Source organism: Cynocephalus volans, chromosome 1 (genome assembly GCF_027409185.1).
Source record: "Cynocephalus volans isolate mCynVol1 chromosome 1, mCynVol1.pri, whole genome shotgun sequence".
Taxonomy (NCBI): Eukaryota; Metazoa; Chordata; class Mammalia; order Dermoptera; family Cynocephalidae; genus Cynocephalus; species Cynocephalus volans.
The window spans coordinates 301,364,791-301,507,688 of record NC_084460.1 but is presented as its reverse complement, the minus strand read 5'-3'; the positions used below and the strand labels follow the sequence as shown (position 1 = coordinate 301,507,688).

Genomic DNA, 142,898 nt, shown 5'->3' with positions numbered 1-142,898 from the left:
ACAGCCTGGAGCGTGATAATCTGAAGGATGCGGATCCAAAATTTTAAGAAGCCAGAAACCCAGGGTGTTTTATGTAAACTTCTAATTCTGAAATGATTTGCTGTCTTCGACAAACCTAAGATGACAAAAATTTTAGGTGCTAGAAGTAAGGAAACGTTGGGTTTTGCTTCAAAGATGCCACAGGGGTGGAGGTGAGGTACTGTAACTGGTAAGCTAAAGGGAGAGGAACAAACCAGAGGGGCAGGAGGATACAGAGCTGACACGAGTGGAAGGAAGCTGGCCCAGTGGGACACAGTGGCCCTGCTCTGAATGAGGGCATGGCATGAGAGGACGTAAGCTGGTTCCTGGGTCAGAATGCTGTAGCTGGTCATTGTCCATTTGTTCAAAAGGTCATAAGGACAGGACCCACAGCAAGACATTGTCTTGTCACCACCCTGTTCCTGGTAATGTCTACCAAAAAGGTATACAAGTCTGGGTAACTTCATAGGGTTTTCGTGTGGTTCAAAGTTACAACCCTCCTCTTGAGAGTCCTCAGCTTCCACCTTCGCTGGCCACCTTCAGCCCTCACCCTGTGCATCGGTGTCGCCCTTCCATGAATCTGTGTCTGCTCCCGGGTAGGTACCGCACTAACAACCATCTAGGGAGAGCGGCTGGGGCTTGCTGCGCTCCAGGAGGAAGCAGCACCCACCTCTTTATTTTCATCCTCCCCATCCTCCCAAAGAAACACATCGAGGATGTTTCCTTTGGTCTTAAGATCTCGTGAGGTGCTGAGGGAGCTTCATGAGCTGCATCTAGTTTACCTGGGACCGGCTCTTGAGTGTGGGAGCAATTTCCTATCATAGGTCCTGCTGGGACAGCTTAAACCATTTTTAGTGTACCTCTGATGAACCCTTCAGTTCCTACTTAAAGTAAGCACACACCCACTTGACCTGTTTTTCCATCAGGTTCCTACGGGATGTTTGGATTCAGGACGTCAGATCAGAAATAGCAAAGAGACAGAAACGGATCATAGTTCAATTTTTCTCGCTGCAGTTGTGTTACATTGGTTTTCCAGATCCCTCAACAGGGTGACTAGAAATGGTCACGAATAAGAGACTATTCTTACCTTGGACCTCTTACAAAGGCGAGAAACTTTTTGCACTGTTCAGTAGCAAAGTTGAGGTTCCTGATGGTGGTCTCTGTAGCAAAGCACAGGGTCACGCCAGAGTGGGCTAGGAGAGTGCCTCAAACATCAGAAGGTCACTGATGAGCACAACTGTGTTCTCTGAGACGCCAAGACTGAAATGTGTCTCTCTTTCAGTGTGGAACAGTCCTTATAATGCGCACATGTCTTCTCCACTCTTTAAGGCAAAATATTTTTACATCACACCTGGAATGTATAGGAGGAAATGTGTTATCTAAACAGCCATCTTTCTGGAAGCTCATGGAGCATAAGCAAAATAAGAGTTGGAAAGGGACAATTTTAATAGCCCATGAGAGTGATCTTCATTTATGTTGAGGATATTTTGCCAGAGGAATGGATGTTAATAATGAAGAGTTTGTTCTAACTGGAGTACTTGCACAGACACTGGACTATGAATTACAGGGGAATTTTGTGCATAAGTGGGTCATAGAGGTCAGAATGACATCCATCCTTATAGTGTTCCTCAATGTGCCCACATATGAATTTAATTGCCAGCATCTGAACTGCTGTGTGACTGGAGTCCTGGAGCCCAAGTCTGGGCTGCCCATCCAGAAACAGTGCACAGGGGCTCCCTTCGGACGCTCTTGTTTTCCAGCTGCTTGCTTAGGGGACAAGACTTTAAAGTGGGAAAACAAATATAATAAATATGCTGCATCTTATAGAAAAAAGAAAGAATGGGCAAATGACCTGAATATGAAGACATACAAATGGCCAACAGGTGTCTGAAAAAATGGGCCGACCCCGTGGCGCACTCGGGAGAGTGTGGCTCTGGGAGTGCAGCAGTGCTCCCACCGTGCGTTTGGATCCTATATAAGGATGGCCGGTGCGCTCACTGGCTGAGCACCGTACGGCCGGTCACAAAAAGACAAAAAAAAAACCCCCAAAAATGCTCAACATCACTAATCACCAGGGAGATGCAAATCAAAACCACAATGAGATATTATCTCAACCCAGTTAGACTGGCTATTATCAAAAAGACAGAATATAACAAATGCTGGTGAGGATGCAGAGAAAGGGGAACTCTTATGCATATTGGTGGAAATGTAAATTAGTACGGCCATTGCACTGAAAACAGAATTACCATGCGATCCAGCAATCCCGCTATGGGGTATTTATCCAAAGGAAAGGAAATCAGCATGTGGAAAAGGTACCTGCACCCCCATGTTACTGCAGCACTGTTCACAATAGCCAAGCTATGAACTCAGCTTAGGTGCTCGTCGGCTGATAAATGGATAAGGAAAATGTGGTGTATATTCATAACGGAATACTACCCAGCCATGAAAAAGGGTGGAGTCCTGTCATTTGCAGTAACAAGAACGATCCTGGAAGACATTATGTTAAGTGAAATAAGTCGAGCACAGAAAGATAAATACCACCTGTTCTTATTCATATGTGGGAGCTAGGAAAAAATTAGTCGAACTTTTAGAAGTAGAGAGTAGAATTGTGATTTCTAGAGGCTGAGATAGTGAGAGGCTGGTTATGGTCACAAAATTACAGCTAGATAGGAAAAATAAGTTCTAGTGGTGTACAGTAGTGCCAGGCATCTATAATTAACAGTCATTTATTGTATGTTCTCTAATGGCTAGAAGAGAGGAGCTCAAATGTTCTCATCACAAAGAAACGATGAATTTTTGCAATCATGATTTTGCTAACTATTCTGATTTGATCATTACGCATTGTATACGTGTACTAAAATATAACTTTGTACCCCATAAATATGTACAGTCAATAATTTTCAATTAAAAAATAGATTTAAAAAAACAATAGTCAAAGAATGTGTAAGAATTTAATACAGAAAAAAGTAAAAAGTACTAGACTAATTCAATTGAAAGTAAATAAAATAAATGTAAAGAGGGGTCAAATAAAAAACAAATAGGCAAAAAATGCCAACAAAATTGTATCAGCATTTACATTAAGTTTTAATGAGTTAAATATTCTGTTTAAAAGCCTGAGATTATTAGATTAGCTAATAAAAATCCTATGTGCTTCTTTTTAAAAAAATTTTTATTGAATCGTAATTGATTATACATATTTTGGGGGTTCAACTTTGACATATGTTGACCAAATCAATACTACTATTGTACATATTGTTACAAATAGTACTTATTCTTTATGACCCTTGTCCAATCTCTACCCATCCCCCTCTCCCTCCCCCCTCCCACCTCTGATAACCCTAGATTTCTTCTCTCCTGAAAGGGTAATGGTTATGAGGCACTCATGCTTGCTCAGCTGTGTCCTGCTGTGCTGTAACAGCTAACTGAACCAGGACCCTGCCATGTTATGACACATGCCACACTGCTGTCATGCTGGCCCAGCTGTAATGGTTAAGTGAACCGGGACTGTCCACCCCTGATAGAAAGATGTCACCATATGAGGTCACCACCTTGCCCCACTGCAAAAAACCCGGGAATGCTATGGTATAAAAGAAACAGCCCTGCTGCATTTGGGGCTCAGCCTTTGTGACACGAGTCCACTGAGCCAGTGCTGGCACACCAATAAACCCTGCTTCCTGCTCCAAGCCTCAGTGTCCTGCCTCTCCTTCTGAGGTTGCTGTAACATGCTGTAATAGTTACTCTGTTGATTTGTTGCCTAAATGATCTGTCCAATGCTGAGAGGTGTGTTCAGGTCCCCAATATTATGTAGAGCAGGTGCTTCTTTTGTCACTCTGGAATGGGCTTTGTGGAGAGAGACATCCTCTTCTTTTCTTTGGTCTCTGCCAATAACTCTCCTTGTGTCGATGCACTCCAGTGGCTGGCACACAATATGCATGGTGGTTGTGGCATTTAGCCATTTTTGCAGCAGCTGTGGTTATTGTGGTGGCTGTGGTGGGCCACCCACATGGAGGTGATGTTTTTGGCATGCTCCTTGGCACTGGTGGTATGACTGGTTGTGGGAAGGGGTCCAGTTCCTGGATCCTTGCCTCATGTCCCCAAGTGGGCCCTGAGGTGCTGGCGGTGTGCCTGGTTGTGTGAGGGGGGCGTCTGGTCTCTGGATCCATGCCTCAGGACCCCAGGCAGGCCCTGAGGTTCTTGTGGTATGCCTGGGCCAGAACGAATTTTTGTCCTTTGCTTACTTCTAAAATGGGGGAACTTCGTGGGGGGTCCAGTACTTGAGCTGTGTGGTTTAGCTAAATTGCTGCTTTGCTGCTGATTCCCTAGGGAAGGTTTTTTGTGCAGTTCAGGTTTTAATGATTGACCTTATAGGTCCTTCCAGCTCTCCAGAGACCTGGTGCACCTGGGTTGTGTAGAAACTCTGATCTGGGCCTGAGTCTTTTCATCAAACTGCAACCCATGCAATTCTATATTCTTGACCAGTCTCCTGTGAGTGGTCCTTCACTGATTGGGGGGCAGATCAGCTGTCCTTGCTGTGCCCCAGTGTTCCCCCAGTGGGCCTGTCTCCCCCACTGCCCATTCTGCAAACACTTCCCACGGGACGGGCCATGCTCCAGTCCCTTGCGATGACTCACCAGCCTCTGAGTGGCTCCTTTTCTTCTGTTGTTGTGGTTCCTTGCTCCTGTGTAAGTCCATGGGAACCCTATTACTGGTCTTGCTGGCCTGGGGCCCACTTCTCCCCTGCTGTCTCCAAGCAACTTCATCTGAAGGGCACAGCTGTGGCTTTTGCCGGCTCCTGCTCTGTGCACTCAGCAGCTCCAGCCTTAAAGTGGCCCCAGCATGAAATGGTTGGAGTGGTTTTTTGTTTCTCTCATTGTGGCTTCTTCCACCTTCATGCACTCTGCAGGTCTCTCCTTTTCTTCCCCTGGGCTCTAGCAGCCCCAGCTTGGCTGTTGCTGCTTTTTTATAGTTGTAAATTGGTTGATTTGTGGGAGAGAGTGATGCCGGGGACTGTCTATTCTGCCATCTTGACTGGAAGCCCCTATAGGGTTTTTAAAAGAGACATACCTAAAATGTGAGGAAGCATGAGTAAGGGGAAAAAATTATGTCATATAAAATTAATTAAAAGACATGTCATGTGACTATACTAATATCAGATGAGTCTACTTTAAGGCAAAAAGCTCACTCCAGTCAAAATGACTACTATCAAAAAGAAGAGATAAGTGTTGGCAAGGATGTGGAGAGGTGGGACCCCTCAGGCACTTCAGACAGGAGTGTAAATTAGTACAGCCATTATAAAAAAACAGTATTGGCATTGCTCAAAAATTAAAAATAGAACTACTATATATCTAGCAATCTCACTGCTGGGTATATCCATAAAAGAAATCAATACATTGAAGTGATATCTGCACTCATGTTTATTGCAGCATTATTCAAAATAATCAAATATGGGATCAATCTAACTGTTCATCAAGAGATGAATGGATAAAGAAAATGTGGTACATATACATATTGAAATACTTCAGCCATTAAAAAAAAAAATGACATCCTATCATTTACAGCAACATGGATGAACCCGAAGGACATTATGTTAAGTGAAATAAACCAGGCAAAGAGAGACGAGTATCACATGATCTCATGAGGAGAGACTGGTTGACAGGTACAAAAGCACAGTTAAATAGGAAGGATAAGTTCTGGTAGCCAATTGCATGGTAAAATGACTAGAGGTGACAATATTGCACATTTCAAAATAGCTATGAGAGATTTTTTAATGTTCTCCTCACAAAGAAATAATAAATGTTTAAGGTGATGGATATACTAATTACCCCGATTTGATCATTACACAATGTATATATGTATCAAAATACCACATTGCACCCCATAAATACATGCAGTTATACATAATTGTATGTATTTATGGGGCACGATAGCATCAGCAGCTCCTACTAGGGCTCCACAGTGCAGAACTACGGCAAGCTGAAGGAGACCTGCCCTCAGGGGCTGGGCTTGCAAGGGCCTTCTCTCAGTCTCAGTCAAGAAAAGAGCCAGCCGCAGATGTTGTTCACGTGGGAAGGGTCCCTCTTCACACTTACTGTGCTGCTGGAGCACTGTTCGAATTCAAATGCTTTCTGTCCTAATCCGGTTAGAAGGAACTTAGACGTGATGCGAGTGTAACAAAACACCAAACTGATATCACGATGATATCAGAAACTGAGGAGCAGGACTGGCTTTATGCAATGCCGGCATACACAACTAGCAGGCTGGTTGATGATGCTGCAAACGTTGAAGGGCCGCCCAATGGTGAGTTCTCAGGAAGAACATGGGCAGAGGCCACTCTTGACCACCCACTGGCAACTAAGGATAAACCGCTGTTGTTGCCTACCCTGCAACTAAAGAAGAAGCACAGTGCACGGCTGGGGTATTTGGATTTTTGAGGATGTGTGTTCCTCTTCTGGGAATATTGCTAGCTCGTATTCGGAAGACTACCCGATGGAAGGCCACATTTGAACAGGGCCTGAGCAGAAGCAGGCTATGCATGAATTGCAAAAGGCGTTAGCTCTGTCGGGCCCTTGACATCCACACAGACAGGATTCTAGAAGTGTTTGCAACTCACACTCTCGCAGACTGGAGCTCATGGTTAAAGCCCGTGAGTGCCACCCAGCGGCAAACACTGGCATTTTGGACCAGAAAATTTCCAGACGCAGTGATATGGTGTACGCCATTTGAGAGAAAATGACCCGCTTGCTATTAGACATTAATTGACACTGCCCCTGTAATTAAAGGATGTAAAATAATCTTGAAACCTGTAGTACCTACAATATCTTGGGTGATGTCAGAGAAACACTAACAAGGAGAGCACTGTCCAGAAGAGTTCCAGAGTAAAGTGGAAGTGGTTCACACAAGAGCATGCACCAGGGGAGCCCAAGGAAAGACTCACTGTTCCCATTAGCTGGGAGCCTCCTTTATTTGCGGCTGACGTTAGAACCCAGGAGGATCTGCCAGATCTGATTGCCACATGGGCACTGTCCTATGAGCAGCTCTTGATTGACCAACATAAGCTGCTTGGTTTAGCGACAGCAGTTCCAAGTGGATAGACAGCTTTTTGTTTTTGTTTTTGTTTTTGTTTTGGGGGGAAGGCTTCCAACCTATGGCTGGAAACTGATGAAGAAATTCCAATTGGAGAAGGTAAGGACAATTCATCTCAGGGGCGGAAGCGCATTCTGTTTTCCTTGCTTGATGGAGGAACTGAACGATGGGAGCCCCTGTGTTTGCATGTTTGCTGACTCAGGGCCAAGGACCTGACCGGGTAGACGGGTAATGGAAACTGGAGCATTAAAAGGACACCCATATGGGATGGCCCTATGAAACTGATGACTGGAATTTGCGCGGCCCATTAAATAGGACTGTCAACGTCCATCAGAAGAAGACCCTTCCAGGATTGGAAGGTGACTAGAACCAGCAAGTGAATATCCTGGTGCTCTCGCTGGAGGTGGCCACCAGGGTCCACAGAATGAGTGTGTGTGGGGGCTCTGCACCCAGACATGTTCCTCCCATGCCCCTGAGGCACAAAATACCAGCAACAACTGTCCTGTCTGCAAGTGAGAGAGACAGCAACTGAGGCGCATGTGGGGCAGGCGCCCTCGGTGGAAGTTCCTGCACGTAACAGGCAAGTAGACTCCATCTGGCCACTGCTGGTCACTCCAGGAGGCTATTGATGGGTCCTGACAGGAGCAGGCACTTACTCTGGACTGGGCTTTGCCTACCCGGTGGTAAATGCAAATGCTCAAAATACTATAAAAGGACCAGAACCAATTTGCTCCACAGAATTACGTTTCTTCAAGCCAGGGAATGCACCTTACCATCCTTAGTGCCCAACAATGGCAAAGAGAGGTCACACCCCACGGACAGTAGATGCTGCATATCATCCCCGAGTAGTGGTTTAGCAGAGAATCAGAATGGGCCATTGAAGCGCTTGTTTCAGATGGAGGGAGGTGAAGGCCCTGGGGGCTGGCTTCTACGTCTTCACGAGTGTGTGCTCACACTCAGCACGAGGGGGGCAATGGGAGGGTCCTCACGGGATAGATTCCTCTTTTCCTGGGGGATTTGGGGAAGGGCGTGGATGCTGGTATGACGATACAGTTCTTCCCCACACCGTCGAAGCTTTCTTTTTCCCTGTCCGATGCAGAAACCATAGATGTTGGAAGCAGGGAAGGTCCCTAAGCAACAAACTGTAACTGTGCTTTAAACCTTCATGCCAGAATTCCTGAGGGTTGATGGGTGGATCGTGCCGTCACCTGCCTGGAATGGCTGGAGTTGACAGGGAGCATGTGCTGCTTATGGCTGAGGTGGCCCTCTAGCTCTGGCCCTAGGTGTCCCTACCCTGCTCGAACAGGGTGGGCTGAGGGGAGGCACGTGCTGGTCCAGGACGGCGGCTGAGACCAACACCCTTCTCAAGGGTGAAAAGGTTTGGGGTAACCTCAATGACAAATGGAGAGAAAGAGAAATAAGAGCTGAGGGTAAGGAGTATATACATGGATCACAAAATGAGGGAAATCCGAACAGCTTCTAGAACAAACACAGGAGACATCTCTACGACTTTTCGGAAAGCAGCAGGTCACAGGGGGAGAAGCCGACCGGCCGAGGGGGAGGCGCCCGATTCTCTCAGCAGTTAGGGAAGCACACTGGAAACAAGAAGGTGCCCACGCGGACGATGACGTAAAAAAATGTGACATGGGTCCACGCTGGCGTGTGAATCGGTAGGTCACAAGTCTGCTGCTGCACAGAGTCCATCACACGGGTGTGCTGCAGTCTGAGTATCCATTTCCCCCTTGCAGGACAGCGGGGTCTTTGCCAGCTTTTGTGCATGGGTTTTTGAGGGAATGAACATCTGACTTTGTTAGAAACCGCCACGGTGTTTTCTAGAGCACCAGCGTCACGCACACCTGCAGCGTGCGAGGTTCCTGGTCTCCCTGATCCTCGCTGGCATTTGGAGTTGTCGCTGCTTATAGTGGCAGCCACTGCGTAGGTGTGCAGCGGTGCCTTGTCATGGCATTGACCTGCATTTCCCGACTGGCTGGTGGTGGCGTGTGTCCTTTCAAGGGCGTGTCTGCCGTCTTCTTTGAGGGCACGTCTGTTTGGGTCATCTGCCGTGTCTTGACTGGACTGTGCTCTGCCCTGGCCACCAGCCTTCCTGAGAGGAGGAAAGACGTTGGCAAGTTGGAGCATTCACTTACAGAGTGACACCCCTCCCCCACCAGGTCCCCTCTCCCGTGTCGGGGCCCAGTAACCCCCCAAAGTGTGAAGCTCCATGAGTCCTCCAGCAACAAAAGCCTCTGAGTTGCTCCCATTTCTTCCACCACCAGAAGACCACCTTTTAAAAATGTTTGCAAGACAGGCCTGTTTTGGATGAAACTGATACAATGGTGTTTGGTCATTTATAGAAAAAGGAAGTTATGCCAGAAACTCACATCTCCCATCCCCTCGTGAACAGTAACATCCATGAACTCTGGGATAGAGAAGGCTCCCGCCCAGTTCATCCCCCAGACCAGACCATGGTCATGGCACCCAGAACAGTCCTCTGTCCCCAGGCAGGAGTCACACCTGTTCCTGGCCCTGAAGAGAGAGGGTAGCAGAAGTCGTGGTGGGGACAAGGCTGTGTGGATAGAGACTGAGTGGACAGGGGAAGAAGCGTGGTTAGGGGGCCTGAAGGCCTCCGCAGGGCACGCGGGTGGTCACCAGTGAAGCTAAGGGGCTGAGTTTCTTATCAGCTGGGCTGGGGCTGCCCCTCAGCCAGATGGCACCCAGGGCGGGCCCAGAGGCTCCGCGGACATGAGATTCCACACTAATTGGCAGTGTGGGGCAGCGACATCTCCACGGCGGGGATAATTGGACCCTGGAGTCCCCACATCAGTGCACAAGAGGGAAGGAAGCTGACGGCCCTTCTCCCGATGCCTCCTTTAAACCAGCAGTCGCTCACAGTGGGGCCGGTGGCTCCCAGGACTGGCCAGGCTGCCACCAGCCAGTCGTCAGGGGCAGGAGGGTAAAGAACAGTCACTGGGCTGCACGAGGCTGAGGAAGCCACAGTGACCCCTGCAGCCCTCCAAGGTAGGTTCCCATGGCGTCCTTCCCTCGGTGACGTGACCAGGTCAGGGTGGTCAGGCCCCTCCAGAGAAGTGGCTGGAGCAAGGGCTGAGATGCCAGCCACTCTGGCATCCCCCCTCTGCCACCTGAAATCACAGATGCGATGCCCACTGCCTGCCGTGCCCACCCCTGCTTTGCCTGCCCCTCATGAGATGTGTCCCCGTCCCCCACCGTAGAAAAATGGGGGAAACCACCTCAGAGAGTCCGCTTGTGCTGCGGCATCTGCCTCAGGCTGCCCTCCACCTCTCTGTGCCCTCACCTGCCTGCCGTCTGCCCAAAGGGTGCACGCAGGAACAGAACGTCTCAGAAAGGCCACATTTCCTGCGGCGAGGACCACTGAGCCAGTTCCCTGGTTGCTGCAAGGACAGGGCAGGCAGGACTTGTGCTGGGGGGAGCCGGCAGCTGTTGCTGCTTCAGAACCCCCGCCCCTGCCTTCGCCCTCCCATGCGGGTGCCAGCCGCTGGGGCGCACGGACCCTCGCCCCCGCACGCTCTCCTGCGTCCACCTCTCGCTCACTCAAACCCCCACTTACCCTGTCTCTGACAAGGCCAAAAGTGACCACGCGTCTTCCTTACAGTTATGCAGTCTGAGGGCTAGAAGGAATGCAAAAGGATTCAAGGACACACTGAGAATCGCTCCTGTTAAACGCTTTGCTCCAGCCAAGTAGACTAAGGGAGCAAGAGCGTGTCCACCTGGAAGGAGGACCATTTCCCTGACTCTGATCGAGCCATGGGTGTGACTCCCACAGGGAGTCGTGGCCCCAAACTATGATAAAAACCCAAATCAAACCTGTCTCCAATCCTAGGCTCCAGGCCAGGACAACGCCCAGACTCCATGCTGAACTAGCAGTTGGAGAGAACCCACTCATGCCTCTCCCACGGGGGCTGGGCTCCACCCTATGCAGGTCTGGTGATCTAGGGCGGAGGCATGGCAGGGGACAGGCAGGGACATGCTCTGAGTTCCTGAGGCCGCTCTTCCCCGCAGCCCCCGCTGCCCTGTCCCCTCCGGCCTCAGGGCTGAGCGTGCTTCCCAGCCATCGTTACTGGGGACGGATTTCCCAAAACACATTCTAGAGGACTCTTGTTTCGTGTTGATAAAACTTGAAATCCTTGCCCTGTACACTTTCCATTGTGATTATGAACCCCACGGAACTGGGGTCAGAAAAGCTTCCAAATAAAATATCTACTTATCCTTCAAGATAACTGGGGGGAAAAAAAGGTGGAATTTGTTTGAGAATAGAAAAGTACGTAAGTACACCAAATATTAGAACTGTTTTAATTTCTCCTAAAAGGATTCTGCTCTTGCCAGCTCCATGTTCCTATTTTCTACGTATGGCTTGCTCTGTTAAAATATAGTTTCTGTCCCCAAACCTTTCCTGGGATGTTTCCTCAGCCAGGTTATCAACAGCCTCCTAAGTGCCAATCACGAAGTCCCTTTTCAGTGCTCACGTCTGGCCTCGTTGGCAGTGTGGCCCCTCCCCTCTGTCCTGGCTGGGACCGCACATCTCCGTGGCCCCTGCCTTGTCCCCTGCCCCGTGACCATCTGCACGAGTCCCTCTTCCTCCTCTGGCCCTGGAGAGGCGTCTCGTCAACCCTGTCCCTGCTGTTGTCTGTCCTCACACCTTCCCGGGACAGCCTTGTTCACACGCTGGTGGAAAACAATCACTTGTTGGCCGGTGTCATCTCTGACTCTCAGGGAAACTGTCAGGACAGGTCTAGACACCGCGCGCTTCCCCCACGTCTCCTGCTGGCCTGAGCCCCCCGCTCTCGCCCAGAGACCCTGGCAGTGCCGTGCGGGCTCCCACCTGCCCGCTTCTCCCCGCAGCTGGATCTCAACACAGCGTCCGGTGCCAGACACTTACGGTGTGGGTCAGGCTGTGCCGCTGCTCACCAGAGTGACAGCCAAAGGCCCAGCAAGGCCGGGAGTTTCCATGCGACCCCCTCCTTCGCTGACACCCTCTGCTGGTGCCCTCCCTCACCCCGCTCCAGCCAGACCTGCCCCTGCCGCCTTCAGGCACCCCAGCCTTAGCGCCCCCTCTCCCCTCGACCCCACGTGCGTCCCCAGACAGCCACGTGGCTGATACCCACCCCCTGCACGACTTTGCCCGGGTCGGGCCGGCTGCTCCTCGGCACGTGCCCCCACCCGCAGCTGCAGGATCGTGCCTGCGCTGGCACTCTCTTCCCACCCCACCTACCACTTGTTAATATTCCAAATAACACACCTGTGTGGGTATTATTTCCTTTCCTACTTCTTTCCTGCCTTCACTAGAATTTACACTTCACCAAGTGGACGTTTTGGACTCTTTCTTTTTTTCTCCTGATTTTCCCAATTGCGTGAAACAACAGCTGGCACACAGGGGCACTCAGTAAATACTGGGCAGATGACTAAACGGTGACCTCCCCCGACACCGGGCCGCAGCCTCTGCGCGTGCTGAGGACCGCCCGCTCACTCGTGGCGCTGTGTGCACGACCATGCAGGCCCTGCAGACCCAGCACGTCCCAAACCGAACTCTCCGTCTCCTCTGTCGCCACAAACGCACTTTCCCCTCAACACCCAAACCCTGATGAAAGCACAAGCCTGCGAGACAGCCTGAAACTCTCCATCGCTGGGAGCATCTGACAGCAGTGCCGGGAGCTCAAGTGAGCCCTCCAGGGAACGAGGGCCTGTGAGCCAAGTCTGAGGGGTGACTGAGCCAGGCTGCTGATGGGTGGAGGTTCTGACGGCCAGCAGGTGCCTCCCAGGACTGAAGGGCGCCCCTCCTGCAGGAGAGGCAGCTGCGGCAGCAGCGGGTTTGCTCAGGGAGCTTGGAGTTCATGCTGAGGACGCTGGGAGGTTGTGCCCAGGATGGTATTTTTCATGGCTTTCTCTGCCTCGTGGAGAACGGAACAGATGGATCCAGAAGAGCCTGGCTGAAGGTGTGTGGTGACAGTCACTCCACGTTGGGGCGAGGAGACCTGGGCAAGGCTGTAGGGATGGCTGAAGGTGAGCATTTGTGTAGGAGCAGGCAGGAGGGTTTGCTGGAGATGGCTTCCCTCTTTCCTTTAAGATGGGAAGTCTTGGAGATGAAGACATGGGGCTCAGCAGAAAAGACATGGGGACAGAGCGAATGTGGGGATGTGCACCCCAGGGAGATGGGGACATGGGACCCAGCGCAGCAGGGGCGGATCAGATCTGCAGGAGGACAGATGTCCTGGTGGGAGCCGCCACTCCACAGCTGCAGTCACACCTGAGGGGCAGGTGCTACCACCCGAGAGGGGCGGGTGGGCAGAAGGAGAGAGTCCTGCATGGCGCAAAGGGCATGTAGCAGTGTGGACCGCGTCCCCCCAGGTCTCCTCGTTTTCCAAGAGAAGCCAGACATCTGTGCTTCTGCGTGAAATGTTCTGATTGTCAAAAACGGTGGTCAAGGTGGGAGTTGTGGAGAATCGTCCTTTAGGAAGCGTGTAGGGTAAGATGGAGTCATGTAATACAGGGGGGTCTAGGACTGGCCTCAAGAGTTGCTCAGGATTCACTGGAATTTCTGCTCTGCCCCATGATAAAATCTATTTATTTTTAAGATGTCACTAATGGTCTTTGGTGGAATTATTCTTTAACAATCAATGCTGAAAGAAACCCGGTGAGCGGCCATCTGTGGTGTCTGCAGAAGAGGAGCCAGGAGGGGCTGGGGGACCTGCAGGCATCCGACGCTGTGTCCATCTGGGATGCATTTTCCAAAGGAACATGAGAAGGAGACTCCAGTCGTTTTTTACTCATATTTAACCATACCTGAGCATCACTTATCAAGCAATCCACGCTTTCCTCGCTAATTGTATCACATGATATCCCCAGCTCTGATTTAGGACTTTCCGTACTGATTCTATCCTGTTTTGAGGTTTTAATGGTGATCTAATAGATTGGATTGGATTGAATTGAATTGATTTAATGGTGGTACTCATTGTTTTTAATATTCATTTTATTAAATTACATTTTTATTGTATTTTCTCCTATCCGAAATAGAACGTCCCCTTCATTAATCTTCTCATTTCTTTTTTCCTGACCTGTCTTAGCTATTCTCGTCTGTTTGTTTCCAGATAGTTTTAGGAATTATTCCATTCTGCTGTAGAAAAATAAAATTTTGTGAGATTTCAATGAGGATTGAGTTAGATTTCAAACTGGATTTAAAGATATTGACATCTTTGTAATATTCTTTTGTTCTTCATCCAGGAACGTTCTAGTTAGTAATTGCTGGAACGTAGGATCACTGCATTTTTAATATCCATTTGGAAATCCCTTGATGATAATAGTGTTCCAGATTTTCTAGGTTAAAAATCATGGCGTCTGAAAATAATGGTGATTTTGTCTCTTTCTTTAGCCCTTTTTGCAGTAGGGAGCACAGTGGAGGGTTGTTACACAGTAGTGGTGACAGTGAACGGTCCCGTCCCACTCCTGGTCTTGGTGGTTGGGAACGATTCCCGTATCTTCCTATAGGAATACTGTAGTTAAGAGTTGAGAAAGGGATTATTTGTCATAGTAAGAGAAATCACCTCTTTGGGGGTAGCAAATGGATAAAAAATTGGGGATAGGTTTTTTTTATTCAGTCATAGTTGATTACACATATTTTGGGGATTCCGTGTTGACATATGTTGGTGAAATCAATATTACTAGCATACATATTGTTACAAATCGTACTTATTCTTTATGTCCCTTGTCCAATCTCTCCCCATCCCCCCTCCCTCCCTCCACCCCTCTAATGACCCTGGATTTCCTCTCTCCCTCTGAAAGAGTAATGGTTATTCTGTTCATTTGTTGCCTAGATGATCTGTCCGATGCTGAGAGGTGTGGTCAGGTCCCCCAATATTATCACAGAGCAGATGCTTCTTCTGTCACTCTGGAATGGGCTTTGTGGAGAGAGACATCCTCTTCTTTTCTTTGGTCTCTGCTGGTGACTCTCCTTGTGTCAATGCACTCCAGTGGCTAGCAGACCATCTGCATGGTGATTGTGGCATCTAGCCACTTTTGCAGCAGCCCTGGTTACTGTGGTGGCTGTGGTGGGCCACCCACATGGAGGTGATGTTTTTGTCATGCTCCTTGGCACTAGCAGTGTGCCTGGTTGTGGGCAGGGGGTCCAGTTCCACGCTCTATGCCTCAGGTCCCCGGGCAGGCCCCAAGGCATTCATGGTGTGTCTGTGCTGGAACTAATTTTTTGTCCTTTGCTTACTTCTAACATGGGGGAACTTCCTGTGGGAACCAGTACTTGAGCCCTGTGATTGAGCTAAATTGCTGCTTTGCTGCTGTTTCCCTCAGGAAAGCTTTTTGTGCAGCTCAGGGTTTAATGGTTGATCTTATAGGTACTTCTGGCTCTCCAGAGACCCGGTGCACCTGGGTTGTGTAGAAACTCTGATCTGGGCCTGAGTTTTTTTCATCAAATTGCACCCCATGCAATTCTGCATTTCTGAGCAGTCTCCTCTGAGTGGTCCTGTGCTGATTGGGGGGCAGATCAGCTGTCCTTGCTGTGTCCCAGTGTTCTCCTGGTGGGCCTGTCTCCACCACTGCCCATGCTCAAAACACTTCCCATGAGGCTGGCCCTCTGTTGGTCCCTTGCGATGAATCACTGGCCTCTGAATGGCTTCTTTTTTCAGTTGTTCTGGCTCCTCGCTCCTGCATGGGTCCACGTGAACCCTATTAGTGGTCTTGCTGTCCTGGGGGCCACCAATGCCCTCTTCTCCCCTGCCGCCTTCAAGCAACTCCATCTGAAGGGCACAGCTGTGACTTCTGCCAGCTCCTGCTCTGTGTACTCAGCAGCTCCAGCCTTAAAACAGCCATGGTATGAAATGTTCTGAGCAGTTTTTTCTTTCTCTAATCGTGGCTTCTCCCACCTTCATGCACTCCATAGGTCTCTCCTCCTCTTCCCCTGAGATCTAGTGACCCCAGCTTGGCTGTTGTCATGTTTTCGTGGTTGTAAATTGGTTGATTTGTGGGAGAGAGTGATGCTAGGGACTGTCTATTCCACCATCTTGACCAGAACTTGAGGATAATTTTTAATCAAAACCTTTTCAGCCTCAGCTGAACTTGCAATGTGATCATTTTGATAGATTTGCTAACCTTGAAGTCTCCTTGCACCCCTGAAATATACCATGTTACATGTAGCTTGTGCTCTTTTAATATGTTACTGAGTTCTACTTGCATTTTATATGAGTTTTGTACCTATAGTAAAAATAAAATTAGATTATTGGCATGTAGCTTTCCTTCTGTGCAATCTCTGTAAGGTTCTTGTATTAGGAATATTCTATTTTGTAAAATAAATTGGGAAGCATTTGCCATCCTCTGTAAGGGGTCACATCACACAGGAGAGATCTATAAGGGCATAAATGGAAGATCTGCACAGGTGGAGCGTCTGGGCCCTTCCATTTTCATTGAGGTGGCTTTAACAGTTCCTATATTTACATCATGATGATGTCAAGTTTTCTTTCTCATTTCAGTCAGTTTTCTCAGAAGATTGCCTTTTTACTTGAGACTGACATTTACTCTTCCATGATTGCTTTTGATAATCTTCTCAGCTCTCAATGTGTCTTTTTCTCAGCTGTAAAATGAAGCTAGAGGAGGACCATGGAATAGGACCCGTGTAAGGTGTTTAACAAACATTGCTGATCATTCTCCTGTGCTCTGGTGGATCTCTAGCTGTAGTTTACCCCCTCTGTCTAATCACTGAAATTGTGTTTGTACTTTTGCTATTTTCCTGTTTATTAAAATAGTTGGAGGCTGCTCTATTTCACCATCCTAAAGTGGTTTTTTCTGAAGCTTTTTTCACATTTGCTTTATAATTTTTCTAGCTTTTGAGTTGAATACTCATTTCTTCCTTTTTTCTAAGTAAAAGTAAAAGCATTTAGTGTCATGAAATTGCCAGCAAATACCAATTTGGCCATGTCACATGTGCACAGTGTTGTCTTTCTTATGACTTTCTGTGTCATCTGTAACTGTGGCTCCAATTTCTTCATTGACTTAGGAATTAGTTAGTAGTGCTTTTTTTCTTTTCCATGTGGCTAAGAATTGTGTTTACTGTGATGTCAGCTAAACTCATTTTTTTATGCCATGACTTTTAAGAAAATGGGGAATCTATGATTTCTACTTTGGAGACATACTGAATTTTTTGTGTTGTTACAGATCATTTTCCCAATTTTCTAAGGACACTATAAACAAAGGTATTTTTTCAGGGTGCTAAGCTTAGTAGGCCTCAAACCAACATTGAAAATTATGTTACTTGGATATTATATGCCTTATTTACTTCTACCCATTAGGCCTGTCAAGAAATGAGATGTGTATGAAAGTCTGCTGCTGTGGCTCTATTTCTGATTATTTCTCCTACACTAAAGTCAGGCTTTTGTTGACTCTTTGTTGAAGTTATATCACTCACTAAAAGGTTTACAAATGAAATGAACCATCTGAGGTCTTGAATTTTACTTGATCAGATATTAATTCTGAAATCATGCTTTCTTTTTATTTGTCTAATATATCTAAACTTAAGCTTGTAATTTCAACCTGAGTTGAGGTTTTTAGTTCTGTATCATGTAGATATTATATAATGTATTCTTTTTCTCATTAATTGGGAGTCTTTTTCTTTTGCCAGGTAAGTTTATACCATTTACATTTATTGTTATAAGTAATATTTTTTCTTATTCTAGTCATTGTGTTTAGTTTTATATGCTTTCTTGTTGTTTCCTTTATTTCTATGTTCTTTTATTGTTCTTTCAAGACTATAGAATCTACATCCTTTTAAATACTACTAAACATTAAAATTTTCCAGAACTATCTTACTCTGATTAAAAACTCTAAGACTAAAACATAGCCTTTTGATTTTCTCCTCTGAAAATAAGGCAAAACATATTTCTCCTTATTTAAATCTTATCTTCTCCTAGGCTTTTCTTCACATATTTAAACCCAGTTTCTCTTTTTTATTACATGATTATTTCCCATTACATATCTTCTCATTTAACAAGGATTAACATTCACATTTTGTTTTGTAACTATATTGACAACACTTGCTAGAATTAAATGCTATGTGTTTGTTTTTCTTCATTGCCAGTCTTTTTATGCTGTGATAGTCTTGGTCAGAGATTGTCATTTTATCTGAAGTTAATAGCTGTGCCATTTTGCGTTTCATGTTGAGGAAGGGTTTGTAAGTCCTACATTCAGAACAGGTGCTTATGAAGACTGTCTCTCTGTTACCCTCATACATGAATAACTATAGGTATGGATTCAACATTCTTCAGATGGTCCCCAACTTACGACAGTTTGACTTACGATTTCTTTACTTCATGATGGTGTGAAGTGATATACAACCATTCTGTTTTTCACTTTCAGTACAGTATTCAATGAATTACATCAGGTATTCAACACTTTATTATAAAATAGGCTTCATGTTAGATGATTTTGCCTAACTGCAGGTAAATGTAAGTGTTCTGAGCACATTTAACATAGGCTAGGCTAAGCTGTGATGTTTGGTAGGTTAGGTGTATTAAGTGCATTTTTGACTTGTGAGACATAATCCCACCATAAGTCAAGGAGTATCTGTAGTTTTATACCTTTTATCCCTCTGTAGTGGTTTCTCTGTTGTTTACTGGACTAATTTTTGGATGAAACCTAAAGCTAACCCAATTGATCTTCCATTTTATGTAATATGTTCTATTCTCCATAGATGCTTTTAGGATTATTTTTCCTTGAAATTCTAAAGCTGGCCATGATCTCCCCTGGTATCTGGCAATGCTGGTGACTTTACCTCCTTACAACCACCTGAGCTCTCAAGCCAGTTGCTTCCATCTCTCTTAAATCCTGCTGATTTGTAGTGACAAAAGGGCTTCCAGATCAAGATTCCATCAGCCATACATCCCACTCACACCCCAGCCCTCCTCTGTCATCCCTTATGCCTCACAGTCCAGAGGACCCTGAGGTCCAGATCCCACCCTCCCTGTCCTCTGAGTCACGGTGCTCACTGCACACCAGAATGTAAGCCTGTTTTCTGAGCTCTCTCTTATCTACCTTGGGCAGGAGGTTGGTGGCATTCTCAAAGACTCTTGGTGCTTGGCTGACTTCACTGTCTTCCTGTGTCGTGAAGTTTCCCTCTAGTTTTACATTTACTAAGTGATTCCTCTGGGGTTTAAGGATCAAGAGGAGACAGAAGAGAGAGCAGGTGGTTGCAGTGGTGAAGATTAACAGGTGCCTTTTCCCTGTCTGCCATCTTCTGCTGCACCACCTCAGTTTTAGCAGACTCTTTTCATTCATTGATGTTTCCCACTTACGTTCATTCACCTAAGGTTTGTGGTGTTCCTACTGTGTACCGGGAATTGTTCTTGGTGTTGTGGGTCTGGGTGAATGAGGCACAGTGCCTGCCCTCAGAAGTGTGCAGTCCAGCTGGTAAGAAGCAAGAACACAGGCGAGCTGTGGGAGGAGTGCTGTGATGGGGCAGGTGTGGGGGAAGGAGCCCAGAGGCTGGCCACAGCAGAGAAGCCAGAAGTGGGCGTGGGCTGAGGGAACGATACGTCTATGATGTACCCTAGTATGATTTAAATTTGTTTTGTGTTTTTCAATACATTAGCAAAAAACTGTTTTATTTTATTTCATGAATTCAACTTCTGTACACACTATTGCTACCATTTGTGGGATGGCTGCTGCATGCCAGCACTAACGAGGTGCTTTAACAATTCTCTATGTTTCCTTTGCACTTTTCTCTAAAAATCTGTTAAACTCGTACTAGTTATTTAGAGTCTTAATAATTTTCCTACTTATTCATGCTATGGTAGATGCTATGAATATATTTCCATTCCATCTTTCTTTTAGGTTTTCTTTTCCATAATTTAATTTCTATATTATTTTGGGAAGACACGTGTTTCTAGTATTATCCTGTAGTTTTTCATTCAGTCTTTAGTCTTGTCATTATTCAATACATTACCATAATTGAAATTTCTGCCAGAACCATCCTGTGAAAATTTAGGTTGCTGCCCAGTCTTTTGCTTATTAATTTAAATATTTGCTTCAAGTTGGTCAGACCAGCCTATTCCCCATATCCCTGTATTTCTTTCGTAGAAGGTACTCTCTGCCTTTTCTTCTGAGGGACTGTTTATTTTGTGACCTTTTGTCTTTATTGCCTATTAGAGTATTGTCAGAAGGCAACCAGCAACTATATCCATCCGCCTTAATAATTCCAGATTTCTAGCCCACACCTAAACGGGTTCATTTTTTCTGTTGTTGATGTCTCATGGGAGGAGTGATGGCCCTGGCGACAGAAGATGCAGGTCTGTGTCCTGGTGCTGCCGCTACCTTGGGTAAGTCCGTGAATCTTTTCTTTGGGCCTCAGACTTCCCATCTGAAAATGGAGATGTAAACCTTGTTTTCCAGCACTGTAGCGAGTACTACAGGTGGTTCATGTTAAAATGCCTGGCACGTGATCAGGACAAGGATATCCTTTGTCCCACTGAGTCTGGCTCTGGGGGATGTCCACAACAGGCAGCCACCAAACTGTCCTGGAAACAGACAGTGTATACGACCCCCTGAGTCCACCCCACCTCTCACTCCCACCCCATCACATTTGCCGTGTGCTGAGCAGATGGCTCCTTCCTCAGTTACAGGCACCTTGGAATGTTCTAGAATTCCTCCACTCTGCTGCCCCAGCCACCTTCCTACCATCTGCGTTCTCTCTTCCAGAACTGTGTGGAACTCTCTCTCCCTTGCCGATATAACCCTCTGTCTACAGAGATAGAAACATGACCACTTTCCTGCTGATCCTGAAGACGCCTGGCCCTGTGGGCGTGCCTGGGTCTGGTCTGCTGACCTGGACCTGGTCCCCACCCCCCACCATCCCAGGAGCCCTCCTGGTGTCACTTCCTCTTATAAAATCAACTTGGGAACCAGGAAAATGGTTAAATATCTACTAATTTAGAAAGAATATGCCAGACACCAAACAGCAGACCCAGATGACCTTGTGCCTTGTGCCTGGAGGAGAACAGGGTGCAAAGAGCTCTGGGCTTCCTTTATTGTTATTAGATTCCTTGAGAACTCCAGATTTAAAAAAAAAAGTTTATGCCATTTCAAGATCACTGTGGGATAGCTGAAGGAGGAGGTGGGCAGGGTATTCCAGAGACGTAATCTAAGAGTGACCTAATACATACACAATCTGGTGTTAAATGCTTACCTTGGAGACGTGCTTCTGTTCCTTCCAGCTGCTTGCAGGAGCCATGTGTCCCACCTTTGGTCCCAAACCCACCCTGAAGGTTTAGCTCTGCTTTCTCTCCTGTCCACTGTCCCTCAGCCCTTCACGCTTGTGCACTGATGTTTTGCAGGCCTGTGACCCCTGAGGACAGGAGGATGAGGGGGGAGAACATCACCAAGGTGGGTACGTTCGTCCTGGTGGGCTTCCCCACGGCCCCCGGGCTCCAGTATGTGCTCTTCCTCGCCTTTCTGCTCACCTACCTCTGTGTCCTGGTGGAGAACCTGGCCATCGTCCTCACCGTCTGGAGCAGCTCCCCCCTCCACAGGCCCATGTACTACTTTCTGAGCTCCTTGTCTTTCTTGGAGATCTGGTACGTGTCTGACATCATCCCCAAGATGCTGGACGGCTTCCTCCTGAAGCGGAAACACATCTCTTTCGTCGGGTGCATGACCCAGCTCTACTTCTTCAGCTCCCTGGTGTGCACCGAGTGTGTGCTCCTGGCCTCCATGGCCTACGACCGCTACGTGGCCATCTGCCACCCCCTGCGCTACCAAGCCATCATGACCACGGGGCTGTGCGTCCAGCTAGTGGTCTTCTCCTTCGTGAGCGGCTTCACCATCTCTGTGATCAAGGTGTCCTTTATCTCCAGCGCCACGTTCTGTGGCTCCAACGTCCTGAACCACTTCTTCTGCGACATTTCCCCCATCCTCAAGCTGGCCTGCACAGACTTCTCCACTGCAGAGCTGGTGGATTTCATCCTGGCCTTTCTCATCCTGGTGTTCCCGCTGCTGGCCACTGTGCTGTCCTACGGACACATCACCCTGGCTGTGCTGCGCATCCCCTCGGCCACCGGCCGTTGGAGAGCCTTCTCCACCTGTGCCTCCCACCTCATCGTGGTCACCATCTTCTACATGGCCTTGCTTTTTATGTATGTCCGGCCCCAGGCTATTGATACACGGAGCTCCAACAAGCTCATTTCCGTTTTGTATACGGTCCTCACCCCTGTCTTGAACCCCTTGATCTACTGCTTGAGGAACAAAGAATTTAAGGATGCCTTGAAAAATACTTTGGGCTTGGGTCAGGCTCCACCATAGGAGGCACACCTTCTACTCTTCCAGAACATCATTTGAGAACATCCAGCCTCTGTGATGAGACCATTTGATTTATCATAATGGAAACTCTCTGTATTGTTGTAGTGCTGCATTTATTTAAAAATTTCTTCTTCATCTGTTTTTCTCCTTCCGCTCATGGAGGTTTATATCATAGATATTGTTGTTAATGTTACAATACAATTATTCTCTCCATATATAAGCAAAGCAGAACTTCTAAAATTATCACGCACATTTAAGAAAATAGCAAAATGAGCCAGTTCATCTGAGATTTAAAAATCCTCAATAAATTTCAGAGTGTTAAAATACAGAAATGTTGAACTATGTGGAGAAACGAGCTCCACATGTCCCCAGAGCAAAGTGAGTCTGGGAATTGTAAGAGCTCATAGACTTTTGTTTTAAACGCACGAGGCATGTTCTCTGACAGTCCCAAGTGGATCCTAACCTCTGCTTTTTCCCTACAAAACTCACCATCCCATTCCCAGTCAGCATCTGAGAAAATGAAAAGTGCTTTATTACTGTGTGAGTCGATGCTGGTTGAACCCTGATACATGCAGATGCTTGGGCAGGCGGGGACCACGTCTGTCCTATTTGCTGTTGGACCCCTGCAGCCCAGCACAGCGCCCGGTGCCCCTTGAGCAGAGAAGGGAGAGAACAAAACCAGCTGGGGGCTGCAGGGAGGGGGTGAGGAGGGTCACCTAGGTGGGGGGATATTTACACGTTAAAACAGGAATAGGAGATACTCAATCAAAGGGTGGAGAAGAGGAAGGGCACTGCAGTTCGTTCCAGAGATAGCCAAGCCCCAGCTAGGAAGTGACCTGGAGTTCTGCAGAACTCAAGCTAGCATGGCTGGAGACTGATGTTCACGCGCGGGTGGAACCCCAAGTGCTCACAGGCTGTGGCGGGCAGAGTCAGAACCCCAGGCTCGCCGGCTGTGGCAGGCAGCATGGACTTTACCCAGCAGTTAACGGGGCAGGGGGGGCATGTTTAGCATTTTGGCTTTGGCAGCTCTCACATTTCCCCCTTTTGAACAAGCTATCTCTCCCAAAGCATCAGTGATCAATTAACTTGTAGTTAGGTTTTGATCGTCCCTCAGTGTTGGGATGAACCTGTCCCAGTAGTCTGGTCCCACACGGGAGATGCGGAGAGTGGCCAGAAACCACAAATCACTGTCCAGACCCTTTTGGCCACATTTGAGCCACAAAGAGGTTTATAAGGAGTGGTTCTCAGGCTGTTCGTCTGGAGTCTGTTGTCAAGTTCAATTTTGTCACTTCCAGAGGGGCTGGAAATATTCCTTTAAAGCACTGGACCAGCATCGTTCTGTTAAGTTTTGTACTTCTGTAGAAATTTAACAGACAACAGGTGCAAAGTTTTAAAAACACAATAATACAGAGTAAAAATAACAGCACTATAAAAATCTTCATCTTTATAATGATTTTGAGCCATGGACTTAATCTGAAGGCAACCAACTGAAAGAAAGTGAGCCAAGATGTGGGTACTGTTCAAGCTTTATTTTATTTATTTATTTATTTATTTTGTCTTTTTCGTGACCAGTAAGGGGATCACAACCCTTGGCATGGTGTCGCCCGCACTGCGCTCAGCCAATGAGCATGCCGGCCATCCCTATACAGGATCCGAACCCGTGGCCTGAGCGCCGCTGCGCACCCAAGCGCCGCACTCTCCCGAGTGTGCCATGGGGCAGGCCCCTGTTCAAGCTTTATTAAAGGAAGAAAATCTGCCAGGCTGTGCTCAAAGTGGCAGGCAGCCTGGGGCTGCCCTGAAAATGGGGGACAGCAGCAACAATGGGATTGTGAGAGTTTATATTAGCTGTTGGGCATGAAACGTATGCGGGGAGGGACCATTAGGCTGATGTAACTGGGTGGAGAACTGCGCCGATGCAGTAGCCGGAAAGCTGTTTCTGTTTAAGTCAGGAGGCTTCTTGTAAAGGGAAGCGGGGAGGGGCTTGGTGCTGGGGTGCAAGATGAGTTCAGTGGCTATTCTGTTCTGGTGCTTATTGTGTGCACGATGGCGCTGGTCACATCCAAAATCCATGACCAACTAAAAAAATCAGAAAACCATGGGGAACCAAGACTTGTAGCCAGATATTAGAGGAAACTAGAAGAGTTCAGGATTCAATCCAGACTGTAGGCAAAAAATAAAAACTCAAAAACAATGAACAGGGCCACAACCTAGTAACAGCTGTACTATAGTTTTTCTTGAAATATAATTTTTTTATGGTTAGCCCTATTTTCACCAAAGATAATCAAAGTAAGACCAATTTGTTTGTAAAATAAGTTTAGCTTCATCAAACTTGGCCTGATTATTTCCATAAGTGCAGCAGGAATAGTGATTGACCACACAGGCCAAACATCTCTCAAGACTAGGAAGACAAACCAAGATAGACATTAGACTTTGCCTGCGGTCCCTACAAACAATTTCAATACAATGTCTCAGTCCAAAGCTTGGTAATGTAACTAATATATTCGATTGCGTCCTGTTATAAAGAGATCAGATAATAACTGAACTTACACAGACAGCTATATTTCCATAAAATAAGAATGCTCACAGATAGTTTCTAAATTTTGGAGGAATCAGGTAAAAAGAAAAAGTACACATTTTAATTTTTGTTCACAAAAGTATACTTTACCAAATGGTTGTAAGTTATAGATAGCTTGAGAAAAAAAAGCTTTTCTTAAATCTGGAAAATAAAACATTAAAATAAAGAACCGACAAAATTTTAACGAAAAAGTCATAAAAGTTTTATTAGCTGCATCAGTTATTTAATTAGTCCTCGTTCTGCCTGGTCTTGGTTAGCAGTTTTGCAAACTCATCAGTTTCTCTAACAGAGTTTTGAAAATTCTTACTCAGTTCAATGGTATGCTCTTAAAGTTGCTAGAAACCTGTATTCAAGAGCACCTGTCAGTCTTTTCGTAAGTTGATTGAAGAAGAAACAATTTCTGACTGTAGCTGATTGCAGATGCGTTTAGAGAAGAATCACAGAAATAACTGTCTGTGGGTGACAAAGACTTAGAACAACCATGGCTAAAATTCAGATGAGAGTTTATTATAACCAAAATTGACAATGAAATTTGATTATTTCTGAGGCATACGACATTTTAACATAATAAGCAAAATTATGACTGATAACATTAAATCAAGATATATCAGATTTTCAGGAATTTCACATAATTTTGGAACACATGAATAAAATATCCATCCATATAATTAAAAGAAAGTTAAACATCACTTATTTTGACAATGTTTTCCACATAATTTAACGTATTAAACAAGCTTAATTAGTTAATAGTGCTCTTTTACAAGGTGAGAGCAAAAAGATTTAATTTAGAATTTGATTTGGGGAAAGTTTATCAAAAAAGATCAAAAACCTTACTACAGTTGATGAAAATAGGATCACAGGTCACTGTGGAAATAATAGTCACTCATTTAACTAGAGTGATAACAAAAATACTTTAAAAGCAAATACAGAAAGTTATGTAGATGAAAAAAACTTTAACTCTTTTAAGCTCGTTTTTTTCCCAAGTAATCAAAACTCTTATACAGACAGCACAAAGCTTAAGAAATTATCTTGACCAAACATAGACTCTTTGTTTTCTAGGCCAGTTACCAGAAAGGCAGAAAAAGATTTTGTTATATCTTAATAAGATTAGATGAGCACTCTGAGAAAATCTTGTTGTTTTAACACAGGGAGCCAAATTCTGGATTTGCATCACCATCGCTTTGATATCAAAGCTCAGCTGAGAAAAATCATAGACAATTTTAGTTTTAGCCAACCTGATTACACACAACACTCCTTTTGTAAGACTTATCTTCCACAAGCCTTTTACAATTTTCTTTAAACCTTCAGTTTTGTCCTATTTTTTTTTTTCTTTCTTAAACTACCAGTCATTTTATTCAGGACAAAATATTTACTTTTTCTTTGTTTCTTATTTTGATTACAAATGATTCTCTTTCATATAAAAAATTACTTTTTCTTTAAAAAAACTTTTTTTTTTTTTTTTACCAAAAATGCATTCTCATACTTACAACTGTTTTTCCGTCTTTTTCTTCTACTTACTGATTCCTTTGTCTTTTTAAAATTTCCTTTCTAAATTCATATCCTTAGAGCCGGCCTGTGGCTCACTCGGGAGAGTGCGGTGCTGATGACACCAAGTCCATGGGTTCGGATCCTACATAGGGATGGCCGGTTGGCTCACTTGGGAGAGCGTGGTGCTGACAACACCAAGTCAAGGGTTAAGATCCCCTTACAGGTCATCTTTAAAAATAAATAAATGAATAAAAATCAATCAATTAATTAATTGATTGATTGATTAATATCCTTTAATTTTAAAATAACCTCTGAATTAGACAAAATTATTCCTTTTTAAAAACATACCCTCATTTCTTTGTAATTTTTGTCATTTAGAACACATCTTGTTTTTTGAACACTTTGTATACAGAATTACACATATTGATTACATTTTTAACTCTTAGTAACCTTAATTTCTAGTCAATACTTGGAAGTAAGCAATCTTTAACTGTTTGTCACATTTCAACACATTTCATAATTTTTAGAAATATGTGCCCCCTCATGGAACAATTTTTTAATGTGAAACAGGACATATTTATTAACAGACCCAAGTATATTTTGTCTTTTTACAACGCTTTAGAAGCCAAGAATAGCAATCAGTGTTTTGGTATTTTCGCTTATTTAAGTTCATCGTAACAAGTTGTCTGAGGCATTAGCTACAGCTAGCCCTCCTCTCAAGTTACCTATTAACCATTTTTACAGCATGTGAATGTCAGGCAGTCATCACGGAAACCAGAACCTGGAAAGGTAAGTGCGTGGGGTTCCTCTTCACGTGGTGCTGATTCTCAGGGCATCACTCTCTCAAATTCGTGTGTGCTCTTAGGCCAGACTCATACTTTAATCTTAGACATCTCATGGTGTATGTCTGCATTATATTGAACAATGATGTCTCTGAAGACATACATGATTTAATTAAACCAATCAAATTTAAACTAGCCTGTTATTCACCGAAGATTATCCCAGATCATGTGAACTTTAAAAACATTTAGGTTAGTTCCTATTTCCCTGACAGTTTCAGGTATGCTTATTTATCTCTAAGCCAGTTTGAAGAAAGCCCTTTACTAATACTAGTAGGAAAGACCTTTAAGATCTTTTGTCGCAATGAAAATGAAAAAAGAAGTGGACAGAGGGACAGAGAATATAGTTAGCAGGGGGTTGAGAAAAAGGTTGAGGGGGAGGCTTCAGCTGCCTGAGGAGTTCCCATGGGAGAAGCAGGATCCAACAGAGAAACAGAGAGAAACCTTTAAAAAGTATAGCCTGAATATCAGCTTCCAATTAAACCAACCGCTGGCCATACAGCTCTTTAAAAAAATCCCTTTTAAGTTTCTTATTATCAGGTTTCAGCCAGGACGAACAGCAACTATGGCTAGAAATATTGAACTTTTTCTTTCTGAGTCTATAGTTCCATTTTAGCTTAAGAGAGGTCAAAGAAACACACAAAAGGTTCCTGTCAGGCTTTAAATATAAATCAGGGTTTTAGGGCTGCTGGTCAACTCGCGTGGTTACAGCATGCTGCTGCTAACACCAAGGTCCAGGGCTCAGATCCCCCTACTGGCCAGCTGCCAAAAATCAATCAATCAATCAATCAATCAATTAATTAGTTAATGTTTTAAACCAGAGCTAGACCTACTTCAACTGTGATTCAAAATCAACAAATCTTCAACGGCTTAATCTTGGATGCAAGAGGCATCCCCAAAGAGAGTAGAAAAGATTAGTCTCCCTCAAGCTCCAAAGTTTCTCTCACAGACAGTGTAAGAAAGTAGAGACCTTTCTTGTTAACAAGACAACAAAGGCTGAGATAATTAAGATGAATTCCCCCTGAGAATGGGCACGGTCAGACAAAGAGCCACCTTGTGTTTCAGACTCCAAGCCAGTTGCTAGCCATCTGAAGCAAGCCTGACAACTTCTGTTTCCCTGGCTGGCACAGACCAGGAAGAACATCTTCACTGGTTATGCAGCCAAGCGCTCAAGACATTAAACAAGATTAAATAAAGAATGTTATTATGATTTTTCTCCTTATGACAAATCACACAAAAGACAGAGACAAGGGATACAAAGACTATTTCTGGGGGGTTACAGATCAATAACCAATGGGCACCCAGAACTAAATCCACAAGACTCACAATCCAGAAAAACAATGCTTGCAAATGCTGTTCTTTCCTGACAATCCAAATTAGGGGGGAAAAAGGGGACAAAGAAAATTTTTTACCTTCTTCTCTCAACTGGGCTTTACAGGTAGAGACTCAGGGGAGCTAACTTCAGTGAGAACTCTTAGTTCTGCCAGCTTTTGTTGGGTTTCTGAGGTCTCATCTGAAGGCTCTGCAGTGAGGGTTCTGGAGATGTTAGGGTTTGGGCTGGGTCCAAGAATTAAATCAATGTAAGACAGATTAACAGGAAAAATCATAATACAAGTTTCATGTGGCCTGGGAGGCCTCAGGAGGAGACGAAGACTGCAAATAAGCAGGTGGAGTTAGTTATCAATGTACTGGATGGAAAAAGAATAGTCAACTGTGAAAATGTGACTAAATGTGACTGTGAAATGTTTCCAACAAAACAGGACAAGTTAAGTCCACCTGCTCAGATGGCCGATCTTTCTACCAACATTTGTGGAGAAGATGCTTAAGGTTTCATTTGCCCTTGACAGGTGATCTTATGGAGGCTGTGGACCAAACTTTAGGTGAAGCAGCTCCCACAGTGGCTTGGTCTTAAAAATAAAATGTGCCGCACCCCCCCTGCCCTTTTTGTTTCAGTCTCAAATGAGTTGTTTGGTTAACTAGAACACTGCAAGAAAGAACAAAATCTCCAAGCAGGCTTTGAACTCAGTAACAGCTACATTTACCTAATTTACTTGTTTTAACAATTATGCTTGAATTGCTTCTTAAACAGTATTAGCCATTAAAGGAGTTCAGAAAATGTGATTCCAAAACATGCCTCTCCTTGACACATTCTTTTTGACGAAAAACAATCAAAAAGCAGCCAATGGAGGAAGAGCTTTTTCTATTTCCTTCCCTTTCCTCTAAAGAAAATATACTGAGGCATGGAGGAGGGGAAGTTGAACCCAGCCACAACCAGGTAAAGAGCACACCAAAAACACCATTTCCACACAGGTAGCTCACCACAGCCACTGCAACTGCCATGACTGCTGCAAAAGTGGCTCTCTCTACAGCAGCAGTCACAGCCACCGTGCAGATGGCATGCCAGACTTTCAATTGCATTGACACAAGGAGAGGCACCAGCAGAGATCAAAAAAAAAAAAAAAAAGAGGTCCTCTCTCTCCACAAAGCACACTCCAAAGCAATAGAAGAAGCATCTGATTTATGATAACAGGGGAGGACTTCATCACACCTGTCTCAGTACTGGACAGATCAACTAGGGAACCAACCAACAGAGGGACAGTTAATCTATCAGATGAAGAGGACAAATCCATGGTTATTAGAGCAGGGAGGGGGAGAGGGAAGGGAAAAGGGAGAGACTGAATAAGGGGCATAAAGAATAAGTATGATTTGTAACAATGAATATGCTAATAAAAATAAATTTTAAAAAATTAAAAAATAAAGAGAAATATAAAATTTTCTCTACTGTTTTCAGATCAGATACAGCACCAGAGTGATCCATAAATGAACCTTGCTTCATTAATTTATTCTCACAGTTTTTCATCTCTGAAAGCCTAAAACTGTTTTCCTTTATAAATATAAATTTTTGTTAAAGAGTATCAGATAGCCTTCTAGATGTTGAAAAGGCATATTTTGGAGATTGGTTAGTTTGATAGGCAGTCTTTTCAACTAAGCTTGTTTCTTAATTAGATTACTGACTTCAGGGTGCAGCCCATTAATAAATGGAGAAAAGAAAGCATTTTAAAAAAATATATGAATTTAGCATGGATAACTTTGAAAAAGGTGCAAGTCTGCTTTGCCTGAGGGTTTAATTTTTGTAATTAGTTATCTAGTTCTTTCCTTTGGGGTGGGCAGGTAACAGAGTTAAAAAAAAAGTCAGCAGATTCAGGGTAGGCGGAGAGGATAGAGAGGAAGACAGAGATCTTAGAAACCTCTATATGCCAATAAAAAATATGTATCTCTCTCAGACTGTTTCATCCTATATTTGTGACTTTCTAATTTAGTTCTAAGAAAAAACAAGTTTGGGGAGTTCAAGTGATTCCCATAATGGTCATTAGAACTCTTAATGATCCTTGTTGCAATCTGTCCATTGGTTTAAAAAATTGCACAAGAATGGACAACATGTTTGCACATATAACCAGGTGGAATCCCTGAAGGAAGGCTGTCTTGGTATGCCTTAGAATTTGAGAATCCCATTTCATTTCTTATTGGTCTCTCCAGAGCAAAAAGAAAATGATATAAACCCTGTATGTTTATTTTTATTCTTGAAAGGTGTTCAGAAACAAGCAGGGAGAGAGAGAGAAAAAGTAAAAGAGGCAGATCATTTATAGATGCATGTAAACAACCAAACCAAAGTACCCACCAGAACCAGAAAGGCAAACTGTCTCTATACCAGAAAGGACTTGCCAGAAAAGACAAAAAAAAGTCTCTTACAGTTCCAAGAGGGATGTCAGGTCCTTTAATAAGGTGACCTTATTCAAATTAGGTTCTGAACAAATTCAAGGAGCTTCTATCCAAAAGAGGTAGCTCGACCCAAGAGAAGAGTCACTAGGGCAGAAAAGGCAAGCTGTGGGACAGCTCAGAAGGGCTCAGGGGGTACTGCACACTGGTTCTGAAAATCATCAATTCCTTCTGAAGTCAATCTTGGTTCAGGTCCTACTTCTGATGTCAGATCATGTCAACCAGAAATAACAGCAGAGAGAAAAGCTCTCTAAAGAAACAATTAGTTTATTGATGTATGAGCAAAAAATTATAATCTGAGGTATGTTGCAATGATGGATCGCATATTTGAAGAGGATAGGGTAAGCGGAAGCTTTTAATGGTAAAAGGGAGAAGTTTATGCAAGCTGTCCTGAAACAAACTTCATTAGTCCCACAAGCTCATTGCAGGAGCCAGGAGTTACTAATGTTGTTGGGGAGATATCTTTATAAAAGCAATTTATCTGGATTATTTTTCTGTCAGAGAGTTTTGATAGTTCTTATTATAGACAAATGTCATGAAGACCTTCAGAGAATCTTTGCAATAATTTTTATGTCAGACATTCAAGCATGAGAGCCCCTCCCCCATGACCTCCTAGGTCCACTTCGGTTTGGGTCTGACGTAAGTGCTTCCATCTTGGCATTGGCAGATTTCACAAAATACAGAAAATTCTTTGTGGTCAACAATCACAGAATCCTCGGATTTCACAGGAACCTGAAGCACACTCCTCCCCTGGACCAGCCAGTCCCCTGTGCCATGGCCAGGCTCCCAGGTCTGCTCTGGTCCTCTGGGAGGAAGGCTGCTCTGGACCCCCTGGGGACCCAGGACACTGGGAACAGCTTTCTGGGCAGGGAGAACGTCCTTCCTCAAGGCGAGTGTTGGGGCATTGCTCTTTGGCTTTGGCCACCACATTATATCCCACCACTGGGAGACTGACGAATGTCTCAAATTGCCTTTAACTGAGATACAAAAACCTGCTTCCCTTCATCTGCACTCATTGGGACTAAGTTTCTGGACTGACATGCAGAGCCTGTGTGCACCCCTGTTAATGTCTCTTGTTAATTCTGCCTTTCTTCTCTAGGACGTTGTCACTCAGTGGCACACTGTCCACTCCTAGATCATGTTCTTTCCACAGTCCACACACCCTTCACAGTCACCCACAGTCAGGGGTTCCCTCCCGGGTCTCCTGGGTGTCATCTCCTCAAATTCCCCTCCTTCATGTACAGTTACTCATCTGGGACGACACTCACCACTTGGTCTGCTCCGTCAGGCCACGTGGCCTTACATAAATGCAGGGCAGGGGACTGGGTAAGACCATCCTGTGCAGTTCCACCCTCTTAGGGACCCAGATGCAGGCTCACAGCTTAGTATACAGATGCCTGGGGACCACCGCAGGGCTCCCGAGAGCCCGTCCTCCTCCCCACACAACCGGGCCAGGAAATAGTTGGATCCCCTGGAAAACTCCTTCCTCTTCTCCGCCCACACCCTTCTCTGCTCACAACTAATCAAGTCATCCATACGTTCATTCATTCATTCACTCATTTGTTCAACCAGACACCTGCTAGGTGCCAAACACTACTACTCTAGGCACTCGAGCTACAAGGATGAACAAAACAGAAGAAAATCCCAGCCCTCATGCAGTTTGCATGTCACTAGGCAAGAGAGAAATACACAAAATAAGTAAAATACTCAGAGTGGTCTGCAGGGATACACACTGCTAAGAAAAAAACAACAGCCGTAGTCAGCCGAAAAATGGTCCCCAAAATATATCTCCACGTTCAATCTATGAAATCTGTGAATGTGACCTTATTTGGGAAAATGGTCTTTGCGGATATAATTAAGTTAAGAATCTGGAGATGAGAAGATCAGTGTGGATTGTCTGGGTGGGCCATAAACAAAAGGACAAGTGTCCTTACAAGAGACACACGGAGGAGATTTGTCACACAGCAGAGGAGGAGGTGCCATGACCATGGGGGTGGAGATTGGAGTGATGAGGCCACAAACCAGGGAAGCCAGGAGCTGCCAGAAGCTGGCAGAAGCAGGAAATGGACTCATCCAGCGGGGAAGAAAATGTGCGTGTCCTGGGTGGTCGTGGGGACTGAAGGAAGCAAGGGAAAGAGGTGGGCTGACGTGTGGAGGAAGAACATTCCAGAGAACAGTGAGTCCAAAAACCCCAAGGGAGGTGGAGGGAGCCAGCCAGTTTGAGCCACATCTGGTGGGTGGGGGGCTGGGTGGAATTAGAATGGAGAGACAGGGGAGGTCAGAAGAGCTGGGACCAGAGAGGAAACTGAGGCCAGATGGTGGTGGAGATGGGGTCCCTGACATATCCTTCCCTCTGAGTGTGTGGGAGCTGCAGAAGTTCCAAGCTGGGTCAGGGCCTAACTTACATTCTGCCATGTCCCTCTGATGCTGCCTGGCCTACCAGGGCCCAGCACAGCCACCCCCACACTCTGGCTTTGACCCCAACTCTTCAGCCTCATAAACAGCCCACTCTCCGTCCTCCCTGACCCCTCCAGCACATAGAGGTTCAGTTTCTCAGCAAAGGCCCTTGCCTGACCCTCGCTGAGCTCAGGACCAAGGGGTGATCCAGGGACAGCAGCTCTTCAAGTCGAGAGTGCAGGAGACAGCCACCAAAGTGGGTGGGGAAGGACCTGGACGAGGGCCCCAGGCCTAGCGTGCCCCAGAGACATGAAGACCTGGCTAATTGGCAGTGTGGGCAGCTTCCTCAGCAGGGTGGGGGTAATTGGACCCTGGAGTCCCCACACTCCAGCAGAAAAGCCACACCTGCTCCTTTCCAACGCCTTGGGCATCCATTTCAAGGGCACGTTCAAGGTTTCTCTGGTCACTGCAGCTGGCCTGGGAGTCACTGGGCCCAGGGAGAAGCCGCTCTTCCCTCCTGCAGGCAGCTGCAGCTGTTCACACTGAGGCTTCCAGTCCCCCCAGGTAGGATCCAATGCTGTCAATGCTGATGATGGACCCACTGTGCTGTGAGTTTAGAGTGCATGTGTACCTTGCATCGTGGCAGAGCTATAGGTGTATGTGTGTGTGTGACTGACACCACTCTGACACATGTCCCCACACCTGATTTGGGGAATGGACGCTTCTCTACAGTCTCACCACTAGCACCTGGTTTCTGTACACAAACCAAGAGGTACAAACAAATTAAAAATACAGCCATTGCCAAAGCAACGTGGGACCCTAGAACAGAAAGAGGACATTGGAAGAAAAAAAGATGAAATCCAAATAAAGTCTGGAAATGAGTTAATAGTAATGTTCTAATGCCAGTCCCCTACTTTTGACAAACATACCCTAGTTAGGTAAGATGTTAACCCTAGGGGAACCTGAGTTGAGGGTCTCTATAAACTCTCCACACTTTCTCTATACGCCTAAAATTATTCCAAAATAAAAAGTCTATTTAAAAGAAAAAACAGCCATTGTTGAAAGGTGATAGAGAGGGCATGCTCTAAGGAGCTTTGAATTTGTGAATAAACAGGTTTTTAATTTAACTTCAACCTAGTATTAACTAGCTGACTCATTAATGATCAGGTACCACTATCCAAATAATCAGCACAGATCTGTAGGGGCCTTTGTGTCCTGGGATGCAAGCTGGAGACCCAGAGAGGGGGCTGCTGGCTTCGAGTCCCCAGAATCCCTGGGGTTCCTCCTTGTAGACTTTAAAGCCCTCTGTGGCCATTCAGCTGGAAAGAGGACAGTCACCCCTCATATGGTGTCCAGAGAGGCAATATTCAGTAGCAGATGTTGAAACCCCTTTCATTGCAAAGGGTTGTTATTGCTTTTGCTTTAAAGGATTAACAGATTTTGACTGAAATCCTGGAGTATATGGTAAGTGCTTTTGAAATTGATCTTGAACTCTGGATTTTAAGGCAGGGAATGTCTGCGTTGCCTGGAGGCAGCCTAGATTCTCACAGAATGCTGGCCCTTGATGGTAGGAGTACAGATGTGTCTCCAAGTTCAAGCCTGTCCCTGGGCAATCCCTGGCTAGAAATTTCTTTTTCGGCCCAGAACTCTCTCCTCAACTCCAGACTTGGATAGCCAACCCCTACACATCACCATGAAGCCTCACACCATCCTTGCCCAACGCAGAACTCCTGGTGACCCGGAACCCTCATGACCCTCTGCTATTCCTCTCCTCAGTCTCAAGTGTCCTGCACCAAAAACATGGGGTCACCTGTCTCCTCACTGTACCTCTCACCTTCCTGTTTCAATGTTCTGGGGCTGCTGCAACAAAGGTCACAGTTCTGGAGGCCAAGAGTTCAAAATCAAGGCATTGGCAGGGCCATGCTTCCTCCTGAACCTCCGGGGGAGGCTCCTTCCCACCTCTTCCAGCTTCTGGTGGCTTGAGGGGTTCCTGGGCTTGTGGCTGCATCGCTCCAATCTCTGCCTCCATCTTCACAGCCTTCTCCCTTGTGTCTCGGTGTGTCCTATTCTGTCTCTTATAAGGACACTCATAATTGGATTTAGGGGCCACCATCGAAAAGGATGTGAGAAATCTGTGACATCTGAGTCAGTCTCATAAGACTCCATCTGCCATGCCAGAGACAGCTGGCAGGGAGTCGGGAGATTCCTTCCCAGACCCAGACTGTGCCTGTATGGAATACAGAGACCCAGCAGTACCCGTGAGTCTGGGGTCTCCCACATCGGTGCATTCCCAGGGCTGGTTCCCAGCAAGGTCCTGAGTGTTGATGTCTGCTGGGCACTTAGCTGTCCACCGAATATCGTCTTTTGCAAATCGAAATGCCTCAGCTGCAATTGTCTTAGTGCCCACGGGAGCATCTACTCGAATAAGCTTCACCGAGTTGCTCTTTACCTCGGGTCCCCTGCTCGAGACTAGCACAGGCGTGGGTGTCACCGGGGCCCTAGTCGTGGTAACAGCTCGTGTCGGTTGAGTGCCCACCTGCAAGCACTCAGTATCCACCTCATCCCCAGCACCACCGCTTCCCTGTGCCAGTATCCGTCCTGGGGGACCCGTTCTCGGCTCCTGCTTAGTCCTGCCCCGCCGCAGCCAGAGCCACCTGCAGCCTGCCTGGCGGGCCCCTCGGCCGTGAGCCGGCCGAGCCTGCGGTTCAGCGGTCTACGCTGGCCAGTGGGAGGGAGCCCTGGGCGTCCCCTGGGGCGAGGGGCTGCAGCCCCCGCTCTGTCCCCTCGGGCCGTCTGCGGGGAGCCCTGGTCGCCCTCGCCTCCTGCGGGGCTCGCTGCCCTGACTTGCGGGAGCTTTCCAGGCCTGAGAGGAGGGTACTGGCGCGGCGCCCGCTGTGTCGCCGCACTCGGATCTCGAGGTCTGCGCGTCGCCCCTGCCCTGGCACCTGCCCTGTCCGGGTCGGCGCGTCCGGCTCCCGCTCCGCTCGCTCGCTCCCTCCGCCGGGAGCTCCGGTGGCTTCCCCGCGGGCCACGCTGGGCGCTTCGCTTCCCTTTACGTTTCTGCTTTTTGGGGTGCTGGCGTTCGCCTTTGCCGGCGTGTTCCCGTAGGTGTCTTTAGAAGTCGGGGCACGTCACCCACCACGGTGCTGGGTTCGTGCCGTCCCATCCTCTCCGGAGCCCGCCCTGCTGGGCTGCGCCCTTGGTGACCGGCCCTCGCCCCCGCCAGCGCACGCAAGCAAGAGCCCAGACGAGGGGCGGTGCAGCCTGGAGGGCCCCGCAGCTCAGCCAAAGCCCCCGCGGCCACTGCGACCACCCCGCATTTCCCGCGGTGGCGGGCCGCGCCCCCACCCCTCCTGTGCCGCCACTCTCTCCAAGAGCTGCTGTCGTGGCTCTCAGGGGCTCCTTCTGCGTCTGCCGCGAGACCGACCTTCCCCAGGGCTCTTCTCCAGTAGCTGTCCGAGCCTTCTGCTGGCCTCAGTTTCCCCACGCTCGAGCTAGCTTCCCAGCCACCGCTGCGCTCTTCTCCAGCCGAGCGATGTCTCCACGTGAGTGTGTGTCTGCACGTGTGTGTGAGGTGGTGTGAGCATACGTGTGTGGTGTGCAGTGTGCGTGTGCAGGCACATGTCAGCACGGGTGGGTGGGAGCCGGGGCCGCACAGACCAGAGACTGAGACCCTCAGTCACTCACAGCAGCTTCTCCAGGCCCTGCAGCTCCTTCCTCGGGGAGGTGCTGTGCGTGACCCTGGTTCATGCCCAGCTCCCTTCTCCGTGGAGAACTTTCCATGGCGGACAGCCACAGCAGAGCTCAGACGCCAGCCGTGCCCTCTCGAGAATTCAGGAGGGAATTAAATAAAACAGGTCATCGTCATGATTCTCCATGTGAGGTGTGCTAGGAGTTTTTCACAAGCTTACTTGTGAAATAAGGCCCCAAACCCAACAACCAGACCAAGGAACTGATCCTGGGTCCTGGCCACTCCTCCTGGTGGCCGGAGCAAACAACTCGACCTGCTGCGTCCTACTTACCCGACCTGCATGTCGTCTCGTCCTGGTTCCCGCTTCGTCACCACCTCTGAAGGCAGCAGGCAGGGCGTGTCCGCCTTAAAACTCGACAGGGAGGCCGGTCGGTGAGCCCAGTTGGTCAGGGCATGGCGCTGATAACACCAAGGTCCAGGGTCCCATCCCTGTACCGTCCAGCTGCCAAACAGCAACAATCACAACAAAACTTGACAGGTGAATGTATCATTGCTCTTTCCCACTGCTCGTGGGAGCCACGTGTTTCACCTTTGGTCCCAAGCCCACCCTGAAGGTTTAGCTCTGCCTTCTCTCCTCTCCACTGTCCCTCAGCTCTTCACGCTTGTGCACTGATGTTTTGCAGGCCTGTGACCCCTGAGGACAGGAGGATGAGGGGGGAGAACATCACCAAGGTGGGTACGTTCGTCCTGGTGGGCTTCCCCACGGCCCCCGGGCTCCAGTATGTGCTCTTCCTCGCCTTTCTGCTCACCTACCTCTGTGTCCTGGTGGAGAACCTGGCCATCGTCCTCACCGTCTGGAGCAGCTCCCCCCTCCACAGGCCCATGTACTACTTTCTGAGCTCCTTGTCTTTCTTGGAGATCTGGTACGTGTCTGACATCATCCCCAAGATGCTGGACGGCTTCCTCCTGCAGCGGAAACACATCTCTTTCGTCGGGTGCATGACCCAGCTCTACTTCTTCAGCTCCCTGGTGTGCACCGAGTGTGTGCTCCTGGCCTCCATGGCCTACGACCGCTACGTGGCCATCTGCCACCCCCTGCGCTACCAAGCCACCATGACCACGGGGCTGTGCATCCAGCTGGTGGTCTTCTCCTTCATGAGCGGCTTCACCATCTCTGTGATCAAGGTGTCCTTTATCTCCAGCGCCACGTTCTGTGGCTCCAACGTCCTGAACCACTTCTTCTGCGACATTTCCCCCATCCTCAAGCTGGCCTGCACAGACTTCTCCACCGCAGAGCTGGTGGATTTCATCCTGGCCTTTCTCATCCTGGTGTTCCCGCTGCTGGCCACCGTGCTGTCCTACGGACACATCACCCTGGCTGTGCTGCGCATCCCCTCGGCCACCGGCCGTTGGAGAGCCTTCTCCACCTGTGCCTCCCACCTCACGGTGGTCACCATCTTCTACACGGCCATGATCTTCATGTACGTCCGGCCCCAGGCGATTGATTCCCGCAGCTCCAACAAGCTCATCTCTGCTGTGTACACTGTCCTCACGCCAATAATAAACCCTTTGATCTATTGCCTGAGGAACAAAGAATTTAAGGATGCCCTGAAGAAGGCTTTGGGCTTGGGTCAGGCTCCTCAGTATGGCATTTAAGTGTCCTAGAATAAAACAACACTTTATATGGAAATTTCTGCTCTTTAAATTAATCTTTAGATGAAATTTAACAAGACTACAGAACTGTGCACACAGAACAAGACTTCCACCAATGTCTTTTCACAAAAGGACCAGTCTCATGTAACCAGCACCCAGCTAAAAATTCGCAGCTTCCCGCCCGCCCCCTGCCAGTCACTAACCCTGCTCCAAGAGAACCACTTTTCTGTCTTCTAACACCAGACACTAGTTTTGTCTTTTTTGTTTGTTCTTATTTATTTATTTATTTATTATTGTAACATCATTGATTGTACACATCTGTGGGGTACAGAGTTGAATATCAATACCTGTGTGCAATATATGATGCTCAAATCAGGATAATTAGTATATTCATCATTATCCAATGTAATTGTTTTCGGTGGCCCTTTACCAATTCTTCTCTTACTCCCCCTCCTCCTCTCCCACCTCTAGTAACCTCAGTTCTGTTCTCTCCTTTTGAAAGTTCAATGTATTATTGTGACTGTTGTGTCTTTCTTTCATTTATTTATTTTTTAGCTCCCACTTATGAGTGAGCACATGTGGTATTTCTCTTTCTGGGCCTGGCTTATTTCACTTAACACAATTTTCTCTAAGTTCATCCATGTTGCTGCAATTGGCAGTATTTCATTCTTTTTCATGGCAGAGAAGTATCCCATTGTGTAAATATACCACATTTTCTGTATCCAGTCATCCAGTGATGGACATTTAGATTTCCTTATCCAGTTGTCTGACAATGGACAGTTTGACTACTGTAAATAGAGCTGCAATGAACATGGGAGTGCAGGTATCCCGTCGACATGATGATTTCCATTCCTTTCAATATATTCCCAGCAGTGGGATTGCTGGATCGTGTGGAAGATCTATCTGTAGTTGTTTGAGGAACCTCCACACTGTTTTCCATGATGGCTGCACCACTTTACACTCCCACCAGCAGAAGACACTAATGTTGATGTTTCATGAAGGCAGTTGTAAAGTATTCACACATTTGTGCTCAGCTTCTCTTGTTCAGCATGATGCTTGGTGAAGCCTTGATGTTTTTGCATGTAGCAATAATTCATGCATTCCCATTGCTGTATAATATTCATATGTGTAACATAATGCATTTATGTATTTAGTGTTGATGGACAGTATTATGAATACTATTGTGGATAATGCTGCTATATGTTTTTTGATTAATATACATAGTTTTGTGAGCTATGTACCTAGCTAGACCTACATATGTATAGGCTATATCTATAATTGCTGCAAGATAAGGTATGTGTCAGTCAGGTTTAGTAGAAATGGCAAAACTGTTTTCCAAAGTAGGTACACCAGTTTTCACTCCCACTAGCGGTATTTGAGAATTCCAGTAGCTCCATGTCCTTACCAACAATTAACATTAAAATTATTTTTTTTCAATTTAGCCATTCTGGGGTTGTAATGGTGTCTCATTTTAACTTGATTTACATTTTCCCAATGACAAATGATCTACCTTTTTAATGTTGGTAGTTCATTGTCCTTTTGGATGTGCTCTTTCTGAAGTGCACATTCATGTCTCCTCACTATGTTTATATCGAGTCTCTCTCTTTTTCTTTTTCTTTCTTTCTTTTTTTTTTTTGTTTTTTGCCTATAGGAGCTCTTGCATATTCTGGATACAAGCCCTCTGTTGGCTGTATTTATTGCAAAATCTTCTCCCAGTTTGTGGGCTTCCTTTTCATTCCCTCAACACTGTCTTTTGATGTAGAGAAGTTATTTTATTTTAATGGCCAGTGTGTACATTTTCCCCTTTGTAGTTATTCATTTTCCATTTAAAAGATATTTGCCTCTCCCAGGTCATGAAGATATTGTCCTGTTTTGTTCTAGAGGCTTTATTGTTTTATCTTTCGTGCTTAGATTTGCAGTCCATCTGAAATTGATTTTTATTTATGGTATGAGATATGGGCTGAAATTCATTCTTTTCTATATGGACATGAAATTGACCCAGCGCCCCACCCAGCGTTTATTGAAAAGATCACACTTTTCCTTCTGGAATGTCACCCTTTTCATAGACCACGTGACTGTTTGGACTCCCCTCTGTTCCATTTCTCTATTTGTCTATTCCTGCACCAATAGCACACTGTTGCAACTCCTACAGCTTTTCATATACCTTGATGTCTAGTAGTGTGTCCTCCATGTTTGTTCTTTTTTTGAAGACTGCCGTTGTTACTCTTAGCCCTTCCCAAATGGGAGGATATACACTTTAGAATCAGCTTGCTCGTTTCAGCAAAAGAAAAACTTGGTGGATTTTTATTGGGATTGTGTTGCATCTATAAATCAATTTAGAGATAAATGGCATCATCACAATTTTGAGACTGTTAATTCAGGACCAAGACATATCCTCTCCACTTACAACTTCAATTTCTCAATACCATTTTGTCATTCTCGGTGTAGGGGGCTTTCACATCTTTCTGGGTATTTGAAGTTCTGTTTTTTGTTTTTTTTAATTCTAACATGAATGGTATCTTTTTAAAAATTTCATTCTCTGTTCCTTTGTTTTCAGTACATAGAATACACTTTAAACTTTCTTTTTGAAATAATTATAGATTTACAGGAAGTTGCAAAGAAATGTACAGGGAGGTCCTACGTGCCCACCGCCCAGTCTCCCCCAATGTATCATTTTGCACAGCTACAGTACAGTATCCACACCAGGAAACTGGCTTTGGTAAAATCTACAGAACTAATTCAGATTCTACCAATTATACTTGCACTCATGTATGTGTGCATGTGTGTGAGTGTGTGCATAGTTCTATGCTATTTTGTCACCCATGTAGGTGGCTTTGGTGACCACCTCCATAATCAAGATACAGAACATTTCCATCACCACAAGCTCCCCTCATGTTACTGCTTTATAGCCATACACTCCCTTTCCCAGTCTCTAGCAACAACTAATTTGTTTACCACCTCTACAATTTTTTTTACTTCAAGGATGTTATATAAACAGAATCATATCGTATATAAACTTTTGAAACTGGCTTTTTTCACTCAGCGTGATGGATCTTGAGATCCATCCAGGTTGCTATGTGTATCAACAGTTTGTTTTTACTGTTGACTAATATTCCATGGTATGGATGTACCACAGTTTGTTAATCCGTTCACCTGCTGAAGGATGAGTGTGCGGCCTCTGGTTTTTAGCTGCAAGGAATGAAGCTGCTGTGGACATTAATGTACAAGTTTCCCTGTGAACCTAAGTTTCCATTTCTCTGGGATAAATGCCCAATAGTACAATTGCTGGGTTGTTTGGTTAGTCTATTTCTGGTTTTAAAGGGAACTGCCACAATCTTTAGTGGAGTGGCTATACCACTTTGCTTTCTCACTAGCTATGTACAATGAGTTAGCTTCTCTGCATCCTTTCCAGCATCTGGTTTTATCATTTTTTCAAAGTATTATTTTAGCATTTCTGATAAGTTTGTAGAAATATCTCATAGATTTAATTTGCATGTCTCTACTGGCTAGTGAGGTTGACCATGTTTTGTGTGCTTATTTGCCATCCATATACATCCTCTTCAGTGAAATGTCTGTCCACGTCTTTTGCCCATTTTCTGATTGGATTGCTTCTTAATATTCTGTTCTAGGAATTCTTTATGTATTCTAGATACAGGTCTTTTGTCAGACATGTGGTTTGCAGGTATTTCCTCCCTGTCTGCAGCTTGCACTTTCATCTCTTAAGAGAGCCTCTTACAGAGCAAAGGCTTTCGATTTTCATGAGGTCCAGTTTACCAATTTTTCCATTATGGATTACGCTTTCGATGTCAAGTCTAAGCATTCTTCCCCTAATCCTAGGCCAGACATTTTTATCATATATATATATATATATATATATATATATATATATATATATATATATATATATATATATATATTTTTTTTTTTTTTTTTTTCTAAAAGGGCTATAGTTTCACCTTTTACATTTAAGTCCAAGATCCATTTTGAGTTAATTTTTGTAGGTGTGAAGTTCATATCAAGGATCATTCTTTGCCCACATACGTTTGAGTTGTTCCAACCCCATCCGTCACTGAACTACATTGGTGCTATTGTCAAGTATCAGTTGAGAATATTTATGATGGTTTATTCCTGGATTCTCTGTCCTGCTTCATTGATCTATCAACACCACATGCTCTTAATAACATTATATAGTAAATCTTAACATTGGAAGAGTGATTCCTCTCATTTATTCTTTTTCAAAATTGTTGTGGATATTCTAAGGCCTTTACATTTCTATATAAAATTTATGATATTTGTCTATGTCTACAAAAAACCTTGCTGAGATTTTGATAGGGATTCCATTAGATCAATTGGGGAGAATTGACATTGTTACTTTGTTGAGTCTTCCAATCCATGAACACAGTAAGTTTCTCCAAGTATTGAGGTCATCTTTGATTTCTTTCATCACTGGTTTGTACTTTTCAGCATGCATATTCTAAGAATGTTTTGCCAGATTTAAATCTAAGTACCACATTTTCTTGGAGCAATTGTAAATGGTATTTTATTTTTCACTTCCGTTTCCACTTGTTGGCTGTTAGTATACAGAATGCGGTTGATTTTAGTGTGTTGCGTGATGTGTGTTGAGCTGGTGTCCTGCCACCTTGCTGAACTTACTTACCGGTTCTAGGAGCTTTTTTGTAGATTCTTTTGGATTTTCTATGTAAACGATCACGTCGTCTACAAATGAAGACCGTCTTATTTCTTCCTTTCCAATCTGTATGCTTTCTGTATGCCTTTATATCTTCTTTTTCTTCTTCTTCTTTTTTTTCTCCTTATTGCAAGGGTTAGAACTTCCAGCGTTCTGTTAAATAAGAGTGGGGACAGCAGATATCCCTGACTTGTTTTCTGTTTAGAAGGAAAGCCCAGCACTCAGCCTTTCACCACTAAGTATGATGTTAGCTGTAGGGTTTCTGTAGAAGTGCTTTATCAAGTTAAAGCAGTTCCCATTTAGTCCTTATTTGCTAGGAGATTTTTGGTTTTGTTTTGTTTTTTTTCTGTTTTTTATCATGAATGAGTGCTGGATTTTGTCAAATGCTTTATCTGCATCAGGTGACCTAATCATTGATTTTTCTTCTTTAGCCTCTTGATAAGGTGGATTACATTGGCTGCTTTTTGAATATCAAATTAGCCTTGCATCCTTTGAATAAATCACATTTGGTTTGTATTACTTATTTTATATATTGCTGGATTCAATTTGCTAACATTTTATTGAGGATTTTTGTGTCTAGGTTTATGAGACATATTGGTCTGTAAGGTTTTTTAAAAACTATTTTTCATACTGTCTCTGTATGGCTTTGGTACCATAAAGTGGACTGGGAACTGTTCCCTCTTCTATTTTCTGGAGGAGATTGCATATGAGTGTTCTCACAACTAGAGAAATTTGAAACACATAGTCTATTTCTGTGGACCAAGAGCCCAATTTATACTAATTATAAGACTAATAGGTTTAACTAAATAAATTTTGGCTTTAAAAAAAGTAGTTTGGGAAACATATCACAAAACATTCCTAACTTCAATGCTCATCATGAACATTACTGTTCATGTCCTGAGGAGACCCGTCCCCACGGACTCTGCTGCCTTTAGTCCTTAGGGCTTGGAATCCAGCTCTGGATGAGGGTGTCCAGGGAGGAGAGACAAAGTGTGGAGAGTGTCTTGATGGGGGAGGCAGGTCTCAAAATATAGTGGTGGATATAATTCCATCTGGAGGAATGTTTGAGAAACTTTAGGACAGTGATGTTTGACATTTAATTCAATGTTACTTTCCGTTTTCTACAGTGATCTCTTTCCTTTTTTCATTATGTAATCAGTAAGTTGTCATACACAAAAACATAGCTTTAGGAAATAAGATAAAGGACAGCATCTTCACCTGGCGTAAAGCTGGGAAAGACAACAGGAGCACTGGAGGTGAGATGCAGAAGGAATGGAAAACGGAGCAGGACAAGAATATCTGAAGAAAGTGCACCCCCCACTCCCCACTGCACAGGATTCTCATAAAAAATTGGAAAGGACACTGTCTTTCTAGAGATGTGAAGGGAGGTCTTGAGTCTCTTATTTGAATAATAAGCAGTGACTTCATGGGGCTCTCTGGTTATACCTGGTGTATATGTCCGTTTCTGTTGCTTATAACAGAATACCTGAAACTAGGTAATTTATAAAGAAATGAAATTTATTTCTTACAGTTCAGAGGCTGGAAATCCACAGAACGCATCTGGTGAAAGTCTTCTGTGTGGGAACTCTCTAAAGGGTCCTTTGGCAAATGGGGTGTCACGTGATGCTGCGGATTGACTGAATTGTGTCCCCCGAAATCCACAGATTAGAAGCTTAATTCCCACTGTAACTGTTGAGGGTGAGAAATCCTATTATGACAATTGAAAGGTGGGGCCTTGAAGAGGTGATTAAGTTGATGGTTTAATGGTGGTCATGGGAATGGTTCTGAGGGCTTTAAAATGAGAGTGCACCAGGAGCTCTCTTTCTCTCTGCTCCTCCATTTTCTACCATGTGAGACCCCTGCATTGCTGTAAAGACACCACCAGAGAAGACCCTCACCAGATGTGTTCCCTGGAATTTGGACTTCCCAGCCTCCAAAACTGTAAGGAACAAAATTTCGTTTTCTTACAAATCACATAGTTTCTGGTATTTATAAGCAACAGAAACAGACTAATGCACATGTTGAGAATGGTCTGAGCAAGAGAGAGTTAACCTTCTCATTTGCTCTCCTTTTAAAGCCATCAGAACAAGCCCATGACAACCCATTAAACCATCAACCCATTATTCCTCGAATAGATCAATCCATTCACCAGGGCACAATCCTCACAATCTAATCACCTCTTAAAGGTCCCACCTTTCAAATACCATAAATGGATTTTCCACCCACCTAGCACTGTTGCAATGGGGATCAAGCTTCGATGAGTTCGGGATTGAGATGGGAACATTCAATCCACTGCACCCAGGTATTGAAGACATGGTCATACAGCTTCCTTTGTGGCTGGGGCACAGCGTGAAGGATGTGGTTCCTGCTCAGGGAAATGTAGGGTCTAGACCAGCATTTCTCTCAACTTGGACCATCTGCATCAAAACTAGCTGCAAGCTTGTTAAACAGATTTCAGGGCCCATCCAGGACCTAAGAAGTCAGACCCTTCAGATCTGCATTTGTACTTGGGATCTGCATTTTTGACAAGCAGTATTTTCATTAGAGAGACATCCCCTGAAACGGCCTTCGGTTCCACAACTCCATTCCCACTGTTTTACACTTGCCTGGTCATTCCGAAAAGCTGAAAACCAAAGCAAAGTTAAATGAAAGAAAAGTTAAGATGTTAAGAACAAAAAAGCCTATGAAGAACACTGAGATTATAAAAAACCTTCCCAAACGGCAGGCGTCGTATGCAAGAGACCTTATGTTTAAGATAATTACTCCTAACCTAAGAGGAACCGAGAACCTAGATCCCCGAATAGATTGCAGTTTTAATACATGGAATACCTGCAGCATGTTTTTCTGTATGTTTTTAAATGCTATTTCAGGTGTTTACCCCAGGACCCGTGGAAGAGACCATTTAGACTTGGGAGCCAGTGGTGACTCGGGCAGGGACATGGCCTTGGGCACGTCTGTCCCGGTCCCTTTTCTACCGGCCCCGACGCCCCGCGCTCTTCCCTGCGTCCAGCCTCACTCCGCTCCCTTGTCCCCTTCCCTTCCCACACACCGCCGGGTCCCAGGCCACCTCCCTGGGAGGCTTCCAGGGAGGCCACCGTGAGGAGGCACTGGCCTTGGCAATCAGGGCGCGGGGGGCCCCGGGCTCGGGACCAGGCGCGGTGGCAGCCTCCACCCTGCAGAACCGTGGCGCGGGGCGTGTCCTGACGTTCCATCTCCGAGCCTCATCCCGCAGAAGCCGGGTGGCGGCCCCGGCCCCCGCACGCGCACGCGCCGCCGGAAGGTTCCCGACAGGCGCCGCGGGCACTCGGACGTGACGTCACGGCGGCGCGCCGGCCGCAGGAGAGGACCCCGTCGCTCCCGCGTCCCTTCCAGTCCTTGAGCCAGAGTCGACCGCGTAGCTATGGCCCTGAGGCTCCTGAGACTGGCCCCGGCGTCGGCGTCCGCGCGCGGCCTCGTGGCGGGCGCCCAGCGCGTGGTGAGGGGGCGAGGAACGGGGGCGGGGGCCGAGGGCGGGGTCCTGGCCCACGTCCCCCGCGGACGCCGCCCGTTCCTCATCTCCGGTCTCTAGGCCGCCTCTCCCAGGGTCACTGTCTGAGGGGACCCTGCAGACCCCGGGGATGTTTGGTGCACAGGTCTCATAGGGGCCTCGAGTTTGCTCTTAGCTCCAAGCGGGACGCCGGAGCACGGAGGAGGTCGGTCACCCGGCTGCCCTGGGGTGGGAGGCCGGTTTGCAGACGCCGTACCCTCGAGCATTGCCGCGGCGGACGAGGGAACCCGGGAGAGCCGGGGCACGCACGCGCGCGCTCTGTCTCCTTCTCTCTCTTTCTTTTCTTTCTCCCCCTGTCCTCCATCATTCCTCTCTTTCCTGTAGCAGCTCTATCAAGCGCCACTTACGTCGGGCCCTGCTAGGAGCTGGGGTGATGTGATGTTGGGCAGAAATAGAAGAAAAGGCATTTGTGTTATATTTGGAAGGATTAGGAGAACTTCCTGTGGTAGAGAGCAGTGGGATGACATTGAATGTGGAGGGAACAACAGAAGCAAAACAACTATGGCTGGAAACATTAGGAAATTTTTTTTTTTTTTTTTTTTTTTGGACTGTGGTTGTGTTTTCTTTGCTTCCTAGTGGCTTCCTAGGAGCTACATTGGTGTCAGATTGTAAAGGGACTTGGCCTCCACGCTAGGGATTTTGATCAACAAAGGATTTTGAACGGAAGAGTGTAATGTCTTATTTAAAAAATCACATAAATGTTTCTAGGAGATAACTCAGGCTGCAGAAGAGGAGAGAGAAGAAAGGTGGTTATCTCTCTAATACCCGGTGTTCTGGGACCTATGTTAGTGGAAGTGAGAGCCCAGAGTAGAGGTGGTCTTCTGGAATCCATGCACTGGACCCACACACCTGAACAGTGCATTCATTTCTGGGCACTGCACTCGAATGGGGATATAGAATAGCTTCAGTAGGTCCAGAAAAGAAGGAGTAAAATGAGAGGGATATATATCTTGTTACTTGATGAATAATTAAAGGAATTGGAAATGTGCTGTTAGAGATTAGTCATTTCATGTGATTCTAGAGAGCAGCATAATGAGACCAAGGATAGGAAACGATAGAGAAGACTACCATAATTATAAAGAAGCACTTTTAAAAGATTTGGAAGTTGGGAAATAGTTGATTGCTTGATGCAGACATTACTGTGTACCAGCTCTGTGCCAGTCTGTGGTATATTCAGGTTGTGGACACAGATGGGAAACAATTTGTACGTGGACCAGAGGTAGCATAGAAGAGAGTTTAATTTCTGGAGTGCAGGGTATCAATTTGGTTATCTCCCCCCCACCCCAACACATACCCACACTGTTACCTCATCTGCTCCTCTTCTCCAGTCCACTTGGCCTGAGCTGCACTGGCCTTCCTGCTGATCTTTGAAGTGTCCTTGCCTTGGTGCACTTATGTTCCTATTGCCTGAAAGACCGTCTTCTGGATGTCCACTTGGCCAATTCCTCACCACCTTCAAGTTTGTTCAAATGTCACTCTTTGGCAAAGGCTCCATGACCACCCATTTTAATACTACACCCCATCCTGTGTGCTGTGCCATGCTCCCCTTCTCTGCTTTCTCTCCACAACAGTTACTTAATCTGCTATATAATTTACTTATTCGTTTTGTTAGCCCATGAGATTTTTGTCCTTTGGCTTGCTGTTGTATCCAATTGTCTAAAAAAAGTGCTTGGCATGTAGTAGGCCCTTGTAAATACTTGTTGCGTGAATGAGTGATACATAATAGCTACTGAGTGAATTAAGTATTCAGAAACTGCTAGGAGTTTGAAATTGTTGGAATATGTAGAGAATATACTGCTATTTACTAACTCAGTGTCCTGCAGATGGAACTTTGGACGGTTCCAGTTGTTTGCTATTGCAGACATTACTTCTCTGAGCATTTTGTTATCTATGCTCCCATTTTTTTCTTGCTATGAATATGTGTGTATGTATTATTTACAAAATGGGATCATAGTGGATTCTCTCTTTCTCTTTTAATTAGTTAAAAGCTGTGCTCTGTTCAGATATCCTGTTTTTTCCCCAATGTCCTTTTACTGTTCTAGGATCCCATCTGGTATACCACATGACATTTAGTTGTCGTGTCTCTTGGTTGTGTAGGTTTCTCTGACTTTCCTTGTTTTCAATGACCTTGACAGTTTTGAGCAGTGTTGGGCAGGTATTTTGTCTCTCAATTGGACTTGCTGATGTTTTTCTCATGGTTAGAATTGCAGGTGAGAATTCTGCCGCTGAACCACCCATGCTTGTGATTAGACTTGGGTATGTGTTCTTGGGAGGAAGATTTCAGAGGTAAAGTGCCATTTGCGTGACATTGTATCATGGGTGCATATCATGAACATGACTTACCACTGTTGAAGTTGACCTCGATTACCTGGATAAGGTGATGAGATCATTTCTCCACTGTTGTTACTCTTTTTTCTCTCTCTTTCCATACTCTTAGGAAGGAGGCTGTGATGTGCAGCCCACAAAGGAGTAGAGTGGTGTGCTTCCTTCCTCGAAGCCAGAATGTTAACATGGTAACTAGGAAATCCTCTGCACGGGAGATATGTCTGTTGTTCCACATTTGTTCATTTACATGTTCAGTAATTCATTTATATCATTGTGGACTCATGATATTCTTTTATGCTTTGGATTATAACATCATATTACTTTTTGATATTTATTTTATGCTTTGGATTATAACATCATGCTACTTTTTTGTTGTTTCTCAAATTGTTCTATCTGTGGCCATTGTGAGTTCCTTTGGTTGGCTTCTGTATCCTGTGACATACCCTTCAGTTTGTGTGTGTGTGTCATTGCTCCTAGGCCCTCCTAGATAATCTGGCAAGGAGACATACTAACCTGTATATTTACACATATCTGTAGGTATTTCTGTGTGTAACCATCTGTATTTATATTAATCAGATTCCTGATGCTGTGAGCCCAGTGTCCTTGAGGGTTAGTCACCACCAGCCGCTTATGAGGGTGCTCGTTGTCTTGTCCTAACACTGCACATCATTTCAAAAACATTAATTCCCAGTTTGATACATGAAAAAGTATTTTTTCCTTGTAAATAGCCTTTTTAAAAATTTTTTTATTTTTTTTTATTTGTAGCACTTTAACAGTTTTTCATGTGGCTGTTGCCTGTATTTAATCCTTATAAAATAAGCTGGGCATTCCTGTCCTTAGTTTTTCTTATTGATCATGTATGTTGTACTTTTTTAGTTGTCTGCCTTTTTACTGTGTTTTTTCTTTCTTTCTTTTTTTTCCATTGGAAAGATCGTTTTGGCTATAGTGTGGAGAATAGATTGGGGATGCAGGAGATGAGGCAGGTGTTTGCCTTGTAGATGAGAAATGTGAGGATGTGTACAGAATCAGTGCAGCAGGCTAGGAAGGGGATGCTATGTCTAGGGAGATTGAAGAGTTAGGATTTTGTGGGTGATTGTGGAGTTGGAGAAAGGAAGAAATTAAAAATGATGCTCATGTTTGTTTTTGTTGTTTGTTGAGTAGTGGATAGTCCCACAGATATTTCCTATTATGAAGGAAAGCAAATTTAGGAGTTAGGATATAGATATAACATTTTAGTTTTAGGTCTGTTAGTTTTCAGGTCCCTTCTGGACATGTGGATGGAACTGTTGAACAAGCAGTGGGATAACTAGGTCAGGAGCTCAGGACAGAGGCTGGACTAGAGAAGCGTTTTTTATTCTCTTCCTCCCTATCTCCCCCTAGTCTCCCTCTCTCCCTTCCTCCCTTTCATTCATCTGTTCTTCTATCCATCCTATTTTTATTGAACCTAGTAAGCATATTCTGTTTAGGCACCGTTCCAGGCCCTGAAGATATAGCAGTGAACGAACAGACTATACACCTGCTCTTATGGTACTTTCATGGGGGAGGGCAGAGGACAGATAATTAAATAAATAGGTAATGAAGATATAGATGTTGGCATTTTTATCACTGAGGAGTTTCTTGGTATTGTTACCTAATAGTTACTAATGCCTGCAGTAACCAGAATGGTCACGTTGTGCTGTTGTTTGGTGTTGTGTTTTTCAGGAAGGAATTCATACCAGTGTGCAGTGCAAGTGGCGGTATGGACCTTTGGCATTCGTGTTTGGTGAAAAAACAACCAAAAAACTGACACAGTACAGCAAAGTGATAACTGTAGATGGCAATATATGTTCTGGAAAAGGCAAGCTTGCAAAACAAATAGCAGAGAAACTCGGTACGAATTTGTCATGCGGAATGGCACCTTTTTCTCAGATATATGGTTGCTTATCTCATTTTGATTTTATTTTAATATTGACTAGGTAGAATTGGGCCTAGGGTGGGTATTTTACATTTTTGGAATGTTTACGGTAAAAGCTATTATAATCTTTCAGATTTGGAAAGTGAAAAAAAAAATCCATGCTGGTTGTCAGTGTGAATTGGAATTTTATCTTGACAGTGTAAGCAGGGCACTTCCACGTGAGCTGTCGTATTTGAGCTTTGTGACAGCCTCTGTGATAGACAGGGCTGTTATTGCTGTCATGTACAGATGGGTAAACTCGGTGAGATAAGCTGATGTCACACAGTCGGTCAGTGGGAAAGCCAGGATCAGAACCCCGCTTCCTGACTTCATGTTTGTCCACTGTACCTTTGGGTTGCATTTGATGCAGCTGCCCTCTTGCATAGAGGGGCTCTCTGGTGACAAGAAGCTGTCCTTTCAGGAGGAACTTCTACAAGGGCACAGTGCAGCCCACAACACACAGTTATCTTACACAATGTGCACATCACGCACATTGTCTTCAGTATTTTATGTACTTCCTTTACACACAGTGTAACACAGGCATGAGGGCAACTTCCCACAGGTCTTAATGAAATGAACCAGCCCCGCTGATGGCATTCAGATGGCTTTGGGTTTTGGTCCACAGTGCTCGCCGATGGGAGTGATCCATATCACACTTGATCCAGTTATTTCTCTTCTCAGGCTTAAAGCACTTTCCTGAAGCTGGGATACATTATGCAGACAGCACTACAGGAGATGGAAAACCCCTTGACGTAGAGTTTAATGGCAGCTGTAGCTTGGAAAAATTTTATGATGACCCGCAAAGTAATGATGGCCATAGCTACCGTCTGCAGTCCTGGCTGTACGCCAATCGTCTCCTGCAGTACGCAGACGCCTTGGAACACTTGCTAAGCACAGGTGCAGTGTCATCAGTCAGGTAGCTCTGGGGAGTGTTTCTGTTCTTAAACCCTGTTCTAGAGTTCAAGCACTTTAAATTGCCACTAAGTAGAGCTTTTCTTTAAGGGTATTTGATGAGGCAAGTTCTGTCTTTACAGTATGATCATAAATTCTCTGAAACCCATGTTATTGTTGCTTTGGAGAAAAATTAACTTAATATTTCATTGTTGCGTACCGGAGTGGGATTTATGAATTGTATGAAATTTTCATATCAGTGCTCTAACTATATAAATGAAATATGTCAGGAGGATGGAGGAAAGAGAGGACGTAACAGCAACTGGGAGGAAGTGAAATCCTCCTTGTGAAGATGGGGCATGTGTCACACAGAGACGTGGATGACAACAAAATAGGATTGTCCTGGAGGGCTCAGAGATGGCCTGGAATTCACTGTATGACCACAGGGTAGAAGTTGAACCTTGAGAAGATGGCAGGCTTGGAGGAGGTGGGACACGGTCCCATAGCCTGTGCAGTAAGAGAGATGTGTCCCTGGAAGTTACCCAAAGCAGGGAAGAAAGGCACAAGGGTTATATATTGGGGCAGGCAAAGTCCAGAGCCTGGGAGATGGGCAGCAGAGATCAGGAAACAAAGTTAGGTGAAGGAAGGGTGGGCGAATGGGGTGGGGACACAGGCCATGCATGTTCAGAATGAGATCAGAGTCCAGGCAGGGCTGCGTTATCTGGGAAACTGCAGTGCTTGTTAAATGTGGGCTGGACTCCAAAGCATCCTGAGAACCGGACAGCAGATACACTATTGATTCTTGGTCAAAGCCATAATACCACTGTGGCTCTGAATTCACTGGTTGAAGCAAATGGTATATGTGTGGGAGAGGGAGATTGGTTGATTTTTATGGGCTTTGTTTCTGCTTTATATATGAGTTGCCACACTGGTTGATGGTCAGAGCTCCTGATGAGCTTTCTTACACAGAGAAGCTCAGCTGCCACTAGAGACTTGGCTTCATGGGGTCTGAGCTGTGAGAACAAGAGTGTATTTTTGACAAGGAGTCCATATAACTGATGAAGCTGGCTGACAAGCCTGTGTTTGGGCTGACTCCCGTGTTTGGGAGTCACGGCCTGAGCTATGTTAGGCCACGGCATATGCTGTGCGTGTGCACGGAGCACAAGGTACTGCTCTCATCTTAGCACTTGCAGAGGGGTCTGATTTGGTCTTGCTGTTCCAACATTTTATTAGTGATTCTTTTTTCTTATGTGAATGTAAGCACTGATTTTGGTTAGATTTTTTTCTTAGCTCTTAAGAAAAAAATGTGGTCTGCAGTCTGCTTTTTGATGTTCTGTAGTAGGATCCAACTTATAGGAGCTGATGAAGTAATAGCTTGGGCTTAATACTGACTTTGGGGCGTACCCCAGATTCTCTCTGAAATATACTTCAGCCCTGTCTTGTGACTACACATTTCTTAAAGTTAAAAAGAAACATTTTATTTGTTAAATGAAAACTTTTTGTTTCTTTTCGTACTATGTTAATATATTCACTTTGTACTATGTTAACATATTCATTAAGTATTTAATGAGTGCCTGCTGCGTACCAGGCCCATTCTAGGAGCTGGGATACCACAGGAAGGGAAGCTTGTATTCTCGTAGGGGGATAAAGACTAACCGTGGAAGCAAGTACATCAGGCAGTGAGTGAGTTGGGGGATGCTCTGAGGAACAGGCTGAGGAGTTGGGTTGGGGGCCGCTCTTTGAGATGGGAAGGTTAGGGGAGGCCCCTGCCCCGACATACAGTGCTGAGTGCAAGGAGACCAGCTGGGGGCCTTAGGAACTCGTGCTCTGAGCTGCAAGAGTGACCATGAGGGAGCTGCTGTGACAGTAGCGCAGCGAGTAAGGGTGAATGAAGATGAGGTTGGAGAAGTGGCCCAGGCAAGACGGCCTGGCCTGGAGGACCATGGCAGGGACTGGTTTTTCCTCTGAAGGAGAGAGGAAGCTGCTAGGAGGCTTGAGCGCAGGAGTAACACGGTCTTGCCTAAGTTTGGGAATGCTCCTCTGGGGTACGCGAACAGTCTGGGGACAAGGGCAGAAGCAGGGAAAGGAGGTGAGGGGACCTGAGGGTGGGAGTGGTGCTTGGTGGCTACATTTGAGATGTGATGGTTTGCTGATGAGTGGGGCCAGGGTGTGAGAGCGGGGAGTTGAGGACAGCTCCAGGATCTGACCAGAGTGGCTGGGGCAGGCACAAGATTGTGGTGGGCACAGTGGGGGGTAAAATAGGTTGTTTAAAACTCAAAACACTTTTTGTGTTAACCAGATGCTTTTGTTATAGCTGGCTGAATGAAACAGAATATTACCTTACCAAAAACCAGAAAGGTGTTACAGTTTTTGACAATGATTTCCCACTTATAAATATGTATGTGTTCTTTTGGATGTATTTGGTTTGGAAATGGAATTGTAAATGACTGTTTCCCCTATCTGAAGTGAAATCGCTAGTTTCCAGTGCTTGGTATCTGATTTTTAGTTTTTGTTTCCCTGTTTTCAAACAGGACAAGGTGTCGTGCTGGAGCGCTCCATCTTCAGCGACTTCGTTTTCCTGGAGGCGATGTTCAAGCAAGGCTTCATCCGGAAGCAGTGTGAGTCAGCGCTGCCCATGGCTGCCTCTGCTCGTGTGCAGCTTCTGTGCAGTTCCTGTGCTCCGTGCTTGTCTGTTAAGTAGATGAATAAGTGCCTTTACTTAATAAGTTTCTACAGGAGAAAAGGGAACTTACTGAGGTTCCTTTCATCCTCTTTTCATCCTAAAACAGACATCCTTTGTCCTCTCCACCTCTCTGTGCAGACAGAGCAGGGCCCAGATTCTCTGACACACACAATAAACCGTCAGCCTTGTCCAGGAACCTTGCCAGTACGGCCAACCCTAGCAGCCTGCTGCTTTTCCTCTTCCCATGGATGTGCTCTCGCCGAGCTCTGCAACTTTTAGTGCGTGGTTGTGTGGACCTGTCCCGCTCCCTGTGCCTGTCCTGTGTGGTTTGCAACGTCGCCACAGCCTCTTCTCTTCTTGCTGCTGCTCTTACATTTTAGAGAGAACAGCATGGGGCTGGGTACTATGAAAGGTCTGACAGATGGCACATGGAAAAGGATAATTGGTTAAGAGGAGGTGCCCTTGAGGAAGTGTTGGGGCAGCGCATTGAACAGACCGTGTGGCCAGTCTGACTGCTGTCATTTTCATGTGTGGCTGAGGTGGCTGAGCTGGTGGGAAGCTGAAATTGGGGGTCAGTGCATACATTGTTGGTTAGTGGATGGGGAGACTGAAGCAAGCCAGGTGATGACTCTGCGGGCGGGGCTGTCTGCTCCTGGCCTGCTTCTGTGTCCTGGTGTTAGGGGAGGCCCCTGTGTGCCTGTAGCCCCAAAGAGTAGTCAGAGCCTGTGCTTCTGACTAAGGGGCTAGCCCTCCCTAGACACAACGGCAGGCGCTGGGCTCAGTCAGCAAGCGTTTCTCGAGTGTTGCCATGTGCCAGACTCTGTGTTAAGTGCTGGGGAGATACAGATGCTGGAGACAAGACTCCCCCAGCCCTGGAGCAAGGAAGGGGGCCGTTAAACCAACAGATGGTTAACTGCAATAAAACGCACTTACCGGCTGTTCAGTATTCCTCAGGGGTCCTGTGGAAGCACACAGGGGGAACCACTAACTGGCTGAGAGGTGGCTAGTTGTCAGGGACAGCTTCCATGATGAGTGGTGAGTCATGTACGGTGCAGTAGGGGTGGGGGAGGCGAGGAACGGGTGGAGGAACCTGCGTCAGCAGCAGGCCAGCGACATTGTCATGGAGTGAGGCCAGGTGCTGGCCAGGGGTGACACTGGAGAGGAAGGGCTTACACCTTGGTGAGGACGTTTGGATTTTGTCCTGAAGTACTGAGGCACCACTGCAGGATTTTAAGCATGGCAAGGATGTGGCTGGATTTGAGTTCAGGATGGTCACAGGCATTTGTCTGAAGGTGAGGGGAAATTCAAAGGGAGGCCAGTTGGGATGAGGCTGGAGTGGGACGTTGTGCCCAGGGTGGAGGCTCTGCTGGGCAGCGTGAGTTAACTCCTGAGAGGGACACTGGGCAGGCCTGGGTGGTCAGCCTCATGGGGGCACTGCGGGGGAGTGGCGGTGGACCTGCCTGGTTAGTGGACCGCTGAGCGAGAAGGACTCGGGGTGGGAGTTGAGGCAACGACTGTGAAGTGGCTTTGCGTTTGGTCATCTTGGGTGTGAGGTTCCTCAGAGAGAGGCCGTGGAGACGCCCGCAGGCAGGGGGATGTCTGTGTTGAGATCCTGAGGACTGTCCTGGTGGGAGAGTTTGGGGTCAACACTGACAGTGGGCCTGCTTATCCTGGGCACACCGTGCAGTGAGGTTGAGGGCTGAGACAGATCTTGGGGTGCCATTTCTGGGCACATGGGAGCTCCCTGAGGAGTTAAAGCTGAATTGTCAGAGGTGTTCAAGGAGAATGGGCGAGGAAGGTTGGTTGTCAGTGTCACGTGGACTGTGACGGGAACTAAGAGATGACTGTTGGATTTCACCATTGGGGGTTGGTGATGATAGCAAGAGTAACTTAAGTGTTGGGTTGGGGGAAGCAAACCATGTTGGCGATAGCGTGGATGGCCTATGACATGGTGAAAAATTGCCTAGGAAGCAGGGATGCTCGCAGGATTAAGGAGGAAGGGAGACCTAGCAGAGGAGGCACACGAGGCCTGCTGTGTCCTGCCTGATGGCGTTGTGTCCTGTGGTTGGGTGAACAGTGCCCACGGTCAGCCTCAGTCCTCTGCTTTGGTCTCCTCCCTTGTAGTCCTTCCTGTCCCTCCAGCTCACATCGTCCCTGGCCTTGGGTCAGAGGTCCATCCCGAGATTGCCTCTAAAGTGAAAGTTACTAGGATTGGTCGCTAGAACGTTTTCTTTAGAGCAAAGTAATTGTCTTCCGTGGACCTTAGCATGGTCACCCATTTGTCACTTCTGGAAGATTCCACCGTGTGAAAATCTGCATAGGCAATGGTTTCTTGACATTGCCCCTGTGGTGGGTGAGGGGTGGTGGTTTCATTCCACACACTGGAGTGGATCCTCCCTGTTGGTTTCTGGTACAGTTGGTTTGTGCAGGAGGATGTCCAGGCGCAGAGTATTCTTCAAAACAACAGAGACACTCTTTAGCATCACAGTTGTTACGTGATTGCAGTCTGTATAATATATTCTGTGTAACGATAACTTTAGTAGAATTCTTCCTCAGCCTTAGCTGCATTTAATTTTGTTTTTTATTACTAAATCTGATTCAGTAGATAGTTCTATGTAGCTGATTAAATTTACTGAAGTATGCTGAACCCGTGTACATGTACCTAGACATTTTGCTGTTGAGTTATTTGAAAAATAAAGTATTTAAAAATGTTTTTACTTTCTAGAGAAGATCAGACTCTTTTATTTGTTATTACTGTGAAGAAATACACATGTAGCAGGTGTATATAGTGCCTTTCAGTTCACAGAACACTAAAATGGACAACTGCGTGACCTTCCCTTGCCTAGGAAGTAAAAGTGCACTCTCACATGTGGCCAAGATGCGTTACAGATGTGTCCTTTAGAATGCTGTTGAGGTCACGGTTTAAATCCTGGTGTTTTACTTTGTGTAAGTTGCTTAATTTCTCTCAGTCCTGTGCTTTTTTTAAAAAAAAAGATGACCAGTAAGGGGATCTTAACCCTTGACTTGGTGTTGTCAGCACCACGCTCTCCCAGTGAGCAAACTGGCCATCCCTATATAGGGATCCGAACCTGTGGCTTTGATGTTATCAGCACCACACTCTCCCAAGTGAGCCATTGGCCGGCCCTTCATCCCTACACTTTTGGCCTGTAAATCCAATGGGGGTGGGAAGCACTGTTTGCAGGGTTGCTATGAGCATTACAGCTGATGTGTGCAGATGCCCCATGGCACCTGGAACACAGTCACACGCTGTGTACATGTGGTCAGTGGTTACAGCTAGGACTGTCATGTGATGACATGGCTCTAAGAATTGCCTACACCTTTTCCCCTTTATTCAAGAAGGAGTGTGTTTGAGAACCTCTGTGAGGACTGTTAGATGACAGATGTGCCTCTTTTGTGTGTGCCAGGTGTGGAACACTACAATGATGTGAAGAAGGTCACCATCTGCGAATACCTGCCTCCCCATGTGGTGATCTATGTCGATGTGCCTGTTCCAGAGATCCAGAATCGCATTCAGAAGAAAGGAAATGTACCTTCATTTTTAAGTGGGAGGCCAAGCTTATTTTTAAGTGTCCTTGCTATATTTAACGTAGATCAGCACTTAAAAGTCATGTTTACAGTAGGTTACGAATTCTTGACAGTCCTCACCAAGATGGGTGGCACGCACAGTAGGTCCCAGCTGAGAGAAGGCACTTGTGCAGGTGGAGGGGAGGCTCCGGGGCTCAGGCTGGTACTGCCCCTGGTTAGGAGCTACTTCCCACCAGTGATCTCCAGTCCCGTTGTTGTCCCCGAGTCACCTGAGCTGTCCTTGTGAGGACAGGGAAGGCCTCCAGACAGAAATCACTCTGCTGACTACTCTAGTCTCTAAAGGGTTTTTGTGTTCTGTTGTTTTCCCACAAATTGAAAGCTATTTCTAATATCCTTTCAGTTCATCATTTCCATCTGTTTAACTCAAATTGTGCCTCTCTCCCTCTTTTTTCTGCTTACTGATTCTAGAGCAGTAGAGCAGTGATATCCACACATCCATTTTCTCTCTTTATACTTTCAGTTGAGTCTTAATTAGATGGTATAGAAACTCCACATTTAGAAGTTAGCCTGTGGCCATCAGTAGCTCTGTAGGCTTGATGGAGGATACAGAGATTAACAGAGACCATCTTTGCCCTTATGGGTAGTTCTTGTTTAGTATTACAGTTTTTTTTCTTGGAGGAAGTTAATGATTTCTGTGATATTGTGATGAAGATGCAGGGATGCCTCTTTGTTCCTGATTCCAGTGCCCATCCTCAGTGCTGGGATTCTTGTGGGTGCTCAGTACATACCTCTCTGAATGGCACATACGTGTAAGATAAGCAGAAGGCTCCGGTTATCCTTTGCTGCTACTGATAGGTCCCACAAGACTGGCTTTCCTCTCTTTCAGAAGTAGACACGTATGAAACAGGGCCTTTTCTCGTTTAAGAGTGTGCGCATAAGCATGATGTGTGATTTAGACTTCCAAGGACATTCCATCAAGTGCAAATGGAGGGAACTGCAGGTTAGAAATACTTGATTATTTATCAGTGGAGTAATTTTGGACATCTTTGCTTATTACACCAATATTTATTGAGAAAAACAGGCATATATTCAGAATTCTCTAGGTAATTATTTTGTTATCTGGGATAACTATTTCAGAAACAATTCTGAGGTCCAAATTAGAGCTTTCAAATTTTTTATTTTTCCAAGTAAAGTTAGATGAGTACTGTCACCAGCTAAAATTTCCACTGTGTGTAAGGAAAGGAGACGTTTTATAAAAGAGACATTATATTGTTAAGTGTGCGTACTTATTTTGATTTTAGTGCAGTCTGTGCCTCTGTGTTGCAGCCTTTAGATGTTCCTGTCAGTTCCTAGCCATTTCTAAGTTCTAAGAAAACAGGCAAACTTATTGATAACTAAATATTTTATCTAGTATTTGTGGGTCAGATTTCTGAGATGGTTGTTTTTATGTTATGTTTGTAGTACAGTGGAGTCCCTTTTATAATCAGTCTGCATTTAATCTTATTTTACTTGGAACATAACTAATGATAATGATTTACAGTCATATCACCTATTCTGCAATGCTGTTGTTGGTTTCACTCACTGTGCTAATACTGAGCACCTCCTATATGCAAGGTTCCTGTGCCAGGTACCTAGGAGGATACAGAGATTAGCAGAGACTGTCTGCCCTGATGCCAAGTCCTTACTGGAAAGTACAACTTCCAGTTTCAGTATTTCTCCTGAGGGAAGATGGGATCCCTTTTCTGACAGTGATAAGAACATAGAGCTTCCTGTGTGTCCTTTCCCCTGTGCCTGGTCTCACTGCTGCAGTTACAGGCATGTAGTGAGCACTCCTTAAATGATTGGGGTTCTTTTGTTTTGTTTTGTTTTTTGAACAGTTTTAGTGAGGTATAATTTATACTCTAAAATTCACCCATTTTGAAGGGTACAATTCAATGGTTTTTAGTAAATTTACCAAGTTGGTGCAACTACCACCATAATTCAGTTTTAGAATATTTTCATCATTTGGTAAGGTGAACCAATAGGCCTATTAATTTCTTATTTCCTTTCTCTTTCCCACAAGTATGAGTGTTAATTGAGCATCTACTCTGGTGGTGCTAGTATATGTCACTGAACAGGGTGGACATGAGCTTATATGCTAATGGGGGAGACCCATAGTAAACAAGAAAATAGATAAGAAATACATCAGATAGAAGTAAATGCCACGAAGAAAATAAAACAGGCGAAAAGATAGTAAACTTAGCCTTCGGCATTGCTAAACTGTAAGTTTTAGATAGTGAAGCTTACCACTTATAATAGGACTTTTGAATTACTGAAATTGGATTAGCACACTTAAATGGGAAGGGCTGTGAAAGGTAGAAGAAGTGGGAGAGGGGTTTGGGGGAAGACGGGTGAGTGGTAGAGAAGGGGAGGAGGTCGGAGAGCTGGAGAGGGCTGAACCACAAGGAGGAGGATGCTAAGGACAGATGGGGACAGGCAGGCCACGCCACCCCCCATGACCTGTGGTCTTTTGTGGCCTGCACTCAGGCTCGATGGAACAGGAAAGACAGGCAGCATAACTTTATAAAAGGGGCTTTTTTCTTAACCCTATTCTTAGAATACATCTTAGAGCCTGTGGAGGAAGGTCATGTGATGGGCTCACCTGGGCAAACAGGTGTTCACTGTAGTAGAAGGAGTACTTCTAACTGATGCTGAGGCCCTTCTCTGTCACCCTGGGGTCGCTGAAGTGCCCAGCATGAGTTGTTTGAAGAGAACAGTGCTCATTGATTGTCTTCACATTTTACGTGAGCACAGGAAAAAGAACATGAGTCTAAATGTTCCCAGCTTGATTTTTCTGCTTTTCTTTAGCCACATGAGATGAAGATCACCTCTGCCTATCTTCAGGACATCGAGGATGCCTATAAGAAGACCTTCCTCCCTGAGATGAGGTGAGCCAAGCACATAAGTGGTTTATAGGACTAAGGCTTCTTGGCAAATAGTTTCTTATGCCCCAGCAGCCCAGAGAGGTTTTTTTAGTGCAGTGGATGTCATCTGGGGTGTTTTAATCTGATGTTTATAAACCAGTGATGGGAGACATTTCAGTTTGATTTTTGTGGGTGTTCGTATGCATGCATTTGTTTTGGTTTGCTTGTTTTGCCAGTACTTTTTGTGTTCTGTTCTATTTTTAAAGTTTTTTTGATGCTAAAAGTAAACCCAAGCTCCGTTTCATGACAATTTTTAGCATTAGCGAACTTTTGTATTTTTGCTTCAGGTGGCAACTAAACATTCCTGTTTACTTGTAAGGATGGCCTGAAAGCACTCAGTGCATTCACAGAGGAAGTTCATGAAGGATGAGCAGTCTCTGTAGGTGCTTTTGACATCACTGAGAGGCATTTGGGTTGGATGAAGGAGACATCACCAGACCTTTTTTCTTCCTTCATTTTCTGTTTCTTTAATGAAAGCTCAAGGGGAGTGTGTTTTTATCCTTTCTGTAGCTTGTGCTCTGTGATCCTTGATGTATTCGGGTGTAAAAGAGTCATTCACTACTGTCACTCAAGGACAGTTAAAGTGAGGTTCCTTGAGTAATGCTTTTATTGAAGGTTTCAGTAGTATTTTTCATGCTTTTTTAAACTCAAGCCTCTATTGATACCTAAGAATCTCATGCCCTTGTAACTATAGAATGTGAATAAAAACAAACGAAGGTGCAGTAATTTTGGAAGAAAGTTTTATTTCTAAATTGAAAGTATGTATGTTTTCTAGCCATTACATTACCTCTGCTTGCCTGTGATAAGCTTTTCTTTCTTAGGTAGTTGAAAAGACAGGGTGAACTGTAGGTTCCTTTCAAGCTGTTGTGCTGCTCTGTTTTCAAGACCAGAAGTACAGAAGAAAAGCAGTTTTGTAAATCTGTGCCAAGGGGAAAATACAGAGCTAGCTGAACAAACAGCATAAACAGATAGTTGGCCCTAGAATTTCAGCTTCAAAAGTTCCTCTTTGAGATCTTCTGCCTGTAAAAACGTCACTGCAGAAAAGCTTCTTCACTGATTCTCGAATAGAACTTTTAACTACGTCATCAGGAAAGTAGTGCCTGACTTCAGCTTGCATACAGGGTGGGAGTTTTTTTTTACCTTGCAGTTATTCTCAAGAACTTATACTTCAGGGCTTCCTGATGATGAGATATGTTTAGCAACAATTATAAGTATCCCTTGTTTGACTGGGCTATACGTACTTGAACTGGATTGGTATTTAGCTTGTGGAGTCTCAGAGTCAGCATTCTGCAGCTCACGTGTGCCTCAAAGGCTCGGGGAGGTGCTGTTTTCCATAGAGCTGAAAATCAGACAGCTCCTCCTGTGGCTGATAAACCTGGCCATGCACATTTCTCTGGGGTGACTGGTGAACCACAGCGCACGGCAGTGGAATGTTCATATCCTCAAATCAAGACCCAGAGGCTGATGGTTAACTCTGTTTTTCGCATAACTGACTACTTCCATAGTGGAGTTCAGGCCTTGCCAATGACTGGACAGAGGTTTGGAAGCCATTGCTTCGTGGTGAGTGACATGGTAGTTCCTGAGAATGGATTTTACTAGATCTTCGTCACACCAGAATTGCTGGGACACTGCCACTGCATGCTCCAGGAGTTCTGATGGGAGGTGTTATGTCTGTCATTTGAGTGCCTTGATCACCTGGGACCTTCATGGCCCTTGCCCGTTCCTGGTATTCTGGTGCCATTCACTCTCAGAAGGAGCAGAGAATCACACTTAAGGGGAAGAAGCTTCCATGATTTCCCCAGAGGTTAATTTGAGTTTGAATGTTTCTCAGGTGTGAAGAGTGCATGTCATCTTTGCCCAGTAGTTTTAGACTTATAATAAACGTCAATGAAATGTACCTCTTTTTTTTTGTATAAACCTTATCAAATTTCCAGGTTTGTTTGGTTTGTTAGTTTGTTCGCTTTTTTCTTTATTTGTCCTGGCTTCAGCCACCCAAAAGGGAAGAGTACACATCTGAAATGCTGAGCTGGTCTGGCTATTTTTGTGGGGCTGATGTTGTTAGAGGTGGGCATGGAGTGTGCCCCACTCTGAGCAGCAGCACGTCGGTCATTTGTTTTCGTCTTTATTCTCGTGCTGGTTCTCGCTCCATCTAAGGTCGTCTCAAGCCCAAGCTCTGTGCCTGTCCTTTGTGAATCCTCTCTTTTACAAAACCTGGGCAAACCAAGAAATTTTAAAGAGTATTTTTTTTTTTTTTTTTTGATGCTTGTTTGTAGCACATTGTACTAAATATAAAGTAAAAATTTGATGAAACTTGTAACAGGTTATAATCTAAGATTATAAGTCATTTCTGTTTTAGAATTTAGAAGGTGTTTTCCAACAGAAACAATTTTAGGTTTCCTGGGCTTTATTTAAACCATCATTTAGTTAAATACTGTATATTTACAATGAACAACCTTAGAAGTTAATAAATATTGTTAGACTACTAGTAATTACACAATAAAGTAAAAATTTAACAAGAAAAGTGCTTCTTTAGCTTCAGTATCGGTGTTGAAACAAAGTAGACTTACTTGACCAGTTGATGGCTTCCACTGGGTGAATTCTGCATGTCTGTGTCCTCTGCATGTCTGTGTCCTCTGAGTGATGTCCCCTGTGTTAGCTCTTCTAACGCATGGTGACATGTGGTAATGTGTCATTGTTTTGTGTATGTTGTTTATGAATGAGTGAAGAACATTGCAGCCTTTTCCAAAATATTTATATTGTGGATTTTAAGAGGGACAGTGAGCTACCTACCTTAGGAATGTGTATTTTCTGCCTTTGTCAACAATTTATGACCCAAATCCTAGGAGTACATCCTTTTACCTTGATGATGAACGTATCATAAATAAGTATGACCTGTTGTTCAGCAAATATTTATTCAGCTCAGTTGATGTCAGCTGGAGACATGGTGGTGCACAAGAAAGGTAGGGCAGGCCTGCCTGAGAAAGGTACTTGTAAAATGAGGTTTCAGAAATGTGAAAGGGAGCTCTGTGTGACCAGCCAGCCTCACATTCAAGTGAGTTTTGTAAGTACCCATTGTTTCAGATTGTTCTAAGCAGGTGAGAACTGGGGGAGGCTCTGGAAGTACTGAGTTGTGGTCGAAGTTCAGGAGTAAGCGTGGCTCAGGGCTCTCTATGGCCTCTTGAGTGATCTCTAGGAACAGGCCACTGTGGGGTCGGGCATGAGTCACCTCCTCAGACCTTTGAAGGCTCCTCTGGATCAGTGGCCCCACACTTGTTGGCTCTCCTTTCGCAAATCAGTGGGGATGAGAAGCAGGCATGACCCGGCAGAGGAGGGTGTGTTTTGTGTGCTGTCTGTCTGCGACTGGGGCATTTCGCAAGGTACTTTGCCCATTATAGGCACCAGAAGATATCTGCTGGATCAGGGTACACAGGAGATGGGAATGTTAGGCTATGAAATTGACTCCAGGTTGCTTCAGCAAATGGTATGGGGGTCTCCAGTTCCTTGAGGGCGGGAGCCCTGTCTTTATCACCTTGTACACCCCACACGGTGCCTGTCGCCTGGTGGGGGTTCCGTAAATGTCTGTTCAGTTGTCTATGTTGAAAGTACTTGCCACGCATTTTCCTGACTCTCTCAAGAATGCCAAATAGTTTGTGACCTTTCATATTGCTGTGTGAGAAAAAATAACATTTCAGTGCCAGCTCCGTTCACTCCCTTGATCATCAAGGAGTGTTTACAGCCTTTGTCTCCTAGACACTGGATCATGCAACTTGCAGAGGAAAATTACTCCCCTCCCCACTTTGTATCTTTCTCTTCATAACAACAGTGGGTAGCTCCAGGTGGTTGAAGAGGGCTGTAATTAGAGTGACCTTTTACTTCCCAACTTTAATGGCAAATGCAGTGAGATAGCTTCCTAACTTTATGGATTCATCGTTCATTGTGTTTACAGTTTCTGACCATTGGCATTGATCTTAATAGTGCTATGAGAAATGCAGTGATCTAGTTGCAATAAGAGACTGTTAACCAGTTGGGTGACTGTCTTTGAATCATGTGCTATAGGCTTATGTAGAACAGATGTGTTCTGTAGGAATTATAGTGCTTAAAGACTTTGTTCTCTTTCTTACACTTTGGAATTAATGAGAGTCAGTAATAATGATACTTAATAGAGTAGAAATATTTTACCTATACTAACTCATTTAATTAAACCAGTGGTCTGTTGAAGATGGTCAGCAGAGTTGGTGAAGTTTGGTATGATTGTAGGGGTCCATATATGTTGATTTCAATCTGAGAATAAATAGCTTATAAATACTTGGAGTGTTTATATGTATGCTCTGGTGTAAAGTTACCTAAATGAGGAAATGGTCCCTTGTTTGTGCCATTCAGATGATATGTGGGGAACACTTGTCTCCTTCTGCCATGTCCTTGATGGAAGGGGTCCTCACGTTTCTGTGGTGACAGGCACTCCAGCGGTTCTCCTGGTCTGGCTGCCTGATGGCAGATGCTTCTGGCCAGGGTGTAGGTTGCACAGGCTCCTTTTAGGTGGTCTGCGGGTGATGGCAGAGGTGGCTCCTTCCTTTGGTGAGGCACGGACTTACCAGCCTGCTGGTTTGCAGTCCTCCCCTGGCTGGACTGCAGGTTTGTAGATGGTCATTGTAAACATGGGAGGAAGTGGGCAAAAGTGCTGGAAGTGGTGAACTGGCATCCCCTTCTTTTTGGGACTCAGTTGTGAATTTTCAGTGTCCAGACTAAGAACCAAGGACTACGGGGGCTGAGTTGATGCTACTGTGTTGTATAGTTTGGTTGAAACAGATTATGTTGAGGGTTTCATTTATCTCCTAAATTCTAAATTCCAGTGGCTCAATTAATCTGTGGCCCACCCTGTGTTTTTGCTGTTACCGTGCTTGAGTCTCGGTTAGGCCCTGGGCACCTCTGTCCTTTCCTGTGATGGGTGCTGCAGTTGGAGGTTGCATGTCCCTTTCCACAGTGGTGGCTGTGGTCTCTCCCACCCTTGGGCTTGGGGGGCACTGTCATCAGGGAGAAGGGAAGCTAGGAGACAGACCTGCTACCATCACTGTCACGCCAGAGCACATTGCTGCTGCTTTGAACAGTCTGGCTATACTGAACCATTACATGCCCAGCACGATGTCCAGTTCAAAGAATGTGAAGTTTTAGTGTTCACAGCAGGCGACTTTAGTGGTGTGTATTCATTTCCACATTAACTTTAACTTGGAAAAGTTCATGTTGAATTTCATTTTGCTTTTTCTTACAGTGAAAAATGTGAGGTTTTACAGTACAACGCAAGGGAGGCTGAAGATACAGAAAAGGTAAGAGATGGCGGGAAGTTTCTGATTATTCTCAACTTTGACTCGGGTGAGTTTCCTGCAGATCACATGATCCAGTTCCCTCAGGTTTTAGAAATGTCAGTGTTTTATAATTTAGAAGCAGCACTGCCCCAGCCATCACACTGTCTTGGCTATAAGGTTTTGATTTTCTTTCAGATAATTCAGTTTCTATGACCTTCAAATTATATAGATGCTGAAGGTGCAAAGAACCTTGGGCCATCTGTTCCAACTTTTTATTAAACAGATGGTAACACTGAAAGTTGAATTAGTTAGTGGGAAAGATTTAGTCATGTAAAGATAGCACCTTTCCCAAAATTAATGCCTTTTGTGAAATTCTGTCAATCTCATTATAGTTTTCAGGGAACTTAATGAGTAATAGCCAAAAAAAATTTTGAAAAAGAATAACACGGGAACATTTGCCCTGCTGAATACAAAAACATACTAAAAAATTATAGTAATGAAGGCATTGTGGCCTTAATACAAGAATTAATAAATAACGTAATGAAACACCAGGGTCAAGGGTTCGAATCCTTCTACTGGCCAGCCCAAAAGAAAAGAAGAAGAAACAAAAGAATCCAGAAACAGGGGCAGTCTTGTGCGCACATGTGTCTTTAGTTCAGTAGTCAGTTCCTTTAAGGATAATCAAAAAGTGAACTAGGGGAAATAGTATTGAGGCAGCTGAACATACATTCATTAAAAAAACAGAAGTTCCTATTTTATATTATATGTTAAGCATAAATCACTAAAAACAAAACGGTATAGAAATTCTAGAAGAAAATAGGAGTTTTAGAATATGAGTTTGAGTCATAACAGGCTGACTGCATTAGTAACAGCCATTTCAATTTCCTCGCAGCATGGGCAGAAGTAGGGGCAGTTAAGGGTGTGAGCCTTTTACAGAGAGAAGAAAGAGCCTTCTCCTTTCAGACAAGCAGCCTGCAGTCTAGGCCCAGCTCTGCTGCTACCAGATGCAAGAATTCTTTTGAGGCCTTGGTTCACTGTACTTGGACTGATTAAATTACATTTTACTTTCCTTCCCAACCTTCTGTTTCTGTGCTGCTGATTTGTTTTTAGACTGTTTTTGTACCTTCTGACAGAATGTTTGGATGGCGTGTATCTTAGAAGAGTAGTACATTTTGTCTCCAACACTGGTGTTATTTGAGTTCATTATTGAATAGTTCATTATTGAATGAGCTATGAATTATTATTGAATGTACTCAAACTTCTGAAACTTAAAGAGTCCCCAAGTCTGGCGTGTTTGACAAGAGAGTGCACATGAAGAGGAGGTGCTCTCTGAAAGGCCTGACTGTGTGGAAGGCAGGCTCGGGCGGGGCTCAGACTGAGCCTCTCCAGGTAGTGTTCTTGCTTATCGGTCACTTTGAGTGGCTAGATCTCACCTTCTAGAGTGAATTTACTTGGGAAGGAATGAGTAGTCTGTCGTGAACACCCTCTGGTCTCGATTCTTTTTCTCATCTGTCCTCTTCCTCCCAGCTTGCGAGGTGATTTCTGTAACACTGCAGGGGTGGAGCGCTGGCCAGCGAGGCCGTGTCGAGGCAGCATCTCTCAGCCCCACTGCTTCATTACGTCATCCAGTTGAACTTTCTTTTTGACTTGTGGTGTGATTCTTAAAATGTTTTAAAATGTTACATCATTTCAATTTCTAAAATGGGACTCTCCATTTCAGTTGGGATTTTTTTCTGTCTTAGGTGATAGAAAACATTGAACGCCTCAAGTGTGACAAAGGGCCTTGGCTCAAGCAGGATGATCGGACTTTTCACCATCTGCGAATGCTGTGAGTTCCCTGATTTGGGGGAATTGCTGAAGGAGGAACATAAGACTTTGTTTTTTAATTAATTTATTTATTTCGAGTATAGTACATTGTGTCTACTTGCATGCTGTAGAAACTTACAGAATTTGAAATAATTATGTTTCAAGTTAGGTGTTAGTTAATAGCACCAACAAATAAAGTGTACTTTTTTTTCCCCTTCTAAACAGCTCTTGAATTCTCTGGTCTGATGATTAGTTAATTAATTTCCATTAATAATTCACCAAATATTTTGCTTCTGCTATTTGCTGGGCGCTGTTCCAGACTTAAAGGATGTAGTATCAAATGAAATTCCTGCTCTCATCAGAGATACGTTTTAGTAAGGAAGACAGAGTAAACATAAATAAAACTGTTTTGGGTCATAAAGGCTGTGAAGAGAAGTAACCTGGTGTAGTCAGTGGCTGGGTTGTAAGTGACACGGGTGCTGTAGGGGCACAGAAGGCTTGAGCGAAGCCAGGACTGGGCCCTGTGGGTGTCTGGGGTGGGGTGGGGCAGGAGCAGAGGCTCTGGGGCAGGCATGTGGTAGGAGGTGCACCCAGCAGCCCAGCCAGTGTGACCGAAACAAGGGGTAGTGGAAGAGGGGAGACCATGACAGAAGTGGTGGGGGTACCCATTGTTGTACTGCCCACTCTGCAGCACTTGGGAGGTGGTCCCACCCTGTGTCAGTCTCTCCTGCTTCCCAGGGTCTGACATGGCTGACTGCTGTGCCAGCCTCTCCCCTGCCCTGCTGCTTGCCCTCACGGCGCCTGCCACATTCTGCCTGCAGCCTGCGTGCTGGTCATTGCCTGTCTTCTGCTGGTATGTGTATTCCAGCCATATAGGAAACTGTCTCCTGAGCACGTGGTGTCCTCAAGAGATGTATCTGAAGTGAGTTTGATATCTTTTAGAACTATAATTTCTACAAATTCAGGGGTGATTTTGTAATGAATAACGCTGTTAAAATTCCGATCATTAATAAATCACAACATTTGAATATTTTAGAGTCTTTACCTTATGAGAGTAGAGGAAACATGAATAATTTGGGGTCTGCCTTTTGTGCCATGTCCTGAGTGCCAGCCTGGCCCGACCCCATCCTGTGCTGTTTCCAGCTGCTGCTGCCCCAGAAGACTGTTCTCAGCACTGAACCCTTGGACCCTGAAGGGTGACCTAGTGAGGCTGCACAGCCCCTCGCCTCTCTAGGGCCTGTTCAGGCATGGGGATTGCCTGGCGCTTAGCATTCTCACTCCTCGTGTTCAGAAGTAAGGGTGGTGTTAGGACAGGTGGTGTTAGGGGCAACTGCACGGGGGTGGTCTGTTCCTGGCCCTGTGGTGGTGGTGGTGCCTTTTCAGTGGTGCTGGTGTCCTTGGGCTTTTGATTCTCGTGTGTGGGCGGGACTGACCCTGCTTTCCCCACCTGATGGGATGTGAGTGAAGCAGTCATCTCCTAGGATGCCCAGAGGGACAGCTGGCTCACCACACACAGCTCAGCGTTCACTGATCAAAACCAAGGCTAAACTCAATGTGAAATAAGGAGTTTATCTTCTATTTGATGTTTCTAGTACAGCAGTAATAAGCAAAAAATAGATTGACCTGAATAAAACTATTCAGTGTACTTAGTTTATTAATTCATAGTACACTATTTAAGTAGTAATTGCAAATTAAAATCAAACCAAATTATGTATATCTTTAACTCTAAGAGTGACTGTTCTAGGCAGTTGGAGTGGATACCACTGAAAGATGAGCAGATGGGCACAGTGTGGGCGCCCACGTCAGGCTGGTGAGGTGGGAGGTGGCTGAGGTCAGCGGTCAGCTGTCTACCTGACTTGGGACCAGTCACCTGACCTGCTTGTGCCTTGGCTTCTTTGTCCATGAGATTATGGCATCAAAGTAGAGCACTAGGCTGTGCTTATTGAAGGAAAACCAAACGAGCTTGGTTATCCACAGGTGACTGGCCAGAAACTAGTGCAGTCCTCTGACATTGTGAATTTAAAGGTTTCTGTGGGATGTTGAAGTCAGCTGGTAGTTCCCTATGAAGCCGTTTTTGTTGAAAAAGCAGTTTGTGCTTTGCTGTGAACTGTGGCCAGGGGCTCTTGAACACTGGCATATTCTGAGTAATTTTAACTTTGGGACAGGGATGGACAGGATAAATAAAGGAAGAGAGACTGGCTCTCAAGAGCAGAAAATAAAGGTGGTATATTTCTAAAAAGAAATTGCTTTTAATAGCAGAGATTCACCTTTTCGAGACCAGGTCAGAGGGGTTACTTGAGAGGGGCTCAGCCACTTACCTATCGCTGAGACCCAGGCTAGTGGCTGAGCCTCTCAGTGTCTCCATTTCCTCATTGTAAAGCGAGGAGATAGCGCCCACCTCATAGGACTGTCGTGAGGATTAAACACACGAATAATCGGAAGGGCTGAGCACAGCATGTATCATCAGCCCTAAGTAAGTTTTAGCTGGTAGATTGTGGTAATTATGATGCTGCTCTGTGGTGTATTATATTCTGATTATAGATGCATGATTGTCTTACATTTTCTGTTAGTATTTTTGTTCTTTAATACTTTGCTTCTTTATGTGTTTTCTATTTCGTTTTTTTCTGATCTCAGAAATAGTTTAAGTTTATCATCCTCAGCTCACACGTTCCAGAAATTTACCGAGTAGTTGAACGCAATCCCAGAGACAGCCATGACTGACATGCCTTTCACCTTTTCTCTTCCCCCATACATGATCCGGTGCTACGTATTGTTTTGTTGTTGTTGTGGTACCCTGGAGTCCCACTATGCTTCACTCCTTGGTGAGATGGAGACCTTCTGAGCTGTATGCCCACCAGCCGTATGAGTTTAGCAACTCTTTGTATACATATAAACCACGAGGAATACACCCATACCATACAAACAAAGTAGGTGTTATAGGAAAGCGAGAGGATGGTTTTCTGTGCACTCCCCATCGGCATAACTTTGTGAATTTGCCTTAACTATTTCCATTTTCCCCAAAGTCCAGCTTTAGCTGTATCCATCAGGATCCTGGGAAAAAACTGATGGCACATTTGACCCGTCAATGGAGGAGAGTTTAGTGAAGGGAATGTTTACGAAGGGTAGGGCAGGGCTGAGGGGAGACAGCAGGGCTGGTGGTGGGACTGGCCGTCGCAGGGAGGGGCGCTGGTTACTGGGAATCAGGGCTGCCGCTCAGCTTAGGAGAGGCTGCTCTGCACATGCTGGAGCCTTAGGTAGAGGAGGGTCTCTGCAGGCAGGGAAATGGGTGAACAAATATCTGGCCTTTAACGACACCTCCACCCAACCCCACTTGAAGTCAGAGGGCAGCAGAGCCCAGTGGACACAGAGACCAGCCTCTTTGGGCACAGAGTACATTGCAAGATGGGAAGCAAATGGGAAATACCTCACTGTCCCCAGTGAAGGCAGAGGATGGTCAGCATTCACTATTGTCCTCTGTCCAGAATAAAAGTGTATATCTCTACCTGGGACGGGCAGCTACCATGTAATTGTGCAGTGATGACAGTTCATTCACAGTCTCCTGTTAGTCACCACCAGTGCTTTTCATATAAGATGGAGGGGGAAAGACACAACTCAGAGCTCCTATAGTCATTTCTATAGCTAACCACGAGACTCGAGTTCACTTTCACAGCATCCTTCTTTCCCATATCCATTCCACAGTCTCTGTACCCTCTGTCAGAACCTCAGTTAGATGGGTGTCCCAAACCATTGCGTTGTAGATAAGAGACTTCGGTGATTCTTCCTCTGGGATTGCTGTAGATCCCCGCTGTTTAGAATAAGATTCATTACAGTGAATTAGTAAGATACATAGCCAGATCAATAAGGAAAAAGACATGTAGAAGTCTGGAGAAATCCATGCAGAGACTTCTGATGCTCTCTCCCTCCTGTGACAGAGGGACACAGTGAGTGAGCTGCTTCTCTAGCAACGAAAAATGCAGTGACATGTGGGCAGTATTTCTGCCCAGAAAGCCCATTAAACACTCAGTGCCCAGAATTTTTATTGGGGGCTGGTCACGTAAGCATCTTCTGCCTAGCAACTGTTCAAATTCCAGACCACTTCCAGAGAGAAGGCAGGTGTTCACCACAAACCACACCATGCCCTGGCACAGCAGGGCTTGCTGCCCAGCTTTATCAGCACAGGGTGCTTTTTAGAAGCTGTTTCCAGACGTCCACCAGGGGCCAGCCTGGCAAGGAGGCTGTGCCAAAGACAGCATTGTGGGCCTGCTCTGTTTACTGCAAGGAGAGGGCTTTCTTTATGCACATTAGCTGTCCCTGCAGCAGGGAGGCAAATCTGAACCCACGAAATGTGGCTTCCTTGTGACGGTAAATGGCTGTCCCACCATGATGGGAGGAGTCCCATGGCACCTGCATTCACCTGTGCCAGGGAACAGTGCTGTGTGGGAGGCTCAGCACTGGCCTCTGCTCCTGGCACAGTGAGCACACAGAAGTGGTGGCAGCATGGTTGGTTTTGGAGAGTGCTGAGGACTGAATGTCCCCTCAAAATTCATGTTGATTCCAGAACCCCAATGTGATGAGATTTGGAGGTGGGGACTTTGGGAGGAACTTAGGTTTGGTTGAGGTCACAGAAGTGGAGCCCCATGATGGGATTGTACCCTTATAAAGGGTTGAAAGGATATGAAGTATTTCCACCACCTGAGGATACAGCATGCAGGTGGCCATCTGTAGACCAGGAAGTGGCCCTCACCAGACACTGGACCTGCCAGTGCTTTGATCTTGGACTTCTAACCTCCGGAATTGTGAGAAATAGATTTCTGTTACTGGTAAGTCACCCAGTCTGTGGTATTTTGTCACAGCAGCCAACACTGATTAGGGGAAGCGTGGGTCTGTTGTTGAGCCAACATGTGTATAGCCTCCATGCTGGCCTGGAGACCCCTCATCCGTCAGTGTGTTCAGTGATCACTGACAAAGCTGGCCAGGGTTGAGTTGTCAGTTCATGAGCTTCCAGCTGTGCAGCGGCTGCTTTGCTTGATCATAGGTTTTTCTTGATAATGAGTGCACGTGTATTTCTAGATGTGACGCACACGAATATGTACAGTGAAACTGACTGCCATCGGTGTTCTATAACCTGTGCTTGAGAGTACATAATTTTTCATCTTGAACCTATTCGTTTAGTTATTAAAAGTAAGACCTAAAATTTTATTCCCTTTTTAACACTTTTTGTTTTTTCTTTTTTGTTTTTAAGATGGAAGAAATAGCAGCATGTTTACACTTGTAGGAGAGGTGCTATGGCTGGGAGGAGGATCTGGAGGAGGATGCAGAGACAGGGCAGGGACTTCCTGGGGGAGGGCTATGAGGAGCCACGCGAGGGCACCAGCTGGTGCAGCGTGGACCATCCGCCCTCTCCAGTTCCAGGGAAGCTGGAAGTCCCTACTTATTTTTTAAAATCCTGTTTTAACTTTTTTGTCTAGATACTTATATTTATGTATGTTTTTATACAGTTACCTAAACAATAGAACATAGTCTGTCATTCTGAAACTTTCTTAAGAAAAAAGTCTATCCTTTGCTGTGCAGTGTTCCGCCCTTACGTCAGAACTCTCATAGTTAAGTGTCAACACTGTATCTGGAAGGTGTTTCAGAAGTGTGTTCTCTGTTCCATAGAACTCCTGTTGGGGGGAGGCTTCCTCATTTGACAGGTGAGGAAACCCTGGCTCAGAGAGCTCTGGCTTACCAAGGTCATGTGACAGTAGGTCATGTGACAGAGGAGGTGCTGGCCTCTTGGGCTGCAGGAGCAATGCTGCTGGCCCTCTGCATGCTCCCCATGGTCCCCGCCACAGGCCGGCTTGCCCTTCCTCCTGCTGTCAGTTCAGGCTCGAGTCTGAGCATGAACCCTCCTTTTCCCTGCTGCTGACTCTCTGCCCTTTCCTTGAGTCCCCACTGAAGGTCGGTGTGCTCCGTTTTCAGTGATATCTCTCCCTTATCTCTATTTCTTCTGCTTGCCGTTCGTTGTGGGTTAAGCCTCTCATTGACCTCCACTCCCCCATTAGTCATTTTTCATCTGCTCATCTCGTGCACACTCCCACCAAGTTAATGTTCAAAAAATGTCACAGTGACCCTGTTTTCTCTTCACTCAGAACCCTTCAGTGGCTTATTTTTGTTTAGTCACAGATCCAGATTTCATTTTCTAGAATTAATTCAGAATCTTGGTTCTGCCTCTTCTACCTAGGATCCCAGACATTTTCCTGAATCCCTTACCACACCACCTACCCAGTAGTTACCTACAAATCCTAAAATCCTACAAGTCTTTGAAGCCTGGCTGTAGTCGCCTTCCCCCCACCCAAAAAAAAACCCTCCTCTTAACTCTTCTAGGCTATTGTTTATATGAATTAATATTTGATTGTTGTTTGTTAGTATTAGCTACTGCTGGGCAGAGTATGTAAAGTATCATGTAAATAAGGTGATCACCCTTACATCCTAACAAACTTAGTGCGACTAGGGAATGTGTCTGAATTTTTGACCTCCAACTGGTAATACAATGTCCTTTTGTAAACATAATCTGAAGTTTGTGTTGATTGATTCTACACCATATCCAAAATTCCTGTCTGCAAATCGTAATTTTAATTGTTATTTAGTTATGTGGTTATCAGGGCATAGAGAAAGATCCTGTAATTCTCCCACAGTTTATAAATTGTAGCATTCAATTGTTTTAAGTTAGTTTTTTATAAATGGTTTTGTCCTTTCCTTCTCCCAATGTTTTGCTCCTCTTCCTTCCCCCAGGGATGTTTCATGATAGTTCACTGTGGTACTTGTGTTTATTTTCATTTGAGCACATTTCTTAATTTGAGGGACTCAAGTGAAAATTATGACAATTTTCTACGATAATTATTGTAAACATGTTGTTTACCAGTTATACTGGTTTTGACCAGAGCCTGACCAAGATCACTGGCTAGAACACTTTTGTACCGTCTCAATTGCGTGTGTCAGTGTGTAACTGTGTGTGTGCGCGCGCTCGTACCGCAGGGTTGTGGTTGTGGTTTCAATCTTGACTGTTCTGTGTTCGTATCCTGGCGCCACAGGCAGATTCCATCCCATCGAGGACGCTGTTTGCTTGTCTTGCCCCGCTGTGGGGGCTGCCGTGGACACCCCTGCTCTGCAGAGCCTGGGCCTCCCTCCCCTGCTTCACTACTTCAGTGCTGAGACTGTGCGTACGGCTCCTGGAGAGCGTCCCTTTCACATGAGATACCAGCACTGTAGAAACTGTAGCCTATGAGTTTGGTATCAGGGGTATATAGTGTTTCAAAAAGAGGTTGGTGGTTAAGAGAACCTGAAAAATATGCTTGGAAATGTTTTAGGAGAAAGTGTAGACATTCTGTTAATTGAGAAATAGTTGGAGTCATAACTTACCATCTTATTTTTTCTGTCTTGCTATCTTACTCTTCCGTTTTAAACTATGTGGCGTAGCAACTCATATTGAAAACCATACTGTGGTACATTTTATCTTCTGATTTGGACACATGGGCTCGTGATGTTAAAAGGATATATTATCCTTAGTCAGATTTTGAATTTTTCTTAATTAAACTAAGTGCTCTGTGACTAGAATGTTTTCTCTCACTGATTTTTGCTCCTTGAGTCATGAAGAATTCCTGGTGTCTTTTTTCCTTATTTATCTTCAATCTAGAATATATCTACAATTTATTAGAGAGGTTAAGACTTTGGGGATTTACTGAAGATATAGAATAGGCTCCTCTATAAATAGATATTTAATAGTGATAATTTAAACTCATAGTAGAAAATTGAAAGAACAGCTTAGCCAAGTTAAAATAAGTTGTAGAACAGTTGTGGCAAATTATGTTTTTAATCTTCAAAAACAGTTTGAAGCAACTTGTTAAATATTTTCCAGGGTTCTGTATAAAGTGTAATTCAGCCAAAGTAAGTGTAGGTGGTGCTGTTGCTCTGAATGTTCCACAGGGAGCATGTGGCTCCCAGGCCAGTAAGCTCTTCGAAATTTTTCAGCATTTTGTTAGATTTTTCAAATTATAGAGAAAACCAAATCAAACCCCCCGATCTTGATATTTGTTAACATGTAAAAATGAATTTTATTTTAGTTGAAATTTTTTATTGTGAGATCACTTCAAAAATTAACTTTATATAATAACAAGTAAAGAATAATTCTATTTGTGTTAACAATAAAAAGATATGTACTTATACATTATTGACACTTGCATAGAATGTATTTGAAAGAATGTGTAAGGAAAGCTAACGGCACTTCTGGAGAGGGAAACCATAAAGATCTGGAAGGGCAATGTTGAAGATTTCCTTTGGTACTGTGTGAAATTTTATGACACCCATATTGTGTTTTTAACAGCAACCAGAGAATTCAGTCTTACCAAATACAGCAACTTACTGTCCTTTCCAAACTTTCTGATTTGCTTGCTTTTTTTTTTTTTTTTTAATATTTGAATATATTTTGGCAAGTAAAACCAACTTAATGTTAAAACTGAGAAACCAATCTTACCTTTGAGTATATGCTATTTGCCTAACCGTGTGGAAACCTGTGTAAGTACACTTAGGAAAACAAACATGAACGTCCTGGCCTCAGTTCCTTGGAATGGTACAGGTTGAGTATTCTTTGTCCAAAATGCTTCGGACCTGAAGTGTTTGAGATTTCAGATTTTTTTAAGATTTTAGAATATTTACATCGTACTTTTGAGCATCCCATATCTGAAAATCCAAAATCTGAAATGCTCCAATGAGCATTTTCGTTGAGCATCATGTTGGTGCTTAGAAAGTTTTGGATTTTGGAGCATTATGGGTTTCAGATTTGGGATGCTCGGCCTGTATTTGGGTCATTGTATTATTAATCATGTGAGAGTGACGTGCTTTTTACTGGGATGCTCAGGACATGCTTTGCCTGCAACCAACTCACATTCAGCCTGCCGCGTCCTCAGTGTTCTGTGGTGCTCTGCGGCATTGTGATCTGTGGACCCCACAGGCCTTGAATCTTAACTGGGTTGTTCTGTCTCTGGCAGAATCTACCTGGGATAGTGGGGAGACCAGGCCTTGGGTTTGCATAGTGGGCTTGGACTCTCTCACAAAATCTGACCGAGAGCCAAACACATGTACAGAATTTCCATTTGAGCCATTACAGACAAGAAACATTTGCTGCCTGTATAACTCATTAATGGGAAAGTAGCCATTTAAAATAATTATTTTCTTGGCTTTGCACCCTTAAGGAAGGAGATTTTAATGTTTCTTTCTAAAAGCTCAAAAAATGTTTTTCATCTTCAGGTATAGTGGTTATGCTCAGACTAAATTTAATTTAAAATAAGCAAATTGTAACAAAGTATAAATATTTTAGCATTTTGCAAAATAAAATGGTAAAAGAAGGAAAATGTCCTATGATTTGTACTTATCAGTGCCAGGAAAAGTGGAGGGTGAGGCCTTTGAACAAATGGTGGTACCCCCGACAATCCTGTGCGGGCTCCCTCGCCTCCCCGTGCTCCTCAGTGCCACACAGACTGTCACCTTCGTTCTTCAGACAGCTTCAGCACACAGGCAGAGCCACAAGGTTGCGGCTGGTGACCACGAGGACCCGCGCTGCTCTCTGTTCTTCCCCAGGACTTGTTGGTTTTACAGAATGTCAGTGGGGGCATCCTGTGTCGCACCACAGGCCACCACTGCTCACAGCCTTGACCTGCTCTTCCTACTATGGTTATCGCACCACAGGCCACCACTGCTCACAGCCTTGACCTGCTCTTCCTACTGTGGTTAAAGTGCACTTGGGCTACTTTTTTGTTTCCAAAACTACCCATTCCCAAAAGGCACCATGTGTGGGCACTGAGGCTTTGAAAAAGACTCTGCCTCAGCTTTTGAAAGTAATTTCAAGAAAGCAGCTCCAAATAGACCAAATAGTGGTCTGTGGGGCGAAGGTTTTGCTTCTGAGATAACTGCTTGGGAACGAACAGCATTTACTTGATTGTATGACTTTTTCTATATGAATGTTTAAAAGAAGATCAGGCTTAAATCTTATTTAGTATATTTATCCTGATGGTTTGGTGTAATCCACATTTGTCTTATTTTTTTAGGGTTCAGAATAAGTTGGAGGTGCTGAATTTCACAAGCCACCCCGTCTATCTTCCAGAAATCACGGTTGGAGCTTACCAGAGTGACCGAATCTTCAATAAATTCAGAGAGGTAAGACATGGAAGTGTGGAAATCTGACCAGCAGGGGGTTTGAAATAGCTGGGGACAGTGAAGTCACTTATCTAAAAAGTGGTTTTTGTTGTTGCTCTTTTTTATTTGTTTGTCTTAGAGAAGGAGTTTCTTCTTTACTGAAATGATTCTCTTTTTTTCCTTCCTTTCTGTTTGGAAAGCTAGTGAGGTCCTCAGTTGGGAGGCAAAGAGCAGAGATGTTCCTCTGGTGGGCAGACGTCACATGCTATACTCTTCATCACACATATTAGCTTGATGTAAACACTTGGAGCATTGCTTTACTCTCTGTGGCGCATCTTTAAACATGAGGCTTGCATTTCCACTGAAGGTCCTCAGGCCGAGTGGGAGGGCCCCGGGAGGGCAGCAGCGTGGGGGAGAGGCGGTCAGCACAGAAGGTAGAGGGCGAATATTTCATTGATCCTCTTACCTAGTTCCCGTACCTTTTCTGTGAGCTGCTTTTCTCAGAATGGTATGGAGAGTCATTTTTGGCAAGATTCCATTAAATTGGAGAACATTTATAAGTTCTGTTTGGGGAGCTAGCATGTGAGCTGTAGCCACACCGAGGATTGCAATTTCTTGTCGTGGGACAAGAAATCCTTGACGCATTTCACAGTCACCTGTGGTGATGCTGTGTTACTGGCAAATGTGTGAAGTAATTGTATTAAAATCAGAACTCCAAGCCATGCTGTCAATGTGTAGATGAGTTTAAATCTCAGTTAACTATTTTTGCATTACTGTGTTTCTGAGGTGATGCTCACAGATTATCTGAAGCACCAGTTAGATTTCTGAGTGTGTCCCACCGCTTGCTTTCTTACCTGAAATACTTGGGATTTTTTCTTAAGTAAGATCTTTTGGTTGTTTTGAAAGGGGTGTTATTCAGTGTAGGAATTTGGGGAAACATGAAATCATAAAGGTGCTGTCCTGTGTGTGCAAGTGGGCATAGCCCCTCTCTCTCTCTCTCTCTCTCTCTCTCTCTCTCTCTCTCTCTCTCTCTCTTTTTGAGTGGGGTCCTGCAGATCCACGGTCTCCTCAGTGGCAGGGCAAGCCTGCCCCTCCTGCAGCTGGTGCCCCATTTGCCACCCTTGCACTGCCAGAAAACCTGCACTTGGCATTTGTGTCCACTCGCTGTGTCCTGCTGAGTCCATCTCACGAGTGGCTTCATTTTCTTTATGTGGTCATCGCTACTATGATCGTCCAAGCTGCTGTCGTCTTACCTACACTTGTGCAGCACTTTTCTCTTAGGTCTCCTACCTGGTCTCTCCCTCCAGCCTTGCTTTTGTGGTGCAGAAGCATCTGTGCTTACATGCAAACCCCACGGGGTCAGTCCCATGCTGCGGCCCTTCCTACAGTGTGAGGTTCACTAAAGTCTGCCACGGCTTGTGGGTGTGTGCCTTCTAGTTCTTGACAGGCTTTGCTTCATTTATGTTTTGAGGCTGTATTATTAGATGTATACACGTTTAAACTCATTATATGGTAGAGTTACCCTCCTATATGTTATGAAATTTTCTTCTTTATCTTTAGTAATGGTTCTTAAAGTTTACTTTATTCAATATTTATGTAGCATCTAAAACTTCCTTTTGGTTAGTATTTGCATTGTGTGGCTTTTTCTACATCTTTTAATTTCAACCTTTCTGTATCTTTACATTTAATGTGGGTACCTTGTAACCTGCAAATAGATACATTTTAAAAAAAATTTTGTCACTCTGAATATTAGGAATATTTATCTGTTCATATTTAATGCAATTATTGATACATTTATATTTAAATAGCCTATCTTACTATTATTTTATATTTTTTCTACCTGTTTTATATGGTTTTTCTTTTTTTCTCTTGCCTTTATCTGGATTCTTTTTTTCAATTCCATTTACCCCTCTTTTTGCTTACTGGTTATCATTCTTTTTTATTTTTAGTCTCCAAATTTTATTGTATTTTGTCAATATACAATGGGGTTGATTATTGTGGCCAATTACTGAAACCTCCCTCCCTCCTCCCTATCCCCCCTCCCTCCCAACAATGTCCTTTCTGTTCGCTTGTTGTATCGACTTCAAGGAATTGTGATTGCTGTGTCTTCTTCACCCTTCCCCCCAGGTTTTTTGTGTATTTATTTATTTATTTTTAGCTCCCACAAATAAGTGAGAACATGTGATATTTCTCTTTCTGTGCCTGACTTGTTTCACTTAATTTAATTCTCTCTAGGTCCATTCATGTCGTTGCAAGTGGTAGTATTTCATTCTTTTTTATAGCTGAGTAGTATTCCATTGTGTAGATATACCACATTTTCCGTATCCACTCATCCGATGATGGACATTTGGGCTGGTTCCAACTCTTAGCTATTGTAAATAGTGCTGCAGTGAACATTGGGGAACATGTATACCTTTGACTTGATGATTTCCATTCCTCTGGGTATATTCCCAGCAGTGAGATAGCTGGGTCGTATGGTAGATCTATCTGCAATTGTTTGAGGAACCTCCATACCATCTTCCATAAAGGCTGCACCATTTTGCAGTCCCACCAACAATGTACGAGAGTTCCTTTTTCTCCGCAACCTCGCCAGCATTTATCGTTCACAGTCTTTTGGACATTAGCCATCCTAACTGGGGTGAGATGGTATCTCAGTGTGGTTTTGATTTGCATTTCCTGAATGCTGAGTGATGTTGAGCACTTTTTCATACGTCTGTTGGCCATTCGTATATCTTCCTTAGAGAAATGCCTATTTAGCTCTTTTGCCCATTTTTTAATTGGGTTGCTTGCTTTTCTCTTGTAAAGTTGTTTGAGTTCCTTATATATTCTGGATATTAATCCTTTGTCAGATGTATATTTTGCAAATATTTTCTCCCACTCTGTTGGTTTTCTTTTAACTCTGTTAATTGTTTCTTTTGCTGTGCAGAAGCTTTTTAGCTTGATATAATCCCATTTGTTTATTTTTCCTTTGGTTGCCCATGCTTTGGGGGTTGTATTCATGAAGTCTGTGCCCAGTCCTACTTCCTGAAGTGTTTTCTCCTATGTTTTCTTTAAGAAGTTTTGTTTCAGGGTGTATATTTAATTCTTTAATCCATTTTGAGTTGACTTTAGTATATGGTGAAAGGTATGGGTCTAGTTTCATTTTCCTGCATATAGATATCCAGTTCTCCCAGCACCATTTACTGAAGAGGCAGTCTCTTCCCCAGTGTATAGGCTTGGTGCCTTTGTGAAAGACCAGATGGCTGTAGGCGTGAGGGTTGACTTCTGGATTCTCTATTCTATTCCATTGATCGGTGTGTCTTTTTTTATGCCAGTACCATGCTGTTTTGGTTATTATAGCTTTGTAGTATAGCTTAAAGTCTGGTAGTGTTATGCCTCCAGGTTTATTTTTTTCTGCTCAGCATTGCTTTGGCTATGCATGGTCTTTTGTTATTCCATATAAATGTATAGATAGTTTTTTCCATTTCTGAGAAATACGTCATTGGAATTTTGATGGGGATTACATTGAATTTGTATATCACTTTGGGTAGTATGGACATTTTCACAATGTTGATTCTTCCAATCCAAGAGCATGGGATGTCTTTCCATCTTCTTGTATCCTCTCTAATTTCTCTCAGCAGTGATTTGTAGATCTCATTATAGAGATTTTTCCCATCCTTGGTTAACTCAATTCCTAAGTATTTTATTTTTTTGGTGGCTATTGTAAATGGGCAAGCTTTCTTGATTTCTCTTTCTGCATGTTCACTATTGGAGAATAGAAATGCTACTGATTTTTGTGTGTTGATTTTGTATCCTGCTACTTTGCTGAAATCATTTATCAATTCCAAGAGTTTTTTGTAGAGGCTTTAGGCTATTTGATATATAGGATCATGTCATCTGCAAAGAGGGACAGTTTGACTTCTTCTTTTCCAATCTGGATGCCCTTTATTTCCTTCTCTTCTCTGATTGCTCTGGCTAGTACTTCCAACACTATGTTGAATAGGAGTGGTGAGAGTGGGCATCCTTGTCTAGTTCCTGTTCTTAAAGGAAAAGCTTTCAGCTTTTCCCATTCAGGATGATATTGGCAGTGGGTTTATCATATATGGCTTTAATTATGTTGAGATAATTTCCATCTGGACCTAACTTATAGATGGTCTTTGTCATGAATGAATGTTGAATTTTATCAAATGCTTTATCAGCATCTATGGAGATGACCATATGGTCCTTGTGTTTGATTTTATTAATATGGTATATCACATTTATTGATTTGCATATGTTGAACCAACCTTGAATCCCTGGGATGAATCCCACTTGATTGTGGTGTATAATTTTACATACGTGTTGCTGCATTGTGTTGGCTAGTATTTTATTGAGGATTTTTGCATCTATATTCATCAAGGATATCGGCCTATAGTTTTCTTTTTTAGTTTTTCCTGGTTTTGGTATCAGGATGATGTTTGCTTCATAGAATGAGTTTGGGAGAATGGCCTCTGGTCAGTCTTTTGGAATAGTTTGTAAAGAATTGGTGTCAATTCCTCTTTGAATGTTTAGTAAAATTCTGCTGTGAATCCATCTGGTCCTGGGCTTTTCTTTGTTGGGAGCCTTCTGATAACAGCTTCAATCTCCTTTATTGTTATTGGTCTATTCAGATTTTCTACATCTTCTTGGCTCAATTTTGGTAGCTTATGTGTGTCCAGAGATTTATCCATTTCCTCCAGATTTTCAAATTTGTTGGCATATAGTTGTTTATAGTAGTCTCAAATGATTCCTTGTATTTTAGATGTATCAGTTGCAATATCACCTTTTTCATTTCTAATTTTTGTTATTTGGATCTTCTCTCTTCTTTTTTTAGTTAGCCATGCTAGTGGTTTGTCAATTTTATTTATCTTTTCAAAAAACCAACTTTTTGATTTATTGATCTTTTCTATTGTTTTTTGGGTTTCAATTTCATTCAGTTCTGATCTTAATGAATTCTTTCCATCTGCTAACTTTGGGTTTGATTGTTCTTGTTTTTCTAGTTCTTTAAGGTGAAGTGTTAGGTTGTTCACTTGCCATCTTTCCATTTTTCTGAAGTAAGCATTTAATGCAATAAATTTCCCCCGTAGTACTGCTTTTGCAGTATCCCACAGGTTTTGATACGATGTATCATTATTTTCATTAGTTTCAATAAATTTTTTGATTTCCTGTTTGATTTCTTCTTGGACCCATATGTCATTAAGTAGAATGCTGTTTAATTTCCATGTGTTTGTATAGTTTCCAGAATTTCATTTGTTATAGATATCTAATTTTAATTCATTGTGGTCTGAAAATATACATGGGGTAATTCCAGTTTTTTTGAATTTGTTGAGACTTGATTTGTGACCTAACATGTGGTCTATCCTGGAGAATGATCCATGTGCTGATGACAAGAATGAATATTCTGAGGTTGTTGGATGGAATGTTCTTTAGATATCTTCCAAGTCCATTTGGTCTAGTATGTTGTTTAGATCTTGTGTTTCTCTGCTGATTCTTTGCCTAGATGATCTGTCCAATATTGACAGTGGGTTGTTTAGGTCCCCTGCTATTATGGTATTAGTGTCTATTTCCTTCTTTAGGTCTAATAGAGTTTGTTTTATAAATCTGGCTGCTCCAACATTGGGTGCATACATGTTTATGATTGTTATGGCTTCTTGATGGATCAATCCTTTTATCATTATGTAGTGGCCCTCATTATCTCTTTTTGTGGTTTTTAGTTTAAAGTCTATTTTATCCGATATAAGAATAGCTACTGCAGCTCGTTTTTCATTTCTGTTTGCATGGTAAATCTTTTTCCATCCTTTCACTCTTAGTCTATGTGAGACTTTATGGGTGAGGTGGGTCTCTTGAAGACAGCATATAGTTGGGTCCTCCTTTTTAATCCAGTCAGCCAGTCTGTGTCTTTTGATTGAGGAATTTGAGCCTTTTACATTGAGTTGTTATTGAAAAGTGTTGATTTAATCCTAGCATTTTATTGATGATTGTTTGGATGTCTTTGGTGTCTTTTGTTCCTTTCTTTCTGATTTACTGTTTATTTTCTGTATTTGTTGGTTCCTTGGGTTGTAGATAGCCTGTTTGTTTGTTTGTTTTCTCTTCATGAATTCCATTTTTATTATACTAGTGGGTTTTGTTTTTCTTGGGTTTTTAATGGCAGTGGTAGTTATTTTTCAGGTACCAAACCCAGTACTCCCTTGAGAATTTCTTGTAAGTGTGGTTGTGTGGTAGTGAACTCCCTCAGTTTTTGTTTGCCTGAGAAATATACTATTTGCCCTTCATTTTGGAAGGAGAGCCTTGCAGAGAGAGTATTCTTGGCTGGCAATCTCTGTCTTTTAGTATTTTGAATATATCATCCCATTCCTTTCTGGCTTTTAGGGTTTGTGATGAAAAGTCTGATGTTAGTGTGATTGGGGCTCCCTTATAGGTGATTTGATGCTTCTCTCTTGCAGCTTTTAAGATTCTCTCTTTATCTTTGAGTTTTGCCGATATGACTATAACATGTCTTGGAGAAGACCTTTTTGGGTTGAATACGTTTGGGGATCTTTGAGCTTCCTGAATCTGAAGATCTGTGTCTTTTCCAATAACTGGCAAGTTTTTTGCCACTGTTTTTTGTTGAATATGTTTTCAATGCAATCTCCTTTTTCCTCCCCTTCTGGAATACCCATGACTCGGATATTTGAGCGCTTAAGGTTGTCTGATGTCTCTCTCAGATTTTCTTCAATGCCTTTAATTCTTTTTTTTTTTCCTGCCTGTGTTACTTCAAACAGCCCATCTTCAAGGTCAGAAGTTCTCTCTTCTGCTTCTGCAGCCTGCTGGTTAAACTCTGTTGTGTTTTTTATTTTGTTGAATGAATTCTTCAGTTCAGCAAGCTCTGCTACATTCTTTTTCAGGGCATTGATTTCCTTGTACATTTCTTCTTGCAGGTCCTGTATACTTTTCCTCGTTTCATCATGTTGTCTAGCTGAGTTTTCTTGTATCTCAGTCAGTTTCCTTAGAATTATCACTCAAAATTCCTTGTCAGACATTTCAAGGGCTTCTTGTTCTATAGGATCTAGAGCTTGAGAGTTATTACCCTTTGGTGGTGTACTTTCTTTATTTTTCATATTTCTGGTATCTTTCCTTTGATGTTTAGTCATTGTGGCAGCGGGTTTCACAGTCCACAGGTTTGACACGATTGTCTGGCTAGGGTTGCTGTTGTTGCCAATTTGGTATGGCTACCTCAGTGTCTGCTCAGTTGGCCACTAATGCCTTGTGTGTGTGGTTGCCTCGGGTCTTGGGCCTCTCTGGGGAGCCACCTCTCTGGTCAGCGTGTACTTGGCCAGGCTGCTGGGTCATGCGGCGGCACCGCAGGGCATGTCGTCTCTGCAGAGCTTCTGCCTCCCCTGCTGGACGTCTCCCTGCTCCATGCGCACTGGGCTGGGCTGGGGATGGAGATGGGTGGTGGTGGTGAGGCCTACCTGTTGGATCACGAGGCGGCACCACAGGGTGTGTGGTCTCTGCAGAGCTTCCACTTCCCCTGCTGGACGTCTCCCTGCTCCGCGCACACTGGGCCTGGCTACTGGGTCGTAAGGTGGCACCGCAGGGCATGTGGTCTCTGCGGAGCTTCCACCTCCCTGCTGAATATAATATTTTTATATTCCATCATTTCTGTGTTGATACCATCAGAATCTGCATCTCTCTTTTCAGCTTTTCGAAAACGTTCCCCATTGTAACTGAATTCATGCAGCTGGTGACTCAGCTGTCCCGTCTCTGAGTGCCTCCACTGCCGTCAACCTGGTTATCATTCTTTTAATAGCTTGTAGTGATTAACCTGATGATTAGAATATTCATCTTTGGTGTATTGAAGTCTAATATTACTTAGTAGTTTCCCAGTTCTAGAACAATACAAGGACCTCAGAATACTTTTTAAGTCCGTTTACCCAGCTCTTGTCTTTTTGGGCATATGTGTTAATTCTCCATAGATTTTAATCCCCTCAAGACATTATCATTATTGTTTTATACAGTCTGTATTCAATCAGCTTTACCTGTGTGTTGACCCCACGGTTATTCACCCCTTCCTGGGTCTCTGTGCTTCTAGTAAGGATCATTAGTCTTCTGCCTGAAGAATTCCTTGGTGACAACAAGTTTACACACTTATTATTTAAAATGGTCTTTATTTGACCTTCCTTTTATGTTTTTTTTATTTGAAATATTTCAAACTTTAAAAAATGAAAGAGAAGAAAAATAACTTTTTCTGAGCCATTTGTGAGTAAGTTACCAAGATTACACCCCACTGTCTTCAGACACTGAAATGCAGTGGTCCTGAAAGTGTGGCCCTACATCACATCACATGGGCACTTGTTAGGACTGCAAGTTCTCAGACTTGAGGCCCATCTCAGGGGATGGGGCCCAGGAAGGTGTTTAACTGGTTTTCCAGTCAAGTGTGATGTCCATTAGCATTTGAGAACTGCTGCTTAGAAGTGTAATTCTTACACACAAGAACTGTCCTCCACACAGCCACAGTACAGCCATCAGAGTCAAGACATGAACATTTGTACATTACTGCTGTCTAATCCACAGACCCTATTCAAAGGTGACTCTGTTATCCCAATGATGTTCTTTAGAGCAAAAGGACCTGATCCAGGATAATGGGTTGCATTTCATTGTTTTGTCTCTTTAGCCTCTGAATCTGTATAAGTTCCTCCGGCCTTAAGATCTTGATGCTTTTGAAGATTACAGGAGAGTTGTTTTGTGGAATATTCCTCAATTTGGTTTCGTCAGACATTTCCCTGTGATCAGATTTAGCCAATATGGTTTCCTTTGGCAGGAATGTCAAGAATTCACTGCATCTTTTCAGGTGGCGGATAACTCCCGTGTGTTCACACTACCTTTGATCACTGTGAAGTTGCTGTTTTTCTCTTCACAATTAGTAAATGTTTTGAGAGGAAGTACTTTGAGTATGTGTGAATGCCCTCTTTTCTATCGTGCTTTCACTTACTGGTTTGAGCATCCATTGTTTTATTTTGTCTAAATTAATTATTACTGGCAAATTGTAGTTTTTCTAAATCTGTCGTTCCTTTCACATTATTAGTATCCTACTGTAAGGAAATATTTTCTCTTACACTTATTTATTCATTTATTTATATCACTATGGACTCCCAGACTCCTATTAATTCATATACATCTGTATTTATTTCTGACTCTCTATGTGTTGAAAACCATGAATTCACACCAATGTCTCCAACTCCAGTATCACACACAGGCTCACTCTGGTGTTCTTCTGTTCCATGTCCTTCTCAGATGGTGAGAAACCTGGCTGCCATTACCCCAGTATATTTACTTACTGGGTTAATCCTCCAGTGTGTGGCCAGACTCCCACCTCTGCCCCTGCCTAGGTCCACCACAGCTGCCACTGTCTCCCAGCCCTGCCAGTGTCTCCCACCCCCACCCTTGTATATGCAGACCTGAGAATGGCTTTTGGACTGAACTTAGGAGAAGGAAGACTGTCTTTATTCTCCAAAGATATTTTCATTGGGTATAGTTTTTTTCTTTCAGCACTTCCAAACTTCCAATATTTAGGCTCGTGACTTTCATGGTTCTTATGAGAAGTTTGCTCTTCCCCTCTTGAAGATAATGGCAGGGGTTTTTTTCCCCCAAGAGGTTTTTCTGACTTGGTTTTGAGCATTTATGCCATCTGTGGGTGTGTCTGTGCAGGTGAGTGTGCATGTGCCTCTGTGCTGACTCTGCCTGGGTTCCAGTACTCTTTCAGCCTTTGGCTGGTATTTGCTGTCAGTGCTACTTTTGCCCCAGGTCTGTCCTTCTTGGGCTCCAGTTAATCGTGTGTTGGACCTCTCCATGTTCTCTGTGTTCCTTGTGTTCTTTTCTGTACTTTCCATCCTGTTTTCTGAGTTACTAATCATCTTGTCAGCTTTCTAATCTGTTGTCAGACCTGCATCTCCTGTTTGAGTTTTTAATTTTAATCATAGTCCTTATTGATTCTAGACTTATCATTCTATTTTAGTTTCTAGTTATCTGCTGAAATTATTTTTGCCATCTAATTTCTTGAACATATTAATCACAGTTAAAGTTATCTGATAACTGCCGTATATATATCTCTTTTAGGGCTGTTTAAATTATCTTGTTCTCCCTGTACTCGTTTGTTTTTGGTCATTTAACTTGTTTTTTTGGTGTGACTGGTAGCTGGGGTTTTTTTGTTGTTTTTTTTAAATTTTCAAGTGACAGTCATTACTTTTAAAGATGGCAAAGTAGGTTGGATAATGTCTTACTCTTGAGAGGATGTACTTTGCTATTTTGCAGGTAGCACAGTAGGGGCAGATCACCTGAATGCACTCAGAAATCAAGCCGATTGGCACTGAGCTTACGTTTTGGGGAGGCCTGGTGTATTTCCCACATGCCCTTCCTGAGAGACTGTTTTTAACAGGGTCCCTTCTTTTTGGTGGGTCCTGAACTTTGTCCCCACAGTCCCCTCCTGCTGCTGAAAGCTCTGCTGAGCTTTTCAGCCTGCCGGCTGCTGCTAGTAAAGTGGCCAGCCCTTGGGAGGGGAAACTGTGTGAATACAGCTCACCTGGTTTTCTTTTTCCTGGAACCTTAGAACCTAACCCCCTCCCTCCCTTGATGCCTTTGTGCAGATTTCTTTCACATGCTGTTCATTTTTTTTGGTTGTTCAGGAGGGGAGTGTTGGCCTGCACAAGCTAGTTCACTAAACTGGATGTATTAGTCATTTTAACCACTTACATGCTGAGATCATCTAGCAGTTTTTCATCATTAATGTGTTTTGTCTGCTTTTTAATTTGCAGGCATTAAAGAATCTATGATATTGGGCTTGTGATTTTAATTAAATGTTTAGAAATGTTAAAATTTTTAATCAAATTTTAAACGATTGCAGTATTTTAATTTTTTAAATTCCTAAGCCTTTTTTTAAGTAAACTTTATTTTTTAGGCCAGTTTTAGATTTACAGAAAAATTATAATGACAGGAGAGAGTTCTCATATACTCCACATCCAGTTGTTTGTATTGTTAATATATTAGTATGGTACATTTGTTACAATTAAGGAACCAAATACTGATACCTAATTATTAACTAAAGCCCATACTTTATTCAGATTTCATTAGTTTTTCCTAGCATCCTTTCTGTGTTCCAGGATGCCATCCAGGATACCGCATGACACTGAATCATCTCCTTAGTCACCCCTTGTGACAGTTTCTCAGGGTTTCCTTGTTTTTAATAACTCTTAACAGTTTTCAGGAGTACTTTTCAGGTATTTTGTAGAATGTCCTTTAGCTGGAGCTTGTGTGATGTTTTTCCTCATGACAAGACTGGGTTTGTGTGTTTAGGGAGGAAGACCACAGGGGTGAAGGGTCAAGGGCACATGCTGTCAATGTGACCTCTCACTGTTGGTGTGGACTTGACCACCTGACTGGGCTGGGTTTGTCGGTCTCTCCATTGGAAAGTTACTCTTCTTCCTTTCCAGAAAGTCACCTTGTACATCATAGGCTTTGTGTGCATGTGAATGAGAATTGGGTGGCTCTGTAGTGGGATGTTTTTTTTTTTCTTTCAGGAAATTTAGTTGTTTGATTTTGTTTGGTATTAAAAAATGATAAATTTAAATTAAACAGTAAGTAGTACTGACTGTTTTCCTTCAGTCACAGAATTCCCTTTGGCAATTAAAGACATAAGCAACAATTATCACCAAATTTCCCTCTAGAAATAGCACTGTGGGGGATGTAGAGATGAATAAATAAAGGCTTCTGTTGATTTCATATGCAGGTATTTGGGTTCTGGGAAGATTTGCAGCCCTCAGACAAGTTTCCCTAGCCAGGCTGCAGGTCCTGTTCCTAGATAAGCTTGTGGGCAGGTAGGGGTGCGGGTCTCCCTTCCTACTGAGCCTGTGCCTCCGGACATTTCTGATGGAGCTTCATTCCGACCCGGGTGGCCTCGATACAGACAGGCAAATACCTACGTGCCTCACTTCAAGCCTCATGTCTTCTGCATGTTTCTCATGAGCAGGAGGTGGAGAGTGTTCATTTGTAACATTAGGCACAAAGTTGGAAAGAGCCGTGGCTTCTTTTTGTATGGCCATCTAAACAGACAGCTTATGCTAGCAACAGCTTCTGTCACATGCTGGAGGAAAAACAACCATTGCTTCAAAAACTTTAAACAGATACAACCCTAACTATAAAACCGGTTTTTCCCCGTTTTCCTTCTAGTACTAATGGTGTAATATGACGGCAAGTTTTCATGAAACGTAGTTTGTCCTTAATCATTTGTTTTTAAGATTACGTCCTTTCTTCTCTTTCCTGTCTAGTTCAGCTGGAAAGAGTAGGCATAACTGAGAAAAGCAGGAAATGTGTAGGAAGAGAAGGGGCCTGGAGACAGGAACCTGTACAGGGTGGAGTTTGTTTAAATGTTAAAACAGAGAACATGCTCAGAGAGCAAGGAGCCATCTGTCCCTGAAAACTCTCAGCACTCAGAGGCCACCAGGAAAGGACGGGCTATTGAAGTTGTTTTAGTCAGGTCACAGTTTGAGGTTCGGAGAGTTAGAGAGAATTAATATGAATTACTAACCAAATTAAATACTGTCTTCTAGAATTACATGTTACAAGAAGAAACAGTAAATAAAGATCTGAAAAGAATCAAGCTTTTTAGAAAAGGGTTCAGGTTTTGTTTTATGTACATTGCAAAAGATGAATGACTAAAGAAATTAAAAATCAACCTTTAGTCAGAGACAAAACTAGGTGAGATGATATGAGCAAAACAGTTTATTCGTAAGCTTGGGGCTAGGGAGTCCATCTGCTGTTGCGGCAGGGGTGCAGGGAGATGTGTTTTACGGAGTAGAAAGAGCAGACACCAAGACGGTGTCAGATTGGCAAGCGTTCTGTTCTGGTGGGGTTTTTGGAAATGGGAAGACTTTCTAATCGGTCTTCAGGTATGTTTTCGACACATTATCATTTTGCTGCGAGAGGAGCAAGCAGCAATTTGATGACATTTCAAAAGAGAAAGAATTTTTGAATGTTAGAGCACAGGATGTTTTGTGGCCAATTAGTGGAGGTGGATGGGGTGCTTTTTTAAGGCAGCGGTCCTTAGAAGTGATTACTGTGGTAGGCGGTTTCTTTCTTTCAAGAAAATTTTTTTTTTAAATGTTGAAAATATGAGGGTACCTCAAAAAGTTCACAGAAATATTTGTATTATATATTATTTTATTTTTCCACAGACTTTTTGAGGTACCCTCCTGTATGTTTTAGCCAAACTCCACCAACATGAGAAGTTTATATAATCCCAATTAATGTTACAAAGGTAATAAAATTACTAAAAAGTTACCTCCTAATTTTATGAGAAACTTAAAATGTATTTGCACTGTGTATGTAAGATAACGTAAGGAGTGTGAGGCAGGGCAGTCTTCTGCATATGCTCTAAATCCATTACCTGTTGTGCATGTTTTATAGGAGATGCTGAGCTTGTTGATACTTTGTGGATAGTGATGATTAGGGAGCACTTGCAATTCCTGGGAAGAGGAAGACTGCTTTGGTCTTTCTTTCTCAAGTTAAGTATGATAGTCTCCTTTTCTCTTTTAGGGTCTTTCTGATCTTTCTGCTTTGGTGTTTTGTAGTTTACAAGATGAGTCTAGATTTGAATTATATTTTATTTGTGCCAGTGCTTTCTGAATCCCATTGATAGGCCTTACTCTGGTCTCATGTTTTCCGTTGCTTCTCTCCCTTTAAGTGTCTCAGACATGGTTACTTTATGTTCTGTATCTGGGGTGTCTTGTTTGGAGGGCTGTCTGATTTCTTCATTTACTGTTTCTTCTTGTTTTTACCCATGGTGGCTTGTCTCCTTCACTGTTTTGGAGACTTTGAATACTGAGCTCCTGCTTTCTGGGGTCTTCTGCACGGCCGTTCAGTGAGGGTGAACTCCCCCTGAGTAGGGTTGTCAGGTAAAGTGCAGGATGCCCAGTTAAAGTTGAATCGATTACAGATACTATTTTGGTATAAGTACGTTTCATTTAACTGGGCATTTTGTTGTAGTTGCTAACTCTGGCAGTCCTACTCCTGAAAGGACTGTTTGCTGCTGCCAGGCCATCGGATTCCTGAGAGACAGGGATTTATGGTACTGCCAGAGGTTGTGTGAATCTGAACCCCCAAACTTGTGCGAGGATGGGCTGTGGCTGCGCATTCTTATGGTGAATGCTCCCACTCCAGGCCCCAGCTGGGCTGTGCTGTCCTCCCTCACCGAGGCATGGCCCACAGGAGTCCAATCACAGTCCACCTCTGGTGGACATAGGCCTTGTCTCCTGGCTCCGGCAGCTTCTAGAATGTCCCCAGGGCAGCTGTGGCTTCAGCTAACCACTCTGCCGTTCAGCTCACTCTTCAGTCTTAGCCCCTTGTGATTTCTTGCAGAGCTCAGCAATGCATTTAAAAGTATTTCTAGGGGGTTATATCAAGAGGTTTTTCAGTATATCAAGGCTGCTGTGTTGCTGGAAATGGAAGGCTCTTCTAATCTGAAAGCCTATTTTCATGCTGGTTCTTCGTCTATCCTATAGAGGATCTGTCAGAATTAGAAATTCTGTATCTTATATGCTTAGTAGGTATGGGGAATTCATTAAATCCTCAACCCTCAAGGCACAGAAGGGAACCTGGCTGATAAAAGAATTCTTATCTTTTGTTACAATCAGAGAGTTCTGTCCAGGAGATATAGTTAGGCATCTTGGGAGCTCTAAGTTATTAGGAATGACAGTTTATCCCTCACACATGCTGCCAAGCCTGACATTACAGAACCCCCCCAACCTTGTCATCTCAGTGTTTTTACCGTTTATTCACTTACCACGTGGCAGATGTTCTTTGCACCAGGCACTTGGTAAGCACTGGGGCCACATTAGGGAGTGAAGCCAAGTCCTGTTCTCAAGGAGCTTACGTCCTAGGTGGGTGGGGGTGGGGGTGGAGATGATAAGCAGATGTGTAACAGGACATCTCAGTGCTTGGGGGAGCAGCGCCGAGACAGGTGGGTGCTGTTGTGTGGAGAGAGGTGTTGGGTACCTGAAGCAGTGGGTGGGCAGTCTTGGCGTCAGGCAGAATGAGTGGGGCTGCAGGTGGGAACGTCCTAGGAATAGGGAGGAGCCCGATGGGTGAGAGGTAACTGGTGGGGCGGCAGGGAGACCTGGAGGTGAGCTTAGCAGGTAGCAAGGGCAGGGTCCTACAGGGGCTGCGGGCTGGAGTGTTCTGAGAGTGGCGTAATCTGAGTTAACATGTTAGATGGGTGGCTTGGCTTGCCATTGAATGTTGACCGTGGGGGCAAAGGCAGAGGTCAAGAAGCGGTGAGGAAGTATTTCGGTAGTCTGGTGAGAGATGGTGGTGACCTCAAGACCAGTCCCCCTCCCTGTCCCCAGCCCCATTTACCAGTGGCAATATTGTCCTCTCCTTGCATAACCAAAGTGGTGCTTGCTTCTTAGGTTTTCAGAACTAAACGGACTGTTGATGAAGGAGTCAGGCATCAGAGGGTCATCGGGGAAAGGATATCAGTGGGGAGAGGGGTGGGGAGAGCCAGCGCCTTAAGGTTCCAGTGAGCATCTCTTTCTTCACCTGGATGGTGGGTTGTATGGGTGTTTACTGCTTTTCCTCTACCCTGTATGTGTGACACTGGTCGGTGAGGAGGTTCAGCGAGTACAGACAACACTAGGACTGTCACCGTGAAGCAGGCTGGAGATAGGAAGTGGCAGTTGGTTGATGTGGGGCCACATCTTTGTAGCAAATGGACTTTGGTGTAAGGACTTTAATTTGGGGGTCCCAGGCACACTCATTCATGAATATCTTTTATGACCCATGTCTTAACTTCATTTACTGATGTACTGAGCAAGCCCAGAAAGGATTGTCCAGTAGAGCCCTTCCCAGGGAAGCCTGTCCAGCCTGTGCCTGAGCAAATTTATAAAGTCCGTTTGGAGATTGCACATTAAAATGAAGCTGTTATTCTAACTTTCGTATTAGGAGAGGGTTCCATGTCATTTAAGTTCTGCTTTTCACTAGAGTTCAAATTGTTTTGTAAGCAGAAACTCATAGGTTTTCAAAAAGCATAAAAGCCAATGAGAAGACAGAATTCTTCACCAGCTGATCTTTTAAAGGTGGCTCACCCACACGTGTTCCAACACGCTTTATCCTAGCGACTCACCTCTATCTTTGTTCCAAAGCATTTCACCCTAGCTTTAATCAAACAGCAGAGTTTTCTTTTCAGACTCACCCTCAGTCAGTTTTTGTAAAATTTAATTAAACTCTGCAGTTACAATGACAAATACAACCAGCATCTCTGTTTGGGAACACACCGCCAACTCCTCCCACTGGACGTGTCAGTGTGGGTTCACCTGCACGCGGGTCAAGGCGGGGTTGGCCAGGGGAGCCTTCTGCTGAAAGGAGGAAGAGGAGCTGGTGAAGAGGACCAAGCGAGCCAGAGGGCCAGGAGGCGAGGCAGACTGCATGGGCCCTGGCAGTTGGCAGAGGGGCCAGCAGAGTGGCCGGCCTCTGGCTCAGGCACTGCACGAGGCACGTGGTGCAGGCTGAGCAGGCACCAGATGCCTTGATGAGTAGATCATTGTTGAACCTTGAGAATGGTGAACAGTTTCAGGAGAATGGTGGGAATTGGCCGTTCCCATCTTTTATTAGCTTGTTATATTGTTTTTAAAGGCTGAGGCATTCTCAGTGTGTTTGTAGGTAAAAGGCAAGTGTCACTGGAAAGAAAGGGAGAGAGAAAAGATGTGAGAGCGGTGTGGGACAGTCACGGAGCAGGCATCCCAGAGGCAGGGGGTCCTGTAGCTCCATCAGAAGTCCCAGTGCACTGAACAGGCTGTGGCCTACCCTCTGGAGGAGGCAGGAAAGTCCCCTGGGTTCTGTGGCTAGGGCTGGTTTCTGCTGGTTTCACAAGACCTCAAACCTAGTCTTCAGAGAGCAAGGGTGCAGGGGTGGGTGAGGGCTCTTTTCTCCACCAGAGAGACGCTCCCAGTGGATTGGCCATGTGCGAAGTGGAGGCGTGGAGCCTGCTGCAGGGGGCCGTGGGCTGAGTGCTGACCGTGCTGATGGCTCAGACCGGCGCCTGGTGACCACGCTGGTGTTGTCATGGAGCGTCTCATTCTTAATTAACATCCGCCGGTGCTCACTGCAGGGTGTCTCAGACTGTTGACTTCTTGCAATCACGCTTCCCTCACCTGAGAGTAGCGCTGTGTGTGCTCAGCATTGTGCCCATGTGGCCGAACGTCTGGGAATGTGGCGGTTAAGGCGTCTCTGGGGAACAGATGTGTCTTGCAGATGTCTTGACGGGCCGTCAAAGGGACACTGTCTCACAGCTGTTGAATGCTCATGGTTTTGGATTTACACATGGTGGCTTTGTTCCTGTTAGTCCTCTTCCCTGCGTAAGAAGCCTGGCTGCCTTTTCTGGGCCCCTTGGAGGCTGTTCTTTCCAGTCGTCTGCATGCTTGCGTGGAGGGTTAGAGGGCCTGACACCCTGAACTCCAGGACGGTGCCAGCTCGTAGCAGCAGTGGCAGTGTGGGATGTGGAGGTGACCCTGATTGGGCTCTCTGAACCCCATGTTCCTTTGTCTACCTGCCTGCTTGTATTGATGGATGGGCAACTGCAAACTAAAGCAGGAATACGGCCGTTGGGGTCTGGGAGCCTTCATTACTGTAGGAAGAAACTCCAGTTGCCCCTTGTAGACTTCTTGGCTCTCTTGTCTGTCTTCTCTTAACCCTGAGCTCTGCTTCCAGTCAGAGTTCAGGGAGAACCCTGGGGTGAAGATTTCATAGCTTTTTTTTTTTTTTTTTTTTTTGCTGACCTTGTGCAATTACAGGAGGTACACAACTCTTATTTGAGACACAGTAGTCTAAATTTGTTGTGCCCTCGAGGTTGCCGATGTCCTGGGAGCTGATTTTACTGAGTGAATTGAGTCTTTCTCCAGAACATCCTTATGGGTCGCTCTTAGCTCTGATAGCCTCTGGTCAGCTCTAGTTTCTAGCTCGGCGTTGCTGAGTTGTAATGCATTTCTGTGGTGGCCACTATTTGTCACTCTGCAGTGCAATTAAAAGTCCTTTCAGCCTATTGTTGGGAGCTCGACCTTTTCTGTGTATTCAGCTGGTGCCCATTCACTGCACTGGGGATACAGAGGCACACACAGTTCCTGTGCTCTGGAGACTCACTGACCAGCACGCACAGCAGATGTGGGAGCATGCCGAGTGCGGTGTGGTCCAGAGGACTTGAGGCCACTGAGAGGAGGAATTTGTGTGGTCAGGACTCTCAGGTTTCTTACGGGACGAGTGCAAGTTTGCCAAGTAGAACAAGCATCCTGGGGGGACAGTCGAGGTTGAGAAGGAAGGAGCAGCGTTTGTGAAGGCTGGAGGCACGACAGGGCATGGTGGTGAGGACACTGATGGGCAGTCTGGAACACATGCTCCATGAAGGAGGAGCGGGGAGATCGGAGGGGTGAGCTGGAGTCTCATGAACACACTGAGGAGTTTCATCTTCATCTTAAACCACAGGGAGGTCACAGTGAGTGTGAGCTTAGTCTGAGAAGTTCGGATGCACAGCTCAGAGAGCATCACATGTCATCGTTAGTCCTGACTTGCGTTGCTGAGAAAGGATTTATCAGTGTTGATGGAATGACTGAGAAGCATTCTCAGAGAAGTTGGAATTTGAACCAGGGTTTAAGATTTATAGATTTGATGATTTATGGACTTTATTTAGAATAACTCATTGACTGAGAAACCCTATGAGGTAAATTTTAGATATAGGAAGGCAGAGTAAGGCTCAGGAAAGTTGGCTCAAGGTCACTCATGACTGCATTGAAGATGGGGGGTGGCTCTGAAGACATTTTCTGGCTGATGAGGTTGTCTCTGTTGGGGAATAGTAAGAGCCACCAGGCCAGTTTCCTGCGGGGCTTTGAAGCTCTCTCTCTCGTTGGTTAAGAAGGATGTGTGGGCACTTGAGCCAGGAGCCATGGCCTTCAGGGTGTAGGGCAGGGGTGGTGGCAGTGACGTCTATGAGGAAGGAAGGGAGCGTGGGGTGACAGGACCTGAGGGGAAGGCGTGAGCTTAGAGAGGTGGGGATGGATGAGGGCGCTGCTTCTGCTGACGATCACAGTGGTAACACTGCTAGCTAACTTCGAGCACCCTCTGTATACTGGGCACTGTGCTGTTGGCCACCAGAAGGCACAATTATTATCATTCCCATTTGCAGATGAGCAGTCGGGCACAGAGGTTATCTGAGGTCCACAGCTCCTCATAGGGCAGGACATTTGGGCAGGTGTGGTCAGTGACCCCGCTACCTCCTGTTTCGGTGCTTTGGGTGTCGGCCTGGGGGCGAACATCGGGCAGAGCCTGGGGCTGGGGGTCCGTGGACGATAGCTTATGTGGTGAGTGTTTCCTGTTTGACTTTGTTGGTGACATGGGGGCACAGACTACTAAAGAAAGACCTTTTCAGAAGAGAGAATCTTGGAATTTCATATGAGTAGAAGAATTTTTTATTTAGGTTTTGTTTTGTTTTGTTGGTCCTTCGAGCTTGATATTTTTGACCAGTCCTGTCACCGGTCTGGCTGGAGTCCTGGTGGCTTTCAGACCTTAGGAATCTGAGATTTCATCTGAAGTGGCATTTTCAGAGGGGCATGTGCATCTGGAGTCTGAGCAGCGTTCAGCAACACATTTGTTATTGGTACTCGCCGTTCTGTACTTGGAATTGACCCTGCACACATATATTCAGGAGACTACTGAGTTTAAAGCCATTTTTCAAGTGTTGAATCCGGTCATGTTTTATTTCTGTGCAGCCCTTCCTTGAGTTAGACAAGCTGTGGTTTGGTTTCCATTTTACCGATTCAGTCTCCTTTCAGTTGAAGGAGGCCAGATGCTGGTAAGACACTGCTCCCTCCACAAAGGTGATCGTGTCCAAGACAGTTGCTAGGACAACAGGATCTTCTGTTTTCTCTCCTGCTATTTCTATTTCTCTACTATCTCCAGTTGTTTTCATTTTCAGTATCAAGTTCTCTTCTGCCATTTAAAAAATAGAAATGTTTTTTCATAACTTTAATGTTAACACTGTATGTTCTTGCCTTTATGAATTCACCTTAATAAAGACAGTTGCAATAAACAGAAAAGCATGAAGGTCAGTTTATCTAAACAGGCTGAAGAAGAAAGTCTCAACCTGATTTTTTAAAATTTCTTCATGATGTTCATACCTTAGTTAGAACTCAATTTGGTGTCTAGTGATTACGCTAAATTACAGATTCTCAGTTTAGAAATTATTTGAGTTTGAAAGTGAGTGCATAACACCTGCCTTCCTGCCTCTGCTGGCTCTGTGGAAAGTTAGTCACTGGAACTCAGCATTGGTCTGTATGTCCCAGTTATTTATATTTCTATGTAGAAAAATTACCAACATATATCACCTGGAGAAGAAAATTAGCATAAAAGGTAAACTTTGTCCCAGGCACGTTGATTTATATGTACTGTAATTGCTGATTAGAGTGTGGCGCCTGTGAATCCACTGACTCAGTGATAAGGTCACTGGCACCTTACCTGCACCCCAAACCTAGAGTGCCCTTACTCTGCTGTGTGCTGAACTATTACTTTTATCTGTTTTAGAATTTTTAGAAATCATACTATTTTCAGGTATTTAAACAAGTACTTAGGTTAGGAGCTTTTCTATTATTCACAGCTAGTAAGAGTTACAGGGGATTAAGAACATTTGAACTCTATGATATTGTGACATTCATCGCAATGAATATAACAGTTAAACATGGATATATTTGTAATAGGCTGTAGTGTTTATGTGTTCAAAGTAGAAGGCCCTTATTTTCAAAATAAAAAGATGGTTTTTGAAAGTTGACTGAAAAAACAAAAAGGGTTTTTTTTGAAAACTGACTTCAGTTTTGTTACACTTGATTTATGTTGTACAGTAATGGAAATTTAGGGAAATTGTGTATCAAAGAAGTAACTTTAATAATTTCTATAATGCTCTTCCTTAAAATTAATGAAAAATTCTAAAGCAGAGCTCATTAGCATTTATATGCAATAATGGAAAATAGGAGTTGGAAATTGGAATCCTCAGAACTGTTTAGCAGTTTCAGGCTCCTCAGAGCATCTAGAGAGAGCAGTCAGTTGTACCTAATATAATGTATTTTCTACTCCCGGTGGAGTGAAGCAGACCCAGCAGGCAGGGCTTCATTGAACTGTGTTTTTGCTTTTGAAATTCACTTATTTACAGTAATACAACAAAGGGTTTAGTGAGAGAGAGAGAGAGAGAGAGAGTGTGTGTGTGTGTCTGTGTGTGTGTCTGTGTGCGTGCGTGTGCGCGTGCGCGTGCGTGTGCGTGTGTGTCCACAAAAGTTCCCCAAGGACAGTACTTTGAGGAATACATAGAAGGGCATGAGGAAAGATGAGGTCAGAGTGGACCTTGGGCCATAAGCCATAACCTCTAACATGCACCCAGGAAATCTCACCCCTCAAAACTTGGGCAGCATACCTTTACTGCGTGCTGCTTAACAGATAAATGGGAAAGTGGAGGGAATAAAGGGAATTCAGTAAAAACCTAATAAACGTAGTGATTGAGGGGAGACAAAACTGTTACATTATTTTCAGAAGTTAGCACACTGAAAGCTGGAGTTTAATTCAGTTAGTATTTACATGGTGTAGTGGGAAAAGATTCTAGGACATGATAATCTAGGCTTCAGTTTTGGCCTGCCTCTTGCTGGCCAAGTGAATGTGGGCAAGTCAGATCACTTAACATCTGCCTCTTTAACAAAGGGATGGTGCCTTCCTGCCTTCCTCGTGCTACCAGGGTCACAGGAGATGAGGCCAGTAGAAGGACGTGTGGGTTGCCTACTAATACCAGTAAGCATATTAGTCATTGCATTGGGCATCACTTTTAGATGGGTACTAAAAGGAAAAGGACTAAGGAAGTTTTGAGAAGGATAAATCCTCTGTCAGGTTCAGAAAGGCTTTGTGCAGAAAGGGTCATTATTTAATGGCAGGAGTTCAAGAGGCAGAAGATAGCTCAGGAGAGCATTTCAAGAAGAGTGAGCAGCATAGGACTTAAGTACAGAAAAGATGCAGCATGTGCCAGGAGCAGCAAGTCAACTGTTACATTCAGGAAAGATCTGCTTGGAGATCTTTGAGAATTCTTAGATTTATGCGATGGGCAAATGCTGGAGTAGGAAGTGTTTGTTCGGCTTTCTCCTGAGTGACATTTTTTCTGAGGATGTATCTATTGACAAGTTAATTGCATCCACTAAAATAAATAAATAAAATAACACTCACTAAAATTAAATGGACAAATAAATAAATATGTTCTTTCCTACTTGTTATTTTTCACATAGCAGCAATTTTTTTCTGGCACTTTTTCATTAGAGTAATTCTGTGATGAATCACTGCATGCAGTAATGGGTAAGGCTATTAAGAGTTAGGGGCTGTCTTTGCAAAAACTGAATCAGTGGCACAGAGAAGTTTGTCCATAAAATGAATGGGTCAGTGACATGTGTTGTAATTAGCCCACCTTCAGCAAGGAGCTAGTGCAGGTGGAGGTGAGGTCCCCTTTCTAGCCGAGTGACCTGCTCTTGCTGTACATTTCAGCCCTGTAGCAAGTGAGGTTCAAATTTACATCTTTTTCTCCTCTTCCTGGCTTCTTTTGGATTGATTGATTTTCTATAATTCCATCTTATTTCCTTCATGGAGTCATTAGCTATATATACCTCTTTATTTTATTTTTAGTGATTTCTCCAGGGTTTTACAGTGTGTGGACTTCTGTCTTACCCGCTGCTTCTTGTGTTGTTACCCTCACTTCTACACATGTTGTAAACTTCACAATAGGTTGTTATTCTGGCTTTAAACAGTCAATTATCTTTTAAAGAAATTTTTTAAAAACTCCTTATAGTCTTTTATTTTTTCCTTTATTTCTGCCATTTCATTCCTCTGTGTGGATCCAGGTTTTCATCAGGCGTCATTTTTGTTTTGTTTGAGTAGCTTCCTTTAACAGTTGTTTTTATAGCACAGGTCTGGGAGTGATGAATTCTATTAGCTGTTGTTTGTCTGAAAAAATATACTTATGAATTATAGGTTGGCAGTTTTTACCTCCAGCACTTAAGGGACATCCCATTGCCCCTTGGCCTGTGCAGTTCCTGGTGAGGAGCCTGCTGTTCTTATATCTGTTCCTTGTGCCTAATAGACCTTTTTTCCCTGGCTGCTTTTAATCTTTTCTTTTGATCTCTTTACCACTAGTTTTTAATAATTTAATTATGATGTGCCTCTGTGTGGTTTTCTTTGTATTTATCCTGTTTGGGGTTTATTGAGTTTCTTGAATGTGAGGGTTTTCAGGATATTTGGAAAATGGCCATTATTTCTTCAGGTGTTTTCTTCTATTCCCTTTTGGGGTATGTATTAGAGGCTTAATGCTTTCCACAGGTCACTGAGACTCTGTTCATTTGTTTTTGGCTTTTCTTTCCTGTGTCTTGTTGGAGATATTCTGTTGCTTTGTCTTTAAGTTCACTAAACTTTTCTCTGCAGGTATATGATATGCTGTTAATTTCATCATGTTAGTTTGGATCTTCTAAGAACAGAAGCAAAAAGGGAGGTGAAGGGATTTATTGGGGGGAACACCTGTGAAGGATCAAGGGGCGCAGGGCCTGAGATGGCAGGAGATCCTGTGGTCTCCAATGCCAGTCTGTGACAGGGGTCAGGAAGGAAGGATCCAGGGAAGATTCAGCCAGGCTGATAGGGTGTCCTAGAGCCAAAGGCACCTGTCAGGAGAGTCGTGTGTCCACAGGCGCAGGCTGTCACCAGAACCCCCTGCACTCAGTCATTGACTGGGTGCATCATGTGGGGGTTGTGGCCTCAGTGTGAACACAGCCAAGAGCCAGGGTTTTGGGGGTCAGTTATTTACGTTCCCCGCAGCAGGATCTCAGGGCACACATTTCCATGGCTACCACACCCATCCGGTGGAATTTTGTTCAGGAATTCTAGAAATTCTGTTTGGTTCTTATTTATGTCTCCCAGTTAATTCTCTCATTATTTTCATTTTTTATTTAATTCCTTGAACATACTGAACATTTTTATAACAGTTGTTTTAATGTCCTTGTTCCTCATCTTTGTCCTTCCAGAGTTGGCTTGATTTTTTTCTCTCCTGACTGTGGTATGCATTTTCCTCTTTCGTTTGTCTAGAAATGTTTCGTTGGTTGCCATACATTGTGTATTTGATGTTTTTGAGTGCTAGATCTTATTCTGTTCCTTTGAAGAGGGTTAGAATCTTTTCTGGCAGGTGCATAGTTAAGCTGTGTGTAAGTCAGTGTGAGCTTTTTGAGGCTTGATGTTTCAGCTTTTCAATGGATCTAGAGTCAGCTTAGCCCAGTGCTCAGGTGTGGCTTTTGGGACTCCATTGAAGCCCCCTGTGTGCAGTGAGAGGCCGCTGTACTCTGGCAGATGGGCACTCAGGACACATGCCTGGGTGAGCTCTTGGACCTACTCTACCTACAACTCCCAGAGTTGTCCTTGCCCAGCCTCATAGCGTCTGTTCCCCTCCCCCCACCACGTGCACTCAGCCCAAGACTACATACATGGCCACCATGCAGATGTTTGCAGCTCTTTCTCTGCCCCTGTAGTGCTTTACCTCACATGTTCTGGTCGCCGTGGCCTACTTAGAGTCAGATGCGACCACCGGGTTCAGTTGGTTGGTCCAGTTTCTAAAAGCATCTGGCCAGAGGGCAAGTCCAGACCTTGTTCCTCCCTCATGGAGGAAAGTTGCTGACATTACTTGGTCGGGTGGCTCTCACACAGTCAGGCCCCAGGGGTGTAACCGAATGCCAAGGACTGCTGTAGAGCAAGTGGGCTGAGTCCAGCGTGTAGTTAGGGAGGGTTTCCCTGTGCGGGCCTCTGTGAGACTCAGCCAAACCCGTGCAGCCGCTGTGCTCACCCATCTGTGCTGGTCTGGTGGAATTCTCCAACTTCCCTCTCCTCCTCCCCTGCGGTCTCCTCCCACGTTCTAGCTTGGTTTACGTATTCTATATACATACCTTATAAAGCTAGAGAAGGTGGGGCTGTCTTTTATTCATATCTCTCAGAGCAGTTAGGACACAGTGCTTCGTGTATAGAAGGAGTTCCAAGTCTCCTTCAGGAGAAAGTCAATAATTTATACAGACACACGCACACACATATACGTATACACATATACATAGGTACTTTTTCTCAGCTGATTTCTGCCTATGCAGCTGGCATTTGAAGCATCGATGTAGAGCTTCTCTAAGTTGTGTGTGTGAGGGGAGTGCCTGGGAGGAGCCTCAGTGCGTGACCTCTGACCTCACGGCACAAATCCCAGCCTGGCTTGCAGCGTTTAGAGATGGGTGCCTTTTTCTAATGTCAGAACTCATCCAGTGCTTAGTCATATGAACTCAGGGCCGTCACTTTGGGTACAAAGGATGACACTTCTCAGCTGCTCTGCAGCCCTGGCAGGAGCTCGTGGCCCCTCTGTTTCACCGTTGCTCCATTGCCCAATGCAGAACCTGGTACCTGTGGGCACCTGATGAATGGTTGTAGAGTGAGTGAACTTATACCAAGTAGTGAATTCAGCTTCCATGGCCTGTGGCTGCCTGGCTCGCTGCTGTTGGGCCAGTGGTCAGCCACATCTTTCTGCAAAGAGCCAGAGAGTAAATGTCCTAGGCCATGTGGGCCATTCAGCCTGTTCACTGGTCCACCCGCTGTGGGGCCAGAGCAGCTGCAGCCACTGTGCAAACAAATGGGACCTTTTTCACAGAAACAGTCATGAGCCAGGCTTGCCCTGTGGGACATAGTGTGCTGACCCCTGCACGAGGCAATAAAAGGTCTAGAGCCTGATATAAATTCATAAGGAGAAGCTGGAGCCCTGAATCAGCCCCACCAGTACCAGCAGCAGCGTGATCATCTGGACCGGAGTCTTCTGCATTATTAAAGCTCATTCATTTTGACGGCAGCATCAGCATCAGTCACTCCGTTTGTTTATTGTTTTTCCTTAAGCAAGAGCTCTATTTCTAGAAATTCATCCTAAACACATAAATCTAGAGGGAGTACGTCAGAGTGTTATTTATAATAGGGAAAACTTGAAACAGTGGGGCTTGGTTATGTGGCCTGGTGGTGAGAAGCAGACTCAGAGCCATTGGCCACAGGCTCAGGTTCAGGTTCTGGCTCCATGAACATACTTACTGTGTGACCCTCAGATGTTACTTAACCTGCCTTGTTTATATGGGAAGTAAAGGAAATACTTGCACATGCTATAAAATTCAAAAGATACACAAGAGTGTACAGATGAAAGTAACTCTCCTTCCTTCTCCCCGGCCACCTGCCCTGGTCTCGATTTCTTTTGTATGTATCCTTCCAGGGGTAGATAGGGTAGATAGTATGTCAGTGGTGTGTGTGTGTGAGTGAGTGTGTGTGTGTGTGTGTGTGTGTGTGTGCGCGCGCGTGTGCGGGGGGTTGAGGGACAGAGACGGAAAGAGGGAGAAATACCCACCAAGCTCTGAAGCTTCGTGTGCCATTAACCCTATTAGCAGTGTAGGTCAGGAATGTCACTGTTGCCATTGTATTAAATGTTGGTTTAAATTAAGCATGGCTGATGGACAAACAGATTTGCACATAATTAAATGTTTTGAGGAAACAGAATGACTTTGCAAACACTCTGGTACTGTGCCTTTTCAGATCTCCTATGTGGGAATTAAGATGTGCCTGTGGGAGGTATAGTTCAGTTGGTTTTGCCTGAAGAAGAAAAGGTCAGTCCAGATCCCCACACAGGCTGGGCTGTGACTGTGTGCCCCTCTCTCTGCAGCCCGGGATGCAAGCCCCGCCTTGCACCTCCTTCAGGAGAGCCCTGCCTCCCCCTCTGTGCTGGCTCCATGGGGTGGGCTCATTTCCAGCCTGACCCTGTAAGCAGCCACTTTTAGGGACGGGAGTCAGTGTCTGCACTGGGCCAGCCCAGCTGTGGGTTTGCTGGGCAGTGGGCTTCATCAGCATGCCGTCCAGAATTCCTTCCTGGCTCTGAGCCTCAGCGTGGAAAGGTCCACGTGGCCTGCTGGTGGTCAGCACGCACTGTGAGCTTACAGTGAAAGCAGCTCAGCTAGTCGGCTCTAGAAGAGTGCTTTGAATTTGGGGTTTGTAATTTACTGGGTTTTTTCTGCTACTTTAGTAAACTTACTTTTCTATTTTTAATGGAAAATGTGGGAAAACAGACTCCTGAAATTATTAAAACTGAACAAATTACCATGAATTTAATGAGTCGAGAAGGCCTTGGATTTGGAGATCAGTAGCTAAAATTATCCTTACGTCATACACTCAGGAATTCGAGGAGTGCACGTTGAAGGGGTTCTGCTGCCTCTGCTGGGCGTCCCCTCTTGCTCTGTGAGGCTCTGGTTTGCTCTCCCCGACTTTCAGCACATGCTCCGGCTTCTGACAGGATTAGAATGGTTTCCTCTCAATTTTTAAAGTGGTGTATGGTCTGCTTCTGGGGTGTTTAACTGCATTCTTTTTCCATCTAAATATTTACGCGCACTTTAAGCACACATCCAGCCGTAACTGAGCAGATCCAGGAAGGCTTTGCTCACGGTGTCGAAGGGCCACCGAGGCTCTGGCCCTTCTGGGATGATGCTGCCCTGTAGGGGAGGCTCTCTGATGTGTCTTCTCCCAGGTGTCGCTGTGTGCTTTTTCTCATGTGATGAAAGTGGACTGGGAGTTGGTGGTTGAAGGTGTACTTTAAATGAGTAGTTGCAGACAAGAAGTAATAATGTGAAATAAGCGGGTTTTGCATTCTCTTGGTGTGAAACAAAAACCCTCTCCCGGGTCTCCGGTGGCCTAAAAGCATCGAAAAGAGCCCCCTGGAATCTGAGAACCCCTCCTGCATGCCAAAGGACAGTTAAACTCTGCCCGGGAAGCCAGAGAGGAGATTTTGTGAGGCAGTTAGTAGAAACTAGCAGGACTCAGCAGGTTTGATAGTCTGCTAGTTTTTATTCTCTGTTGTGCTTTAAAATTCGATTTGCAATGATGAAAACAGCCAGATTGTCCCATATCCAGGCCTTCCTCTGCAGGTGCTGCTGTGAGCAGACCTGCGTGGCTACTACTGTGTTTGGGCAAAACGTTACATGACATCTTTAATTGAAAAACCCTGGGAAAGCTGACCCAGGGCATCTTAAGAGAGCTGCCCACTGGCCATTGTGGGTTTGCGGCAGGTTTTGGTAAAGTTTGAAACCTTTCACGTGATCTTTTGTTTCAGGTGATCTTTCTGTTCTTTGGACATAACTCTGCAGTCAGTTTTTCAAGTAAAAAATTATTTTCCAGTAGACCCACCTTTTAGGCATGCTCGTAATTAAAACATTGTTCTTTTCTTGCTGTAGCAGTTGTGTTTTAACAGCAGTTCTGCTGGGTACTTACTTCATGGCTGTGGGAAATGAGCCTAAGGCCTTGCTTTGATCCACAGCTCTCTGGCCTTTCCCTCTGTCCATGTCTTTGTTCTTGGTGGGTGACCCCTTCTCTCTTGCATCCTGGGCCTGTTCATCTGTACCATTTTATTTTTTCTGTTTTACAGACATGCCTGAGTTTGTTTGCATTTGCAGCTCCCAGCCCCAGGAGGGAAGCTTCTGGTAGGCAGGGTTGTGTGTGTTGTGTTTAGCTCACAACAGAGGACCTGCTGCAGAGCAGGCACTCACTAATATTGTGGAGTGAAGGAGTGAATCAAGACATCTGTTGGTGAGCTAGGAAAACACTCATTCTAAACAGTGTACCAATGGCTCTTCCCTCCCTCCCACAGCTGCCGGGCCGCAAGTACTGCCCTGGGTACAATGCCGACGTGGGCGACAAGTGGATCTGGCTGAAGTGAGCGAGACACCCTTTGTGCCAGCTGTGTCCCGGTGACGAAGAGGATTCTGGTCCGCCTGATTGTTGTGGGACCCACATAGATTTAAAATTAGGGGGAGAAGAAGGAAAAAAATCGGAGTGAAAAATGATACAAAAATTGCACAGTGGAAGAAACAGCCTAGCAAAAAGCAGTCTGCCCAGTAGTATAGTTAATGGAATTGAGGGACACAACTTCCTTTTAAAAGGTTTTGAAACCTTCTAGCTTTATTTTCAATGATTCATAATTATCACTGGGAAAAAAAATGGGTCTGCTGTGAGAGACAGCTCTGCTAGAAGCATGTCACTTCCCCACGGCAGCTCATGTCCCGCAGGTTTTGTACGTTATTTCTTTAGATTTTGAGAAATAAAGCCGCTTCTGTCGAACTTCTCCCCATTGTATGCCTGGCACATGGGGCGGCCGTGTGGGTATGCGTGCGCGCGTCCTGTGGGTATGCGTGGGCACGTCCTGTGGGTATGCGTGCACACGTGCATTTATTCCCCATTCTCCTGCCGTTTGTTTTGATGTGGTTTAGTTTAATTGACATATATACTGTGTTGAAGAGTTTTCCTTATGTGTTTATTCTATTTGTGTTAGCAATCACTAGAGCAAAAAGAAGAAAAAGTAAAGAAATACTAAAAAGAGGAAGAAAATCACCATAGATGTATAGAACAATGTGTTTGTTTTGAGATAATGTTAGAAAAGATTTATGTGAGGAGCATCCTCGCTGGTCTCCCAGTCTCCTGGCTCCGTCTTCTGAAGGAAGATTTGAGCTAAGAATGTACATCGGATGAAAGCAAAGCAACATATACTCTCTTCATTACCCAGAACTCAATTTATCAATCAAAAATGAAAATCACACTTCCTGTTTCACCTTTATTGAAACTTAGAAAATAAAAGTAAAATTTTTGCAAGCTGGTCGTAGTTCAACATTATTGTTCAGGAATTAAGCAGTAAGTGTGAATCCTATTAAATTGTGAGCTTCCTACTATAGAGCTCCACTGTGTCCTGTATAGTGGCTCCTAGCCACATGTGCCTGTTTAAATTTAAATTAATTAAAATTTAATACAATTCAAAATTCAGCTTAGTTACACTGACTCCAGTTCAAGTGCTCAGTAGCCACATGGCCAAGGTGTCAGTACTGGACAGTGCACAGGGGACTGTCACCATCATCGCAGAGAGCTTCTCTGGCTCCCTGCTGTGCAGTGGGCTTTAGGAGGACCCTCCGTCCCTCCTTCCCTCTGTCCCTCCTTCCTTCCTTCCTTCCCTCTGTCCCTCCTTCCTTCCTTCCTTCCCTACCTCCTTCCTTCCTTCCTTCCCTCCTTCCCTCCTTCCTTTCTTCCTTCCCTACCTCCTTCCTTCCTTCCTTCCCTCCTTCCTTCCTTCCTTCCCTCCTTCCCTCCTTCCTTCCCTCCCTCCTTCCTTCCTTCCTTCTCTCCCTCCCTCCCTCCCTCCTTCCCTCCTTCCTTCCTTCCTTCCTTCCTTCCTTCCTTCCTTCCTTCCTTCCTTCCTTCCTTCCTTCTTTCCCTCCCTCCCTCCCTCCCTCCCTCCTTCCCTCCTTCCTTCCTTCCTTCCTTCCTTCCTTCCTTCCTTCCTTCTTCTTTCCCTCCCTCCCTCCCTCCCTCCCTCCCTCCCTTCCTTCCCTCCTTCCTTCCTTCCTTCCTTCCCTCCCTCCCTCCTTCCTTCCTTCCTTCCTTCCTTCCTTCCTTCCTTCCTTCCTTCCTTCCTTCCTTCCTTCCTTCCTTCCTTCTTTCCCTCCCTCCCTCCCTCCCTCCCTCCCCTCCCTCCCTCCCTCCCTCCCTCCTTCCCTCCTTCCTTCCTTCCTTCCTTCCTTCCTTCCTTCCTTCCTTCCTTCCTTCCTTCCTTCCTTCCTTCTTCTTTCCCTCCCTCCCTCCCTCCTTCCCTCCCTCCTTCCCTCCTTCCTTCCTTCCTTCCTTTCTTCTTTCCCTCCCTCCCTCCTTCCCTCCCTCCTTCCCTCCTTCCTTCCTTCCTTTCTTCTTTCCCTCCCTCCCTCCCTCCCTCCCTCCTTCCTTCCTTCCTTCCTTCCTTCCTTCCTTCCTTCCTTTCTTCTTTCCCTCCCTCCCTCCCTCCTTCCCTCCCTCCTTCCTTCCTTCCTTCCTTCCTTCCTTCCTTCCTTCCTTCCTTCCTTCCTTTCTTCTTTCCCTCCCTCCCTCCCTCCCTCCTTTCCCCCTCCTCCTCCTCCTTCCTTCCTTCCTTCCTTCCTTCCTTCCTTCCTTCCTTCCTTCCTTCCTTCCCTCCTTCTTTCCTTCCCTCCTTCCTTTCTTCCCTCCTTCCTTCCTTCTCCCTTCCCTTCCTTCCCTCCCCTCCCTCCTCCCTCTCCTTCCCACCTCCCTGCCTTCTCTCTTTTCTTCTCTCTGTCCTCCCTTTTTTCCTTCCCTCCCTCCCTCCCTCCTTCCTTCCTTCCTTCCTTCCTTCTTTCCCTCCCTCCTTCCTTCCCTCCCTCCTTCCTTCCTTCCTTCCCTCCTTCCCTCCTTCTTTCCTTCCCTCCTTCCTTTCTTCCCTCCTTCCTTCCCTTCCCTTCCTTCCCCCTCCCCCCCTCCCCTCCCTCCTCCCTTCCCACCTCCCTGCCTTCTCTCTCTTCTTCTCTCTGTCCTCCCTTTTTTCCTTCCCTCCCTCCCTCCCTTCTTTCCTTCTTCCTTCCTTGTTTGAAGAATTGCAAACACTTTCCCAGCAGTGTTTGAGATGGAGTTCAGATTTAAGTGGCTGAAGTTTTGCATTTCACTGAGAAACTGACTGCTCTAAGCATTAAATGAAAGAGCAGCTCGGCACTGGGCCAGCCATGGAGTGTCTTTTGGTCTAAGCGCCTCACAAACCCATTAGGGAGAGGAGAAAGAAAAAGAAAAACATCTTTAATTATGTTGGATGCTCCTAATGTCTTTGGCTATAATGAGCTAGCTGTTTACTTGAAACTTGACGGTTGCACTGGGAGTGTCTTGAACAGCTAGAGGGAGGGTCTGCTGTGTGGCCAAGATCACTGTTGCGAGAGGCAGATCTCTGCAGCCATGCATGTCAGTCTTAGCATGGTGTCGACTCTATTGCAGTGATAATTCACTTGCGTTTTTGTCCAGCCCTTTGTGGTTACATTCCCTTGGAGTTGCCAAGGAACTTTGTTTTGTTTTCTGGTGTTTTCTTTTATATATGTGTTGGGCAGAAAAGGACAAATAAACATTATCCAGGTCTTCTCTCCAAATTGAAACCCTGAAGAGGAGGTTAGCAGATGCCCCTAATTTCCTTATTTCAGAGCAGTGCATGATTTAGTTTCAAAAAAACTGTTTACAGTCCTTTAAAAAAATAACTCAGTTGAAATAAAACCATGCATTTTTTAATATTTCATGTTGAAACTCTCAATGTTTTGAAGATTAGGAGCTAAGCATGTTGTTGTCACATACGGTTTTGTGTCTGCATTCTATTCTTACAAATAATGTGAATTTTGTATTGAAGAGGAAGAATCCGTGTTTTTCCTAAAGTATCTTTCTGTTCTACTATCAGATTTTGTAACCAGATGGTGAGGAACATTGAGCTTCCTAGAGGAAATCACTTATGTTACTGCGTGCCCCTTGCTGAGGCAGGGCTTGCCTGGGGGGTGGGCGGGGAGCAGCGGGCTGTCCCCACCTCCTGTGGTCGCACTGCTGCTGGCCACCCCGCAAGGCAGCCATTGGGCTGTGGGTGAACACCTGCTTCGTCCCTCCAGGTGTGGTGGCAAGACTGCAGGTAGGTAGTGCGGTGCACCCGACCCTCAGTTACACCACGTTCAGCTCAGTGCATGTGTCAGATTCTATGGTGCAGCAGGAATGAAAGATGCTCTGGTCTTACTTGACATTTGTCCCTTTTTTCAAAAGCCTGCTGGCCACTAACTGCTCGAAATCTTTATGCACCCTGTTTATACCGCTGCACATTTCTGGATTGAGTGTTCGCAGCAGTGCATGTGTCAAAGCAAAGAAGCTAGCAGGCAGCTGCTTTCTAGTAAGAAAGCACAGTCCATGCTGACACTGGGTGCCAATCTGCAAGATTTGGGGGTTTGGCAGAGTGGGGTGGACAGAAAGCTGCTATTACTTTCATACATTTGGGCTTTCGGAAGAACAGCGTGTATAAGCAGCAGCCACCGGCTGGTCAGAATTTGATGAGTGGAAGCATGTGCCCTAGTAATTTTGGTTTTACATCTGGATATAAATAAAAGCTGGGAACCCGAAGGCTTACCTTGAAGACAGTCACAGCCAGGAAATGGAGTAGGCGGTTCTCAGCAGTCACTGCCCGAAGCCGGGGATCATTTAACACTTTCTTGAATCTTAGAAAGGAAGGCGCAGGGTTTGGGTGGCACCTCTGGGACATGAGCAGAGAACCCGTCAGAACTCTGGGCCCTGCTGGCCTGCTGTTGTAGCGCTCCAGTGACAAACTTGTCCCTGGAGGAGCGTTCTCAGCGTGATAAACCTTCTGAGGCAAAGTGTGGCCGTCCAGCACAATATGCTGAAGTCCCCGAGAGGCTTATGTCAGGGTTCTTCTAACAGGAAGCCGGTGACATGTCATCAGGTTTTATCTTTAATATGTAAATAAGTTTGCTCATTTGTATATACTATTGACTTAATAGTTTTGAAATTCTTAATTAAAAAACTTCGAATAAGAATAGAAAATGTTTCACATGTGAATGCTTTTTAAGTTAAAATTCTGAAGTTCCTAGGTTAGGTGCAGTTGCTAGTTACATTTTGGGAGGCACTCAGTTTAGTATTACATAATTTCATGGAATAAACATTTTTTTATGAGGCTCTGCCTAATGAATATATTAAAAATCCTGACTTGTAATGTTTAAAAGGCCACTTGCCTCTGCCATGTTTCATGTGCAGTGAATTCGTTTACACAGTGGGTATTGCGGGGCCTCCTGTGTCCCAGGTTCTGTTCTCAGCCTTGGACAGACGGCAGTGAAAAAAACAGAAATACGAACTGCAGCCTGGTGGAGACGCTCAGGCAGAAGCTCCAGATTTGGGGTCATGCATTTGTAGGAACCTGAAAAGCTGTGAGACTTGGTGAACCCCCACAGTGAGGCTAGTGTGTCAGGATCTGAGAAGGGCCAGGCCTGACCCCAGGCCCTGATCCCAGCACAGAGGTCGGGAGCCAAGTGGGGACTGGGGACTGTGGGTTTGGCAGGCGAGTGAAGGAACCAGGGGTGGGCTGGGGAGGCTGCTCCTGGTGGGTCAGGGAAAGGGGGACCCAGAGTCCCTGTTGATGCCACCTTGGCAAGACCTCATCTGCGAAGGGGGGAGGCGAGGCTGAGAGTTTGATGGGGTAGATTCAAGAGGGTGAGAATTAAGGAAAGAACAAAGGAGCAAACATCTGGAGAGCAGGAATCCCATTCAGTTGTGAGTTTTCTACCATAGAGCTCCACTGTGAAACCACTTCCCCCACCAGATAAAACCAAAACAGGTTAGTTTAAGCACTTTTCCCCTGCTCCTTGTTATTGAGTGTTATTCTGTTCAGGAAGCACATATGGAAAGGTGGCCGTGACCCATTGTGAGTACAAAGTGGCCTTTCCACCTCTGCCCTCTCCTGGGGCATTCATCCCTCACACCCTCCAAGAAATGTGCTAAGCCCCTGGTACAGGTCACTTTTCTTTCTGTGAATTTTGCAGTGTACAGTGCACAACTGGAACCCTTTTGTAAAAATGTAAAAACATGAAGATTGTCTTAATCTTGCTATTCTAGACACAATAAGTGAAGCTGGGAGGACCCCAGCCCTTCAGTGGTGTGTTACGGTGCCTGGCACTGTCCTTAGGGAAATATGCCTGCGAGTGTCCAGCCCCACGCCCTGGGTCTGCCCCTGTCTGCAGCAAGGAGGAGCACAGCTAAGGCTCTGGTCCTGGCCTTGGTCCTGTTGGCAGTGATGGCTGCTCATGTGTTCTCATTTTAGAGAAGCCACCACCCACAAGTGATGAATTGTGTGCATCTCGCCGGTGATAGTGGGGACAACCAGCCCTTCCTCTGGGCGCAGGAGCTGCCTGTTCTTGACCCACTGTGGGTGAGGCCAGCTGTGCATCAGCAGACACAGAATTTGTCTTGGGTGCCAGTGACGGGTGTGCCTGGACTGGCCGGGTATGCCTTTTCACTGAATACCTCCCAACCCTGGCCTGAAATCTGTTCCCTTTTCCTGGTTTTTGCCTACTTTCCTGTACCCTTTCCTGGCAACTGGTACCTGTCATCAGCCCTGCCATATTGGCTGAAGTGCTTTCTTCCTGAAGGACTTGCACGCTAGGCCTGCTGCAGTCTGTTTAGGATTCTTTTGCCTTACTGTGTTCTGCCGCCGAGTCAGGGTCTCCCCTGACAGGAGCAGTGTCTGCAGGTGGGCAGCACTGACATCCAAAGCAGACTCCACTGTCCCTTTCGGCCCTTGGTTTGGAGCTGTTGATCACCCGCCTCCCTAAGAATCCATCTTCTGCTCCTGTGCTGCTGATACACTCTCCTGAGGCACCAGCAGGCCTCACAGCCAAGTTAGCACGAAACGGTGACCCAGACACGATGGCCGCTTCTGATGGACACCTGGCAAGGTGTGGTCTGCAGTAGATCCATTACGGCCAGCCCTTGCCTTGTGCGCTACCCTCTACCCTGCATCCTTGTGTCCCAGGTTCTCAGGAGCCACCTTTGAAAGATGGACCGTGGGTCTGGACCAGAAAGAGCTGATTGGCTGGTCTTTCTGAACCGGTTTCTGACTCTGCCTCACACGACTTTGTCACCATGAAGCAGGTCCCTGGGGAGAGTGCACTTCTCTGGTGTTGGACCCTATTAACCCTCAGGAGTTTCCTAGGGCAGCTGCAACCACCTACCACAGACTTAGTAGCACAGATTTATTCTGATGCTGTTCTGGAGGTCAAGAGGCCTGAGATCAAGGTGTCTGCAGGGCTGGTCCCTTCTGCAGGTTCTGGGAGGGGGACTTTCCTGTCCTTTTCCAGCTTCTCGAGGCTGCCCACATTCCTCAGCTCCTGGCCCCTCCTCACATCTCCCAGCCCATCTCTGCTTCCAGCCTCACATCTCCTGCCTCTTACAGGGACCCTTGTGATTACATTGGGTTCACCATGCTAATCCAGGACAACCCCCACCTCAAGATCCTGTACTTAATTCCATCTGTAAAGCCCCTTTGCCACATGAGGTCATACAGTCACAGGTTCTGGGGATTAGGGCGTGGCCATCTCTGAGACATCATGCTGTTCACCGCAGCCCCCACTACAGACCCACTGGAAGTCCTTCTAGAGACCAGAGGCCACAGGCCGTGCTCTTGCTGGTCCTTAGACCTCATGACTGGCTGGCGACGAGGGCTTCAGATGCAGCAGAGATGCCCTTCCGTCTTTGGAAAGACTTAGTGGCAGGACTGGTCTCTACGGCGTGCTGTGCTGTTCCTGGCAGCTGTGAACAGCCTCTCCCTTGCTGGCTTCATGCAGGCTCATCCATTCAGATCTGTGCAGCTGTGGTGGCTGGCTGTGCCCTCTCCTGGGCGTACAGCCCTTGTGCGGGGCATGGCATGGGGAGGCTCTGGAAGGAAGTGATGGGGAGGCTACCCTATCCAGAATAGAAGCTAAAGAAAAACCAGCAAAAGCCCTGTGTGGCACCGGATGCAGCCAGTGGTCAGAGCACCACTCCACACCAAGGTCTCACGATGGGACCTGCAGGTGAGCACCTGTCAGCAGTGAAAGCCCACGAGCCACATGCTGGGAGCACGGTTTGCAGCAGGCTGTGCTCCGCCCTTTGTGTTCTGGCCTCCACCCTCCCAATCCCCTCCCCACATCTCTCCTCTCTGCCTGGCCGTGGCTCCCACCTGACCCTTCACGCAGACTGTCCTCTCTCTGGGCCTTCTGCAGATCCTGCTCGGCTAAGTTCAACCAAGCTCCCACCCCAGAGCACAGCGTGCTCTGTGCCCTTGCCCTCTCCTCCATGTGAAGCATCATGTGCATGTTGCTGGGCATCGCGGCCATGCTCGTGTGCAGATCTCAAAGGGGCTGTGGGGCTCCAGGAGCTGCCTCTAGACCCCATCTGCCCCACTCCTGAGGACTCATGCAACAGCACCTACTGAGGGGTAGAGACAGAGTTTGCCCAAGTCAGGCACCTGGAAAGGGACAGAGCCAGCTGGAGCCTGGGCAGATGTGTGGCAGCAATGTCATTGCATGTCCCTGGGTCCCCCTGTTCTTCCTACTCCCGGGGGGATGTCTGGGCCAGGGGTCCCTGTGCAGTCAGGACCAGGCTGTAGGGAACCCCTTTAGCCTACCCTGTTGTGGGAAAATTTTTTTCTTTCTTTTAAATGCATCCCTCTTCCCTTCTTAGTTACAAAAGTACTTTATAATCATTTTACAAAATTTAGGAATTTCAAGAAGTAAGGAAGAGAACTTTAAAGTCATGTATCTTTCCCTTCTCCATGCCATTTTAAGATTCTTTCTAGACACTGTTTTCAGTGGTGCCTCATATTCCATTGTCCAGATACGATGTCCCTCCACTGTGGCTATTTCTGACTTAGTGCCCCAGCATCCAGCATGTGCCGTATTGCATGTGGAAAGCGTGGTAAGAAAAGGACGCTTGGTACCGAACCACAGGTGTTGACCATGCCAGCAGTGATGGAAAGTTCCGGAGGCTCTGGCCAGTGGGTCATCAGGATACTGAGTCGAAGCCCCTGAAGCAATCACAGGAGCTCCGAGCGCAATTTCTCTTTGAAATGTTGGGCAGTCTCATGAGATAGACACACAGCTATGCTAATGACACAGAGCTGTGTGGGGCTCCTGCAGCACCAGGGTGAAGCGGAGGCGTGTGGTGTGGTCTGCACAGAAGAACAGGAGGACGGAAAGAGACACGGGGGCCACTCACCTGATCTCTGCCGTGTGACATCCACGCAGCTGGCTGCGTTTTAGCCTCTGTCTGTGCAAGGCCCTGAACTGAGCTCCAGGTCTGAACACAATGGAAAGGCTGTGTTTACACCGGCACTTCAGATTGCGTAAAACAATAAAACAAAGTCTCCGGGAGGCAGGGGAAGAACCCAGGGCCTGGGAGGCTTGGGGAACCTCCAGGCTTCCAAAAGCCATGCCCTGCAGGAGTGGAGTTGTCTGGGAGAGAAGGAGGCGCGCCAGGATCCCTTAGCCCCGCCCTGCCTGGGCCAGCGGTGTGTGCAAGCCTGCAGCAGCCCCCCGAGCCCAGACAGGTTCCTGAGAGCACCAGGAGCAGTGGACAGACATCCAACTGCATGGACAGCCATCGGGCTGGTGGAAGATGAATGATCTTCTCTGGGTGTCTTCATAATGGGGCTCACAGGTGCTTTATCCACCTCTCCCTCCCTCTCTGAGACGTGCCACCTCCCTGGGTCCTCACAGTAAGCCAGTCTGATGGTGGGGAGCCCAGGGACGAAGAGCATCCCAGAGGCAGGTCGGTTTGAGCAGGGCATGGAAAGGGGGTTGGGAGGGTCGGGCTCGGGAGGGTTGGTGGAAGTGAGCTGAGCTGGTGAACCATACTGTGATTGAACTTGGGACTTGCACTCCATGTAACTGCAGTGAGGACAGTGCTTGTCCCCACCTCCCCTACCTCTCCACCCAAGGACAGCAGATTGGATAACTCAGCCCTTAGATTCTAGCTCAAAGGGCAAGGCCACCCTATGGACATGCGACCTCTGTGGTCACCCAGGGCCCATGCTCAGAAGGGCCCGTGCTTGGTTTAATGCACCACTGTGGCCGTCACGAAATTCTCAACAATATTTGGAAGAGAGCCACACGTTTTCATCTTGCACTAGGCCCCACAGGTTATGTGGCTGCCCCAGGGCATGCTGAAGCCCCTCCCAGGCATTCCCCAGAGCCCTCACTCCCTGCCACCATCTGGCAAAAAGAACTGAGCTGATATCTGACACCGTCTTTGAGGCCTTCATGGGATGGGAGCAGGAACATAAGCAGAGAGAAGATGGGCGTGCTTGAGTGGCACCCTGGTAAGGTAGGGCCCAGGGGACCCTTGGACCTGGAGGCCTAGGGCTTAGCAGGGAGGATGGGGGCTCACTCTGGGCCCTGAGCCCCTAAGAGGCAGGAGACCTAGCATGTCATCAGTGTCTGATGATGGGACGGTGACCTCCTTGTCTTGGTGCAGCTTCTCCCTGAAGCAGACCCTCAGGCAAAGCTTGGAGGTGGCTGCAGGAAGTCCAGAAGTGTGTGGAGGAGGCAGGCACACAGGGCAGTGATGCAGCTCAGTCCCTGGGGGACCCTGAGAGTAGGATGTGGGCCCCACGAACACTGCTGGGGGCAGGGGAGGTGGGGGGTCATTGGTGCAGGGCTGTCCCCAGTGCCAATACTCCCTACTCCCAGCCTCCGATGTTGCTGCCAGAGAATGTGCAGGGCCTTGCATCAGGCTTTTCTTCCTACAGCCATAAGGCTCCAGGGTATCTGAACGGGCCAGACATCCCTGATGGCATCAGGTCACAGAGGATTCGGCCACTGTGAGTGACAGGGGCATCTGCCCTCACAGTTCAGCTTGTGTAACCCAGGTCACCATTCCTCATGCACCCACCACCTGTGGAGCACTGGGGCTGCAGGAGTGAACACACTCCTTGGGGGTGGGGTACACCCCCTATACCAGGTGTTTATGCATCCTGGGTACTGCCTGGGCACTTCCTACAGGCCTCCTCCTCTCCTCCTGACAGCCCTGTGAGGTCATGGTTGTGATCCTCATTTCACCAAAGGCAGCTTGAGGTTCAGAAGGGTTATACAGGGTGTCCAGAGACTCACAAAAACAAGTCCAAAGATCTGGGATTCAAACAGAGCTGTCTGACCCAGGAGCCTGGGCTTGTGGCCTCCCTGCCTGCGGGGACCTCGCCCCGACTCTCCCAAGAAAAGGATTCCAGTACATTCTGCACAGCCTGGGCACACGTGTGGCAGGTGTAGCTGACAGAGCCTTCAGGGAGGTTGTGTGCCAACTCCAGGGGGCCCTGGAACTCACAGCTTTGCTAAGGACAATAGGGAATTCAAGGAGAAGAACTGAGCCCAGATGGAGAAAGCCTCGCTTCCATTGATGTGGACCCTGAGCCCTGATGGTGTGGGGCTGTTTGTGCTTTCAGGAGGTGAGACCCTTGGACGTGGGCCTTGGGGACAGGGCACTTGGGGGCATCACTGACGTGTGGCACCTCCGGCATCTCACACAACTAGCAGCTCTCAGCGCATGCTCGTGAGTGAGCTCATTCGATGGGGGATGGAAAGGGAGAGAGTCTCCCCCGCCCTAACCCACACGTCCTTCAGAAGACCCCCCACCCCTGCCACTGCATCCATCTACCCATCTGCTGGGGCTGGAGCGGTGGCCTCGAGCACAAAGCTCTGGTGGCTGTTCTGCTGTGTCAGTGACACAAGTCGCACGTGCCAGCCTAGAAGATGTGGTCGCCCGTCAGCTGGGCCTGGGGAGGAGCAGCAGGGAGGAACACGGCTGTCCTTCCCATCTTCTCCCGAACACACCCAGCTGCCACAGCGTGGCCCCCTCCCTGTGGAAGCCGCAGCGACCTGTCAGCCCTGGAGGCCTGGGCGTCCTGCGCAGCGCTGAGCCTGTGAGGCCCTCTTCTTGCTTCTGGTCTGGAGTTTCAGTGCAGAGTCTCTTCCGATTCTCCAGCATCTGGCTGCTCTGTCCCGGAGCCCTGTGGTCTGTGCAGCCTGCCGACGGCTTTGAGAATGTCTGGAGTGGTCACTCTGTGTGTGCGACTGTGACTGTGATACCCAGCAGGAGCTGGCAGCACTTCTGCATTGTCCTGCTGTGCACATTCATCGTGTTTATAGAAAGTGAAGTCTCTTACTGGGTGGAAGTTTCTGGAGATGGCTCTGGAAGGAGCTGGCATACCTCACTCATGCCCAGCGCCGGCTCTAGCAGTCTCTAAGCACGCCCCGTGGCCAATCACTGTTTTATGAGAATGCTGTTCACGAAGCACCAGCACCTGGCAAAGTTCTTCCTGAAGGGAGCCTCAGCCCCAGGGCCTCCCCACGGCCTGGCCACGCGGAGCGCCGAGCGGACTGCAGCCCCGGGCAGCTGACGGCGGGGCAGGTGTGGGGAGCGTGGATGTGCAGCCATGGTGCATGCCCCCCCACACCCCTGCCATGGTGTGTCCCCCCACTCCCCCGGGACTCCTCCAGGCATCCTCGTGTCTATGAAGGAAGCCAGAGCAAGGAGCTCAGAGGTCGGCAGCTTGGTCTTTGCAGTCAGGCAGATCTAGTTTCCAGTCTCCACTCAGTCGCAGCGTGGCCTTGGGCAGACGGCTGACCTGTAAGCTTGCGTTCCCCAGCTGTGAAACGGGTAATAATAGCAGCATTTCTGTGCTTTTGTGAGAACTGAGCAGCCACCCAGTGTTCCCAGTGTTTGCAGAGTGACTAGCTCGATGCCTGGCATTTACCTGCGGGGCGGGGGTCCCAGGGCTCTGAAGGAAGCACACGTGCTCGGTTTCCTGTGGGAAACTCAGACAAGAGGAGGAGGGATGTGCCGGCGTGTGGGGCTAGTAGCAAAGTCTCGGAACTCTGTCGTAGGGACGCATCTTACCCTAGACAAGGGCTCAGAAGCCGTCGCCCACATCTGCGTCTGTAGAAGGGCTCTCGGCAGGGGAGCAGGGCTGGGAGGGGCCACCCAGGCAGGGCGGTCCAGCAGGTTCCTTGGGAAGATGGGATCTGAGCCTTGGATTTCTGTTGCTGACAGCGGCGGGTAAACTGAGCCATGGGACCGTTTCCCTCCAAATTTAATGTGGCCCCAAAAGCTTTAGGAAGCTGTGGGGCCTGGACGGAGCTCAGCCCCCAGACCCAGATACCCCAGCTCTGAGCGAGCAGCAGCCCAGGGCCTCCTAGGGGGCAATCACGCCACGCCCCTCTCTGCCCCCAGGGCCACTGGAGGCTTTCCTTGAGCATTTTGGAGTTTGATTTTGTTTCCTTGGAAAATCTGGGCTGCTTGTTGAATTGCGAATCATTTTTCTCAATCCAGGCTGCCAATTCCGATGAAGAAAAACCACTTCAAAACAGGTACGGTGGAAACCCCCCCTCCCCAGCTTGCCCAGGCTTAGACTGAATTAATATAAGAGAGAAAATCCATTTTCCCCATGGGCTCGCAGACAGAAGACTGATAGCACAGCTTGAGAGACGTGGCGGCCAGCTCCTGTGCTGAGCCCTGACCAGGAGGCAGCTGCCAGGGGCTGCCAGACTTAGGATCTCACCCCTCAGGGCCACACCCAGAAAGAGGGACACAAGTCTGGGTCAGAGGCCAGGCTCAGCCACCACAGTGACCCCCAAGGGATCTTGGGAAAAGTCACAGCCATCCACAGGCCCTTCCAGGTGTGGTCACAGACAATCCAGCAGGCGGCAGTGATGCCGAGCAGGGGCTTTGTCCTGACTGCATCTCCTCTCATGGCCCCTGCTCTGGTTGTCAGGAGGGCGGTACATCACGCATGATTGTGCCTGTGCCCTCAGAGCACCAACAGCAGGGCTAGCTGGGGGGCCGAGGGCCCTCAGGATGCGAAGAGGCCCAGGAACGGGAAGGAAAGAGCAGGACTCCTGAGTCTGGAGTCATTGGGATGGTCAGTACCCTGAGGCCTCAGCATTCCATGCAGGGACTAGAGCTTCCTCAAGTCCTGAGCTTCCTGGCTATGCAGGGATGGTCACTGCCCCTATGGCCTGGGCTTTCTGGCTGTGCAGGGACAGTCGCTGCCCCCCTGGCCTGGGCTTCCTGGCTGTGCAGGCACAAGGACTGCCTTGTGGCCTGGTCTTCCTGGTTATTCAGGGATGGTTGCTGTCCCTGCAGCCTGGGCTTCCTCGCAGTGCAGGGCCGGTCGCTGCCCCTGTGACCTAGGCATCCTCAACATGGAGGGATGGGGTCCTCCTGGAACCAGAAGGAGGTGAGGAGCCGCTGGCACGCGCTCCCGGCTCCCACATTTACTGGGTGCAGGTTGGGGCGGGTGCTGTGCAGAGAGGGGCAGTCAGTGCTGAGTGAGGCTGGTGGCTGCCTCCTGGGCGTGTGGGCACGAGACAAGGAATTGCCATAGGAGTGATGGGAGAGGAGGGCCCTGGGGTGGGAAGGGGCTGCCTGGAGGCTGGAGCCAGGCCAGGAGGCCTCCACGTCCTACCAAAACCTGACATAGGAGGGTCCATGCCCTGAACGTGGCCCTTGAGGAGCTGAGAGAAGGGTCCTACAGGTGGGCTCAGGGGCGGGAAGGGTCTGAGGTCAGGAGGGGTTTCACACAGGCTGGCATCTGAGGAAGCCCCAGAAGCCTTTATTGCAGGAGGCAGGGCTCTGAGTTGTGGGTCTGGTGTGGGGGGTGAGGCTGCAGAGAAGAGTGTGGGTGAGGGAGGGGTCTACAGGAGCCCAGGCCCAGAGAGAAGGTGGTAGAGCAGGTGATGAGGAGACCTGGGGGGCAAGGAGGGGTGGGAGGCAGGAGACGGGAGGATCTGGCCCGGGCTGGGTGCTTGATAGGGTCACAGCTCTGGGGAGTCACGCAGCCCACCTATAACTCTCGCTTTACCCATCTTCTGGCTGCTCCTTCTGTAGCTGTCGCTTCCAGCACCTTCCCACATGGCTCACCCAGCAAAGATGGTGCACAAGGGAAGGCTGGGGTCAGGGCTGGTGGGCAGCGCTGGACGGTCAGCCCCAGTTGGCCTGGTGTGTGGTGGGGGGCTGGGAGGCCAGGAGGGGCCTCAGAGAGGGGTGGGACCAGGTGGTGGCCAGGCCAGGAGCTGTGGTGGCACAAAGAAGAGAAGGCGAGGGAGCCCTGGAGCGCTGAGGCCTTTTCCAGAGAGGCTGGGTTGGCTCTGCCCATCCTGAAGGCCCTGGTGTCGGGAACAGGAAGCCCCGGGCACTGGCAGTGCTCGGGCTCTGTCTGGCTGACCGCCCCTCCCACCCACACCGTCACTGCTGTCACCGCACAGTGTTCGTAGATGCCTTTGAGGTTGGACAGTCTTGGGTCTCAGCCCACTTTCAGCTGTGACCTTGGAGCCTCAGTTTCCTCTGTGAAAACAAAGGGGACAGTGCCCACCTCCCAGCTTGAGCTGGAACATGCAGAAATGTCACACCTGCAGAGCCCATCAGTAAACAATCCGAGAATTTTGTTTTTGCTGGACATTTATGAATGTTTCGGGATACCTACTGCTCTAAGGAGCAGGACAGTCCCCCATCACTGAGGCAGAACATCAGATAGATGGCCCTTTGGAATCAAATGTCCCCAATTCTGGGTCTTCTCTCTCCACTGGTTCTTGCGTGATCTTTACAGCATTCCTTTATTGAACAGCAATGAAGGACAACTTTGTCCGTCTTGTAGAAAAAAATCACATCCATGGGGAGAATGTGCTTACTTTTGTGTTTTCCTCCCATCGTGTTATTTCTCAGCCCTTTGGTGCTGGCCGTACCCTCATCTAGGAGGGGGCGCCTGAGTCCGCACAGACTTTCCTGTTGTCTTAGCTGGGTTATCTCCTCACACCAGAAGGGAGCAGTTGGAGCAGGGAGCTGGGGCTGACCTGCAGCAAACAGACCGAACCCAGGGGACAGGGTCCTCAAGGAAGTTGTGGGGACGCGCATTACTTTTCTAAGGAGGCTGTGAATCCAAGCCACACCTGCGGCACCGCTGAGAATGTTCTCAGATCCGGTTTTGTGCCACGGGGAGCGTCGGCTTCACTGTTTGGTCTGCATGTTATGTTTCTCTTTTGTGCCCTGGATTGTCCTCCAGTCTTGGCTCTGAAGAACTTTGTCCTGTTCTCAGTGACATTCAACATATTCCCCAAATCAGATGCATTCTTATGACACAGATTTGTTGCTGCTTATGGACCTTGAAAAGAAATGTCAGTGACAGGAGAGCAAAGCAGAGCCACAGAGTGTCATGCCCCAGTCCCTAACAGAATAGAAGGGAGAAAATAGAAAAAGAATCCCAGCAAAAAACAAACAAGGCTGTATACGTTAACAATTGGTAGCCAAAAGATTCTAACGCGGAGCAGAGGTGCAGATCAGCATGGCCCCGAGCCGCATCCGCACCCCCAGAGCCACACTGGGGAGTGAGTGACCAGAGCCCGGGAATCCTCATCCACCTTCGGATGTGGAGACGGGGAAGTCGTGAAACAGAAGTGGGAACATAACTGCAGGCTGACCCTCTCTGGGAGAAGCCGAGGCTCCAGGATGTATTGGCCTGTGGGAGTGGCCTGAGACCTGGAATGGAGACCCCTGTCCCCCATTGAGGTGAAGCCAGCCCTGTTCCAGAACATCTCATGCATTCCAGGGGAGAGCAAGGCCCACGCAGTTTAACAGGCCTCCTCCTGGCTCCAGCCGGGCTCTGCCTTCCTCCACCCTTCCCTCAAGTTTTCCAGAGGTGGCCAGAACACAGGCTCCCTAGACTTTACCTTGCAGCTAGGAGGGGAAATTAGGCCTTTGCCAGGTTTTGTAAAAAGTTAAAATCTCACCACTGCTATGTAAAAACACATGGAAGACCTGGACAGAGTTGCTCAAGCTTGAACAAGATGGAAAAAGTAGGGGAAGGAGAAGGCAGGCAAGGTACAGACATACCATGGAGAACTAAATGAACAGATGTGTCAGAGGATCATAGCTTGCAAGAGATACGTGAATGACCCAACGCAGAAAAAGCGTTAACTAGTGAACAGAAGACAAATTCTCCTCCTGTGTTTTGCCTAAGAGAATAGTTTGATAAGAACACAAATTCAATAAATTAAATGTCAAAAATATATAGAAGACTAAGAAATAAAAATAAGATTCCAGACCTCAAGAAACAAATTGAAAACCAAAACAGTACCGATAAAGAACCAATAAATATATTACAAAGAGAACAAATAGACAAGGCTGAAATCAAACTCCTGGCAAAAAGCAATGATTCTCAAAGTGCAGTCCTTGGACCGGCAGCGTTGGAATCTTCTGGGAACTCAGAGAAGCAGATTTTCCGGCCTCCCGGGGGGGTGGCATGCAGTGAGAGTCTGTTTCCATGAGTCTTCTAGGGGATTCTAATGCTCACCACAGTATGAGAACCACTCGCCTGGAAGAAAGGCTCTAGATAACCACAATAATGGAGATAAATGAGGCACAGAGATTAAAACAGATTATTACAAATTTTGTATCTTCAGACCTAATTTGCATCAAGAATAGACAAAGACAGTCCAACATAAGGATAATTGGTGTTCATGAATTAGTGATTCGAAAAAGTGGGATAGAAAAAATGCACCTGTGTACGTGTGAGTCTGTGGTGGGATCTTTCAATAGGCAGAACCAATTGTTTTTTTTTTCCATTTCAGAGGATTTTAAAATCAAAGGTACAGACTTCTATGGTCCAGAAATATTTTGAGTTTAGAAAATTCACTAGTTTCACTTCCATTTACCTATGTTAAGTAACGTCAAAGTAAATTAGATAGAACAGCATTCATAGTCAGATCCCATTTTATAAAAGTACACCTACATTTTATTTGTATATATGCATAAAAATATCAGGATGATGTTCACTTATGTTAACGATGGTTTTTCTAAGAGGGGAGTTTGGATTTTTTTTCTTCTTTAGTCTTTGTTGTTGCTGTTTTGAGGGAGGGGAAGGAACCACAACTCTGGGTTCCTGGTGCCTTCTCATACTGGGGCCCTGAGCGTCCCCTCTGCTGTTTGTTGGTTCACGTGTTTGTTTTTAGCCTGCATGCCATTCTCACCCCTCGTCACAGAGGCAGCCCCTGCCTTGTGCGTCTCTGTTCATGTGTGTTCTTGCGTAACGTGTTGCTGTCTTGTGTGCTTCCCTTTTCATGTTCATGCATGGTGACGGGTTCTGTACCTGTGTCCCGTCCTCCTTGACTCAACGCTGCGTCTCTCTGATCCTCCCTTGTGGCCACGTCAGCATCTGGGGCGGCTGTTCCCACCGCTTCCTCCAGTTCCATGATGCCGTCTCATGTCACTACACCCTTCTCCAGCGATGGCTTCAGGTGCCTGCCACGCTGTAAGGACAACCTCACGTGTGCAGGAGCAGGACCACGTGCGGTCCAGCAGAAAACCGTTCGCTGTCCAGGGGACTCTTCTCAAGGCTGCTTGGTTCTAGTCCATCATTGTCTTTGAACTGACAAGGTTGTAGGTCACTGGTAGCAATGCAGGATAATTCATGTAGTGACGAACATTCCATCCTGTCCAGTAGAAGTCTAATTAATACCCCTCATCCCCAGGGAAAGACAGTTTGCCTCCACTTGCATATCAACTTAAATGTTCCTCATCTCTAAATGTGGCTGTTTTTTGGTTTCTCTTTGGAACCGGTTATAACATCTGTCTGACTCCTTCACTGATGAATGAGTAAATTTCAAACGCGTGTTCCATTTTGTATTTCTATGAGAGCCATGATTTTACTTTTTTTTCTGAGAGTTTCCTTTTAACACTCACATTTCCATATGGATCTGTGTAAGAATTTTTCTGGGGTAATATATCAAAGAGTAAAATTGCTGGATATTCCAGGTGTTACACTTTCCTCTGTGTAACCAAGACGGAGAAAAGAGAAAGAAAGAATTCGCTCAAAATGCAATCGGTGAGGCCTGGCGGGACAGCCACCCATCAGGGAGCAGCCCCGATCCAAAAGCAGCCTTTCTTTTTATTGACAAGACGAGGAAGTTTTACAGGAAAAATCAGTGGATTCAATCATCAAACTAGGACATAGGACGTGGGCCGTGTAACAAAAGTTGTCCATGGCTAAGTAGAGCGTAGCAATGGAAACTAGTAACATCAGTAAATTAAAGCGACATTCCAGAGTACAATTAGTAAAGGCCTAAATTGGTCCAACTGGCTCGTTATCTAAAGTATGACCTCTCCTTAAACAAAAGTTAAACTCTTATGATAAAATCTAAATACAATTATCTCTAAAGTTTTCCCGAACAGACCGCTTGCCCCTAGCAAAAACATCTTTTCCACAACTTTCCCTTTAGCGATTCTTAAAATCTCTTAACAGAACCAGTATGACAACTACGTGTCACCTCTAAAATAATTAAAGTATACAGTCCCGTACCTGACCAGTGATTAAGAGTTGAGTAGATGGGCTTTGGCCACACTGTCTATGGGCTGTGGCCCCCTGTCCAAGGGCTTTTGCCCCATACGTGCATTTACCTAAAAACCTTATTCTAAAATCAGGTGAGAACCACGATTTCTAACCCACTGCACCAGGTACTGCTGGAGGTCATCACTGTTCAGTTCTCTCCTCCTAGGAACTCAGCAGACCACACTTCCAGGTCCCTTGCAGCGAGGCAGTACGTGTCTCCTTCTGCCTGGTGTGCTGTGAGCAGAGGTGACAGGTATCATTCCAGGTCGGCAGCGAAGAGCCCTGGTGACATTGTCATGCCTTGCGCCCTCTCGGCCCTTGGCATGGTGACTGCCAATGTTCAGGTCGGGGTTGGCAAACTGTGGGCCACAGGCCAGATCCAACTCGCCATCTGTTTTTGTAAATAAAGCTTTATTGGAACACAGCCATGTTGCATTTATTTATGTCTCAGTGATAGCTGCTTTTGCCTGGAATTGAATATGTGTAACAGCAGCTGTATGGCCTGCAAAGTGGGATATATTTCCTGTGTGGCTCTTCACAGGAAGTTTGCCAACCCCTGTTCTAGGTGGCAGAGATCCGTCCATCTGGGTTTCTGCAGCGTGGGGTGTAACAGAACCCACTTCCAAGCTGTGTCACACACTGAGCAAGAAGCAACTGATGTTGGGCTGAGCTGCTGAGATCTGGGGGCTCATTTGCTGCTAGGCTTCTCCTGGGCAGCTCTGGCTGAGGGTGCTGGATGCACAACAAAATTGCACCTATGGTCTGCACTCCAGCCAGTTCCAGGAGGGCATCGTCCACTCCAGCCAGTTCCAGGACAGGGCCTGTCATCCACTCCAGCCAGTTCCAGGAGGGCATCGTCCACTCCAGCCAGTTCCAGAACAGGGCCTGTCATCCACTCCAGCCAGTTCCAGGAGGGCATCGTCCACTCCAGCCAGTTCCAGGACAGGGCCTGTCATCCACTCCAGCCGGTTCCAGGACAGGGCCTGTCGTCCACTCCAGCCAGTTCCAGGAGAGCATCATCCACTCCAGCCAGTTCCAGGACAGGGCCTGTCATCCACTCCAGCCGGTTCCAGGACAGGGCCTGTCGTCCACTCCAGCCAGTTCCAGGAGAGCATCGTCCACTCCAGCCAGTTCCAGGACAGGGCCTGTCATCCACTCCAGCTGGTTCGAGGACAGGGCCTGTCATCCACTCCAGCCAGTTCCAGGACAGGGCCTGTCGTCCACTCCAGCCGGTTCCAGGACAGGGCCTGTCGTCCACTCCAGCCGGTTCCAGGGCAGAGCCTGTCGTTCACTCCAGCCGGTTCCAGGAGGGGCCTCTTGTCCACACCTCTCAAACATCTGTCATGACCCAGCATCCTAACTGCCACCGGTCAGAGGTGCAGAGGAGAGCCACGGTTTCAGTGTGGTTTTCTGCTTCCGAGTGCTTGTGGCATCCTGAGTTTCTTCTTCACACTGCCCGTTTGCACCCCACTCCCCTTCTTTGCTGAGATAGCGGTCCCTTTCTGGCTGATGTGGAGAAATTTCTTTTCTATTCTGGAAATGTTAAACATTACAAATATCTCCCAACATTCTTAGATTTTTCCGCATGGCTCAAATCCCTTATAGTGAGCTTGGATAATTTTTTCCAAGAAAAGTGATTTTTCTTAAAATCACAAAAGCAAACAAGAGGTGTGGCAGGAACAGAAATGCTTTCAGCAAGGGCAGAAACACTGGAACAAGCGAGCAGCCGCCCGGGAACCACTTTGAATCACTTCCTTGGGTACGTATGAGCTTGGCCAATTTATATTTATGCTTCTCTCATCCCACAGAGCTCCACTCACCGTCTCTTTCCAGTACCCACAGATATTTCAGCAGTTGCCCTGCCAGGGTTGATTTGAACAAATCACCTGTTTGGTGAGTTGCCCGAGGACTCTGGTAGGCACATCTGGGGCCTGCCATGGCTGAAACCCCAGACCCCAAGATAGCACCTCCGTTCCACTCACTTGAGAACCAGTGAGACTTAAGATAATCCCCCAGGGAGGATGAACGCTGGCAGCTGGGATCCTAACTGTTCCTAGGCCCCAAGAACTCTCCCCACCTCTGGACACTTGGGGTCACCAGCTCGCATCTACCTAAGCTCTGAAAAAGGTTAGCCATGTGTGCAACAGAGTCTTTCCATGGAGCAGTAATTCATCCAACTTAATGGAGCAACAGGAACCAGATTGTCAACGTGAGATGCTAATACCCTCATTACACTCTGTGTACGTGTGTTTTATTAAGCTTGCATGCTTTTAAATTGATGCTCAGACGTGCATTTGCCATGTGGTCTTCTCTGCACAGTCTGGACAATCTTTCCTCACCCCTGATGGGCTCTGTATAGCCTGACTCTGTTTCCTCACCACCACCGTTGAATGAGGGTTAATGGGCAGGTCTGCCGTGTTGGAATCTGGGCCTGGCCGACCCAGCAGCATCCACGGTGGCTCATCCGGAGGAGCTGTGTGGGGACTTCACTGCTGCGCGCTGCACGATTAACCATCACTGCTGCAGAGTGGCTCATGCTGGACAGAATGGACACTCCCCTGGAGATTGTCACCAGCCAAGAGGCGTCCTGCTGCCCACAAACTCGCAGGGACTTCTCCATTGGCTTGCATGGCCTGTGACAAAGTAGGAGGTGACTGGTCTGCCAGACAAGTTGAGGACAATGCATAGCTCGATCCCCCATGGGCTCATCAGTGGCTTACCCAGGCCAGCAGTCATGTTAGTGAAGCCGAGGGCTGCTCCCGGTTGATGCCCACAGAATGACTGAAGGTCTTGGGCAGCTGGCCTCGACACTCTGTGTTTGTGAGAGTGAAGGCATTATGGGGGCCTGTGTGCCCCAGGTCTGCCCTTGAAGCTCTTTGTACCTATCAACTTGTTTATTCCGCGTGATGATGCTGTGCTGTTATCACCCCACTTTACAGATGGAGAAACTGAGGCTCAGAGAGGTGAAGGAACCACCTGGGAAGAGAAGTGGGGCCTGCTGGGATGTGGGGAGCTGGGTTGCATGAGCGCTGGGCTCCACGCTCTCATCCACTGGGCTGTTCGGGCATCAAGGATCTGGCAAAAAGGCCAGGAACTGGAGAGAAGCCACAGAAATACACGGTGGGCACCGTGGCTGCTCTTCAGGAATTTAACCTGTGGCTCAGCAGCCTCCACTGGTGACTGTGGCAGATATGGGGGCTGGGAGCAGTTGTGGTCAGCTGTGAGGTATGTGACACATAATTTGTTACAGTAAGAGTTGGGCTCACACCCGAACAGGTGTAATAGAAAAGGAAGACCATAGCAGGTGTTGACGAGGATGTGGAGAAACTGGAACTGTCGTGCATTGCTGGCAGGGATGTAAAATGGTACCACCACTTTGGAAAACAGTTTGGCAGCTGCTCGAAAAGTAAAGTAGTGGAATTGACCTGGCAGTTCTGCTCCTCAGTATCCACCCAAGAGAACTGAAAACATGTGTCCTCACAAAAACTTACGCACGAATGTTCAGAGCTGCATTGTTCACACTAGCCACAGAGCGGGAGCAGCCCACGTGCCCACGAGCAGACACACAGTCCACAAACTGCATCCTCACGGTGCAGTGCTATTTGGTAATAAAAAGGAAGAGGCTGTGCTGTGTGCCAGAGCACGAGGGGGCCTCGAACACATCATGCCAGGTGGGAAGGGGCCAGCCACTGAAGACCGCACACTGTATGATCCCCTTTATGGAAATATCCAGGACTGGCCCATCCAGAGACACAGAAAGTAGATTAGTGGATGCCGGGGCTGGGAGGACGGGAGTAGGGAGTGACTGCCGACAGGCATGGGGTCCTTTCAGGGTGATGGGAATGTTCTGGAATTGTATTGCAGTGATGGTACACCATCCTGTGAATTTACTAAACATCACTGAATTGTGCACTTGCAATAGGTGAATTTTGGGGTGTGTAAGTTGTTCCTCAATGAAAGTTGTTTTTAAAGAGTGAGTACCAAAGTGACAAGTTGATGGCTCGAGTCTGCGATCCCAATGTTTCATAAATAGCTGAGCAAAGTGCATCTCTGGATGTGGCCCTGCCACTGTCCTCTGGCACCCACCACTGTTCCTCGGTTCTGTCCCTGTGTCTACCCCTCCACTGATGATGGGTCAGGAGGGGGCATATGACCAGCTGCTGGCCAAGGAGACACGGGGGCAGGGCTGCTGGGGCTCTGGGGAAAGATTACAGCACTTTTGCTTGTCTGTCTAAGACCTCGTTTTTTAGAACAGCTTTAGGTCCACCGGAAACTGAGCAGAAGGTGTAGAGATTTCCATGTACCCCCTGCCCACATGCACCGCCTCCCCCATTCTCAGCATCCCCTGCCAGAGGGTCCAGTTGTCACAAGTGATGACTTGCACTGACACATTATCCCCCCGAGCCCATGGTCTACATGAGGGTTCACTCTTGGGGGTGTACTTTCTCTGGCTTTGGACGAACGGGTAATGACATGTATAAATCCTACTGCGGTCCTGCAGAGTAGTTTCACTGCCTTAAGAATCCTCTGTGCTGCACCTATTCATTCCCCTGCTCCCAGTGATGACACTTTTAAGGAGATGCCAGAAGAGATGCCCACTCTCTGCCCCGTCTACATGTCCAGCAGAGGCGAGGGCAGAGTGTGAGTGCGGGCACCTTCTCGTGTCGCTCGGCGTATGTGGGGATCCTGCCGTGCACAGCCGCAGTCGTACTGGCTGACCATTGCTGTCCGCTGGTTTCTCCCTGCGTCCTCACGAGCGCTCCTGAGCCCGAGGAGAGGGCGGGAGCCACAGCAGGCGTGTGAGTGACCACACGAAGCCAGTCTGCCCAGCCCAGCAGGCGTTAACAATGTCCTTAATCCTGAGGCGATGCCCGGTTACTGTGCACTGGACATTTCTGTAGACAGCAGGGTTTCCCCAGTCAGACATGCCAGTTGGAGGGAGACCTGCATGGGGACGTCACCCGTGATTCTGTGGGAAGGCGTCACACCTGTGAGCTAAGTGCTGGAGACAAATGGAGAAATGGAAAGTCCAGAGCCGTCACCAAGCCGCGAACAACAGCCACTGCCTGTGCCCGCTGGCCGCTCGGTCCTGGGAATCTAATCTGCCATGAATTGTAATTTTCCTGTCCAGTGACACCGATCAATATCCACACTATGAAAGTGGTTTTTCACTTGGATTAGGTAAAATTCATTCACTGAATGTGTTGGAGTGGCTGTGGCGTTACCTCTGACTTTACACAGAATGACACCCGCAGCGAGGGCTGGAACTGGGGGAGTTGAGGCACTGCCCAGACACTCGCCCGGGTCTTGCAGAGCAGGGCTGCTGCAGAGGGAGGTGTTCCTTTAATTTTGCACCCCAGGATCTGGCCCTGACGAAGGGTTAGGAAGGATGTGGCAGGTGCTATTTCAGGCCAGTGATGAGGGATTAGGACTCTGAGGATGGGCACGCATGATCCACACAGGGGAGTCCTCTGTCCAGAGGTTCCAAGTGGGACTGAGTGGCCACATCCCAGGCAGGACAGAGGCCGCGGGGCAGAGAGCAGAGTGGGCAAGGGCCAGCTGGTGGGCACACAGCGGCTGCACCACATGGGGCCTTGCAGGCCACGGTCAAAATTTGGGTTTAAATCTGGTTGTGAAGGGAAGCCCTGAGAGGGAGCGGGTTTGTCTGAGTTGCAGGCCCCATGTGTGGAGAACAGATGCGGGGAGGTCACACGTCCGTATTGTACAGTGGGTAAAAATAGCTCATTCATGCCGTAGTGTGGATGAGCCTTGAGGATGTCATGCTGGGTGGAAGAAGTCAGGCACACAGGGCCACATCCTATACGACTCCATCTGTGTGCAACGTGCAGAGCAGCAAACCCAGAGAAGCGGGGAGCGGGCTCGCAGTGGGTTAGGCTGGGGTGGGCATGGGAGGCAGGGTGTCGAGTGGAAGTGGGGGGAACAGGAGGCCCAGGCAGAGGGGTGGCGGCCTAAGCCCCCCACACAATGGTGATGACGGTGAGAGGTGGCAGGTGTCGTTACATGTGGAAGGCAGGGGCCACGAGGCACCATGGAGGCGGGACCCAGGGGCAGGAAGAAGGTATCATGCGTGACTCCTAGGCTGTTGCCTATAAATTTACTTTTAAAAAGCCTGAGCCATTCAAATCTATGATGTGATTGTCCCAGGAAGAGGTGTTACCTTGATTTGTCTCTTTCTCATAATTCTGGGAAGACCCCTCTTTTCCTGGTACTTATTCAGTACACGCCCCTACGTACAATTCCTGACATCCGTGGGGTGCTCCGTTCTTTTCCAAGCATTTCCACGCACGGGGTTTTACATGACTCGCCCGGTGGCTCGGAGGAGGCCGCAGAGGAACTTCTCTGCCCTTGTAGCTGCACAGGGCTGCGGGGGCCTCGCGCTGGCACAGCCGCCCCCGTCCCTGGCTAGCGCTTGGCTCTCTGACCAGTGTGAGAAAGGCCTGAACCAGGCGGGGTGAGGGCATAGCAGATGGCTGAGGGCATCAGTTCTCATCTGTGGTTGGCCGTGGAGAAGCCCGAGGTCTGGGAGCCGGCCGCCCCTCGCCTCCCCTCACCCCCCAGCCCACCCCACGCCCACGTGTCCCGGTCCCGCCTCGGATCTGTCCAGATACCAGGAGGTGTGATGCACCAACCCCCTGCTCCCACCACGCGGGGCTGCAGTGATCTGCCCACACCCCACCTTCCCCACCGAGGGAAGCTTCTGGAGTGTATGAAGCTTCTGCAGTGTCGATCACGGGCAGGCTCTCACCAGTGGTGCTGCATAAATGGATTAATCACACCCACTGCGTACTTTGGCCAGAGAGCCTCACTTTTAGACACACAGCCCAGAGGAAGACCTGCCTGACAGGAGGCCCACAGCTTCATGATCTGACATAGCCGGAAACCTGGAGGCCTGTGACTGCCCGCTGTGCCACCAGCCGGGGCAGCTGTGTCAGCAGCCAAGAGAGAAGTACTTCACTTCTGCTGAAGCCGTGACCATACAGACGTTGCACAGTCCTGGAAAATCGTTTTTCAAACTGTCAAAAGAAAGGCAGAAGGCAAAAGAACACGTACACAACGATTTGGGCCACATAAGAATGTTCACGATTGGAACTGGAATCGGCATATGAACTAACAGAGCCTTGGCGCTAAGTGCCAAAGGGCATTTGGGTTTTCCTCTGTAATTTTCCTCCCAGTATGAAGATTTCTGTTCAATAAAAACAAAAAGGAACCTGTGTCTGAGTAGCGGAGCAGAGGTGCAAACAAAGGACGGGCCTTCAGAGCCAGGGCTGGGAGTGAGATTTGACCAGCGTGATGGCACAGGACATGGCAGTGCCCGGCCACCTCTCCGACGCCAGGTGGGGCAGCGTCGGAGATTAATTACATTTGTGTCAATTAAGCCACTTCACAGAACTTTGTCCCTGCAGCCCTTGGACACTGATACGATAGAGAGACCCCAGACACGTGTGACACGGGGCCAGTCGGGAGGAGCTCTGTGAAGACGAGACACACAGGGTGAAGTTGTGGGAGATGGTGAGATGCAAAAATGTCCCCCAGAAGGTCCCCCTGCAGCAGAAACTGAGCAACATGCAGAAGCAAGCCATGTGAAGCTCTGGAGAAAAGTGTCCCAGGCAGAGGTACAGCAGGCATGGAGCCCTGAGGGTGGGATGCATGGGGCATGCTCAAGAACCCGCAGGAGGCGCGGGGTAGGAGGACGGGCCGTGGGGCGTGGGCCATGAGGACCAGGGAGTGGTGCTGACTCTCAGTGCCGTGGGGGCCTCCGGAGGGCTCCAGCAGAGCCGTGACTTGGTTTGATAACTTTGCTGCTTCTGGTCCCACGCCTGACAGCAGCACAAGCTTTTATCCCACTCCATGAGTTGTTTGAACTACACCCTTTATCTCGGACACAGGTGCAAATCCGTGAGGCAGGGATTGTGTCCCCCTCGCCTCTACGTCCTGACAGCCAGCTCGGCACACGGGGTGTGACTGAATGTGTCCACAACTAGACGTGCACAGTAAGAGCAGAGTAACCTCTCTAGGGCGTGGCACGAAAAAGGAAGTCTCACACTGTCTATCCGAGCGTCATTTTCTGGGAGGAATGTTCTAGAATATTCCAGAAAAATCCTTCAGAAACACCTAAGATGATTAAAAATCACACTGATGGATGGAGCAGGCAAAACAGGGCAAGAGGGATACGGGAGCTGATACCGGGGTGGGAGTAAGAAAGCAGAGGGTACACTCGACTACGAGGGACTTCCTCTCCACAAGGCTTCCGGGAAATATTTATATAAATCAGAAGACACAGGAGGGATGAGAGGGTCACGCGGGAGAAGTCAGCAAGCCAGCATGGCACCTTCGGTGGGTGGGTATCAAGGGGGCTGAGGCCACTGAGAGGACAGAGCTTCGAGGTGTCCTGCAGGCCCAGGGCCCACCCTCGACAGGGGCCCCTAACAGCGTGCGGGGTCTCTTGCTCCCTCACGTGGGTGCGTGGGTGCAGCGTCTCGTCCTGTGCATCCTAGAACAGAAGGGTGGTCTCGTGAAAGCAACGAGCCCGTCCTGTGGATGCAGGGGTGCTTCTTCCCCAAATGTGTTGGGAGGACTCACACCCCACAGTTGCTGGGAGGCCGTGGGAAGGAGCGTTAACGTCAGCACAGGCTGGGGCATTCAGGGCTATGTCCTCGAGACAGTGGAGAGGGTGGATGGCGCGTGTGTCACCTGCAGTTTGGACGCCAGGCCCCTCTCCTAATGCAGGCCTCCCTCCAGCCAGGCTAGCTGAACTGCTCGCTATTAAAAGGCCATGATAGAGCTTTCCGGCAACACAATGTCAGGATCCCTGAGTGCACAGAATGCAGGCTGTACATTCAGTCAGCCGGAAAGAACACAGAATTGGTGTGTTTGAGGAGGCATTAGATATCAGGTTCAAAAGGGGCCACCCACAGTGGCACTTACGTAAACCTGCTGGTGACCCACCCGGGCTGAGTCTGAAAGCGCAGGACGTAATTGCCCGTCTTTGGCAGGTAAGGGCACCTAATCTCTGTTGGTGCTGCAAAGGTGGCATTCCCCTCCCCAGTCCACGTGTCCGCCAGCCTGCATCTCAGCGGGCTGTTCGGGGTGTGAGTCTAACCAGCGGTTGTCAGGAAGGGTGTGAATTACAGTCCCAGCCTGGTGACTCGGATTTAGGGGCAGCGTGGTGGAGCCCGGCATCAGTCCCGAGAGGTGACCCCGTTCAGATTCCCGGGTGTGCACACCCCGCCTGTCCCCCTGCTGCTGGGGCGTCCCACACGTATCCATGTCCTGTGTCTGTCTGCACCTCTGCTGCACGGGGCAGGTGTTCCTGGCCAGCAGCCCCCAGCAGCCCAGTGCAGCCCTCCCAGGCTTGTGTCTGCCTCTCGGTGACCCCTGGGCTGCGGGGGGTCGCTGGCCCTCTGGCATCTGAGTTGTGACGAGGTTGGATGTAAGAGTCTCTGGGTTCTTTCCTTCCTCACTCACCATGTTTGGAAGTTCCGTGAAGCAGGGCTGTGGGGGCTGATAACAGGAGCAGGAAGATCCCCAGGCCTGCGGTTCAGGGGGACGTGGGGGTTGACGTCGCGCCACTGGCCCCTCCTCGCTCCCTGTCCTTGCCCAGCTGTGGGGAGACGCGATGAAAGAGGAGGAGACGTGGAGAGCGCGCCAGGGCCCCGGCGACGGTCCCTCTCGCATGCCTGGGCCAGCAGGAGGGACGCGCTGGGGAGGCGTCGTCCCTGCCCTCTCTGCCCTGGCACAGGGCGGGCCGTGGAAGGGGCGGTGCAGGGGGGGCAAGCCTCTCGGAGAGGGGTGTCGTGTGTCGCTGCAGCTGCACGTCGTCGGGTCCAACACGGGCCTGGCTATGAGCCGCCGACGCCGTCGTCGCCGCTCCACCTGGGCCCAGGAGGACGGACCCCTGAGGACCAGCCCACGCCCGAGGGTCCTCCCGGCCCCCCTCGAGCTCCACGCGAGCGTCCCCAGGGTCGCAGCCGGGCTCTCACAGCTGCACCCCGGCTTCCACCGCAGGACGTCGGTCTCGTGGGTTGGGCGCGACCTCTACCACTTCTTTTTTTTATTTTAATTTCTCAGCATACATTGTACTTGATTTTCGTGTCCCTTTACCCGTTCCTCTCCCCCCCCCCCCGCCCCCATGCTGCATCACATCTGGTCATTTGTCTTAACAAGGTCAAGGAATTGTTGTGGTTATTCTGCTTTCCCCCACCCACACCCTTTGTTTGTATATTTATTTATTTATCTTTAGCTCCCACCAATAAGTGAGAACATGTGGCATTTCTCTTTCTGTGCCTGACTCGTTTCACTTAATATAATTCTAAGTCCATCCATGTCGTTGCAAATGGCAGTATTTCATTCTTTTGTACAGCAGAGTAGTATTCCATTGTGTAGATACACCACAGTTTCCATATCCGCTCATCTGAGGATGGACATTTGGGCTGGTTCCAACTCTTGGCTACTGTGAACAGTGCTGCAGTAGACATGCTCGCCACTTCTTCTGGGGCGAGGGTGCTGGGGAGGTGGAAGGAGCAGCAGCTGCCTCTGTTCTGTCTCAGAGCAGTTATGGGCTCCCAATGTCACCGGGGATCCAGGTGGCGGCTGGCATGGGAGGGGATAGGAAGCGCTTTCTGAGCCAGGGCTGGAGGGATTTGCTGGCATTGAGTAAAGGGCACCCATGGGGACTGACATGGGTGAGTCGCTAGGAATGGTGCTGCCCTTCCTGAGCGGGGCTGCCGGCTGTGCAGGAAGACCCAGATTAACCTGGAGAGGAGACAGGTGCACTGGAAGGCTGCCCCCCGCAGGTGGTGAGGGCAGGCCTGGGGCACGATTTGGGAACCACAGGTAGAGGTAGTGTCTCACCCAGGCTCCCGGATGGGGTCACCTGTGGGGAGAGTGTGAAACGTGAGGTCCACTGTCACAGCATCCCTGTGTAGGGGACAAGAGGGGCCCGGTTTACACATGACCTCCAGCCATCACTGGATTTCTGCTGGACATAAAACATAAAAGCAGTTTGAGTGTACATTTTTTCCTGTTTTTGGAATAATTGTGCCTTCAAAGTGGAATTCTTATCTGACTTTTCATTTTCTGTTACATTTGTTTTCTTTTGTTATTAAAAAAACAAACAAACAAGAAAAAACCACGCTGGCATCTTTGCACAGACCTTCTGCCTGTTGCTGTGCTGCTGCGGGATGCTGTGCTGGGCCCACGGTTCCCTGGTGGTGTGGCTGTGCCTTCCTGATATCAGTACCTGTCTGCCGCTGCTTTGTTTCTTTCTTTGTTTTGCTTCTAGTTTTGGAAGGACTGTAGATGCACAGGAAATTACAAAAGGAGTACACAGAGGTCCCATGTACCCGTCACCCAGTCCCCTCAACAGTGGTGACCTTTTGGGGGTAACTATGTCACAAAACCAAAACCAGTAAATTGACATTGACATAACCCACCGACCTTACTGAGATTTCACCTGTTTTGTCTGCACTCGTGTGTGTGTGTGTGTGTGTGTGTGTGTGTGTGTGTGTGTGTGTGTGTGTGTGTGTGTGTGTGTGTGTGTGTGTGTGTGTGTGTGGTTTTACATAATTCTGCATATAAATTTTACATGTAATTTGTGTGGCCACAACCATGCCAAAGTCCAAACTGTTTTGTCACCATGTGGATTTCCCTCAAGCCACCCTTCATAGCCACCCCAACCTCCTCCTCCTTGTCCTGTGCCTAACCCCTGGCAGCCACTAATCTGTCCTCTAGCTCTGTGACTGTCATTCAGAGAATATTCCATAAATGGAACTGTGCAGCATGTGGCCTGCAGAGACTGATTTTTCATTCAGCTAACGCCCGTGAGACCCACCCTTACTGGGTGTGTGTCGACAGTTTGTCCTTTTCATTGCTGAGCACTGTTCCACGTTACGTGTGGACCGCTGTCTAACCATTCACTTACTGAAGGAGATTGAGGTTGTTTCCAGATTTTGGCAATTACAAATAAAACTGCTGTGAATATTTGTGCACAAGTTTTTATGTGGACCCAAGTTTCCATTTCTGAAATGCCAGGAGGTGTGATTGCTAGATCACGTGGTACGTGTATGTTTGTCTTTTACTAAGAAACTCCAAAATGTTTTCCATAGCAGTGTACTGTCTTACCTTCCCACCTGTGGTGCATGAAATGCAATTTCTCAGCATCCTCACCAGCCTTTGCAGTTGTCTCTATTGTGAGTTTTAGCTGTTCTGAAAGGAGTTAGTGGTATTTCATTGTGGTCTTAATTTGCATTTTCCTAGTGACTAATGACGTTGAACATTTTTCATGAGCTAATCTGTCTATCCATCCTCTTTGTGACGTGTCTGTTCATGTCTTCTGTACATGAGCTTCTGTTGGAGTTTTTTACTGCTGAGATTTGAGACTTCTTTATATATTCCGGGTTTTGTCCTTTGTCAGATGTGGGGTCCTTCACAGAGCAAAAGCTATAATTTTTACGAGGCTAAATTTTATAGTTGTTTTCTTTCATGGATTGCACTTTTGGTGTCAAGTCTAAGAATTCTTCACTTGGATCCCAAAGACATCCTTCTGTGTTTTTCAAGTTTGATGGTTTCACACTCTACGTTTAAGTCTGATGCATTTTGAGTTAATTTTTGCATATGGTGGGACACAGGATGCAGTTCGTTTATTTTTTTTGCCAATGGGTGTCCACTTGCTCTGGCACTGTCTGTTGAGAGACTTTCCCTCTTCCATTGGAATTACTCGGGCACTTTTGTCAAAGATCAATTGGGAGTACGCGTGTGGGTCTGTTTCCAGGTTCTCCATTCTGTCCTCTATTCTGTCTGTCCCTCCACAGTCCCGATCACTCTACGGAGCAGGTATCAAAGTCAGGTAGAGCGATTCCTCCCACATTTTTCTTCTTTATCAAAGATTGTTTTAGCTCTTCTAGTTCCTCTTCCCTTCCATATAAAATTTAAAATATGTTCATCCACACCTGACGCAGCCCCAAGCTGGACCTTGTCCACCTGGCCCTGACCACCTCCACTCCTCCTGCGCTTGCTGCTTCTGGGCTTGAAAGTCCACCCCTTGGACACTCGCAGGGTGGCATTCTCCAGTGAATTCTGTGTGTGTCAAATGCGACTCAGTAGGGGGAGACTTTTGTTCCAAAGTATCATTGCAAGGGAGGGAGGCACCAGGAACTCGGAGCAGGGCGGAGAGGCTGCACTTCTACAGAGAGGGCGCAGGGCGGGAAAGACCGGGCGGGCGTGGGGAGTGGGATGAAAGGGGGGCGGGATCCCATCCTAGATGGAGAACATTCTCAGGATGAGGCGGGGCAGTATTCAGCGCCTGAAGGAAGGAGGGTTGCTGAGCCACAGTTTGGTCCACAGGCATTTCCTTCTGATGGGTCAATGGGGACCTGCAGTCCAGCTAATCACTCATGAGGCAGAGGAGGGAATCTCGAGGGTTTGGGCTGGCTGAGTCACAGGCAAGCAAGGGGGCCACATGCGAGTCTCATCTAGGTCCTGAGGGGAGCGGTGTTCTTTGCAGTGAGCTGTTTCTTCAATGCAAAGGGCCGGGGGATTCCTGAACCTTCGCTGTGTTCCAGGAGCTCAGGGCTCAGGTAGAATTCAACACATCACCTGCGATCAGAACCCTGGTCCTGCACAGTCCCGACAGCAGCCTACCCAGGCTTCCCCTGTTTCCCCAAGCAGGTGGGCCGAGATGGCAGGACTGGGGCTTGGTCAAACTGCACCTCGCAGGCCTGCTTAGGTGGCACAGGCAGCAACTCCTGCAGGCTGGGACCTGTCCTGTTTCTTGAGGTTCAAACCATCCTATTGTTTTGCAAATGGTACTTATTGATTGGCTCACAAAAGATAGCCCAGCCCTGTGCTCACTTTTCCATAGGAAGCATGTGTGGGTGAGTGAGACTCCATCGCGCTGCTCCCCTGGGCTGCTCTCCCCAGCCCTCCGCCTTCCTCAGGACACCCCAGGAGAGACAGCAGAAGCCTTTCCTGTCCGCTGGAGATGCAGTGGGGCTGCCTGAGGACCAGAGGGGGACCAGCCCCCTCAAAGGACCCCATCACCCCTGAGGACTGCAGCCTCTGCTTCTGCATGGGCTGGTATTCAGTAACTTGCAGGCTACAGGCTGATGCTATTAAACACGCACACACACACACAATGCCTCAGTTGCCTTCAGGGCACAGGGCCGGGAGCCCTTCTCAGCAACTTCTCTCCCTTTCATTTAGAACTGCCCCCTCCCAGAAACATGCAAGGCAGCTGGATATTGGCCTCAGGAAAGTGAAGGAGACTCAACTCAATTGGCAAATGGGGATTCTATTTAGGGACTCCTGGTCTCAATTTATAGCTTAGGAGAGAATGCTTTAAAAATAGCCCACAGCTCCAGCCCCACGTGGGATCGTCCGTCTGGTCTGCCAAAGCTCATCCTGGAGCCTCAGCTTCCAGAATCTACCCAGTGTTGCCTGAGCCGCATCCCATTTGGAGGTCCAGCAGTCCAGATGTGGCACAGTCATTTCACGGGAATGGTGTATGTTCATGGCAGACAGTTGTTTCTGTCGCAGCATCTCTGATTGCAACCCACTGTCCCCAGAAGTCATGGCCCCAACCACCTCCTCTTCACCCTAGGGTCACAGGGATGGCCTAACCCAGGACCTCAACCCTGGACAGACGAGAGGGACAGCAGCTTATGAGTCCATGCACTCACAGCCCAGGGCAGGAGGACACCGCAGGCCGTGCGGGGACTGGAGTGGACAAGCAGGGCTGTGGGAGGCAAGCTGTGTAGGGATGAGAGGGTGGGCACCCCTGGTCCCCACAGGAGATGCTGTTGGCTGGTTTGGATGCTTCTGCGGCTACTAGGGGACCAGCAGGCTCTGCACCTGGTCCCCCAGCCAGGAGGGTGGTTTGGCTGGGGTCCTGACCCGTGTGTCAGTTTGGGCTGTGAGTGGGAAAAACACACAAAGCAAAGTGTTTTTCCTGCACTTTTACTGAGTAGACAGACCTCTGTGACCACGTATGTGGGATTCTTTCCCCCCACACACCAAGCAGTTCTGCAGCGGGCACAGTGGGGTGTCCTCTAATTAAATTCAATTCCAACACTGTCTACCTAGAGACAGTCAGATCCCACAGTGAGAGGGGTCAGCCCCCAAGACGCCCCCACATCAGACGCCAGTGGCAAGGCCAGGCCCCCAGAACTTCTAACCAACCAGCTAGAAATCAGGGTCCTCACCACCTCCCTCCTCGGGTTTGACTAGTTTGCTTGGGCAGCTCACAGAACTCAGGGCAACACTTGCATACTCACTTATCACAAAGGGCACAGATGAAGGGCACAGGGTGAGCTGTGCAAAGGGCAGAGCTTCCCTGCCCTCCCTGTGCACCCCCCTCCAGGAACCTCCACGTGTCCAGCTGTCTGGAGGCTCCCCGAATCCTGAGCTCTTGGGTTTTTATCGAGGCTTCATTACATAGGTAAGATTGAGGAAATCATTGGCCATAAGTGATCAATTTGACCTTCAGCCCCTCTACACTCCCCTGAAAGTCCCAACCCTCTCACTGCCTTCTAGGAGCTGCCAGCTACCAGTCAACTCATTAGCATGCAAAGAGACATGCATCACTTTGGAAAGGATTTTAGGCGTTGCCTGTCAGGAGATGGGAACAAGACCAAATATATACTGTGTTTCAAAATATCACAGGTTGCCATACAAAATACCATGGACTGGGTGTCTGAGACAACAGGTGTTCATTCCTCACAGTCCTGAGGATGGATGGAAGTCCAAGATCGAGGTGCTGGGAGATTTGGTTCCTGGTGAGGGCGCTCTTCCCGGCTTGCAGACAGCAGCCTTCCCACCAGGTCCTCACGTGGTGGAGAGAGAGAGAGCTGTCTGGTGTCTCTTCTTATAAGGACACTAATCCCACCATGAGCTTCCTACCCTTATGACCTCATGCAGACCTTATCACCTCCAAAGGCCCCACCTCCAGATAGCGTCCCATGGGGCTAGGGCTCCACAGGTGCATTTTGGAGGAGCACAGTTCAGCGCATAGCACCAGGGAGCAGAGTGGAGAAGGGAGCTTGAGGATGGACCACTCGAGCCCCCTGGTTCCATCAGATGCCAGGGCACATACAACGCTGCAGCTCGACTTTAGGCCTTGGGCCACGGCCATGCAGATGGGAGGGAGAGGCCAGCAGGGGCACCACATCTCCCTGCCTCACTGGGCAGGGCCAGCAGAGGCCACGTCTTCTCACCTAGGAGCTCTGGTCTCCCACACACATTCTCTTTTTAAATGGCGTGAAAATTCAAGGAGTCCATCCAAAAAAAACCATGCGGGGAAGAGTGAAGTGTGGACAGAGGTTGCAAGGTGGGAGAAATC

At 46.7% G+C, this 142,898-nt stretch overlaps 3 protein-coding genes across 4 annotated transcripts; all 3 read left to right on the top strand.

Annotated features, from left to right (window-relative positions):
• The first annotated feature begins 21,486 nt into the window (after positions 1 to 21,486).
• LOC134370032 (olfactory receptor 6B2-like) lies at positions 21,487 to 22,425 on the top strand. Its single transcript, XM_063086956.1, has one exon. The coding sequence runs from the start codon at positions 21,487 to 21,489 to the stop codon at positions 22,423 to 22,425; it is 939 nt and encodes a 312-aa protein (XP_062943026.1).
• Positions 22,426 to 37,897: 15,472 nt separating this feature from the next.
• LOC134370025 (olfactory receptor 6B2) lies at positions 37,898 to 38,845 on the top strand. Its single transcript, XM_063086943.1, has one exon. It carries the CDS (start codon positions 37,898 to 37,900, stop codon positions 38,843 to 38,845), a length of 948 nt encoding a protein of 315 aa, XP_062943013.1.
• An 8,010-nt stretch (positions 38,846 to 46,855) lies between these two features.
• On the top strand, positions 46,856 to 107,926 carry NDUFA10 (NADH:ubiquinone oxidoreductase subunit A10). Of its 2 annotated transcripts, XM_063109295.1 has the most exons (11): positions 46,923 to 47,004; positions 49,514 to 49,589; positions 51,103 to 51,271; positions 52,016 to 52,231; positions 54,757 to 54,843; positions 58,334 to 58,455; positions 61,302 to 61,381; positions 66,684 to 66,738; positions 68,460 to 68,545; positions 78,606 to 78,714; positions 107,453 to 107,926. In XM_063109295.1, the coding sequence occupies exons 2-11, from the start codon at positions 49,527 to 49,529 to the stop codon at positions 107,519 to 107,521; spliced, it is 1,056 nt and encodes a 351-aa protein (XP_062965365.1). In that variant the 5' UTR covers positions 46,923 to 47,004; positions 49,514 to 49,526; the 3' UTR covers positions 107,522 to 107,926. The 2 variants fall into 2 exon arrangements, with proteins under 2 accessions (XP_062965355.1, XP_062965365.1); XM_063109285.1 differs by lacking the exon at positions 49,514 to 49,589 and having other exon boundaries at positions 46,856 to 47,004.
• The last annotated feature ends 34,972 nt before the right edge of the window (positions 107,927 to 142,898 follow it).

Coding starts and splice junctions, on each gene's coding strand:
- NDUFA10 (XM_063109285.1), top strand. CDS start 46,930: ATGGCCCTGAGGCTCCTGAGACTGGCCCCGGCGTCGGCGTCCGCGCGC. Junction 58,456..61,301: donor GCATTCAGAAGAAAGGAAAT/GTACCTTCATTT, acceptor GCTTTTCTTTAG/CCACATGAGATGAAGATCAC. Junction 68,546..78,605: donor TTTCACCATCTGCGAATGCT/GTGAGTTCCCTG, acceptor TTATTTTTTTAG/GGTTCAGAATAAGTTGGAGG.
- LOC134370025 (XM_063086943.1), top strand. CDS start 37,898: ATGAGGGGGGAGAACATCACCAAGGTGGGTACGTTCGTCCTGGTGGGC.
- LOC134370032 (XM_063086956.1), top strand. CDS start 21,487: ATGAGGGGGGAGAACATCACCAAGGTGGGTACGTTCGTCCTGGTGGGC.